The sequence below is a fragment of the Pseudonaja textilis genome, chromosome 5, assembly GCF_049901715.1.
Source record: "Pseudonaja textilis isolate UNSWEBS1 chromosome 5, rPseTex1.2, whole genome shotgun sequence".
Classification (NCBI taxonomy): Eukaryota; Metazoa; Chordata; class Lepidosauria; order Squamata; family Elapidae; genus Pseudonaja; species Pseudonaja textilis.
In genome coordinates this window covers 30,385,091-30,522,721 of record NC_141994.1, presented here as the reverse complement: position 1 = coordinate 30,522,721, position 137,631 = coordinate 30,385,091, and the positions used below count along the sequence as shown (strand labels likewise).

General features: G+C 37.2%; 4 protein-coding genes, 1 long non-coding RNA gene and 1 other non-coding gene across 10 annotated transcripts; 3 read left to right on the top strand and 3 right to left on the bottom strand.

Annotated features, from left to right (window-relative positions):
• Nucleotides 1–44,796: 44,796 nt before the first annotated feature.
• TBK1 (TANK binding kinase 1) lies at nt 44,797–82,429 on the bottom strand. 2 transcript variants are annotated; one of them, XM_087934435.1, is made up of 21 exons: nt 82,245–82,429; nt 76,175–76,283; nt 75,747–75,887; nt 74,923–75,052; nt 73,501–73,682; nt 71,425–71,585; nt 69,015–69,125; nt 65,169–65,348; nt 64,815–65,011; nt 63,659–63,717; nt 62,781–62,872; nt 60,299–60,400; nt 58,525–58,588; nt 57,589–57,710; nt 57,173–57,249; nt 56,570–56,609; nt 55,578–55,683; nt 55,378–55,470; nt 54,843–54,949; nt 53,844–53,915; nt 44,797–45,588 (listed from the first exon to the last, which is right to left on the bottom strand). In XM_087934435.1, the coding sequence occupies exons 2-21, from the start codon at nt 76,259–76,261 to the stop codon at nt 45,537–45,539; spliced, it is 2,175 nt and encodes a 724-aa protein (XP_087790561.1). In that variant the 5' UTR covers nt 76,262–76,283; nt 82,245–82,429; the 3' UTR covers nt 44,797–45,536. The 2 variants fall into 2 exon arrangements, with proteins under 2 accessions (XP_087790561.1, XP_087790562.1); XM_087934436.1 differs by having other exon boundaries at nt 63,674–63,717.
• A 2,663-nt stretch (nt 82,430–85,092) lies between these two features.
• On the bottom strand, nt 85,093–118,518 carry XPOT (exportin for tRNA). Of its 3 annotated transcripts, none has more exons than XM_087934433.1 (25): nt 118,032–118,518; nt 110,371–110,498; nt 109,094–109,176; nt 107,308–107,364; nt 106,871–106,940; nt 106,508–106,726; nt 104,689–104,873; nt 104,132–104,300; nt 103,279–103,515; nt 103,122–103,160; nt 102,297–102,359; nt 100,650–100,774; nt 99,668–99,809; nt 99,457–99,576; nt 99,202–99,296; nt 97,743–97,812; nt 94,384–94,622; nt 93,505–93,790; nt 92,756–92,945; nt 91,329–91,445; nt 91,045–91,160; nt 90,336–90,383; nt 87,496–87,567; nt 86,879–86,935; nt 85,093–85,826 (listed from the first exon to the last, which is right to left on the bottom strand). In XM_087934433.1, exons 2-25 carry the CDS (start codon nt 110,428–110,430, stop codon nt 85,800–85,802), a joined length of 2,886 nt encoding a protein of 961 aa, XP_087790559.1. In that variant the 5' UTR covers nt 110,431–110,498; nt 118,032–118,518; the 3' UTR covers nt 85,093–85,799. The 3 variants fall into 3 exon arrangements, with proteins under 3 accessions (XP_087790559.1, XP_026555908.1, XP_026555901.1); XM_026700123.2 differs by lacking the exon at nt 118,032–118,518 and adding an exon at nt 116,387–116,699; XM_026700116.2 differs by lacking the exon at nt 118,032–118,518 and adding an exon at nt 116,062–116,673.
• On the top strand, nt 118,301–123,883 carry RPL18A (ribosomal protein L18a). 2 transcript variants are annotated; one of them, XM_026700178.2, is made up of 5 exons: nt 118,301–118,747; nt 119,355–119,534; nt 120,530–120,659; nt 123,003–123,112; nt 123,738–123,883. In XM_026700178.2, the coding sequence occupies exons 1-5, from the start codon at nt 118,730–118,732 to the stop codon at nt 123,828–123,830; spliced, it is 531 nt and encodes a 176-aa protein (XP_026555963.1). In that variant the 5' UTR covers nt 118,301–118,729; the 3' UTR covers nt 123,831–123,883. The 2 variants fall into 2 exon arrangements, with proteins under 2 accessions (XP_026555963.1, XP_026555973.1); XM_026700188.2 differs by having other exon boundaries at nt 118,672–118,742.
• Nucleotides 122,784–122,912, top strand: LOC113438271 (small nucleolar RNA SNORA68). The gene has a single exon (XR_003374358.1). It is a non-coding gene; the product is annotated as a small nucleolar RNA SNORA68 (small nucleolar RNA).
• Nucleotides 123,738–130,013, bottom strand: LOC148125582 (uncharacterized). The gene is made up of 2 exons (XR_015743810.1): nt 129,724–130,013; nt 123,738–125,262 (listed from the first exon to the last, which is right to left on the bottom strand). It is a non-coding gene; the product is annotated as an uncharacterized LOC148125582 (long non-coding RNA).
• KICS2 (KICSTOR subunit 2) lies at nt 129,750–136,947 on the top strand. The gene is made up of 3 exons (XM_026700167.2): nt 129,750–130,158; nt 131,651–131,939; nt 135,213–136,947. Exons 1-3 carry the CDS (start codon nt 129,873–129,875, stop codon nt 136,027–136,029), a joined length of 1,392 nt encoding a protein of 463 aa, XP_026555952.1. The 5' UTR covers nt 129,750–129,872; the 3' UTR covers nt 136,030–136,947.
• The last annotated feature ends 684 nt before the right edge of the window (nt 136,948–137,631 follow it).

Here is a 137,631-nt window from a genome sequence, read left to right as displayed (position 1 = left end):
AATATTGTAGTACTTTTCAAGGACTAACAAACTGACAGTTTTAATACCGTGTTTCTCATATAATAAGGCCGGGTCTTATTTTTTTTTTGAGCCCCCCAAAAATGGCTAGGCCGTCTTTTCGGGGGGTGACTTAATTCCCCCCCTTGCATCTTCAAGCGGGCGGCCGCAATGGCTTGGATGTTGACCTCGGCATTGGTGGGGCACGTCGTATCAGGATCAATGCAGGCAGCACCATATCCAGGTGTGCAACAAAAGTACTTCCTAATGGCAAGCCCCTGTTCCCATTTCGCATGTTTTAATATAGGCCTTAATTTGGGGGGAGGGGCTTAATTTCATTTCATGCCTATAAAACATGCTGAGACTTCCTATTGGGGGAGGCCATGTTGTTGGAGAAACAGGTAGATAACTAATCAGTATATCATCCATAAACTTATCTACAGCAGTTTATACAGCTGGTTAGTATGACTCATACACTGAATCAGAAAAGTTGTCTTTGCTGAAATCTATAGGAACAATAGTATAATTCCCTCTGCAAAACTCATGTTCCCCAAAATGTGCAAAATAGTCCTATATTTCAGTTACTAAAGGATGAGCTGATTTTCCAACTAAAGGTAGATCAGATGTAATGTGGGTTCAAAGAGGGGATGAACAATTACTGTAGCAAAAAAACATGTTTAGGACTTGCATGAAAATATGAAAAAAGATTTAGTAATACCTGCTTATAGTTTTTTATTTAAAAAGGGGGAAATCTAGTTCTTCAATATAAAATATATTGTTGTATTAAAAGCCATAGTGATTAGAATGCAGTATTGCAGGCTAATTCTACCAACTCCCAGCAGTTCGATCCCAGCTCAAGGTTGGCTCAGCCTTCCAAACTGAAGTTATATGAGGACCCAGATTGTTGGGGGCAATATGCTGACTCTGTAAACCAGGGGTATCCAACCTTTCACCTTCCCTGGGCCACATTAGAAGATGAAAATTTGGTTTGGGCCGCACATAAAATAAAATAACAGTAACAATACCTGATCATCCAAAAAACCCATAGAAAACATAGTTAACATATTAAATTTATTTGGAAATGAAGTTAGTGAGATGTTTTTATTATTAATTATTTATTAAAAATTATTTTTTATCACAGTTTTTTTTATCACGGTTTTTTTATCATGGTTTATTTTCCGGCCAAATTTTGCGCGGGGGGAAAAGCTCGCCCGCCTCGCGCCTACCTCTCCTGCTGCAAATGGCCCGGCTGGATGAGGCAGGACTGGAAGGCAGAAGCAGCAGCAGCGGCGGGGGCAGAAGCAGCGGCGGGGGCAGTGGCGGCGGGGGCAGAAGCAGCAGTGGTGGGGGCAGAAGCGGAGGTGGCGGGGACAGAAGCGGCAGCGATGGCAGGGGCAGAAGTGGCAGCGGGGGCAGAAGCGGCGGGGGCAGAAGCGGCGGCGATGGCGGTGGTGGCAACAGCAGGAGGTGGCGCTCTGACGGCGCCTGCTTTTTTTGTTGCTGCTTGGCCTGGCGCTCGCCTCGCCCTGCCTCGTGCCTGCTTCTCCTCCTCCTCACTGGCTCTGGCACAAAGGTTGGGGTGGGCACTGGGCCGCATTACAAGGTGACCTGGGCCGCATGCGGCCCTTGGGCCGCAGGTTGGACAAGCCTGCTGTAAACAGCTTAGAGAGGGCTGTAAAGCATTGTGAAGTTGTATATAAGTCTGCTACTGCTATTTCTATTATTGAATATTTAGACTGTATATTTTAAGATGTATGCTTAAATTTGGAATAAGTGGCTATTTACTTTTAAGGATTAATTCTATTGGGATTAAAACCTTGCTCCACTGCTTAAATAACACATACATAGAAAGATTTTGTATAGTCATGATTATAACCTAATAAAGTGTCTAAAAGCTCAAAATCTTACAGAAAGCATATGAAATTGGATGTGTTTCACTAAAATAGGCTTCTATGTGATTATAATTTACTTTATCTTGTAATAAAATGCTATTAGCTAACTCAAGATAAATATGAAACAATGCAATTGGCAAACCACTTTGATATCTGCAGGTTGATCTATATGTCCTCACGAGAAACATTATTTTTAGCCTTTAAATTTCAAGTGATGAGTTTACAACAGTAATTAGTGAGATGAACTTTGAAGCTTCCATGTTCAATTTAGCAGCTGTTCCCTAATTCAGATTTTTGTAATCTGCATCCTCAAGATGTTTTGGACTTCAGCCTTTATAAGCCTAGCCATTAAGACTATTAGCATTGAGCTTAGAGAAGCTTTAAGATCCCTGGTTTATCTCTTTTATGCTCTAAAACTATCTTCCCGTGTCATTGCTATTGGGAATAATGAGAAAATAACCTGCTTATCAATACTTAATGATTTATACAGCCCCTTTTTATTATTAAGCACATGTCTCTTAAATCTCTTAATTCCATTAGTATGAATCATCCAGGCATTTTCCTATCATTTCTTTTCCAGACTTTTCATTTCCAAGTCTACTTGGGCATTATCTGCACCACAGCGGAACACAGACAAAAGACAAGAAACATCAACGTTTTCTCTCTGGCCAACTAACAAAAAAATGTAAAAATCATTCATTGTACCCTGCAAGCCATAATCATTCCCTATGTTTACAATATCCCTGTGCATTTTGTCCCCCCAAAAATGAAGCCTAATTGTTCCCATGTTTTAAATAATACTGTAAACCATGGTTACAACATGACACTGTAGTTATGCAGCCAGACCATGGTTGTAAGTTCCAGCAGAGTCTCTGCATTGAGAATGGGGATAGGAAAGAGAATTGTGCCTGAAGGCTGGAAAGTGGAGTAAGATAGAAGTCTTATTTCTTCAGGATAAATAAATTTGGACTGTTCACAGGAATTGTGAAACTGACTAGGATTAAGAGCAAAGGGTTGGCCAGTTGTAAAAAGGGGTTTAATGTGATGGCCAAATGGTGTTTTCCAACTGTAAGATAGCGATCATAGATACTGTATACTGCCTTGGGGAAAACTCCAAGGTCAGATTGCAAAGGTCAGAAAAAGGCAAAGGTTCAAAAGAATGCCTTTTTGGCTATGTAGTTACAGTGGGCTCAAGCACTTAGATCATTAGAGATGAGTATTCCAAGGTCCTTTACAGAGCTTGGATCATCAACAAGGTCTTGACTATTCAGCTTGTATTTTATTTTCGGATTTTTTTTGCCAATATGTAAGACAGAGCATTTATTTGTTGAGATTTGAAGTTGCCATTTGTTTGACTATTCTGATACATAGTCAAGATCTTTTTGAAGGGTAGCAGTATTGTCTGTGGTATTGAACAGCTTTACATCATCAGCGAAAAGAAAGCAGTTGCTCTTAATATGATCACAGAGGTTGTTTATGTAGAGTATGAAGAGAGTTGGTCCTAGAACACTACCTTGGGGGACACCATTATTGACAGGTACAGAATTTGATAGGACACTCCCAATTTTGACCATTTGTTGTCTGTTTGACAGGAATGCTTCTATCCAGTTATGCAGTTATCCAGAGATACCATAAGATTTTAGTTTTAGGAGTAGTTTGCCGTGTACCACTGAATCAAAAAATGTGCTTATGGCAACAGTTTGCAGAGTTAATTGCTTGAATTCCGTGATCCTTTTTTACAGCAATCTGTTTCTCTCATCAGATTTCAGTAGGTGCATCTTCTTGGTTCTAATTATTGTGTGTGATTATAGCTCTTAGCCAGCAGCCAAGCACAAGGCATTTTTGCTATAATGTGAAGAAATATCCAGCCCTAGATAACACAACTGATAGCTAACACAGAATTTGGAAAGACACAGAAATTCTAAAATAAAATTTAGAGGCACAGGCCCATAAAGTCCAATGGGAGGCAAAAGATCAAGCAGAAGCAAAATAAGTAAGAATCCAAATGTGAAATTCAGTCCATGGATCAATACAACAGAAACCTAGTGTAGAAAGTTAACATCCATCCTTCTCCTAGAAGAATGGAGAAATGGAGAATCATGCTCTTGGACTTGGAGACAGAAAGCAGCCCCCAAGTCTTTCTTAATAGCCCCAGAAGATATTTTGGTGCCCATTAAGAAAGATTGGGCCAGACTATTCAGAAACCAAACTGAGGAGGCCACCTTTTAGAAATGCAGCTCTTCCATAACAGATAATGAAGAGAACAATAAACAAAGCAACGTTGTCATTCCATATGTTACAGCAATATTGGAAAAGTTTAGGAGGATCTTCAGCCAACACAATTTATGCACACTTCAAACTCAAGAATACACTAAGGCAATATATACGCACACTTCAAACCCAAGAATACACTAAGGCAAAAGTTTTTGTTTTTTTTAGATTTGATGAAGGCCCACTTGAAATAGCCATATGTTCTAAACGCTTCCTTGATGTGTTTTAGTTCTTTTTCTTTTCCATCTTTGCTGGTAGGCATGCCGTCAGCTCAGTGGTGTAGAGTTCTGATGACTCCTATTTTGTGATCCAGTGGGTGGTGAGAATGTAAATACTGACCTGTGTGGGTGGGGTGGGGGCTTCTATAAACTTCAATGTTAACTTTCATTCCTGACCATTCAGACAGAGCTGAAGAAGCTTCTTGGATGAGAAGTGAAACTTCTTCAAAGAAAAAACAGAAAGTCCAGGTGCCTCTTGAAAAAGCACTTCTGGGATAACCATAGACGACCATAGACAAGAAATGCTAATGTTTCTATGGAGAAAGTGACCATATATGTAATTATAGAGTAATTTTTAATTGAACAGCCCAAAGCAGGTATTCCAATAGAGAGAAATTCCCTGAAAATGGGCTAAGCATGAGTCCGAAAGCTCATAAGAGTCAATCTCTGGTACCGGTGATCGACCCAAATTCAATCTCTCATCATTTTAATTGCTTATAAAACTCAAATGCCTAATATCTGGAAAGTAAACATAATCAAGCAGGGAGTTGTAAAATTTCCACTGGTGGGGTCTAGGGTGAGATAAGCCCCCCCTCTTTTGGGAAGAGGGTAAACACCTGGTTTTGCACCTAACATGGGGGTGTAAGAGCAGTATGCAACTCTAGGGGTAACTTGCAATGCTTAACTTTTTAAAATTCTGTTTTAATTCTGTTTTCATCATTTTACTAGCAGGGTACCCAGGCTTCGCTATGAAACCATGTGATCGAGCAAGTTTTTGGGGAGGAAAATAAGGGGGTAAATTGTGCCTCTGCCTACCAGCATCCATTGGTATTCAGCTAGCTTCCTGTCAGTGTGTGAGAGTTGAGGGCTGTTTGGAAACTGAAACAGTATTTGCTGTGTGAGCAAGAAGGAGACAGCAAGGAGCCTGGGTATGGCTTAGCTCAACTGTTCTGTGCTAAAGCTGCTTGGTGCTGTGAAACTAAAATTGAAAATCCTCTGCTTGTGTTTTGCATTTGGAACAGATTTCTTTTCAGGTGGGGAGGGAGAGTAGAACTCCTTAGCATCAGAGCGTGTTAATAATAATATACAAAATACTAATGCTCTGATGGTCATTTCAAAAAACCCTTTCTTAGTGAGCGCCTAGAAGCCAAGAGAAACATATGTGCCAAATTTCAAGTTTATAGGCTTTATGGTTCTGGAGATTTTGTGATGATGCATGAGTGGTATTTCACTTTTATATAGAGAGATTATATAAACTGGTTGGAATCACTTAGGTGAGATGGGCAGTATAGAAATTTGATAATTAAATAAAATAAATATGGGACATCAAAGGAAATGCATTCTTAAGGTATGCTTACAGTGTCTTAACTCCTAGTTAGAGCAGCTGGCTGTCTCAGATAAGCATTGTCTTCCTTTGACCATGTGACTATATTACAGCACCTGCTGACTCCGCTCCATCTGTCACATATACTTGCTGAAAGGCAATCCCTTCATTCAGTTACCACCTGGGACCATTCCGGCATTTGTGACAATCCTCCATAATATCTGCTTCGTGAAAAGAATTGCTTCCAGCAGGGTACCAGTCTTAGTCTGCTACCAACAAAAATAGTAAATAATCCAATGACATTTGAGAAAAGCAAATATATTACAGTAATCTGCAAATTCTGCAGGGCATAGTCTAGTAGTTCCTAAAATGCACTCTTACTTTGGAAGAGAAGATGCACACATGTGCATATGTGTCATCTAGGCTAGGAATTAAGAGGGGGGGGGAATAGAAGAGAGAAAATAGAAAAAAAGTGAAATAGAAGTGGAGAAGCTGTGCAGCACTTTGGATTCACTTCCAGAAAATATGTTTTGACGTGCACAGAGATGCAAACATAGCACTAAAGAGCCCTATTTGCTATCTGTAGAATATAGCAACCCCTCCATTTGTTTATCTCTGATCCCTGTGTTTCCTTTCTATAATGTCCTTATTCGCTCAGATATCCTAATTAAAGTTAATAAAATATGAAAAGACTAGAATTATAATACTATGTTGAAGAAAATATTCATATTCCCAACCTCCCTGGTATACGTTAAAATAAATAACTTGAGAATTAATGTCAGTACTAGCCATGCAAGGACAATAAACTTGAGCTGAAAATTGCTTCCATATTTTTTTTATTTCACATTTGTGTAAACAAAAGGTGTTTTTTTTAGAACTCTGAATACCACTTTTTATTTTTTCCACTAATGTCTGATAGTATAGAGAAAGATTTGCAATAATGAAACAGAGAGACCTTTGGGATTTAAATATAGCTTCCAACTATGGAAGCTTAGCCTGTTTATAAGTTCTAGGAGAATTCCAAGCTTTCAATGTGCTGCAAATGCAATTTGATTCTCAGCATCTGTCACAAAAACTGTAACTTGAAGAGGGTGCCTATCATAAAATCAGACTGGCAACTTTATATGATGTAGAAAATTCAGTCCCCGGTTATTTTTCCATACCCTCCCTTACATCTGCTCTCAGGTATTTGCACTTAATCCTCATTAAGTTCTTAAGATTAATGAACAGGCACAAGATTTGTACATTGGCAAAGGCAGAAATTTGAATCTCAATCTTATGTTGATTCCTACTCTCGGGGTTTTATAGTACAGTAAAAACACCAAAGCAATTTTAATATAGCTATGCCTTGCCAATTTGAAAGACAGTCTTCCCAGCATGTTTAACAACTCCCTGATCAAAATATCTTTCTTTCCTATTTTGTAATATTTGGTATTTCTACCAATATGAACATTAAAACAGTGAAAAGAATAAAGGAGAAGAATAGCCTAGATACTGAAATGTTGCGATATCACCCAATGATCCAATGATACCATACCTGCCAGGTAACATGTGTAAAGCTATGATTGGTCAACATAGTGAGGCAGGTAACAAAACAACCAACAACACGTGTAAAGCTATGATTGGTCAACATAGGTATTACCTTATATGGTCAGTATGCCTTATATGGTCAGTTTCCTTATATGGTCAAATATGCAAATACATAGCCTTATATGGTCAAATGTACCCAAAAGGAATGTTTCCTCATACACCCTAAACCCCACCCTAAACTTGCACAATAAAAGAGAGGGGCAAAGTTTGCTCTGGGCTTCCTCTCCCAAGAACATGCCTTTGTGTCCTTGTCATCATTGCCTCTGCGAGAGAAGCCCGTCCGGGCAGTCGGTCCGGGCGTGGGCTACCAGCTGACTCCTCATCCCTGCAGTGGGACCAGCAACGCATCAACTGGTGACCCCGACGTGATCGCTTCCACGTCCCCTTCACAACGCGCTCCTTTTCTAGGGAGGCGTCGCCCTGACTCCTGTACTACGACGCCGGGCAACGGTAAAGCGCATTCGTAAGTATGGGCTCTCCACTTTCCAAAGTTCTGTCCAAGCATGTGGATGAACTTCATTTTTTAGTCAGGAAGGCCAATGCTCTGCAAAGAACTAATGGCATGACAGTCTTTCCTCTTTCAAGGAAAGCTATAATATCTTTCCTCCTCTATCTTCAAAAACATTGCCCAGCTTACTCCGAGGATGGCACTCTTAAACGCTCCACATGGGAGAAAATTGGGAAATGGATCCATCAACCTCCTCGGGCAGCGCCACATATTCTCTGTACCTGGAGAGCGCTCATGGCTGCGATTGACATTTTTTATCCTTCTGATTCAACTTCGAATCAACAAGATTCTCTCCCTCCTTCTCCTTTGCCTTCAAATTCCCCCACTCCTCTTTCGGCAGCTTCTTTGTCTAATTCCCCCCCTGCTCTTTCAGCAGCTTCTTTGTCTAATCCCCCACCTCCTCTTCCAGCGGAAATTTCACCCATCTCCTCTTTGTCTTCAAACGCCCCCCCGCTCCCCGCTCCCTCCTCCCCTTCAACAAAAACCTTACATCCTGCCTTACATTCCTCGCATTCCTCTCCCCCCTCTTCCCCCCTCCCCCTCCCTACAGCCTTTCAGCCTCAAAATCTTCCCTTACAAAACCTGACTCCTTCCCCTCTAATACCCCTCCCCCCTTGCTTCGTAACACCTTTCAGGAAGCTTTAGCTAATGGGAAGATTAATGCAGAAGATCTTTCTGCTTCCCCATGATCCTTCAAGTCCCAGCGGCAGGAGGCAATCCAGTTGCTCAGTATGCCCCCATGGAATGGAATCTTATGAAAGATCTTAAATCTGCCACCACCAACTACGGTCTAAAGTCACCCTATGTGCGTGCCATGCTGGAGAATATCTCTAACAACCATAATATTCTCTTTTCTGAATGGCAAACAATGGCTTCAATGCTCCTGACATCTTCCCAACTTGCCGCTTGGCACAATGCTTCCCCCTCCACACAAACAGCTTTTTCTGTTCTGCTTTCAACTGCTATCATCCCAAACTCCTCTTTGATCATGGAAGGGGTGGTCGCTGCCCCCTTTCTTTATGACTCATCCGCTCTTAATTGCCTCTCTCTCAGAGGTGAAAGATCTTTTTCAGTTCCTGTTAACACTATAGTAGCCACTCTTGTTATTGCAACCCTTTCCCCTCTATTCCATGCCCTCAAGGGCTTGATCGCATCATCCCCAACTGTCTGCTATCTTTGGCTATCTTGCCCACACCAACTCTTCTCACAGCTATTCTCTTCCAAACAGCCCCCAAAACAAAGAAGCTGTGCATCATCGAATGGCTTCACCTCCCTCACACTCCTAGCCATCACAGTTTTCACTGATGGCTCTAAAACAATTAAGATGCCTCAACCTTCCCCTCTATTAGCAGGGGAAAGTCATAGTTATTTTCATCAAAACAAAAAGGCTCTGGTTAAACAATTTGGCATTTCTCTGCAGTTTGCAAGCAAAAACGCTTCCTCAAGGGATTAATCCCAGGGGCATAGAGGCTTGTGAGACATGGCAAATGGATGTCACTCAATTCTCACCTTTTGCCCCTTGGAAATACCTTCATGTGTCTATTGACACCTATTCAGGTTTCATCATGGCAACCCCTCAAAGGGGAGAAACGTCAAAGCATGTTATCAATCATTGTATTCGGACCTTCGTAGTACTGGGACCGCCAAAAAATCTAAAAACAGATAATGCACCAGCCTATATCAGCTCTCAATTCTCTGAGTTCTGCTATCACTGGTCCATTATCCACAAGTTTGGGATTGCCTACAATAGCCAGGGGCAAGCTATTGTTGAAAGGGCTCATCAAACCTTAAAATTGGCATTGCAACGATACATGGGGTCAAAAGGCCTTAAAGGCCCCCCTAGCCTCCCAGTATTACAAAATGTGTTAAATGTTTGTCTGTATACGCTTAACTTCCTCAATCTCACTGGCACCCCTCCCCTGTCTGCTGCATCTCGACACTTTACTAAACCACCTGTTCCCACTTCGAGACCACTAGTCTATTATAGACAGTTACCTGATCCTGCGTGGAAAGGACCTGCCGAATTGATCACCTGGGGTCGAGGCTACGCAGCAGTCCAGCTTCCTGACAGAACTCTCTGGGTTCCTGCAAGGTGTGTCCACCCATATCACCGCCCACAACCAGCGGAGCCATCATCCGAAAAAGATGACAGCACTCCTCTTCTTCCTGCTTGGCTGTTCGTTTCGCTGGACTGATGGGACATCCACCAGCCTTAACGCCCACAAACCACACAACATCACATGGGTCATCAAGGACGCTTATGGGCAAATACTCAACTCTACAACTAATTACACCATGATTTCTTCCTATTTCCCCAAATTACATTTTGACTTTGCTGAAATGATTATGTATTATTGACAAAAAAAATCATTTTGTATTCAGGTACAATTGTTTCCCAAAATTGATGTATATAACTCAGAAGATTTTGTTTCTTTACTACAACCTAGACAATATAACCTTAGGGCAAAAAGAGAAGTAGTAACTGCTTTGATGCTAACTGTACTGCTGGGATTGGGGGCTTCTGGGACGGCCACAGGTATAGCTGGCCTTGTTACTTCTGATCAGCATCTTCGCCAGTTAAGTGCCACCATAGATGAAGATCTTAGAAGGGTCGAAAAAATCCATTCTTGCCTTGCAAACTTCTCTTACCTCTTTATCTGAGGTGGTCTTACAAAACCGCAGAGGCCTAGACCTCTTGTTTTTGAAACAAGGGGGACTATGTGCTGCTCTTAAAGAAGAGTGTTGTTTCTATGCTGATAGCTCAGGAGTTGTCCTAGATTCCATGAAAGAACTAGACACCAGATTAAAAGAAAGAGAAAGGGAACGAGCTTCACAACATACTTGGTATCAAGGACTATTTAACCTTTCCCCATGGTTAACAACATTGTTATCTGCTATAGCTGGTCCACTTATCCTTCTCTTGTTGGCATGTACCATTGGACCATGTGTGATAGGTAAATTCTTAGAAATCCTTAAAAGAAAATTTGGCCAAATTGATTCGGATTTATACTCAAAACAAAAACAAATTAATGCGCTAATAGAGAAAAAGGCCCTCTTGCAATTCTCCTCGGATTCCGATAACTCTGATAACGAGTTCACCAAAGATGCTGCCAAAGGGGAATCACGAATTCTCATGAACCTATGACAGGATGAGTCGGAGGACCTAGACTGGACATAACAGTGAGGATAGTGAGTAAATAGCCCTAAAAATAAAATAAAAACAGAGGAGATGTTGCGATATCACCCAATGATCCAATGATACCATACCTGCCAGGTAACATGTGTAAAGCTATGATTGGTCAACATAGTGAGGCAGGTAACAAAACAACCAACAACACGTGTAAAGCTATGATTGGTCAACATAGGTATTACCTTATATGGTCAGTATGCCTTATATGGTCAGTTTCCTTATATGGTCAAATATGCAAATACATAGCCTTATATGGTCAAATGTACCCAAAAGGAATGTTTCCTCATACACCCTAAACCCCACCCTAAACTTGCACAATAAAAGAGAGGGGCAAAGTTTGCTCTGGGCTTCCTCTCCCAAGAACATGCCTTTGTGTCCTTGTCTTCATTGCCTCTGCGAGAGAAGCCCGTCCGGGCAGTCGGTCCGGGCGTGGGCTACCAGCTGACTCCTCATCCCTGCAGTGGGACCAGCAACGCATCACTGAAACAAAATAATAAAGTCTTCTGAAACCGCTCAGGTATGTATACTGGACTGTAGTCACAGCAAGGAGAACAGAAGTGGAGAACTGTTGAAGCCTTTTTGAATTTTTCACTCTAACAAAGGCAATCTGCACTATGTTTGAATTGGCAGCAATATAAATTTAATTAAATAAATATGCAAAAAATCCCTTCTGATTGTCATCTAGCGGAATCATCTTTGATTAATCATTAGCTTTTTGCATTCACCTAAAACCATAAAAACTAGGAAACATAGCTTCTTCTATAGAATAACATGGAGTTTCTTAACTAAATTTTGTTTATTCGGTCAAAGGTTGTCTTTTGTTACCCAATACATAATGTTGAAATTATTTACTAAAGAATTTCTATCCAATATTATATTAATTGATCTTGAAATATGCTATTATTAAAATAATTCAACAAAACTATTATAAATAGGGAGAGCCACAATCCAGTGTAACCATACTTACTAGAGACTGTCATATAAACTGACAAAGAAGTCTGCATTCAATAAAACACTTAAAATAACTTTTTGAGAATTATAAAGTCTTAATTTGGCGTTTAATATGCCTTCCTCCATGACTCCACAAAATGTACAGTTCCAATGGAGGAACAGAGCATTTACAGATAGATTTTAATGCTTAGACAGATATAAAGCATCATAACACTCCTTCCAACTTTGCAGATGTTGCTGGTTCAGTATAATTATAGGATGACATTAGTCCCAAAGACAGTTCAACAGCTGCTTTCTTCATGAGCTTTTCATAGTTAATAGGCATAGAAAATATGAAGCCTCTGGGTACTAGTATGTTTCTAGATACTTCCTTTCTTATTTGTTTTTTAATTATTATTATTAATTTTATCTGCTACCCATCTTGTCACAAGTCAACTCCAGGCAGTTGACCAAGTTAGATTATTAGGTTAGCTTTTCCTCCTGGTTTTATTTATTTAATAATTTTAAGAAAAAATAATTAAATAGGAAGTACTGCAATGCCAAGGATCTCTAGTTTCATCTTAAAGATTCTACAGAAAAAAAAAGTGAAATAATGCATGACCACTCCATAAAAGACAAAGTTGAGGTGAGATGTTGAAGAAATTATGTGTGGACTGACAGATGAGGCAATGGAGAATAGTTGTCTTGTTAAATAAACATTTTCAAAACTTGGCCGCATGGTTATATTTTGAGAAAATATGACAATACTGTATGTTCTCAAAAATCCAGGTGCTTCCACTAACCCAAAAGTTGCTCTAACCTTGATTATTATAACCTAGGTTGCAAGATATCAGTCACAAAGTAATTATTAACATTTTTATACAGATATTATATAAATTACAAAGTAATTTTTGTTAGTGTGCGTTTTAGTGCCTTGTGTAATACATGTAATTTTTGTCTTAAACCTTACAGCATCTATCTTTTTGGCACATATTTATGTACTTTTTAAAGAAACATTTCTCCCATTAATTCTTTACATCTTCAGCAAATGACATGTCTGTATACATAGCAGACTCATATATTTTGAAATAGCTCAAAAGGACAGGAGTATTTTTTTCACTTTTTTTCTTCAAACGGAACCGCTATACAAGGATTCATATTATGAGAAGATTCTGTCCTGGCTAGCTCAGCACTTTTAAATATAATGAGGCTAAACAGTCAGAATAAAGGAAGGCAGACAAGGCATGAATATCGGGGATAGAAATAATTGCTGGAAGTAGGTATAACAAACCTACTGCCAAAACCTACTAAACAGCTATTGCCAAAAACACATTTTCCTCTCCTGGGAGAATTTGGAAAATAGTAAAGCCCCAAATGAGCAGAGGAAACAAACATTGGTCACAGAACTTCTATGCAACAATAAATGTTTACCATATTCATCTATCAAAGTTTTGTTTGTTTTTGTTTGTTTTCCTTTTAAGGCAGTAATAATACTAATAATACAACAGAATGAAGACTCAGAGGGTCCCCCAGAAGCTCCATTTTGGCCTGCAATGGGCTGGGGTGGCCTGTGGAGGGCCAAACAGGGCCTCAGAGTGCCAAATCCAGCCCTTGGAAGCTCCATTTTGGCCGTCAACCTGCTGGCAAGACCTGCAGAGGCCCAAACAGAACTGCAGAGGGGCGCATGCAGCTGAGAGGCTGAAGAGGAGCCTGCTTGCTAGATCTTCACAAGGTAAATGACCTGGTGCAGCAGGTTCGGTGGGGGGAAAAGCAGTTGTGGGGAGCATGAGGCCTGAATGGAGCTTTGGGGGGGTAGATCCACCCCTCAGAAGCTCCATTTTGGCCAGCAACATTCAGGACAAATGTTGTAAAGTGTCTGCGGTTGTCCGTAATGACAACTGTTGTGGTGTTGCAAGATTTGGGATTTGTTCACAAACACTAGGGGGCACATATCACATAACTTCGAACATTCGCTAAGGGAACGCTCATAACTGGGATCTATCTTCTACTCCTGTTCTGTTCTGTACTGTACTATACTACACTACACTACACTACACTACACTACACTACACTACACACACTACACTATTCCCATTCCATTCTGTTCTGTTCTTGTTGTGGTTAGCCGGCAGCAGGTGCAGACGGCTGAGGAGAGCGAGGACTCAGATGAGGGACCAGGACCGTTAGGGAATGGATTGCTGCCTTCAGAGATTGTGGGGGCTGGCAGCAGTGATGAGGAGGTTCCTGAGGAGCCTGTGCCAAGTGCGCGTGCACGCAGGATTGCTCGGAGGAAAGAACAGTTACAACAGCATGGGTGACTTGGGAATAAGGCTGCAAGGTAATGGCCCCTCCTTCAAGAAGATAAAAGCCAGCTGTGAAATTAACCTTCATTGCAGTAGGCAAAGAAATTTTGAACTCAGCCTCGTGGACATTACAGTTGGTATTTGAAGATTCTTGTAAACTGTTTCTTATCTGTTGTTTTTTGTCAGACTTGAAAAAACTTGGCAAGGCTCCTTCTTGTCGGAGCTAAATAGTTGGAAGCAGCCTTTTATCTGCGAAGAAACAGGATTCTTAGCTGAAACTTAAACAGATTATACTGCTGCCTTTGTCTTGTGTTTGCTTTCTTGGAACCAGGTTTGGATCAGAACAATTCTATTCTATTCTTTCCTATTCCTATTCTATTTATCTTGTTTCTATTTTTCCTCTTTATAATTTCTTGGGTTTCATGGGGAAGAATAGATTGACCAGGGCTGTAGTCAGTGAGACAGTGAGACATTTTGTGGCATCACAGTGTTTAAGAATTAAACGATGGAGCAAACAATGGACAACAGCCATAGCCTAAACTTAAGTATTAAAATAAGTTTAATGTTCAGGATTTATGTTAATATATTGCAAAAAAATTAAGCTACGTTAAAATAAATACCTACTGCTTGTCAGTGATTATTGTCCAGTCATGGGACAAGAAGCAAAAGTCTTGCCAGAATCAGCAGGCTAATGCTTTCCTTTACACCTCTGTAAATAGTTATTTATATTTTTAAACATTGCAGATAAGTATTCACATTACACACTTCAATCATAATGAGAATGGACTGTTACCATTAGCTGACTGAGAGTCACCTTGCAGGGAATAAGGGAAATATAATTTAATAAATGAAAATAAATAAATAAATATTGTGGCACTCTCATTCTATTTTTTGAGAGTGCTTGTATATGTGGTTGAATCAAGGTTTTGAAGGGAGAGATTTCTTTCTCCCTTTACAGGCCCCAGGGCAGGAAGGAAGAAGGCAGGAGAGAAGGTGACTGAGCAGGAAGAGAGAAGAAAGAAGGGCAAGAAGGAAAAAGGTGGTTCCAGCCCTTCGGTTGATTTTTCCCCCACCCAACATGCTGCTCCAAGAGATTGAGATAACAACAGTTTTTCCCGCTCTGTAGTTATGATTATAATCTCAACTTTACAATTAAAGACAATGTTATACTGTACATGGTTACTTAGAAGCATTCCTAAGAAAGTTGAGATGGGTTTGCGGTTTTGAATTACATCCTGGATGGGGATTTACATGGTTAATTGTAGAAAGTCGGCTTCTATTTGTTAACCTTGTAGCCTGAATGGTAAAGGAAACAAAATGCAATGTAAAATGGAGCATTATCGGGAAATGTTAGTTCTATAAATTCTGCTGTCGTATAACCTGTTAGACTTTTTCATAAAACATTGACAATCAAATGGGCAGATGCCAAGATATTCTTAAGACATTAAAAGAGTTTACATGAAGCCAAGCTCAATTTCCCTTGAATCAATAAAATCAGCTGTCAACAAGTCATTCTTCTGGATAAGTAGAGGAAGCCACAAACTTTTCACCTACAGGCAATCGTGCAGAAAGGCAATTGTCTCCTCCCAAAGTCAATGCACATTAACATGCATTTTTGTTTTCAGCACATTATTAAAAGATTATATTCTTAAAATCTTTTTCGAGACTAATACCATCCTTCCTTCTAAGCAAACATAAAGTAGTGTACAATATATTTACAAAATTACGTAGCTATACCAACTAACCAATCATTACTTCTGTAGTTCCTTTGCTATGAGGTTTTCAACTATTTTTAATACTGTGTGTCACCTAAAGTCATTATGGAGTTGAGCAGCCTTAGACATTTGACAGAAATAAAAGTAATAAAACACTCAAGTATAAATTAAGAGCAATGCATTATGTTACAGCTATAAACTCCATGCAACAAATTCTCAAGGCCAGGTTTTCTTTCAAATACCAAAGTTTTGCTTATAACCTTTCAGTGTGAGGTTGGCAGGACTTCCTAGGGAGACTGTCCTGCCTCCTGGTACTGAAAAGGCTCTTCAGACAGATAACAGATAATCAGAGTTGGAAGGGACCTTATAGGTCATCTAGTCCAACCCCGCACCCAAGCGGGAGACCCTATACCAGGGGTGGGCAACTATGGCCCTTTTATGAATTATGGACTTCAACTCCCAGAATTCCTGAGCAAGCCATGCTAGCTCAGGAATTTTGGGAGTTGAAGTCCACAAGTCATAAAGGGCCCATAGTTGCCCACCTCTGCCCTATACCATTAGTGACAAATGGTAGTCCAATCTCTCCTTGAAAGTCTCAAGTGATGGCACTTCCACAACTTCCAAGGGCAAGTTGTTCCATTGGTTGATTGTTCTCACTGTCAGAAAGTTTCTCCTTATTTCCAGGTTAAATCTCTCCTTGTTCAGTTTCCATTCATTATTCCTTGTCTGACCTACAGGCACTTTAGAAAATAGCTTGACCCCTTCCTCCCTGTGGCAGCCCCTCAAATATTGGAAGACTGCTATCATGTCTCCCCTGGTCCTTCTCTTCATTAGACGAGCCAAGCCCAGTTCCTGTAACTGTTCTTCATATGCCTTAGTGTCCAGTCTCCTAATCATCCTAGTTCCTCTTCTCTGTACTTTTTCTAGGGTCTCAATATCTTTTTTATAACGTGGTGAACAAAACTTGATGCAGTACTCTAGGTGTGGTCTTACTAAGGCTTTATAGAGTGGTATTAGTACTTTCCTTGATCTTGACTGTATCCTTCTGTTAATACAATTTAGGATTGCATTAGCTTTTTTGGCGGCTGCTGCACACTGCTGGCTCGTATTTAGCTGGTTGTCCACTAAGACTTCAAGATCCCTCTCACAGTTACTGCTATTGAGCCTGGTTTCACCTAGTCTATATGTGTACTTTTGGTTTTTCTTGCCTAAGTGTAGGACTTTACTTTTCTCTACTTTGAATTTCATTTTGTTAGATACGGCCCAGTGTTCTAGTCTGTCAAGATCCAGATGGATCTTGAGTCTATCTTCTTGGGTGTTAGCTATTCCTGCCAGCTTATCATCTGCAAATTTGGTAAGTTCCCCTTCTATCCCCTCATCTAAGTCGTTAATGAAGATATTGAAGAGTACTGGGCCTAAGATGGAACCTTGTGGGACCCAATGCTTATTTCCTTCCATGTAGACTTAGACCCATTAAGGACTACTTGTTGAATACGGTTTGTCAGCCAGTTGCAAGTCTGATTAGTGGTGGTGCTATCTATTCCACGTTTTTCTAGCCTACTAAGAAGTAGGTTGTGGTCTACTTTGTCAAATGCCTTGCTGAAATCTAAATATATTATGTCACAGTATTTTGCTGGTCTACTAATTTAGTTACTATGTTGAAGAATGAAATAAGATTAGTTTGGCATGATCTGTTTTTAACAAACCCGTGCTGACTGCTAGTTATTACTTTACTTGTTTCTAGATGTTGGCAGATCTGTTTTTTTATTATCTTTTCCAGTATCTTCCCGGGTATTGATGTTAGGCTGATTGGTCTATAGTTTCCTGGGTCTGGTTTTTTTTTTCCTTTTTTGAAGATGGGAACCACATCAGCTCTTTTCCAGTCCTCTGGTAGTTCCCCGGTGCTCCAGGATTTTTGAAAGATATGGTGCAGTGGTTCTGAGATGACCTCTGCCAGCTCCTTTAAAACTCTGGGATGTAATCCATCAGGCCCGGGTGATTGGTTTTCATCAAGATCATAAAGGTGTTCTCTTATTATTTTTTTGCTTATTTTAACTTTTATTTCTGGTCTTTCTTTTACAGTTATGTTTTTGGTGGGTTGAGCTATAGTTTCTTTTTGCGTGAAGACCAATGCAAAGAATGAGTTAAGCAGCTCTGCTTTCTCTCTGTTGCCTGTTACTTCCTTGCCTCTTTAGTGGACCGACTGTTTCCTTGATTTTTTTCTTGTTATTTATATGTTGGAAGAAACTTATTTTATTATCCTTGACTTTTGTTACAAGTCTTTGTTTGTTCTGAGCCTTTGCTTTCCTGACTTTGTCTTTGCAGATTCTTACTATCTGCTGATATTCTGCCTTAGTTGTATGTCCTTCTTTCCATTTTTTGTACTTGTCCTTTTTTTCTTTCAATTTGCCAGAGAGAACTTTGTGTAGCCATGCTGATTTCTTCTTAGATTTCTTGTTTTTCTTTCTCAGTGGTATTGTGCTGGTCTGGGTTTCTATGATTGTACTTTTCAGAGTTTCCCAAGATTCTTGAGTTGTTTTCCTCTTTAGGATTTTCATCCATGGAATCTTTCCCAAGTTCTCTCTGAGTTTATTGAAATCAGCTCTTTTAAAATCTATGTCATTCTTTTTTTCTTTTATATTGACCCACATACATTCTAGGAGGTTTTCATCTTCGGTTCATGCATTTCTGCAGCAATATAGTGGTCCTTTACATACATTGCAACTCCACCTCCTCTTTTATGGGGTCTGGTTTTTTTGAACAGTTTGTATCCTTCTATCAGTATGTTTCAATCATGGGTTTCATCCCACCAAGTTTCTGTTATTCCAAGATTATCCAGGAGGTCCTCTTTTACTTTTACAGCTGATTGACAAGTACAAGGAAATATTCAGATCATAGCTGTGTATTTAGTAGAATCCCACCCCTGGTTCAGGAGCATCTTAGAGACAGACAATGAAAAAAGACAGATGATGTTCAGAAGCTCTGACAGGCATTGCCCCTCTCCCTTATCTCTCATGATCAATGGAAAGAGAGGAGAGAGAAAAACAACTGCCTCCTGTTGCTATAAGTGAAGAAGAGAATGAAGAGAAAAAAACAAAGAATAAGTCTGAAATTATGAAGAGAATACAAAAGTGCCTCAAAGAACCTTTTCCCCCAATCCCATTGCAACAGCAACAGTACTGGAAAGAACCGAAATAGTATGCCCCAGATCAAGTAGTTCTAATATATTTGACTCTGAAAAAGTTATAACCAAAACAAGGGGTGGAATATTTTCACTTTCTGTGCATCATACCATCCTTTTCCCTTTTCTTGTTTCTATATGTGTAACACCTGCTAAGTGATCAATAAATATTTCTCGACGGCTTCTAAGTGGTACCAAATCCACGTATCCACAGAATCTATTCAGCTGAGCAAAAAGTGAAATATTCAAAAACTGCATTTTTGAAAAGCAGGAAATATTCACTGAAGCAAATAAAAGATGTATTATGGTCTCTAGATTCATTTGCTAGAACAATAAATGAAAAGCTGTACCATCTTTTAATACACCTTTGCAGATCTTGCATTACATGTGAATGGCCTTAAGATTTCAAATTCACCGGTGATTAATGAAAGGAACTGCTAAATTCTCTGCCACAACATTGCTGTATTTGTGACAAGTTCCAGATTGTAATGAATTCCAGTTTTAAAATCTTCCATGTTCTTTTCTCTTCATTAAAATAATTTGTGCAAAAAATGTTCCTTAATAAAGGAGTTCTGCCAGTGATATTCTGATGTGCATAAGGCAGTGCTTTTGTTATTAGATTACTCTGCCCAGATTTCCTACACTTTGGTTTTGTTTGCTATGGCAGTCTTAAATGGCAAAGGAGTTTTTCTCATTTAGCACAATAAATATTTTGTAATTTAGCCATAGAAGACTTGGTGTGTATGCTCCATTCTGCATTACAGATAGTCCTCAAATTACAAACATAAATGGGACCAGAAAATTCATTGTTAAGTGTTCTGGCTATTAAGTGAGGTGTCACATGAGCAAACCTGATGTTATTACATTTTTTGCCCTGGTTGTTAAGTGAATCACAACAGACATTGAATGAGACATCACATGACCATTACATATGACCTTCCCTGCCAACTTTCCCATTGATTTTTCCTGTCGGAAATCAACTGGGAAGATTACAAGTGCAGCTAAATGGTAATCATATAACTACAGGATACCATTGTTGTAAGTGTGAACTAGTTGCTGAGCACCTGGATTGTGAGCACATGACAATGGGATGCTATGATGGTTGTAACTGCAAGGACCAATTATAAATCACTTTTTTCAGCACTGTTATAACTTCAAGTGGTTGTTAAATCAATGATCAAGAACTTTCTATATCTATTTCAGAGTTTATCAACCTCAGCAACTTTTAGATGCATGGATTTCAGCTCCCAGAATTCCCCTGACAGCATGAAAAACACTGATCTGTTTTAATATTTATATTTAAAAACTTGAGTGGGTTCTAGTTGCTCACAAAAAAAAATCTATAGATCATGGGATAATTCACTTTATGGTAGTAGGAGCAGCCTTTTGTTGGTACAACCTTTTTGAGGACAATTTAATAAATAAATGATTCAGTGACATTTTCTTCATCAACATCAAATACACGCTTTCCACTTGTATATTATTATTCACAGATTTGGTGCCTGTAAAGATATAGATCCATTTTATGTTTTATTTAGGGCACAACACATAGAATTAACAGTGCAGAGGGCATTTTTTTTCAGTAAGGCTTTCAGATCTATGCTATAAACATCTCAGCCAGTGGTGAGATTCAAATAATTTAATAAACGGTTCTCTTCCCTAATGATTTCTTCCAACAATCAGTTCACCAAACTGCTCAGAAAGTTAACAACCCATTTTCCTGAAGTGGTGCGAACTGGCTGAATCCCACCACTGATCTCAGCCAACATAGTTGAGTTTTCTTAACATTGACTTATTTTAATAGGATTTCAAATGTTAAGTGGATGTAAAATATTCTAAGATGTAGATTTATATCAATGTCATTTTGATTTTCTTTACTCAGTTTACAACAAAAAATCACTCAGAGAAGCCAAGTGATTTTTTTAAAGGAAAGTAATATTAACTATCTGTTTAGGATTACATAATATGCTAAACAATCTGGGTTTAACAAATCATAATTGTGTTCAGATAGCATCCTATGTTCAAACCAATAAGCCATATACATTTTGCTTAAAATGGCTTGGTTCCATTTTAGTCTAGTCTAACAATTAGTACACAACACAATACAATATATACCTATCAGAAATGCAACATCAGAACACATACTGCTGTTACTCTCCTAGACAATGTTACAACAAATAGCAGCACATAAATTATATTGACTGATCTCAAAAAAGCAGCATAGAGGTGGCCTAATTGTACTTGGATAAGAAACTCTCAGAAAAGTTAGTACAATATATTAACACATTAACGCATATACTAACACAATAAAAGCTTCATCTCAACATTTCTTCCCTTTATATTATATAGCTGAAAATTGGAAGGAATAAAATCTATAAGAATAAGTGGTAATACCGTTCTAAGATCATCATCAATTGAATTGCCACATCCAGAGCTACAATCCATCAGTTTTCCATTTTGCTGACAGTCCAGGTGTACTAAGTCTCGACAGTTAGAATGGCACGTGTATTTACAATCTAAAAAACAATCAGAAGAAATGTATATAGTTTTAATGCAATCATCGTCAAGACCCTTATCATTACATCTGTGACTCCAACACAAATGCTCATCTTCTTAAACAGGAGTTGAAAACACTCGCTTCCCCCAGTCGACCACTAATTCGGTTATCCCACTAGCAATATATAACCGCGCAACCAAACAAAGGGTGCTTCTTTGAGGAATGGAGCCCGTTTCTTTCACTCAACTATCCAAGGCTGTACCACCTCCTAAGCCACAAACTAGCCACCTGTATTTTAGCCTGATCCAGTCACTTAATATCTTAAAGAGATATTCAAACCTTTTTAGGGTGAGACTATTTTGTAATAATATTATTGTTTATTAAGGCCCTTTATCAAAGTGCAGTTCAAGTCAGAAAAAAATTTCAGCTTTAGGAACCCCACTGCATGTCTCTGAGAATCAGACAAAATTCAATGGAAGAAAAATAATTATGGCTCCACCTGAATATAATTTATCATGGGTAAATTAAATTTTGTAATTCAAGACTACAATTTGTCTGTTTTGCAACAGGAGAAGAAATTTGGCTAAAATTCCAGGAATCAGAAATCAGTAAGCTATCTACCAGTACCTGTAAAACCATTTTTGACTGAACAGTAACTCAAGGGTTCCATAGCTGGTCCGTGTATCACTCCCCCCACCAATACTCTAGTTCCCACAAACTCCATATGTTGCCTCCATTGATCTGAAGCAACTGTTGACTCAATTTCTGTGATAAGCTATGGAAGAAACTTGCAGCCATTATCAACTGATGGTTGCTGTCATCAGTTGATAATGGTGCTCCATGATAGTAACTGAATAAACAATAGTCTGATTGCTTCCATCCCAAGTCAAAATGTGTTAAATAAGGCAGTCTCTTGGGCCCTTTACTATGCAATAATTTTCTCAGCAACATACTATATTAACAACAAAGCCCTTAAAAATGTTAATTCTATGCTGTAATTCTGCTCCATAATTATTCCTGTTCGAAATTCTGAAGAGCACTAACTTTAGCATATTTCAACCAGTGGTGGGATTCAATTTTTTTTACTACCGGTTCTGTGGGCGTGGCTTGGTGGGCGTGGCAGGGGAAGGATACTGTAAAATCTCCAGTCAGAGGCGGTGTTTGCCGGTTCTCCGAACTACTCAAAATTTCCACTACTGGTTCTCCAGAACTGGTCAGAACCTGCTGAATACCACCTCTGATTTTAACAGTTGCCCACAGCAATTTTGGAGGACTGACGCACAAAAGTCTGCTATGGGCTGAGACTGCACCTCTGTGGACAAGGGGCTGTTGAAACTACAGTCCATGTCTTCTGAACTGCTCTTCTGAGGACCTACTCTACTAAGCGTAGAGAAAGAGTAATAGTAGATAGTATTCTACTAAGGACTCAAGAACCCACCTAATAACTCCTTGCTGGTAAAACACCTGCGGAATTCTGATTTTTTTTATGAACAGTAAATTTTGTTGTACTACCTGTAAAATTAGACAGAGTTTGATTATCAACCGATAAATGCACAAATGGCAATATTTTATCTTGGTTCATTTTTTACTTTGTTTTTATTTTTAATATACTTTTGTTTTCAGTTCTGTTCAATGACCATAATGAAAAACGTTCATTCATATTTATTTTGAATCTATAAAGATACATCCTGTGGTCCACCAACTGTTTGTGTGGGAGCCACCCATTTTAATTTTTTAAGTTAAGACTGTTCCCCTTCCTCCCATTCTAGTGGAAAATGAGTAGAGTAAAAGTAGGAAGTGGAGGCTACTCTGCACTCCAGATGCAAATACAGTATTTAGGGTACATGGAAGTATTTAGAGCAGTGGTTCCCAACCTTTTTTTCGCCCTGCACCCCTAAAGAAATTTCACTCAAACCTCACACCCCCTGAAATTTAGACTTTAGGAACTACTGAATGCGTTAAATATATGGTAGGATTGAATCTTTTCAGCTATGTATGTGACGGCCACTAAATAACGATACTTAACTCTAAAATGAAAACAAAGTTAATCCATTGCATAATAAATAAAAATGCCAACATATAGCCAATATCCTATTATTTACCTGGACTTTTCTCACACCCCCTGGAATATCGTCTCGAGCACCCCAGGTTGGGAACCCCTGATTTAGAGTATCCAATGCATCAGAGTCAAAGAGATTGCAGAAATTGCAACAAAAATCCATACCCCATTATCTTGGATGCTAGGATCATTTGCAATTCCCAGGAAAGCTCTGTCTACTTGTTCTACCACCCTTACAAGGTAACTGCAGGTCCCAAGAGAAATAAGTTTCTCCGTTTCCCAACATGAAGAACTCTACGTAGTAAACTGTGATACAATCTGAGGAGAGGGAAGATTTCTAACTACAACTATTTCTGGCCAGGTGGGATTGACAAGCCACCAGAAAGGGATGCAAAATAACAGGCTAAGCAGCAGGAAAGTGGTAGTGGTGGGGGAAGGGCCTACTTATTTTACTGCTTCATTAGAGGTCTCAAGGAGATGCCAAATGGCCAAAGAAGGGAGTGAATCTATCATTCATTAACATGACTGTGGTGTGTGTATAGTGGGAGGGAAGATTGAGGCTAATGGAAGTGATTGTATAAAGAATAAGGGAGATAAACATAGGGAAATATATTAGAAATGTTATGTAGGCAAAGAGGAAAGAAACATTCCCTGAATCTGAAAAATAAGGTGATATTCAGAAGAGACCCAGACTGGCTCCTCCCTGATTTATTGGGCTACAAAAGGAAAAGCACATGGAAGCTTTCAAAATTCTGTTATTATAGTCTATCTCAATAAAGTGTATTTCTAGTGTTCTGATAGCAGAAAAGTCCTCCAGTTCGTTCTCTCAAGCTAGGAAAACAAAATAGGTGCTGACAGAAATAAGAAGCTGAGAAGCAAGCTATCAGAAAGGAGGTTTATTTCCGAAGCTGGAGGTTCTTCAGTGACAACAACAATGAGTTTTGGGTCCGCTGGCAAATTAATTTAGTGAGTACAGACATTTTTATACCTTTTAAAGTCTTTCACAATTTTGACGTTTGATTTTGTGTGCTTTTATCATTGAATTAGTTTTATTTGCTTTGTAAAGCTTGTGATTGGGCTTAAGCATCTTCTTCCCTTGGTTTCAATTCTGTCAGGTGTGTGTGTAATTGATTTTATCCTATTGTCTATTGCTTCTAGCCTTCCTTCCTCAATGGACCAGCATGCTTGAGTCATTGTTTCCATTCTTTTTTTCAATGAAAGGGGTTACTCAAGTTCAAGATTACAACATTGTTCTCTATTTCACAGCTTAAGCTCAAGTCTGGCTGCTTGCCTGCAGCTACTTTCTACTGGGGAAGAAAAAAGAAAAAAAATGGAGATGGTGTCTCTTTATTCTTAGCTATTTCTTTTCCGGCTTTTGGTTTATCCCTTGCGATTTGGAGCAAAAGTGAAAAGGGGGAGTTTTTGTTAAAGGGGAACTCTTTTTCTGGGGAGGTTCTGATTTTTCTACAACTCCCTCATTTTGTGCTAACACATATAAGTTTTATGTGTTTTGCACAATTCAGGATTTGTCGGAATAAATTTGATACCTACTATATCTATTTGGCTCATCATCAGGGAGTAGTTAGAGCTTTTGTTCAGTTCTGATACGATTGAGAGGCAGATCCTCTGGCAACTGAGGCATGAAGAAATACGGGACTTCCTGGGAACATGGTTAACTGAACCCAAGCATGGGGAGAGATCTCTGAAGGATTTCTCCCTAGAGCAGTGGTTCTCAACCTCCCTAAGGCCGCAACCCTTTAATACAGTTCTTTATGTTGTGGTGACCCCAACCATAAAATTATTTTCATTGCTACTTCATAACTGTAATTTTGCTACTGTTATGAATCATAATGTAAATAATATATAATAGCTTTAATAATACAATAGATGATACATGGCATAGTTCAGTCTATACAGTTCATGTTACTATCACAAGGGGGCAGTATTCACATCAACCACAGCTGAATATAAAAAGACCGATTAGCATCCAGATTAAGTTCCCATGGTACAGATATTTTATTTTTGCAGTAGATGATGATTTTACAGTACATGATTTTACATTTACCCAGTAATTATAATTCATCAAGTGTCGTTTTACCTCCAATACTTCTGCTTTCAACACAGCAGTAGCTTTCTACACAGTAGCTGCTCTCTACACATGTGTGACTGGTCCGCATAAGTACATTATGATGCCAACCCTGTCACATACACCTGTATTTGTACGGGGTGTATGTGATGGGGTTGGCACGATGATGTCATCACGCCGGATCCTCGTATGTGGGTGTATCTGCATGTGGGCGGACTCCCCTGCAGACTAATAGAGGAGTGGTGTCTCCATTCCTAAGACCATCAAAAATATGTGTTTTCTGATGGTCTTAGGTGACCCCTGTGAAAGGGTCGATAGGCCCCCAGAGGGGTTGCGACCCACAGGTTCAGGACCGCTGCCCTAGAGTGTTGCTTTTCTGCCTTCTAACTGAAGGGATTGATATTCCATAAATTTTTATGACCCACCTAGTCGGAGTATATCGAAGAACTTCCCTTTGGGACCCTTCTATACAGCTGTAAACTGGCAGATTGCTTTCGGAGTTGAACTCCGAAGCTGTCTGCATGCCAAAAGCTGGGAGCAAGGGGAGGGGCTGCAATCTGTTTGGGGAGGCTGATGAGTCATCAATCAAACTGACAGTAAGTTATGCCTTTCTTATCTTAATCACTTTCAGTGCTATCCTGTCAATTTAAAAGAGGCCTTTTCTAGCAACAGCCTGCTATACCTTTTTGAAGACCTGCACACTTTGGGGATTTCTTTTTGTCTTAAAGAACAAGGAAGAAGGCTGCTAAGGCAAGCCAAATAAAGAAGTGGGCAGAGGGAAAAAAAACTGATGAAGAAAGATAAAGATTGAAGCCGTGATTTTAGTTCACTATTGTAGTAACTGGTAGCTTGATCTTCTCAGCTGTGGGTGCTAAAATCTGATTCTGATTAAAAGAGGAAGCCAAGATGGTGAAACAAAATATTAGAGATATATTTGAAAGGTCTCTAAATAAAGTGGATCAATTTGTGGAACAGTTGTTCTTTGAGGATAAAAAAATCCTCTCAAAGTACTTCTGAGATGCAAACATGTGGAGAATGTTACCAAACTGCAGAGACAATTTCACAAGTAACTAAAAATGTGGAGAAGTATATCACAGTTTTGGATATTAACTTTCATTTTTGCTGTCACTGCTATGGTTCAAATGTAAACCTCTCAACACAATTGAAGGAAGAGCTTCAAGAAAACAGACAAATTTGGGACATTTTCTTTAAGGACATTAACAACGTTGAGGATCTTGTGATAAAAAGAAAGTCAACAAGTCTTTGATACTTCCAGAGAATAGCGTAGCATAGCATAGCATAGCATAGCATAGCATAGCATAGCATAGCATGGAATAGCATAGCATAACATGGAACAGAATAGAATAGAATAACAGAGTTGGAAGGGACCTTGGGGGTCTTCTAGTCCAACCCCCTGCCTAGGTAGGAAACATTCAGACAAATGGTTATCCAACATCTTTTAAAAAACTTCCAGTGTTGGAGCATTCACAACTTCTGGAGGCAAGTTGTTCCACTGATTAATTGTTTAACTGTCAGGAAATTTCTCCTTAGTTCTAAGTCGCTTCTCTCCTTGATTAGTTTCCATCCATTGTTTCTTGTCCTGCCCTCAGGTACTTTGGAGAATAGCTTGACTCCCTCTTCTTTGTGGCAGCCCCTGAGATATTGGAACACTGCTATTATGTCTTCCCTAGTCCTTCTTTTCATTAGACTAGACATACCCAGTTCCTGCAACCTTTCTTCATGTTTTAGCCTCCAGTCTCCTAATCATCTCTGTTGCTCTTCTATACTCTATCTAGAGTCTCAACATCTTTTTTACATCATGGCAACCAAAACTGAATGCAGTATTCCCAGTGTGGCCTTACCAAGGCATTATAAAGTGGTATTAACATTTCACGTGATCTTGATTCTATCCCTCTGTTTATACAGCCTAGAACTGTGTTGGCTTTGTTGGCAGCAGCTGCACACTGCTGGCTCATACTTAAATGATTGTCCACTAGGACTCCAAGATCCTGCTCACAGTTTCTACTATTGAGCAAGGAACCACATATACTGTACCTGTGCATTTGGTTTTTCTTGCCTAAATGTAGAACCTTACTTTTTTCACCATTGAATTTCATTTTGTTAGATAGCTCCCAATGTTCAAGTCTGTCAAGATCCTTCTTTATCATAAGCCTATCTTCTGGAGTGTTGGCTATTCCTGCCAGCTTGATGTCATCTGAAAATTTGATGAATTCCCCATCTATCCCCTTGTCCAAGCCATTGATGAAGATGTTGAAGAGTACTAGTCCTAAAACAGAGCCTTGGGGTACTCCACTGCATACTTCCCTCCATGTAGATGCATTTCCATTGAGGACTACACATTGAGTGCGGTTGGTCAGCCAGTTATGAATCCATCTGGTGGTGATGCTGTCTAACCCACATTTTTCTACTTTATCTAGTAGTAAGTTAGGGTCTACTTTATCAAATGCCTTACTGAAGTCCAAGTAAATTATATCAACAGCATTCCTCTGGTCGACTAATTTTGTCACTTTATCAAAGAATGCAATAAGATTAGTCTGGCATGATCTGTTTTTAACAAACCCATTTGGCTTTTAGTTATTACTTTATTTACTTCTAGGTGTTTGTTGCTTGATTATCTTTTCCAGAATCTTTTCTGGTACTGAGGTCAGGCTGATAGGTCTGTAGTTTCCTGAATCTATTTTTTTTCCTTTTTTGAAGATGGGAACTACATCAGCTCTTTTTCAGTCCTCTGGCAGTTCCCCGGTGCTCCAGGATCTTTGAAAGATATTGTTCATTGTGATATCTCGTCTGCCAGCTCCTTCAGAACCTTGGGGTGTAATCCATCCGGTCCTAGTGGTTTGAACTCGTCTAGGATGGACAGGTGTTCACTTACCATTTTCTTCCCTATTTTAACTTGTGTTCCTAATCTGTTTTTTGTGGTGCTGTTTTTGATAGGTTGGGCTGTTTTTTCCCTTTGTGTAAAGACAGATGCAAAAAACAAGTTAAGTAGTTCTGCTTTCTCCCTGTTGCTTGTCACCTTCTTGCCACTTTCTCCCAGCAATGGACCAATTGTTTCCTTGACTTTTTTCTTGTTTTTAACATGTTGGAAGAAGCTTTTTTTGTTATTTTTTACTTTTGTTACAAGCCTGATGTACCAGTTTAAAGAAAAACTCTGTTAAATAGGATGTTTATAAAAGAAAATAATTACTCTATAAGGGTACTTTGGAGAGAGGGAATGAAATGCAATATTGAAGTTTAAAGCTTGTATGTTAAAGTTAAAGAATAAGAAGTATTAGAAAGTTTTGACTTAAAAGAAAAAAAGTGTATTTTTTGGTTTTTAAAAAAGTTTAGTACTTTGAAGGAAAAAAGGAGGGGGAAAGTGGTGGAAAGATCTTCCCTTTTTAGGCCAAAGAATTTGAAAGAAAAGAATAAATTTTATAAATAAAAAAGGGTGATAGTTTATAAGGATTACTAGGTACAAATAGAAATACACATTATTTCCATAACAAGGAAGATAAAGCAGGAATGGTTAACTTGATTACTTTATTTAAAGAGGAAAATATGTTCTTATTTGGATATCACTTCTGGAATTTGTGCCTGTGAAGAAAAAAAAATGAAACATTGACTTTAGTTTTGTTGATTAGAAAGATTTGGTTTTATAGAAATGGCTAGTTAATTAATTAATGTGTAAAAGCAAAAAGTTAAGGCTGGAGTGTGTTTATCTTGTACTGAGCTAGGAAGAGTTTGAAGTTTATGCCCCCTTTTCTTTCTTTTTCTTTTCCGCTTGTATTCCAGACCCCCTTTTTCCATTCCCTTTGCTACCTTTAACATCTTCTTTTCTTTTGTATTTTAGATTTTATATAATAAAATAAAATTTTAAAATTAAAAAAAGCTGGCTGGACTGTCTGGAGGAAGCGAGGGAATAGAAATATTATATATTTATTGAATTTATATACATTTATATCGCTGCCTATTCACCATGGCGACTCAAGGCAGATTACAGAATATAAAACCTCTAATAAACTAATAAAAAAGAATAAAATAAATTAATATAATAAAATCACCCCACACCCTCCACCCCAGAGACAGCAGATCACATGAACCATTTAATGGGCTCCATCCCGTTCTGGGTTCCCCAGGCCCGCTGGCAGAACAAAGTCTTCAGCACCTTCCAGAAGAGTATTAGAGTGGGGGCCATTCTAATCTCTGGGGGAAGGATGTTCCAGAATGAGGGCGCCACCACAGAGAAGGCCCTTCTTCTGGGTCCCACCAGATGTATCTACCTAGGACCGTGATGGTGAACCCATAGTACGTGTGCCTGAACTGGCATGCAGAGCCCACTCTCTGGGCACACAAACTGTTGCCCCAGCTCAGCTCCTGCCAGCCAGCTGGTCTTTGGGCCTCTGCCGTGCATGTGCTGGGGTGGGATGCATGCGCAGTGGTGGGATGCATGCGTGGGGTGGGGTGCATGCAGGGGGACACATGTACCTGTGCAGAGATGCATGTGCATGAGCAGGGGATGCACATGCATGCACAGGGGATGCACATGCATGCATGGAGGACACACATGCATGTCCAGGGGCAGGGGGCATGCACGGGGGATATGCACACATTGCATTTTGGCAATGTACGTGTGCATGTGCACTTTGGCACTCGTGCCGAAAAGGTAGCCATCACTGCCCTAGGGGATGGGACCTGCAGCATTCCCTGCCTCCCTGTTCTGATGGGTCAGGTACGGAGGTGGGATTCTACCGCATGTTAAATTTACACCTGGTTCACCGAACTGGTAGTTGGACCAACCATCTGGCCCTGCCCAGCTCACCCCTCCCCTCCCAGGAATCTTCATGTGGCCCGTTTTAGATTCAGGTAAGTGCAGGGTCCGTGCAGAGGATCTGGAAGGGCAAAAAATGGGCCAAACTGGAAGTTCCGGAAGTCAGGAAATGAGCCTGTTTCTGGCTTCTGGAAGCCCCCCGGAGGCTGGGGGAGGCCGTTTTCACCCTCCCAGAGACCTCGGTGAAGGCGAAAAATGGCCCTCCCAGAAGTTCCGGTAGGCCATGTTCACCATGTCCATGCCTACCCAGCAACTGGTCAGCGAACCAATTGCTGGGATTTTTTAATCCCATGCCTGGTAAGGTAGATGTGACCGGTATGACACGGTCTTTCAAATAACCTGGTCCCAAGCCATGAAGGACTTTAAAGGTGACAACCAACACCTTGGATTGCATCCAGAAGCAAATTGGCAGCCAATTCAGCTCCCACAGGAGAGGTGATATATGTGCACACCAGGATCTGCACAAAACCATGCAGGCCACTGCATTTTGCACCAACTGAAGCTTTGGGATGCTCTTCAAGGGCAGCCCCTTGTAGAGTGTGTTGCAATAGTCAAGAAGTGACTAGGACTTGAGTGACTGTGAGTAGGGATTGTTGGTCCAGGAAAGAGCGTAACTGGTGTACAACCCACAGTTGTGCAAAGGCTCTCCTCACCATGATCACCACCTGCTCTTCGAACAGGAGTCGTGAGTCCAGGAGAACCCCCAGATTGCACACAGGGTCTATTTTGGGTAGTGCCACCCCATCCAAGACCACAGGTGGCAATTCTCCAAGGGCCAACAAGTCCCAAACCCAGAGCCACTCAGTCTTGCCAGGGTTCAGTTTCAACCTGTCGCTCCCCATCCAGCCCCTAAAAGCTCCAGGCACTGCAAGAGGGAGGACACAGCATCACTTAACTCACCATGGGCTGAGACAAACAGCTGGAGTATCATCAGCATATTGATGATACCTCAGTCCATGGTGATGGATGATCTCACCCAGCGACTTCACGTAAATGCTGAACAGGAGCACCGAGTACCAAGTACTGAGCCCTGCAGAACCTCACAGAGCAGTGGGTGAGGGCTGGATCTCTCTCCTCCTATCAACACTGATGGAGAGTGGCCGCAGAGGAAGAAAGTGAACCAGGATAGCAGAAGGCCTCCCACTCCCATCCCCCGAAGCTGCTCCAGGAGAATACCATGGTCGATGGTATCGAAAGCTGCCAAGAGGTCAAATAGAGCAAGGATATCCATTACCCCCATCCCGCTCCCACCAGAGATCATCCAAAAGTGCGACCAATGTCATTTCTGTTCCAAATCCAGGCCTGACTCTTGACTGGTAAAGGGCGAGATAATCCATTTCATCCAGAAACCATGCAGATTTTAAAATCACTGAAGATTTTAAGTAAGTAACATGGTTGTTAAGTGAATTTGGCTTGCCCATTGACTTTCCTTGCCAGAAGGTCAGATCACATGACCCCGAGGATGCTGCAATGGTAGCAAACGTGAAAAAAAGTCGTCACTTTTTTTCAGTGCTGTTCTAATTTCAAATGATTAAAATATATGGAATTATTATTTTATATTTCTTAATAAACTATATGAATGCTTTGAATGGAAAATTCTGTTTACTCAGAATGTTTTATACAAACCATGATTTCTGAAAACTGACAGAACCGTTTTCTATCATAGTTATAATCAGGATGGAACATAGTTTGAAAATAGCATTTCCTTAATAGAATAAAGCTTTTATACTATCAAAAATAAATAGCATGTTTAGTTTATTGTTTACTGCCCCCTAGTGCTGATAGGTAACATGGCCACAGAAGAACTGAATTCATTTCCTTAATAATAAATACCAATTTAAGATTTTAAAGAACAAAATTACATTTTAGAATGTCACTCAGCTTTAATGGGTTTCTGTGTCTTTTGGAAGATGTAATGCACATTAACGTTAATGGAATCAATAAAATACATAACAGTCCTACCAAGGAGGTAGAGTTTATTACAGGGAGTACTTTTTAAATTATTATTTAGAACTGATTTTAACAGTTTTAATCATAGTTGGATATAATACCAGCTAAAAGTATACACAGGTGCTCAAGTACCTTCCCATTAAGAAGTATAACTTTGCTGTTCAAAAATAAGAGGAAAAAAATGTGTGTTCAACAGATTTTCAACAGATCAACAGTAATAGAATACTGTTGAGTACTGTTGAATACAGCTGAGTATTCATCGAAAGGGGAAAAATAAGACAGTTGAAGAGGTGCAAGAAGAAGAAAAAATGTGATCCATCTAAGTCACAAATAATTGAAAGTCTGTGTCTCGGCAAACTGAATTAACTTTGTGGAGATGACTACCATGAAGTTATAAAAGAAACTTAATTGAACTATATGTTTTAGACCAGGGGTGTCAAACTCAATTTCATTTTGGGACGCATCAGGGTTGTGTTTGACCTTGGGGGTATGGGGGTGTGGGGGCATGGCCAGGGTGGGCATGGCCAGCTTGACATCACTTGTATCAGGAGCATCTGTGGAGGCCCAAGAGCTCTGCCAGCGAAAATGGGCTCCAGAGTTCCATTTTCAGCTGTGACTGCCTCCTACTGCCCTCTGCCGGTGAAAACGGAGCTCGAAGGGCATGTGAGATCTGTTTTCGCTGGCAGAGGCACTGCGGGACAGTCCTTTGTGTTTCTGGGGCAGCCCCGTGGGCCAGATCTAAGCACCCCATGGGTTGGATCCGGCCCCTGGGCCTTGAGTTTGACAGCCCTGTTTTAGACTAAAAGAAATGAAAACTAGTGTTTAGTTTTCCACTCTTTGGAGCCATCACCCATGGAAACTTTATATAGTGATAAAATATGACTGATATTCAGTTGACTAGAAATACCGCCAATAAAAATAGCAACAAAGTTCTTTCCACCTTATTTTATAAAGGAAAAAATTTAAAATTAGAAATAGATTTTTTATTAGAATTATGACTATGTCATGACTGTGACTTATTGTAGTAATCAAACAAGACTCAGAACTTTAAAATTCTTTTGTAGGCAATTTTATTAGATTTTTCAGGTAAAAAGAAAAAAACTAACAAAAATTAATAATCAAAGTAGAAAAAGAATGAAAAAAAGGAAAGCCTAATAGTTCAGAAAGAAAAAGAAATACAAAAACTTCCAACTTTCCTTTACAGCAGGTCTGAGTTTAAATTTAGATTAAATTCTTATTGTTTACAATATTTTTCTATTATTTTGTCTAGTATCATCAAATCCAAATGTCAGAATTTCATTTTTCCCCGTTTCATGAAAAAAGTACAAAAAGATTTCCAATCAGCGTTAAAATTAATAAATGTCTTTCCTCTAATTAAAGCTACCACTGTATTATTTCAGCCAGCTCCATCAATTTTACCATTTTACCATCCATTCTTTCATTGTGGGTAATTTTGAATCTTTCCATAGTTTTGTATAAAGGTATTTCAAATATATGTTGGAAATGTGGGGAAATGTTGAAAAAGAGGGGACGTTATCATGATTGGTGGATATGTAAAAAAGCTTTAAAATTGTATTTAAATACACATACATTGATTTAGAAGGTCTTAAAGACTTAATGAAGATTCACAACTAAAATCAGAGGTAGTCCTTTTGGGATTGACGGACAAATAATTGGGAAAAAACTCATAGAACTTTGTTTCTTATATATGACAATAGCAGCAAGACTTATATGCACAACTATGAAAATAACTTTTTAATTCTAAGATGATTTCTTTTGCATCAGCTTCAGTTAACAGATCTTAGGTTTTAATAAGAAGCAACATAGTTTTTACCATCTTATTACAGATCAGATGGTTGATTCAGCAAAGCAGTTTTAAATTAATACAAAAAAATAAAGGCATGAGATTAGGTAACTACTCGGATTTTCCAGCAACTTTCCAGGTTTGGATGCCGTAGTAACACACTTACAAAAGAATTCAAACTGCAGCACAACCATTCCTATGAAGAGAACAGTAGTTGGAATGCATTTTTCTTGTTTCACAGCCTAAGTCTAATGGCAGATCAAGTTTTCTGAATTACAGAAGTTTCAAATGGAGTTCCTTATATTACATAGAGATGTTTGGGCTTAAATAAAGGAGTAAATCCCTCTCCGCCATATTCAAACAGTAAGCCTGCTTAGAGTAACCTGAGACTTAGAATATTTTTATCTGACATAGGTAGGTTAACAAAACTTTTAGCTCTATTATAATCAAATGCGTATGCAATTTGTTGCAAGAAAAAAGAATAAAATAAACTTACCAGAAGTTTTCCAGAGAAGTTTAAAATGTCTGCTTCTTGGGCTTCCTAGTGATTTTGGGAACCAATAAAAAAACTGGGCTATCCTTCTAATTGTTTTATGAAAGTCATGTCTTATTGCCATAATGACAACTGATTGTCAACTGATCTTCAGATAACTGCAGCAAACTGCAGAACGGAAAGGGGGGACACTTTAAATCCCCAAAGCTGTGAATAGAACCTCAGACAGTATGTCTCAGGACCACCTGTCAGTCCTAAATCCTCTCTTTCCCATTCAGGGAAGAATACGTATCTGAGCTGCATATTACTATATTTACTGAGGAATACTTTCTTTTTATAGTTTCCAATTTTCTTCTAAGTATGTATGTTAGGCTTTCCAGATGTACTATAGCTTTAAAAACCACTATTCTTGCTGGTGAAAGAATCCACTTATGGAATAAACTGGAAAGGTCTCAGATTGTTTTTCATGTTGCCAAGGTAAGTCTTCTTAAATGACATACTTAAATACAAATAAAGACCTTTTTGAGGACTGATTTTATATAACAATGACAATTTAATATTTTGATTTTCAGACACAGTATGTAATTATTTAAATTGACTGCATTCAATTGAAAAAAGTTTATAGCTTTTGACATTTTGATTCTGTTTATCATTTCTTTAGCTTTTCTCATCTGGTTAATAGTCTTTTGACTAAATGCAGGATTCTGTTGAAGTTATGAAACTCAGGATTCTGTCGAAGTTATGAAACTAAAATGATGAAAAGTTTGATTAACAATGCAGAGTATCAACTGTTCATTGTATATTTATATTTCAGAGACAGTAAAATATGTTAAACATTTAACATTCCACTTTCAGTTATTTTTAACTTACTTTTTGCCAACTGAATCAAGATTATTTTTCCTAGAACCTTATTCCCTGAAAACAAAGCAAACATATCCAATTGTGCCAGATGTATTACAATTCTTTCTTCAGTATTAATTTAAATATAAGAGATAAATATCCTGTTGAAATAAATCTATTATGTGCAACACTATATACAGAACAAGAAAGTATTTCAAGACCAAATAATAGAAAAAAAGGCTCAAGAATAAATATTTTGGGACCTATCATAAATATATTTCAATTGTGTAGATAATAATGTTAATATAGAAGACATTTAATTGACATTAAAGCAGAGGGCTGGACTAAAAGACCTCAAAGATCTCTTCCAACTCTGTTATTCTACCATTATTTCTCTTGAACCCATACAGACAAGAGAGTCAAATTAATAATGCTTCTTATGGAGAAAGGCTCCTCAGGTGGTTTCTCTAGATCTAGTAATATTGGCCAATTAAAACCCATTGCCAATTCCATTTGCTGGAAAAGTAGAGAGTCCATTGGGGAAATGGATTTTTATCAGGATCACTTTTAATGTAAGCTCAGGCTTAGGTGTGGGAGTGAAACTAGATCAGCCATTCTAATAAATATTAGGAGCTGGTCGATGATTGTGCATTATTTGAGGATAGTACAACTCTTCTGAACTTTTTAGATCTCTTGGTGTGGCTTGTACTATAATGGGGAGAAGGAATAATTTTGAGAAACGGGCAGAGGAGATGCAACCAAGACAATAAAAGAATTCTGAATCTGGGCCAGAAAAGTAATTTGAGAAAGAATCTCATACAAGATTCTCCCCAGTTCTCATGAAGATAAGAAAGGATGGAGGGAAGAACGTATTCACACTTGCAATGGTATTACCATAACCTTATAATAAAAGTAGCATTAGTATTCATAATTTTGGTTTGGTTTGGTTTACTTTGAGGGGTTGACATAGGTTCTCTATTATTGTATCCCTCTTGACTTCCTTTAGGACTGAAAGCAGGAGACATTGTGTTATAGTGATCTGACTCTTTCTTCGAGTGGTCAGTAATGGTTGATGGTGGCAGGTAGGAATGATCAACAGAATGATTATTCCCTTGAGAAAGCTAGATGAGTAAGCTAGTTTGCTCCTGCTTCTTAAATACATACATAAAAAAGAGATTTTATGCTTTGTTTCACAATGAAGTTTGATCAATATGCAGAGGATACACAGCGTACAGCTATTATGGTTAGAATTGGAGATAGGATGTCAGTTTTGGCTCACTGTGGAAGTCGTATGGGTATAGATGAAAAAAATACAAGCCACCATTGAATCATTCCATGATAGTTTATTCCAAAATCATCTGGTTGCCTGTGGTTACTACTTTGATTCTGGATAGGATTATATTTTTTAAAGTAGTGCTTGATGATTCTCCTGGACTTCCAGCTACTCCTGGATTTGCAGGTGGAGACTACAAATAGAAGAAATGTTGCACAGCTATGGCAACAGCACCAACTTGAGGCTAGGGAATTCCAATGGACTTTATAGGTATAGTACTGCCTTTGAAGGAAACTTGGAAGCTGCAATCACTGCAAAATGGGCAAGTTACCGCTACCACATAACACCAGGTCCCGACAGCTGCATTGGCTTCTAATAAGAATTTGGGATTCAGTTCAAAGTGCTGAATTTAACCTCTAAATATTTGCATAGCTTTGCTCTGAAGGTATCTCTGGATTGCCTCTTTTAGTTAGAACTGTCCCATCACATCTCTCACTCCAGAAAGAATGCTCAAAGTATCCCCCCCGCCACCTTGTGAAAATGTTAGGGGCAGAAGCAATGTTTTCCCACTGTAGCTTCTTCCTTCTGGAATATAACCTTTTGTTTAGAAATGAGGTTAAAATTTTAACAGTTCTTTGCTATCATTTAAAAGGGCCATTAAAACAGTTCTCAGATACAACGGTCAATGCTTGAGATTATTTACCTACTGGTAGAGTGAGTTGTGTGGTATAACCTTTTTTACTTCTTAGTGAGATGATAATATTTTTTAATGTTATACTGTAAATCACTTTGAAAAGTTGCAAATAGGAACTAGAGAATAAAAAACCTCCTCTAAATTGTTGTAAAACAATTATATGGTAATTTCATTGTGAGCTGTCATTTATAGGATTAACATTTTTATTACATCATTTTTATTTTTTTCTGACAAAGCTTCAGCAAAATCAGAATACAATGTTTTATTTAAATATCAGTAATTTGGGATGGAATGTACTAAGGGCAGAATGCATCACATGAATAGTTTTATTTATTTATTACAGTAGAACCATTTGTACATTGTACAGTCTCAAGAGACTGGCAGCTCATACAGTAAAATACAATACAAATATTAAAAGCTTGCTATGCATACTGAAAGCTTCTGGTTAAAATCCTTACCATTCAGTAACTTTAACACATGTAAATTAAAACTAAAATCAACAAAAAATCTACATTGAACAAAAAAGCATCCCCAAACCCAAAACAGGGCACCAATATTCAAATACCCATTAAAACATGAATATTATCACAACTTTACAATGTGTAAGCTATTTTACAATGCATATTGAAAATCTGATATTTTCAACCAATGAAAAGATACAGGTGGTCCTCAACTTACGACCACAATTGAGCCCAAAATTTGTTGCTAAGTGAGTAATTTGTTAAGTGAGTTTTGCCCCCTTTTACAATTTTTCTCACCACATTTACGTGAATCACTGCAGTTATTCAATTAGTAACATGTTTTTTAAGTGAATCTAGTAACCTCATAACTTTGCTTGTCAGAAAGTCGCCAAAGGGAGTCACATGACACCAGGCACTGTAACCATCATAAATGCGAGTCAGTTGTCAAACATCAAATGTAAATCAGGTGACCATGGGGATGCTGCAACGGTCATAAGTGTGAAAAATAGTCATAACTCACCTTTTTCAGTGCCATTGTAACTTTGGTCACTAACTGAACTGTTGTAAGTCAAGGGCTATCTGTACTTTAGAAAGCTAAGCTGGTGCTGGTAACCCTTTGCAAAGTTAAGAATCTGTGAAATAGCCATAACAGTCAATTAACAAGGCAAATTTCAGTCACATCACCAATTATTTGGGGCTGCTTTAGAAAGAAAACAGAATAGGGTCTAGGACAGCTTGTCATGACCATCTCACCATGGCTATCTCGCAGCGGCCATTTCATCGTGGCAAACTTGTTACGGGACAGCTCACCATAGAAAATTCCACATGAAATAACTCAATTATTATCAATGAAAGTTCAAAACATTCTCAAAGATCCATCTCATCCTGGGAACCCTTTTTTTGAACTATTACCATCTGGCAGACGGTACAGAATAATAAAAACAAGGACAAATAGGCTGAAAAACAGCTTCTATCCCAGGGAAGTAGCTCTTTTAAATTCTGCTGTATAGTGCAGTGTTGGTGTGGTGTCGGGGGTTTTCAGTTCAATGTGTGGAGGATGAAGGATCTGTGTTTGTGTTTATTTTCATAGTCATGATGTGCACTGAAGATGGCATTTGATTTTGTTGTACGAAGTGCAATGACAATAAACTAAACTAAATGCAATAAAGGTTATCTTCCACTGTTTCTTTGACATTATTTCCATTGATAAAGATAGAAATCATGTCAAAGAAACAGTGCCAGATAACATTGTATTGAATTATCGCACATAGAATTTTCCATGGCAAATTATCCTATGGCAACTTAGCTGTGGCAAGCTGTCCTGCAGCAAGTTGGCTTTGTCAAGATGATCACATCAAGTTGGCCATGGTGAGATGGCCGCAGCAAATTGTTTCATTCCAAAAAGTATACAATGGGGAGTAAGGAAGTAATACTGTAGATTAAAAGGACAAATAAGGTGCTTTGTGGTTCAAGAAAGCATCTCAGATCTTTAAGGACAAGTTATCCTGAGACAAAAGAAAGAGTGATTACTAAATACAATTCTTCCCTCCAGGAAATCCATGATGAAGTTTACAACCGAAATAAACTGTATTTCACAAAATGTCTTATATTTTTCATCTATGTAATCCTTGTCTTACAACAGTTCAGTTAATGACCAAAATTACAATGGCACCAGTGGTGGGATTCAAATATTGTTGCCACCGGTTCGGTGGGTGTGGCTTAATGGGCGCACTTTGCGCATGTGCACACACTTTGCATGTGCGCCAAACGCACACTTTGTGCAGGCACAGAGACGTTTGCACAGGTGCAGAAGTGTTCAAACTCGCCTCCTGCAAGCCTGCACGATCCCAGTCGCTTCAGCATCTGTCACGCAGCACTATTCTGTGCCATGCAAAGCAGCTGCACTTCAAATTCAGCAGATAAAAGTGAATATGGGAGCCTGGGCGGGTGGACCCCAACAGCAGAGTGGCGGAGAGAACCGGTTTGGTCTCCGTTGCCCATTGCTCCTACCGGCTCACCAGAACCGGCCCGAACTGGTCGAATATCACCATTGGACGGCACTGAAAAAGGTAAGTTATGACCATTTTTCACACTTATGATCATTCAGCATCGCCATTGTCACCTGATTTATATTTGGATGCTTGACAATTGACTCATATTTATGACAGTTGCAGTGTCCTGGAGTCATGTGATCACCTTTTGCAACTTTCTGACAAAGTCAATGGGGAATGAGGAAACCAGATTCACTTAACAACTGGGTTACTAATTTAAGAACTGCAGTGATTCACTTAACAAATGTGGTGAGAAAAATCGTAAAATGAAGCAAAATTCACTTAACAAATTATTCACTTAGCAAGAGAAATTTTGGACTCAATTGTGCTCGTAAGTTGAGGACTACCTATACTGGGTCAATATTTCTTCGGTTGCTTGCAGAATACAGAAAAGCAAGGGCAACCTGGCAACCAAATAGTTCGTTCTACTATGTTATTTATGGTCGTGAAAGTTGGATCTTAAAAAAGCAAGACAGAAAGAAAATCGACTTGTTTGAGCTGTGGTGCTAGTAAGTACTGGAGTGTATAACACCAGACATGTCACTAGAAGGCAAAATCACAAAACTTCATCTCACTGACTTTAGTCATGTCATGCAGGGAATTTACTGGAGAAAGTAATTATGTTTGGAAGGGTTAGTGGTAAAAGGAAACTTAAGGCATCAAAGAACACGGTGACTAGACACTATCAAAATTGACATCAACCAGAGCATAGAAAAGCTCGAAGTATTAGTGCAAGATCAGAAGATGTGGAGAGAGAGCTGGCCTACAGAATCACCAAGAATCGGACTCAGCTGAATGGATATTATATGCAGGACATTTAGAAGGATCCACACCATTTCATTCTCCTTTTTCCATAAATGTAGCCAGTGAAATTGTGAGCCTTATTGGTTGCACTGTCTTTATAGTCAGGTCTCTTTTTACTTAGCTTTTCAGTAATATCACCAATTATTTGGGAGTTGCTGTAGGGATTGCTGACTTAGCAAAAGTTAGCTGGAAACACTCTAGAATAGTTCAGGAATATTTTAAAGACTGAGAAACAACTCCGTAAACTTGGCTTGAGCTTTTCTTACAGTATTTATAATCCAAACATTTTTGTTTACTATTGCTTGTAATCATACAGCAATTATCCTGTTCTTTCTAGAAAAACCTTTTATTGCTTATTTTTACAAAGTATTACGGCCAATTCCACAACTTTAGTCTTGCTATCTTTAGCTCTGATTTTCATACAATAAGCTTGCTCTCCAATGTTTTCTTCTTCTTGCAACCAAATATTGCACAAAATTCTGCAACTTTAAAATCTTGCTATCTTTATCTCTATTTCAGCTTATGGTTACTTTCATTTAATAAGCTTATTCTTTACCATGTTTCACTAGTTCTTTTTTCTACCCCAAAGCCCCTCTGCTTTGCTTGTGAGGAAGAAGGTAGCGGTGACGATCTGGAAGAGATCGTCTCTTTATACGTATCATGAATTCCGATCTTCAAAAATAAATAAATAAATCTGTGTAAGTAAAGACTGGGTTTCTAGTTTTTCAAAGCAGATTCTGAAAATCTCAACTTTTTCTTTCTTTAGTATTGTGTGTATGGGAAGGGAGAATATACACTATGTTTTTAAAATTAATTATCTCTTTATAAAGAGATAATTATATAAATTATAGAAAATTATTATAGAAAATTATCAAGAATAAAGAGAAAAAGGACTCCCCCTCCGTTCAATGTGTGCCATCTATGTCCTAAACACCCTCCATAGCAAATATAAGCATTAATTCCAAAAATCTATACAGCCCAACTAGGAATGGTTAGTAGATGTGTGGAAGGGGAAAGCCACAAAATCTTCTACAGCATTAAGGAGTTCCCATTGTTGAATTGAAACACATTGCAAATTCCCACTTGTACAATTTAACATACTAACAAAGCCATGCTTGCAGGGAAATGTCACTCTGAAAATGGTGGTGGTAAATAAAATGGATTGATTGAATAGAATATAGTAAGCAGAATCTGCTAGGCTAAAATAATGGCTAGAGAAGGAGGTGGAGGCAGGAAATGCTACTGTTTGACACCATGAAAATTTGCCTCCTGGTTAAAGAAATGCATCACGTAGGCCTACTTGGCCAATTAATATTAATCTGTTCATTACATTTTTAGAGCTTCTGAAACTAAAATTATTGGTTTTAGATACAAAAAATATACTTTGTTTTAAATACAGAGTATTTACAATTACATATGTATATTTATATAATCAGAAAATAAACATCTCAATGGACAGGTAGAAGACTCTAGTACAGGTTGATTGTCAGCCATTCTTCTTCATGGGTTATGATGAGAGTAGCATAGAATTAGGGGAGCAGCGTTCACATCCATATAGGTGCAACACCCTCGGAATATCAAGGCACGCACGGAAAGGCAGTTGTGGACAAAGCAGATGAAAGTGGGAGTCGTCTGCAGGAAGACCAGGGTGGGCAACCTAATTTGCCTAGGCAGCAAGAGCTCACCCAGCAGGTGTAGCGGCAGAAGAAGTCATAGCATGCTGTAGTCCTTCTGAATCGATGTGGCCACCTCAACTGGGGCCAGCGCACTTACTGAGATTCCAAAATGGTCCAAACTTGAGGGGGCAATAGCACTGTTTGTTGTCAACAACCAAGCTGCAAAGACAACAGTGGTTGTAGCTCCTTTTAAGGGTGCCCTAAGTGTTCCTGGGGCTGGGGAACGAGGATCCATAGCACTTTCATCTTGGGCACTCCTTGCTTGCTCTCGCCTGTGGAACTTGGGATCCTGTTGAGCTGAGCGGGAAGCATTTTCTCCAGCACAGTTCCCACCACGCTGTATATAGGCTGAGCCACTTTAGGAACTAGTCCAGAAATGTTGCCCTTCCTCCAACTCTTGGGATAGAACCACATTGCCTCTTGTGTCCTTCACCATGAACTGGCCTCAGAGCTTGTTTGCAGTATCCTTCAGGATTTCTTGTCCGGTGGCAGGACTGGCGGCAGGACATCCTTGGCCATGCTCCCACTCAAGAAAACTCAGGGCAGAAGCACTGAAATGTATGCCATTTAAATGTGTCAGGTTGACGCTTATTTAACACCTGACACTCTGCTACTTAACACTGATTACTTTTGTATTAGGCTATTGAATAGGGGCAGTATTCGAATTACAAGATAGGTGCAGAAGGACATCTACTTTAAGTTTCTGCAGGCTGCAATTTTACATATACTGTACATAGACAACTCCCAGTTGCAGTGCATTATAGCTGTTTTTACACATGAATTGTCTAAAACAAGGGAGATCCTCTTTACTATATTTTAGATAGTGAATGTTGGAATATTTCTGAGCATATTTCTAAGCATATTTATCAGTAGAACTAAACAAACCGAGATCCCACATTTTCTGCAGTGACATGATTACTCAACACAAATCCATACAATCTTGTGGTTAAAGTTTATGGCAGCAAATATAGCATAATTAGATTTTGCTAGCATGGTTTTCTGCATCTTTCCTAAATCTCTACTTTGTTCCCCTAAGATAGAATTGCGTACCATAAACTTTAGAGAAAGTAGAAATATTGCAGTGCTGAAAAATGATTCACTCTCAAATATATTTAGCTGCCAACATAAAGATAAAAGTCATAATTGCACTGAATGTTGAAACTATTAGACATATTTTTCTTATGTTGACATGTTAAGGTATAAGGTTAGAAACCAGGAGACCACGAGGAACAAACACTATTATTATTTAACTTTCAAATGCCAAGTGCCTGTCTATATAGAAATTAGGTGTTTTGTTTTGCTTTTTATATTTCTTTCCACTGAAACAAACACAATGTGCATAAAGCTTCAAGCTATCTAATTCTGAAATAACATCAAATTAGCTAGTCCGTTCTAGGAGTGACTCAGAACAGATTGATACACCAGCCTTGGATACCTGACAAACAGGAAAATAAGTTATTACTGAAGTCAACAGGATGTCATTAGCTTGGTTTGATTGGCCTGCAAGAATTAATCACCGGAAGTGAAACTTCAAATATTTTTGTGGGTTGGAGTCAGATCTATTCAGAATCAACTCCTATAAGACTTAAAAGACCCCCAGTATTTTCAGTGGATTAGTTCTAAGCATGTATAACCATACATCTGAATCAAACTCTGTATGTGGGACATCTGCATGAAACATATTTGTGCAAACTGCTGTAACTTCTGGTTTATTTAAGATGATCAAATCTTAATACAGATAGTTCTTGACTTAAGACCTGTTGCTTAACAACTGTTAAGTTACAATGAACTTGAAAATAGTTACTTGTAATCTATCCTTGAAGTTATAACTGCTGCACCACTCTTAGTCACATGATCAGGAGCATTTACAACCAGTTGCAGCATCCTGCAGTCACATGAACAAGCTTTGTGATGGTTTTTGCTGTTTCGGGCAAAAAATGGCCATTGGATAAATTGGATTTGGACTTACGACCAAATTCACTTAACAACTGCACCACTTACTTAATGATCACAGTGACTCATTTAACAATTAACATATAGACATAAAAATTGAATCTGGTCATTAGACCTATGACTGCAATGACTTATAACTAAAATTCTGTGCTCAATTGTGGTTGTAAGTTGAGGATTACCTGTATGACTGTAATAAAAAAGGAAACAATTTTCTAATATTTTATTAGAATACTTGAATGATCAGAATCAATATATTCTCTGTACCAAAGTTGTTTATTATGAATCTGCATGTTATCATGTTAGGGCTAGGATTTAAAATTATATTTAGAAACACATACAACCTTTTTAACAATAAAAATTACCATGATTCACTGAATTTGAAATAGAGTATTGTCTTAAAGAAAATAATTTTAAAAGGTTTCAAGTTTGCAATTCACTTGTAATTTAGCAAATGAAGGCTGAATATAGCTCTAAGTGCCAATTAGAAAAAATACAATGATTTAAAAATCCAAAAATATTTCTGTTACTGGTGACAAATATATATTCACAATAAAACAGGAAATTCTAGATTTTCATTATTGAGATTTTATTGAGATGATTTAAAGGAAACCCTCATCATTTTTTAAAGAACATGATAGTTCAAAGGCCACAATTTTTATGGTAACATTTACAAAAATGAAATAAGAACTTTTAAAATTATGTCAATGTACTCAAATCACCACAATATGCTGCTACACATATTTATATAGGGAAAAATCTTGATGTTATGGAAAATGTTAAAACTACTTTTAACATTACCAAAACATAACATCTACATATTTACAGTATATACATATTTACATATTTCTGTTAAATACTGAGGGAAATGCAAAAAGAGAATATTCTTTTTGCGTATAAAGGTTCTTGCTGTGCAAAGTCAATACAGCTATAATGGTAAATATATAGCTACATACAATCTACATTTCGCGGGCCACCATCCATTGTCAAAGCACCAAACCTAAATAAAAAACACAATTCAGTTATTACCAATAGGTAACGCTATGCTAAATATTACATAACTTAGCTTTTAGACTAACTTAGAGATAGAATTGCAAGTGTAAACGAAGTAATACCTAAAGTGATGCAAAGCTTTGAAAGAAATAATGTGCTTTTAAAGGATGTAGACTTTTGATGGATTATCTGCTGTTTCTTGCTTTGAAGAAGTCTAAACATTCTGTTTACATGTGAACAATGTTAGGAAAAGTTGTTTGATGACTCCCACAAATCCTCACTCTGCCATAAGCAGATTGCCTATGAAGAACATCCGGCGGGGGAAGGGGGAGAGGCAGTATAGCCACTTTGTTGTTTGCTCTCACTGCTAAAATTTATTCAGGAAGGTTTTTTTTTTAAAAAAAAGTCTAGATTGATTGTCCTTGAGTGATATTCCATATTTCCATCAATTCATCCCATTTTATTTCTATTCTGTCTTATCAATCTATGGGTTTTACATTACAAAATCTGAGTTTTGTTGGCTTCTTTTGCTATTCATCCTCTCTTTATGTTTTTCCTACTTCTCAACAATTTTAGAAATAAACCATCCTGTTCTCATTCTACTATTTGTCTCTCTGTTTTGTTGTTAAGTTGAACTGGTTTGAGATAATACGCTTGTATATAAACACAGACTATTTCTTTAGGTTAGTGTATTATATTTGCCATAGTAGTAATATACATCTCAAATGTTTTTTTTAAGTAAAACTTATGCAACAATAATTAAAGAGGCTAACACTGTCAGTGAATGGGCAGCCTAGAAAAGCATTTAGTAAGAGAATGGCACATTCTCTGAATTTTAGTAAGAGCTTATATTTTTAAAAAGTTGCTGTTGTTATTTAGAATCTGACCCATTCTGTGCTGATTTTGCACAATGTGTCTCTAAGCTTTTTGATGGACATCCCAGAGGCTGCTCTGTTCTTTCCATATTTCTGCTATACTTGCCAAAAAAAAAAATCCATTCCATAAAAAAATATAAAGAACTACAGAGAACTTTCCCATTATAGCATATACTTGAAATTTGGTTGAGTCAAAATTTGTTTGATTCGAATCTTGCCGTTTTTGAATCTTGAATTCAAATTGAACTGTGATTGATTTATGTATCTCTAGTTTACAAAGCACTGATACGTATGAGATGTCTCTCTACAGTAGATGGAAGCACCTACCCTGGCTCAAAGGTTAAATAGGGCAAAGTTTGATTACCACTTGAATGAGAGACAAAGAAACTCAAGGCTATAGTAAAGTAAAAAGATACCCTAGAAGGTGGCAGTGTCAAAACAGTGACAAACTAGCGTCAAGAAAACTACCTGGACAAAGAGGATAGGGATGATGCTGCGACAATATGACGCATTCCACGGGGCTATGTGGGATCGCACCAAAATTCAAACTGCAAGGAGGTTGTGATGGACCTAAATCACCTTGGAGGGGTGATGAAGTAAGAGAGCACACTCCGCTCACAAACTTCCTGATCGATCCGGAGAAGACTTTCAATCCAGCAGGAAGAAAAAGACAGCTATTGTGTGCCTGATCAAAGCTGGGACAGCTGACCGATGAAGAAAGCACGAAAGATTGAGGAACAGTGTGAATGATCTAGGTGAGAGATTTCTAACTTCTAACTGCTATTGAGCCCCCTGGAAACTAGCCTGGGAGAGAATGGGACTCAAAAAGAAGTGGATTTGTTCTTCTTCCACTTTCCAAGAAAAGCTGCAAGCAAGCCAGAGAGCCATTTTTAAAACTGGAAAGAAGAAGAGAGAATTTTTTAAGAGAGTGAAAAAGCCTTAAAATTAGGAGGATATGATCAATTTGGAAAGCTTTTGGAGATTATAACATTTGGACTTAAAGAATTTTCTTTGTTTTGGAAAATCTGGACTGGATAACACAATATAAAATAAAAGGGAGAGAAGCAGAGCAACAATGACGCCTGCTGGCACAAGTTGAAGGGTGCAAGCGAGAAAATAAAAGAAAATATAACTTTAAGAGACTGAAGATAATGATAAGAGTTGGCTGCTAAATTAAGTAATATCTATATCAGTAAGCTAGCTGAGACAGAGTGAAATACAGAGACTTTTTAAAATAATGTAGGTCTTGGAAGTCAAGCAGAAGCTAAATAGACAAAGTGAACAGTAAAATACTCCTTTTTTGTTTGTTGCTCTGTGAACTCTCCCTTTGAAGATACAAGACAGTTGGCTGGTTGAACTCTGGGATTTCTGGGGGCCGATGCAGGGGTGGGATTCAACTTTTGTAACAACCGGTCCTGTGGGTGTGGCTTAATTTGTGGGTGTGGCTTGGTGGTCACATGACCGGGTGGGTGTGGCTTGGTGGCCATGAAACTGGGTGGGTGGGGCCAGGTGGCCATGTGACTGGTCCTTGCTTAATGGCCAACTGCTACCAAGTATTCTAATTTATGACTGATCTCGCCAGAGCTACTTGATCTATTTTTGGAGTTTTGTCAGACAGACAGACACACACACACACACACACACACACACACACACACGCCCTTCTAACTCTGCTATTCTATGATTCTATAAGGATCTCCTGCTGGAGCAGGGGGTTGGACTAGATGACCTCTGAGATCCCTTCCAGCCCTAGATTGCTGTGCTGTTTCAGAGCCATCTGAAGCCAGGGTTTGTGTTCTTCCTTCCTTTCCTTTTTTCTCTCTCCCTCCCTTCATGTATTTATCTATCCATCCATATATCTCATTCACTTTCTCCTCCCTCTTTCTTTCCTTTTCTTTCTTTCCTTTCCTTTCCTTTCCTTTTCTTCCTTTCCTTTCCTTTTCTTTCCTTTCTTTCTCCCTTCCTTCCATCTCTCCCTTTGTCTACCCCTTTTCTTTCATTCGCTTCCTTTCTCTTTTTCTGTCTTTTCTTTCTTTTCTTTCTTCTCTCTCTCTCTCTTTCTCTATCATTCCCTTTTTCTCTTTTCCCTCTCTCCCTCCCCCCGTATATCTCTCTCTATGGCTCTCTCTCCCCCCACTCTCTCTCTCTCTCTCTTCCCCTCTCCCTATCTTCCCGTCTCTCTCCCCCACTCTGTGTCTCTCTCCCTCTCTCTCCCTCCCTCCCTCTCTCTCTCTCAAAGTTGCGGCTAGGCAAAGCCAGCAAGGTTTCCTTGGTGCTCTTTGCTACTTATTTCATTTCTTCTTTTTGGAATCCAGACTGGCTGAACAACGATCGCCAGCCTCGGTGGAAGCATCCCTTTGGGCGACCCTTCTCCTCCTCCTCCTCTCGCAACCAGCAGCTTTGGTGGGACAAGGGGGTCATGCACGGGGAGACCCTCCCCAAGCGAGCAGCCACCTGCCCTACACCTGGTTTTGCTGTGCTTTGGCACTTGCTTGAGGAGCATCTCCCCATGTGTGTGGACCCCCCTGCCCCACAATAGCTGCTGGTTGCGAGAGAAGGAGGGTTGCCTGAAGGGATGCTTTCACCACGGTTGGTGATTGTTGTTCAGCCAGTCTGGATTCCAAAATGAAGAAGTAGCAAAGAGTGCCAAAGAAAGCTTGCTGGCTTGGCCCAGCCACGGCAGTGCATCCTGGAATTGCAATTGTGGTGGGGAATTTCCTTGGACAGCATCTTTGGTGGCCTTTGCTGCAGAAGGCAAGCAGTGGGGGGAAGTGAGTGGTGGCGACACGTCCCAGAACCGCGCCAGTGGTGGGGAATTTTCTTGGGTGGCTTTGGAGACAGTGGCAGCAGAGCACACCAGGGCAGCAATGGCAGGGCGTTCCCCAGGGGTGGGCATTCCGCCATCCAGATCCAGCCACAGCAGCACCAGGGGGAGAAAAACGTTCTCTTCTCTCCCAGCCAGCATGGCCAAATTAACAGCCAGGCAGGGTGGCTTGTTTCGCTTTGCCTATTTATCCCTTACCCAGGTCAAGCTCACCCCCCTGGGAAGGGCTGTCTCGCAAGCTGCCTCCTGCCCTCCACTTCGCTGCCATAGCTATCGCCACTGCTATGCGTTGCAAGCTTCCTGTGAAGGATTGAGATTGCCCAAGCCTGTCTAGAGGCTCCGGTGGGGGTTGGCAGCAAGCGATGAGAGAGCTCAAAGAGGCCGGCTTCACTCCGGGCCAGTGCAGACTCGGCTGGGTTGGGATGGGGCTGAGGAGCCAAAGGTGGAAACTTTGGACAGAAACAGCTGCCAGGCAGCAGAGAGGGCTGCTTCTCTGCTGCACAGGAGCCATTATGAAGAAAGGGGGACTTGTAACCTTTTCGCTCTCGGGAGAGGTTCCCTCGCTCTCCCAGCTCGAAGGAACAGTGGAGAGGCTCGTGTGTCGTGTTGGCTCTGGGCTCCTTCTCTCACCTGCTCTTGCTGTGGAAGCAACGGAGCCTCTCCTGAGAGTGAAAAGTTTGCAAGCCTCCCATTGGAAATAGCTCCAGGGCAGCAGGGAGAAATAGGATTCAACCAGGCTCCTTCTCTGCTGCACAGGAGCCGTTCTGAAAGGAGGGGGGACTTGCAAGCTTTTTGTTCTCAGGAGAGGCTCCTTCTCTCTCCCAGCTGGAACAGCAGGTGAGTTAAGTAGCCGCTGACCTGGCCAGAGCCAACAGGAGCCTCTCCACATGTTCCCTGGTGGAAGACAATGTTGGTGGTGGGGGAAAAGCGACCGGCACCGCCAGCAAAATGTAAGCAGTGGGGGGGAGAGAAGGGGCGAAACAAAAGGCAAGTAGTGGGGGAAAGGTGACCGGGGCTTACACTCACCCAGGGATATCATCACATTGGGCAGGGCCGCAGTGAAAGGCAGGCAGCAAAACAGTCTGCAGTCTGTTGCACATGCACACGATGTTGTGCATGCATGATAGGGACTGGTTGGGCAGGGAGTGGAGTAGCGGGCGGAGAGGGGCGGGGACAGCCAGAGGCCTGATTTACCGGTTCTCCGAACTACCGGGAACGGTAACAACCGGTTCTATAGAATCGGGCCGAACCGGTAGAAGCCCACCTCCTGGGCCTGTGTGGGTTGTAAATTTAACAATAGAAACAGAACACTTTTTGAAGAATGAAGGGCTAACAGTCTAATAACTCTCGGATTACAATTTATATTTTCACTTTCTCTTTGAATTATAAATAATAGTTTCATTTCTCTGTTTTTGTGGATTATAATCACATCTTTGGGATTACAATTTAATCGCAATTGTAATTAAAGCATCACAAAATGAAGAAAACTATCTTCAGCATCAGCAGCATCCAGCCCAGTAGGTCAAAGGTCATGGACACGATGTCGCAACAAGAAAAAATGAATATGATGCAGGCAGAGATGAAAGCTCTGCTCCAAGTCATGCATGAAGACCTCAAGGAAAGAATAGGAAAAGTAGAGGATAAAATAGAAAATTTTCAACAAATAATGGCTAAAAATAAACAATGCATCCAGAAAGTAGAAGAAAAAGTTGAATAAACAGAGAAAACAGTAGAAGAGGTTGATCATAGACTTACCTTGGCAGACAAAAATCAGGAGGGAACAGTAATATTACTGGAGATGGATAAGGCTGATTATTATTTATGTTTTCAGAACATTGAAGAAAAGGGAGAAAATTTGGTGGAGATAATGGCAGAGCTGCTGGCAAATGTCTTAAGAGATATCCAAAGAAAAGAGTTCATAGTAGATATGCAACAAGAAATAGACTTCCCAGAGAGGTACAAGTGAGACCAAAAAAGCAATAAACAGAAATACTACAACAGCGAGGGATGAAACCATAAAATACAAAGAGAAAGAATTAGTAGTTCTAAAACAGAACCTCAGAAGAGTAAGTGATAAGAAAGGAATATCAATTTTTGACAAGGCAGTTTATTAAGAATGGAGTAAATTTTAGATGGCTGATACCGGAGGGAATATTTGGATGGAGCAAAGACATAGATTAGATTCCATAGAAAAAGCAGAACAATTTTATGATCACTATTTTGGATCACAAGAGGGAATGATACTAAGAGGAAAAAGAGGATAGACAACAAGAGGAAGCCACAGGAGAGAGAGATATACCAAAAAAAAGATGAAAGAGAATTAGAGGAAATATCAATGAGAGAAGGGGCAAAGGCAAAAGAACAGAGAGAAACAAGAGTGACTAGAACAACAAAACCTATTTACAAGTAAAACCATGAAAGTGAGCAAAACAGTGAGGAAAACGCTTCCAAATACTTTCTTTAAAATGGCGGAAGAATTAGGTATCCAAGATATATGACAAGATACATTCTAGGAAAAATCAATGCTCATTGTATTCAAATAGGCACATGTCTTCATCAAGAATAGATATGATATGGATGTCAGCTGAAGTGAAATCTAATGTACAAGAACTGAATACAGAAACAAGAAATTGGGCAGATCATAATCTAATAAAAGTCACATGGAAAGGACAAAAAAGAAAATTAAGATGGATGTTGAATCAATATTAAAAGACAAGGAATGTATTCAAATCATGGAAAAACTATTAGACTTTTTCTTTAAAGAGAATAGAAAAGAAGAGACCTCATTACAAAATGTATGGGATACAGCCAAGGCATATATTAGAGATTTAGTCATAACTTACATGGGAAAGAAAAATAAGAAGAAACAAAACCAAAAGACATCAATAAGAGACTAGAAACAGAATTACAAAAAGAACCACAAAAAAGAACTTAAAAAAACCAAATGGAATTAATAAAACACAAGTTAAATATAATATAGAATAATTAGCACAAAAAATTAAAAATACCAAACATTTTTTTTTAAATGCAAATAAATAAATAAAGAGAGCTGGCATATAAACTGGAAAAGGAGAAGGGAAATTTTTTTTCTTCAATTTCTTAAACTTCAATTAATGGATGAGGGAGGAAACGTTTACCATCAAAATGGTGATAAAAAGAAAGTGATTCAAAATTATTATGGAAAACTATATGACCAAGAGACCATTTCAGAAGACAAAATAAAACAATACCTAAAAAAAGCAGAATTACCCCAAATAACTGAAACCGAAAAAGCCATGTTAGATGAACGTATAAAAATGATGGAACTAACAGAAGCAATTAAGAAACAAAAAAATGGTAAAATGCTGGTCCCAGGTGGTCTACCAGCAGAACTTTACAAAGGTTTGCAAAATATCCTAAGTATATCAATGCTTGAAGTGTTCAATGAAGCGAAAATACCAAATTCATGGACAGAAGCATTATATATACGTCCGCTTATACCAAGAGGACGCAGACTTACAACAGATAAAAAAATATAGACCTTATTCAATGTGGATTACAAAATATATGCTTCAATAATTGCAGAAAGACTTAAAAGATTTTTAAACCAATTTGTATATCCAGACCAAAATGGATTTCTACCTAAAAGACAAATTAAAGATAATATGAGAATAATCTTAGACACGCTGGAGTACTACGAAGCACACCCAGGGAAGCAAATGGCATTGATCTTCCTAGACACACATTTGACAATTTGAACTGGCAATTCACGTTAGCACAGTTAAAAGACATGGATTTTGGGGAGAGATGTATTAATATGATTAAGGCAATATATCATAAGCAAACAGCAAAGTTGATGGTAACTGTAGATATGACAGAGAAGGTTGATATTCAAAAAGATACAAGGCGAGGATGTCCCTTGTCTCCCCTACTATTTATATTGACACTGGAAGTATTAAATAGAAATATCAGGCAAGATATAGAGATAAAAGGTATGGAAATAAAAAAGAAAAATATAAATTACATGTATTTGCAGATGACTTAGTTTTCATTTTGGAAGATCCACAAAAAACAGGACTTAAACTAATAAAAAAATAGAGGAATATGGCAAAATGGCAGAATTGAAAATTATTTAGAGAGAAAGCTAACATATTAGTTAAAAATCTCACAGATATGCAGAAATGAATCAAGGGAATAGGTATCTAGTTTACTAAGAAAATAAAATACTTAAGGATTTGACAGCAAGATGTGTAACTATTAAGGAAGATAATTATTATAAACTGATGCAACAAATTAAAACAGATCTGGAGAAAGAGAAAAACCTGCAGCTATCACTGATAGGTAGGATAGCTGCAATAAAATGAATATATTACCAAGATTATTATCTCTATTTCAAATGATTCTGATAAAACGGGAAAAAAAATATTTATTCAAGCATGTGGGTAAACTCCAAATATCTCTAATAGCCTTATTTCTCATCTAACTATCTCCCCTTGTGGTTTTGCATTCCATCCAGATAATTCCCTTGAAATCTGATTTCAGAGTTCTCTGGATATATGCTACAGCATAATATGGATAACTGACCTTTCTAAAAGATGATTATTTTCAGCTAGTTCTTTAACAACACCCTCCATTTCTTCTTTCAGTTTCTTCATACTATAAACAGATAAATTAATAAACAGAACCATGTTAAAATAATTATGGAATGTTTCTGGTATTATTCACTGAACATTGTAGTAGAAGTGTCTTAGGAAAAGTAGATATGAAAAAAATAAATTGCCAATGTAAAATGGTGATTTTTTTTTGAAAACCGTAACATTTGAACCTTTATCCTTATTCATAAGTGTTGATTCATCTGAATAAGGATGGATATGCTAATAATTATTTAATAATTTTGTTTTCCTGCAAGATGACAGCGGAGAAAGGAGAAAATATATGCAATTGTCTATAAATTGCTAGGCAATGCCCCTCCCTCCTCCCAGATAACTAAAGTCAGTCCCACCTTTCTTTCTGCAGTGCAAATTAATCTGGCAATTTGTTTAATTTATTTCTTCATTCAATTTCTATTACCACCTATCTCAAACAAGAGTGACTCTGAGTGGTGAGCAATCAATTAAAACCAAGTACAAACACAATACAAAAAAATAAATATATATAGCAACTGAGAAAAAATGATAACCATAGATGTTAATACAACCAGGAAAGAGGGCCCTTAACATACTTGGGCCCATGGCAGGAACGTAACTAGGTCTTCCAGGACTTATGAAAGAGAAACAGGATCAGGGCTGTCTTAATCTCTGAAGGGAGAATGTTCCAGAATGCAGGCACCATGGCAAAAAAGGCATACCTCCTAATCCCCACCAGCAGACATTCCTGCCAGACTGGATTGGGTGAGCAGAAATAACTGATGCCTCAGGTAACTGGTCATAAGCCAGGTGGTAACAGATCACAAGTTAAGAGAACAGACTTTCCTGACATAGAATATCTGAAACTGGCAAGATCAATCAGTTTAAGTGTTAGCATAATTATAATTATGAAGAAAGCATATAAAAGTTTCCCATTTGTTCAAATAAAAATTCTTACCCAAGAGTCATTTCCACCAAGGTGTTTGAACTTGGATAAACTGGATTAAATGTATGTTTGATCCCACTGGAAGCAGCAAACATCTTATGGGGCAACGTTTCATCTAACTGCAATGAATGCATAAATCCATGTAAATGACTAAACCACCATATTACAAATATTTGGTTCCCATTAATAATCACTGGATTTGAAGGATACAAAAGAATTCCACCCTGATATCACCACTGGATACTTATCATTGATTATTATTATTGTTTTATATAGCCTATTAATGCAAGTGTTGATCCCACTCGTGTTAATGGAGTTTCCAAGCCAATTGCTCATTTCCCGATTGCATTATGGAAATGCAGTGTAGTAATGATTGGATATTTTTCCATATTAAAATATTGCTAAATGTTTCTTTGCTTTAATATTTCTTGGAATAAAAGTTGAGCCAAAATTACTAAGTCAGTACTGAATTCTGTAATGCATACAATAAAAACTCAAGATATAATGCAAAATGCTATTATTAATTTAGAATAATTAAGAACATCACCTCATTTACATAGTCCTGGTATTTGGACACTTCTTCCTCAATATCAAAGCATAGTTTTCTTAGAGCTAGTAACTGTTTCCTTAAAAGAAGCATCTTTCTGGAAAGAAATACAATTTATATGAAAGTATTGTATAACTTTTGTTAATATGTGCTGCTATAATACAGTACAGTAATGTTAAATGTTTTTTTTAAGGAACAACTTGCCTCATCCAATCCTCTGCCTTGTCTAAGAAGGTTTCATATTTGTTGACACATTCTTCCTTGAACAGAGTCATAGCTTTTGTGGCATGCAAAAATAGTTTTTGCCTGTAATACCCAGAAATAAGAATCAGAATGCTTTAAGATATTAATTTTCCCAATTTATTTGAGAGTTTAAAAACCCACAGAACACACAGAGCAGCTAAGTTCAAAAAGAGGAAACATTCAGCAATTCATCTTCATGTATATATAATGAATACATTAGGTTAATGTGGTCAAGTAACATATTTTAGTATGTTCTTTCCATGATAATTCAAATTAATGCACTGCTCTATTTTGAATGGACTCATCATAATGGGTTGGGTATAAATTGCTTTAGTGTGAACTACTGTAACTTTCAAGACAGATAAGATTGTGCCCTTCTCAATTGTACATAAAGTAAAAATTAATACATGAAAAAGGATATGCATGCTCTAAAATGCAAATAAACAAAAAGATTTAAAGAACATTTTAATTATTCTCCTGTTTGGTTGGATGCTTTATAATATTACTATTTTCCAGTTAAAGAATGTTTAACCATTGTGTTTAAGTTTATTAATAATTTATTGTTTAATAAATCTTGATGTATATGAAGACTTCTAAATCTCAGAGTTGCAGAACAGGCAGCTTTTTCTTCAATGACTGATTTGTATTTTTTCCCATCACCCTTTCTAAAACTCTAATTATGAGGCCTACATCTGTAAAATACAGAGGACTCATTCTAATCTCTGCATATGTCAATAGACATGCATGTTGCTTATATGTTTTATAGTTTATAAGGACACTGTCCAAAAGGCTGTTGAGTAAAGGAATATTACACAGAGCAAAGGTAGCCATTTGTTACTTCATCCCTAATTTCACAGAACTTATTCCAATTATATTATTGAAGACAAGAAACAAAGAAAATACAGTACAACACTAAAATATAAAATCTTAAAAAAATAAATGGACTTACTTATCAAATTTGTGAATTTGTTCTTCGTTATAAGGAAGTCCTAAAGAAGGAACCATTTAAATCAGATTGGATGGCCAAGAAATTATTTCACATAATTAAATTCCCCTGATTAATATTCTGATTTTTTAAGTGGCAGGAAGTTGGGGTCAACGCTTCGTGTCTACAGAGACTTTTTCCAGGATGATCTGTCCTCAATTTGGATTTTTAAGGATCTCAATGGTACATTCACTGCTATTATAATCTAATTCACTCATTTTGCTGATGATTCTCCTCTTCTCTTTGTTTCTACTTTTCCCAGCATAATGGACTTCGCAAAAGACTGGGTCTCCCCTTAATGTGCCTCAAATATGATTATTTGAATCTAGTCTTGTATACTATTTCAACTGAAAACTCTGAGTTTATATATTCCATGGCCATTTGTTTGTTTTCCTGACAAAATGGTATTCTCAATAGTGTTCTTTATTGTAATTGCACTTCTACTCAAGAGATATAATTATCTTTGCTTTCAAAATGTTTGCCCCACCAAGTCAACCCAGGAATTTAAGAATGTTTTATAATTAATTGAAGCTAAAACAAAAACAAAAATTGTTTAAAACCACTTACTTCTTTCTGCTTTGTCTTTTTTGAATTGATAATAAATTTCTGTTATGGAAGTCAGTAGGACTTGCAACCTTTCTGGGCTGGAAGAAAACAAAAAATATAAAGATAATGTTGTTGTGCAGTGCTTTTAATTCAAAGGCAAAAAATGACTTTAAGTTCCCGGGATATGAAATTGGCACTTTCTGAAATTTAAACAAAACGCTTCTTTTCCAAGAAACATCCAGCAACTGTTCAAGACACCTAAGCAATCCCAGGAAAAGCTACAAGTCCTTTAAGAAGCTTCAAACATGTCTCCTTGTACATTCCAAAGTCCCATTTTGGCTTCTAATTGAAAGCCTAACTATGTTCTAAAGTTTAAACAATGATTCATGTCAGGATTTAAAAGTTAAATAACCGATTAAAATGTGAATTCTACTTACTTTCTATCTTTTGGATGTGTACCATCTTGGTTGGTCCAACTGTCAGATAGTAAACCGCTAGGACAAAGTTTGTTTTTGATATCCTGAAGATTGGTCTCTATTGTTCCTTGAGAACTGGAAAGCTACAAAAATACAAGAAATTTAACAAAATATATATAAAAATATGGATCGTTTATAACTTAATAAAAACTGTAATTTGCAACATTTACACCAAAACATCCCAAGAATTAGAAAAAGCAGAAAATAGGATTATTGCCAGAGGTCAGCAGCACAACTGTATCTTGTAAAAACTAAACTTATTCTAGAACTAAAAATATTTCAAAAATAATTTCACTGGAAAAAAATTTCAATGGTATCAAAGTATATGTGTCTACTATGTGTTGTAAATATGTACATTTATATTTGGTCAATACAAATACATGAAGGCAAACTGTATGTGCTTTGAGAGTCAATATAGTTTCAGATATTGTAAGTATGCAATAAGTTATAAGCCTAAAAAATAATTTCAAAAAACTTATATCACACACACACACACACACACACACACACACAAATGTAATACTAGCAACACTAAATAATGCTAACTGAATGATATTACATATCAGTAATAGTTTAATAGATTTTACTGATTCAATATTTATAGATATAATAAGAATTCATTTGAAATCAAAAGCTATTTCACATTTTTTAAATTTTATTTATAAAATTACAATCTACCTGTACTGATGGGATTTCGTACATGGCAAATTATACATTTGAAATTTGCATGTGCTATAAACAAAACATTATTATTGCTCTCAGCAAGAAAGATACAAATGTATGTAAACTTATTTTACTTATTAGAAATTTTTTAAAAAATTGCAAGTAAATTTCACTACTCCTATAATTTGAAAGCAACTTTACTGCACACTAGAATATTGTAATATCACGTTTTACCAGTAACAGTTTTGAATGTACGTCTGAAATGTCATCCACTTCTGTTGCTGCTAGATTTTGGTATCTGTTCACAGGAAAGACAAACACAAAATAAATGAACATTGGTTTATAACTTTGTTTATAATATCACATTTTAAACTGTAACATTCTTGAATGTTATTTTGTATCCAATTGGAAATTTATTTGTGTGTGTGTGTGTGTGTGTGTGTGTGTGTGTGTGTATACAAACAAACTTACTAGTATTATTTAAAAAGTCTTGCTCAAATATGTGGCTTTAATTAGGCAATTAAAAGAAACATGTGGAGAAATTCCAGTTGACATATACAGCAGTTTTGCTGAATATTAGTTCAATATTTTATGGTAGCAGATTGATCATTGTGTTATTGAAATAACCTGCCATATGATCTATTTTGCTCTTCTCCGGCTCAGGTTTTCTTGGTTCACAAAGTTTCCAAAACACAAATAAATAAAAAACAAATCACTGAATTCCATGTTATGATCATGTTCCACTGATGCTGTTTAGTTTCAAAGCTTTTCCATAGATTATATCAGCAGGCTTGGGTCTTCCAAATATTCTGATTTCAAATTGAGTAAACATGAGCAGGGCAATTATGTAAATATTATGTAATAAAAGTAAAACAAAACAAAAAATATTGTGACAAAATGGAACTCGAAATAATTGCTTTGATTGCATTAGAAATGATATCAAAACAGATTTACCATGCAACAAACACTATAGTAGCGAACAACCACCATGCTAACCCACTGCTATATGTATGTACAGATAAGTAGAAAAACTTGTACAGATATTGGGGAGATGTCTGGAGGTTCACATGTATGTTCATATATCTTTCTTCTTAAAATGATTTGTGGACAAACTATGAAATATCAGGGAAATTAGGATATCCAGGCAGTTCAAATGATTATACAAATGTATTGCAAGCTTAAACTCTCTACAAGACTCTGAACTACTAAAGGTCCAAGCAAATTGGCAGTAGATAAGAGTCACGGGAATTGGAGGGTGGGCTGGACTTAGATCTCTTGTGGGCATGAAGGGACTCATGACTGATGATGTGTCGAGCTCAGCTTGATCATCTCCTACACAGAGTCCATGAGGCTTCCTTTAGCCACAACCAGTTTAGGACAACATGGTGTGTTGCTTCAATTGTGAAATATTGCCACAATAAATAACAACAATGACAAGAATAGTCATCATCCAGAGGAGGGCAATAGGAATCAATTAGAAACTAAGTCCCTTGAGAGACTGAAGGATCTGCCATATTTAACTTGAAAAAACAAAGAAAGATATAATGTTCTTTAAATATCTGGAAAGATATCACACAGCTCAAGATCTGTTCTCCACCATATCAAGTGTTTAAGATAAGGAATAATGGAACTAAAGGATGCAGAATTTCACTGAATGCAGAACAGTCAGGGGGAAAATGTGTCAACAATAGTGGAATAACAATTTGACAATGGAATCGATTATCCAGACAGTTGGCAGGCTTTCCATTAGATGTGTTCGTATTTGAGCTAAGGCTGGACCAACATCTTTTGAAAATTATTTAGTTTGGATTTTTTCATTTAACAGATCTGGATGGCATTGGACCCTTCCAACTATACAATTCTGGGATATTACACTGATTTTATAATCAGTATTGCATTTGCATTTGCATTATAACCAGTATTGCATTTGTGTGGTGAAGAGTAGCACTTTGATTTTCTTGCTTTAAAAAGCAGACAACTGTAATGATGATTTCTCTAAAATACTCACATTTTCATAGCTTTTTCTGTATTTCTATTGCAACATTCCAGCTTGATAACAACCTCTGTCTTTTTGTGAAATGTTTCATTGTACTCTTCTTTGATGAGTTCACTAGAAAATAGCAATTGAAACAATAGACAGAGATGAAAGCATCATTAACGGGTTTTTTGGTCTTATGGAAAACTTAAAATGCCTACCACCAGTCTCCAGAGGAGGAGGGAATAAGGAATACAACAAACATGAAGTGACCTGGGTCATTATAATCTCTTTCTCAGTGAGATTGGAGCTTAAGGGAAGTCTGGTTCCTGTATAATATCTCCAGTGTAGTATTTTATTAACTACTCTTAAGTTTTACTACTTAACCACTCTTAATATCAGGACACTCTTTTGAATATTCAGTTCAAATTTCCTTTTAGTTTTAATTGTTGAATTTGTTGAAACAATCCCAGGCTCAAGAGTCTATTAATTTTCATACATGACACATATTTGGATTTTTGCAGACCGCTGTACACCTGTCTTAAGTCTTTATGACATGCAGTAAGAGGACTGTGAATTGTGAACACTGCAGCATATTATCATTGACAGTTCAGGCCATTATATTCCTCATTATATTCTTTTCTTATCTTCAAATACAATAATTTACCAGAACAAACATTCATTCAGCTTTTTTGGCGTGCCCCAAAAAGAAATGCGAAAGATATTTATTTTTTGTCAAGAGTATATTCCTGAACTGGAATAGAGCTTAGTAACAAGGTCAGCCAATGAGAGCTGAATTGGGAGCTGAAATTTAGAGAGAGAATCTGGGCGTGGTTTATTTTATCTCTGTTCTGTGCTCAGCTCTAAAGTGAAAGAGAAACTAACTTGCTTGCTTGCTGAAACTGAGTTCTGCTCTGAACAGGAGCTGTAATATGTCTGCTTCTGTTTGTGTTTGCTTGTAACCTTTCCACTTGGAAGAAACTATTGGTATTGTACATTTACTTATTTCATATAAAAGGAAGTTTATCCTGCTGAATTAATCATCTGTGTGTGTTTTCTGGACTTGAATTTATGCTGCAAACTCTAACATTTTTACTTGCCTAATATTAATATACTAAAGTAATTAATAATCTCCAGAACTATTGATGTAATAAGAACATTAAAACTGAAAATATTAAATATTGTGCAGGAATCATTATTCTGCATCCACACTATATCAACTATTTTAATAGTTTATATTGTGAGATAAAGATTTTTTTTTAATTTTTAAGTCTACATCAGTTATGAATGGGGATATTTGAGGCTGTATGTCCTCAGTGAATGGAGCCGAAGTCCCAGATTCCTTCCTTTATGCACGTGCATAGAAACTATCAAAGAAGCCCCTTCTTCAATTCTGCAGGAAGCTAAAGAAATACTAATTCTTGGGAAACTGTCATTTAAAATCCCTACAGATGCCTTGAGAAGAAACCTCCTGATTGAACAATTTTATTTATCTTCATCTTTCTCATTAGGAATAGAAAAAAGGATGCATATTGCTTTGAACCAAGAACTCAACAATGAGTTGAAAGAAATATGCTGAAGAGTTTAATGTTTAACACCTAGGCTTTATAAAAATGAAATCTGATATTATTAGCAGGTACTTGATATGTTTGCTTCTTCTCATCAGGAAAATTTAATTCAATATAAATACCACCTAATTTGCATGAAGTAGTATCATCCAATTATTGCACATGATTGCTTACAACTGGATGAATAGTGCTTACAGTTCTTTATTACAATATTTCTGTCTTCCAAAGTGTTCATGACTCAGCTGATTATATAATAGCAATAGCACTTAGACTTATAGATTGTTTCACAGTGCTTTACTGCCTTCTCTAAGCAATTTACAGAGTCAGAATAATATGGGTCCTCATTTTACCGACCTCGGAAGGATGGAAGGCTGAGTCATCCTTGAGCCAGTAAGAATCGAACTGCCAAATTGCTGACAGTCAGCAGAAGTAGTCTGCAGTACTGCATTCTAATCACTGTGCCACCATGGCTCTACATAATCATAAATTACAAATACAACTAGAACCGTTAGACAGGGTTGACAGAAACACTGTCAAACCTTATAGAACATTAGAACAGAGTTTTCACAGCTTTGCAAAATGCACGCAAAGTGAAGGCTCTCCTTGTTTCAAAAAGTAATTTGGGCCCCCATTCCCTTATACTCTGGTTGGGTAGGGATACAAAGCAGCCTTTTGAGGACAAATGAATGTCCAGAGCATGCTGATTTTGAGACAGAAAAATCATCTTGCAAGTACATGGGTACTACATCATACAGTCTTTAACCATTAAAAAAAGCATTTTACGAGGGTTTCACACAGTCATGGAAAAATACACATTTAATATTTATTCATTTATTTGAATTTATTAGCCACTCTTCCCATACCTCCAACTCTTACTTCATTATCCAGAGTCAGAGCTTTTACCTGCAGGAATGACAATGAGAAAGCTGATCAATAGCATCACTCACATTAGCCATCGGATTCCTTTTCGCATGAGCTCTTGATAAAGCAGTAAGGCTCGGGCAATTCTACAGGCATAGCATACAACCCCCGTTACTGCCTATAAGGAACAAATAAAATGCATTAGTGAATAAATTGCTGCGGTAATTTTATTAACAGAAATTTGATATTTAGATGAAATCATATCATGAGGTAAATGGGAATATAATCCACTAAACCTAATACCAAGCAAAAATAAAGATCAATTAAGTTTCTGTATTAGGTTAGAAAGTTGTAATACAAGCTCTGGAAAAAAAACAAAAAGTAGTCATAACTTGAAGATTGTGTATTATATTATTAAGATGAGCGATGATACATCAAAGAAGTTCAGATCAAGGTATAAAACAAGCAATTCTTATTATATCATTGCTAAAACCAACACCATTAAAATTACTACTTATGCAATTCTATCTACCTAATATTATCTGCTTGCTTTAGATATAGATTAACAGAGTTGGAAGGGACCTTGTAGGTCACCCCCCCACAAACCAGGAGACCCTACCCCATTTCTGACAAATGGCAGCCCAATCTCTTCTTGAAAGCCTCCAGCAATGAAGCTCCCACAACTTCCAAAGGCAGTTCCATTGGTTGATTGTTCTGTCAGAATTGCATTGCACTGCACTCACCTAGTTCTTAAGAGTGAAGCTTTTAAAAGCATGATTCAGCAGGCACTTTAGTTTCTCACACTGGTAAGGGCTGAGAGGGAATGCTTGCTCCCAGTGACCCAACTGGGTTTCATGCCTAAGGGAGAACTAGAACCTGGATCTTCCCATTCCTAGCCCAGTCACACTGGCTTTGAAGTATTCATTCTTATACACATGTAATTATAATTAACTGAGATACTCACTTTTGCCATACTTACGTCACTATCTAAGTCATAACGTTGATGAACCTTAGGAAGCAAAACTGCAATAGAACAGAAGGTTTAAAAAGAAAATTAAAAATTAGACAGAGTCAGAATTTAAAAAAAGAAAAAACCCAGAACATATCCTTGAGATCTGAGAAAATGGCAACTATTATAAAAATTACCACAGAGTGATTTTGGGAAAGAACAAATTCATTGTAAATAGAATATATTTTTCTAACTAATCCTCTTATAACTATGCAATTTGTTAAAGAAAACCATATGGTGAAAAAGCCTTTTCCACTAAGTACCCATTTCTTTGCCAATAGAAATGTCATTATTAATGTTGTTGCTATTTCTACATTATTTGTAAAGTTAATTTACATTCTGTTAAATTTCAAATTGAGTGTGTGGCAGGGTGTTGCCACAGGGTTATTGTATCTGTCAATATTTGTAAGATGCCAGGTACAGTGTCACAAAGCATGTCGCATCCCTTTTGTATATATGTGCAACAAATAATTGAGATATTAAGGAATGGCACTTGGATCACAAGACAGCACTTACCCTTTTGCCATTTTGATCACAAATAATGCCCCTTTTGCTTTTTTTATGTAATTTCTGCTTTCTTACTATAGTATTTTGCTACATTTTGAAAATTCTTTGAAAAAGCAAAATGAACATTATAAATCCTTTTTGAAATGTATGAAGATGGAACGTTGTACCAATTCAGGATAAAACAATTTCTTAAATGAAATGAAAAAACTCTTTTAATTGCTTTCAGTAATTAATTTCCAATGAAAAATGTATAATTTTTGCTTATATATGTAATCCTATAAGTAAAATAGAATTTTGAGTCAGGATACATTCCAAATAAAACTGAATTAAAAATTTGCCAACATCAGATGGAAACACTTAGTGGATCCTGACTTATCTCAATAAAAGTTAGATAGGATTGAATCTGGCTATTCAGAATACATTGGGGCAATAATTTTGAGGGATACAACACAGTAACAAAAATGACTTATTTTATTATTATTTAAAAACAATAATTGCTACTGTCATATAATAACAGTATAGCTTTTAAAAGTTAGAAATTTTATATAACTAAAAATATTTTAATGCTTAAGTTTTAATAAAAAAAATAATGATTCCATCATACTTTCTTCATAGAGTAATCCTATGACGTTTACAGCTTCTCTGCTTATTACAATTATAGGATTTTCCTCTGTGGTTTTAGGGAAAGCTTGTGCCAGTCTGCTAGGTTCTAGTACTAAACGCCGTCCTTCATATATCAGTTCTTGATTGTGTGAAGATATTTTTGTCTGTTTGTAGACAAGTTCATTAAATATGGTAGCACTGTTAAAAGAAGAAGAAAAACATATGTAAGAAAGAACTCCCAATGCCTTAAAATAGCCAGAGGTAAGAAGGGAAAAAGGGGAAAATCTATTTAAAGGCAAACAGATAAATAGATCTTGTTGTTGACTTATGAAAATAAAATTATAGAAATACTTACTTATTATGATTGTGAATATAAATTTTGTGTGCAGTCATTTGTTGAAGAGAGAAAACATGAACAATTATCCGATGCAGTATGTCACTTGTTTCTGCAAAAAACTGATCAAATCCCCAACATTTTTCTTGATCTGCTTCAAGGATATTTGCAAGGACAGGTGTAAGCAGTACCTGTAATCCCCTAAAAGGTTACAAAGAAAATAGTATTACATTGTATAATGTATTTTTATTGTACAAGTGGTCTTTGATTGAACCAAAATTTGTTACTCAGAAGACAGTTAAGTAAATTTTCCCCTATTTACAAGCTTTCTTGCCATAGTTGTTAATCACTGAATAAGTTAGTAACACAGGTATTAAGTGAATCTGGCTTCCTCACTTATTTTGCTTATCAGAGTGTGCAAAAGGTGATCACATGACTGTGGGACACTGCAACTGTCATAAATACATGTCGGTTGCCAAGTGATCATGAGTTAAGTGTGAAAAGCAGCCTTAAGTGTGAAAACCGGTCATAAGTCACTTTTTTTCAGTGCCGTTGTAACTTTGAACAATCACTAAATGGCTGGAAGAATACATTATCAACAAGGTAAAAGTAGCTGGGATGCACTTTAGTTAAAAAGATAGAAGTGATTCTAATTGATGAAGATTGCAGATATCTTTCATGGAAATAGGGCAATTCCCTATCCAATAGCTCATCATTCCTTGTAAGAAAGTAGCTGGCAGATCATGTATTCTGCACTATGAAACAGTACATAATATATTTCTAAAGCACAACAAAGGAAAAAGATAAGGAATGTTATCATTGTAGTGGCATTTATTTTAAAGTAAATTAAAATAAGATTTTAGTAAAATTTAGTAAATTAGTAAAATTGTGCTAATTTCATAGGTTATTTTATTAATTCAGTGTTGCCTCATTTGGTTAATTAGGATGCGATTTTGCATATTATAATTTATGTTGATAAAAAAATATGTAACGAATGCTGCCTGGCCTAGTCAAAAGAATGGATAAGCCTCCAGAATAAGAGGTTACTTGAATTAGAGGGCCATGAATTAAAGTTTGGAGGGCACAGCTACTTACGATCAAAGTAAAGTTAATGTTTTTAGTAATCATTTTGTTAGATGTGCCATACTAAGTTTGGAATAAATATAAAACAAGGCTCTCTACGAAGTTGCCTCCTTGCGTGTCAGTCCAGGAAGCTTTCTTTAGAAAAGAAATGGTGTCAAAGACAAACGGGTTGATGTATGGTAAAATTTTATCTTTCAACTCTGGTGACCCAATATTAAAGGCAAGGGAAGAACTTGAATCAGAAGGTTATGCTTACTTATCAACAACTGAAAGATTTAAACTGGATAAAAAGTGCTATGGATTTGACTTTGTTAAAAATGAATTGGAAACTTTATTCTGTGGAAATAATGAACATATTTTTTGCTAAGATTTATAAAATGTTCTTGAAATTGAATTTGGAAAGTGAACATGTAAAAACATTGCATGATTCAATGGACAAGGAAATTTGGATATAATGTGTTGTTTGAACAATGGGAAAATATGTGGATGAAGGGTTTAAAATTTACATTAAATTATAATCTAAAAGAAAATTTCTATAAGATGATGTATCACTGATATTTAACACTAGATAAGTTTTTTAAGATGTATAAAGGTATATCAAATGAATATTCAAAGTATAAAAGTGAAAGGACTTTTTATCATCTATGTTGGACATGTAATAAAGTAAAAAAAAAATGGAGAAGAAATTTGGAATTTTATTACTAAATGGAAGGACACCTCAATTCCTACCATGGACGAATGGTTGCAGAAATTGATAGAGTTGGCTGAAGTGGCAAAATTGACTATTTTGATTAAAGAAAAGAATATAAGTACTTTTGTTTCCACATGGAGACCGCTTCTGAATTTTGTGCTTGAAGTAGAAAAGAATGAAACTTTGATTTTGGGTTTTACCAATTAGACTGATAAATCTTTATAGAAATGGCTGGTTTATATTATTATGAAAAAACAAAAAGTTGTGATTTGATGTTAATGCCTTGTTTTACTGCAACAGAGAGTCCGAAGTCAATGCTTCTTTTTCTTTTTTTCTAATTCTTCCTCACTTCTCTTCCCCCTCTTCCTCCCCACTGCTTTCCTATTTACTTTTGTATTTTGTATCTTATTTTATAACTCAATAAAAATGTTAAATGATTAAAAATACGTTTGCTTCAATGCTTGCCTGTCCTCAAGGAAGCTAAAAATATACTTAAAGAATAGACTGCAACATTAGAAGCCAGATAAACTTGGGATTTTAATCAGTTCAGGCAGTCATCGATGTATGAATATAAGCCTGCTAATTAACATTTGTAACCCGAGAAATTCATTAATGGGAACATATTAAATTAACATGATCCCTCCCTATTTTACCCAATGCACTTGCTAATCAATTACTACCAACCTGCGTTCAATTGAGGACCTGTATACTGCATGAGTCAAAAAGAGGTCTGTGAAAATATTTACAGTCCCCTCACATCCGGACATAAACTGTTTCAACTCCTTCCCTCAAAACGACACTATAGAGCACTGAATACCAGAACTATAGACACAAGAACAGTTTTCCCACGAAAGCCATCAACTCTGCTAAACAAATAATTCCCTCAACACTGTTCAACTATTTACAAAGTCTGCACTACTATTACTGTTAATCTTCTTATCACTCCTTATCACTCAACCCCTTACACTTGTGACTATATGACTGTAACTTTGTCGCTTGTATCATTACAATTTATATTGACAGTTTTATAGTATGATTTGATTGCTTATTGTACCTTATGACTATCATTAAGTGTTGAACCTTATGATTCTTGACTTTGATGATCGTATCTTTTATGTATACTGAGAGTATTTGCACCAAGACAAATTTCTTATGTGTCCAACCACACTTGGCCAATAAAGAATTCTATTCTAAATTCTATTCTAAAAATGCTCAGGTCATTAAGTGCACATCAGGGTGGGGAAGACTGGGGGGGGGGGGATGTCAAGGTCAAGGTCCCCCTGATCCACTGACGTTTTGCAAAAGACAACTAGAGCCTGCCAGGACACATTTATTCACCCCTACAAGCTTTGACCAGTTTTTCTCAAGGCTTTTGTTAAGAAGAACGGAGGACGGGAGCGGTGCACATGCCCCACCCAGCCTCCATTCTTCATGCCAAAAGCTTTTTGCAAAGATGACCAGAGCCTGCAGGCAAAGAAACCAGGGCAGACAGGCTAGAGTGGACACAGCTTACTAGATCTTTGCAAGGTAAGCGAGTCTCCATAGGCCCAGGGAATAAGCAGGGAGAATGTTGCAGTGCCTCTGTGGTTGTTCATAAAGGTGAACAACTGCCGTAGTGTTGCAACATTTGTAACTGGGACTGTGTCCTAAGTACTTGGGAAGGTGATGTCGTACCTTCAAAGTGAACTGTCGTAATTTGAGGATTACCTGTACCATGGTTTATCTACTTTCAGGCAGAAGTAATCTAAATCTGAGAGTTCTACTCAAATGTTCAGAAAGTCTTTTTGGAATTGTGAAACATAAATTGCAATACTAAATATAAATTAATAAAATATTGTCATGCAAAGATTTTTTATGTTCACGCAATACAACTGAAGAGAGATTAAGTCCTACTGCAAACTAGAAATTTCTTTTCCACCTATAACTCAGAAATGCAGATTATTCTAAGAAAGGATTCTCAACCATTTCAAGCCCTGTGCATCATCAATTCCCCCAATTGCTAAAATCATACAAGCCTTTTTCATTTCACACGACATCTTATGACATGGGAATCAATATTAAAGTAAGCAAATCAATGGTTTGACAAAACATACTTAGAAAGACTACAGGAAATAGGCATATCACGACTCCATTCAATGGGACCATTTTCTGCTTTCTGTACTCCAGATATTGCACCAGAAGGTTTTCCAGTTATAATTTTATACCTTTGAGATATAAAAAATACCATAATCAGCAAACATTATAATAAAACTATGTAATAGTAATGTGAATTACAAAGCAAGCTTAGGCAGTTTTCTAGTTCAGAACAACTACTTACATTTCTAAAAAAGTGGCATTTTAACTGTTACTGAACCAATTATAACATGAAACAGTTTTTAATTGTATAAAGTTTGGGACCATTAAAAATTTGAATGAAAATCTCTTGAAAATTAAAAAAGTTTTAAAAAGTTATTTTTTTCAACAGATTTATATATATACAGATAGTGAAACATCTATAGTGAAACAAGTATCTGTGAGACATTACAAGGGTAATAATGCTTCTATAATGGACTATAGCCAGTAAAGATAGAGCTCTTTCTATTTATAACATGCACAGAGATCCATTAAAAGGAAGGGAAGAGGCAAGCCGCACATCCTGTTTCATTCCAGACCTGCTTTCCAAGAGGAACATGGGACAAGAAAATCGATGAAAATCAGATCCACTTTCCATTCTTGCAGTGGAAACATTTTGTAAGTAGAATTCCATTTGCAAAAAGTGAGAATCCAACAGAGGTTCATTTGTTTGCCTTGGTCATCTATAATTATTGAAGAATCATACTCTACCTCAAACTAAAGAATGTAAATAATGTATACCTGATTATTTTATAGGATTGCCTGATTATTTTTCAAAAGTAATTTGTCCAGACAGAAAACTTTGGCTGATGTGAAAATGATGTGTGTATTAAAACTTTAAATTATTAGACTCATCAAAACTGTATTGGCAATTCCCATAAGGCAGTAGTAATTTATGAGTGTCATGGCCCCATCAGAACCCTGTGTGGAGGAGGAGGAGGAGGAGGAGTTGGAACCAGGACTGACCGACAGGGATGGCACATCTCCCCTGGCATATTTGGAGAAGCCATAGTCTGAGGATGATGCTGTCCCAGGTCCCTCAGGCATTGGGGAGATGGTTGACCAGAGAACTGCCTGCCTTCACAGACACGGGAGGAACAGTTGCTGAAAGGCAATGGTGCTGATAGGCAGCAGATCCTCTGGGGAAGAACAGCTGCCTCCTCTACTTGATCCAAGGCATGGGGTGCAGGCAAGCTCAGAGAAGGGCTGCAAGGCTACTTGTGAGGCCGCCCCACCCGTCCTTACAAGGAATACTTAGAATGGAATGACTTAAGGAGAAGCCATGGGGAGTAAGTCTTTGCCAGGAACAATTGTTTTTGCTTATCCTTCCCCACCATTGACTCATGTCTTTGGCCATTTGACCTTGTCTTGTGAACTGCTTTTGGCCCTTTGCTTTGTCTTTAGAACTACCTCTTGCCTTGTACCTTGTCTTTGCCCTGAGGACTGTCATTTTTCTTGTGCCTAGACTCTGCCTTATGGATTTGCTTAGCCAGATGGACTGGACTTGGAATCCTGGACCTTTCCCTGTGAACATGCTCCTACTCTAGATTTATTTGTAATATAGGGGCTGTTGTTTAGGGAACTGAGGGTAGCTGCCTTCAAGGTAGCGTGGTGGAGATTTACCAGTCATTGGAAGGCTGTTTGCTGGACCATTTATTGAGAGCAATAAAGGACTCTTGCCTTGTCTTGACCATCTGGGTCATAATAATGAGTTGGGTTTTAAAAGTATATATAAATAATAGATATTAAATGTATCTCATTTAAATATTGCCTCAATCATTGGAAGAAACATACTGAGTCAAGATGAGTAGCACTCTATTATTGAACTCCTATTGAATACATAACCATTTGGTTAGCTATTGAAGAAACATGATCACAGCAGTAACTCTTTTATGTTAATTGATTTTCTGCAAAAAATATCTCTTCCTAGGCCAGCAATATTGCCATAACCAAAATGCCTTTCCATTCCATATTTCTGGAATTGACTATTAAATTTATTCCAAATTGCTTCTTATGTCACTCAAAGCATTTTATAGTATTGTCTTTGGAAGGCATGTCCTACATGTTATCAACAATCTAATATTTAGAAATAAACAGAAGAACTGAGGTTTATAAATATACCAAATTAAGTCTGCCTTCAACATAATTAAAAAACATCATTTCTACATATTTAAATGCAGTACTTCCTATGTTTAGCCATGTTAAAATTATACTTGTTGCATATCTGAGAAAGAAAAATAAATTGCAAAGCAAATAATATTGTAAGAATGCAAGAATGTAACAGAATCCCCAAAGAAAATATTTCTAGAAATTATCTATTTTTTCCCCAAAATTTTATGTAGACAGTTTAGTTGGTAGTTGGTGACAGAACATTTCCTCTGAATTACCTACATCACTTCCTTATTTCTGCGTGGACCTTCAAAAGGTCGAAATGGTAGACTTCCAGTTGCAGCATGATAAAAGGTCACTCCAATGCTCCACAAGTCAACTGTTGCTCCATACTTCTTTTGGTGGTCCTTCCGCAATACTGCTCGCTCATACATGTCAGGATGCTCAGGTGCAAAGAAGGAACAATACACGACATAAAACCCTATGGCTATATTATAAAGAGCCACCAGGCACCAAGTTTCAATATACTACTTTCCATAAAGTAGAGGGGGCATTGGTCTTACCTGACATGCTCTTTCTCTGGATACCAATGGATAATCCACATTGCATTGACACATGCCTTTCTGCCCAGAGACTGAGTTCTCAATCTTTTGCCTCTCCGTCAACTACCAAGACCCCTGTTTCGATGAAGGCGTAGCCATCTGTTGGACTTCTTCATGGTATTGGCCCAGACGGTCACCAGGGTGGGAGTGGATTCTCTATCGGCATCCAGAAAAAGGGCATGTCAGGTAAGACCAATGCCATTTCTCCAGTATGCCAATTGGAGAATCCAAAGCCGGGACATACCAAAGCTTATGGGCAGGTAAAGGTCTAGTCCTGAATCCCCATATCTGTATGCACCTTTATGGAGCACCCTCCTGCCAAAGGCCACTTCAGCCAAAGCATAGGTGTCCAATTTGTAGTGGCTTACGAAAAGAGATGGGGAGGACCATGTCGCTGTCCTGCAGATGTCCTTAACAGAGTCCTGCGTTGCCCACACAGCTATAGTAGCTGCACTTCTTGTTGAATGGGCAGTTACTTGTCTGGGTACTGCAAGAGCCTGAGTCTCATAGGTCTTGGTGATGCACGCCCTGATCTAACAGCCTATGATCAATGAGGTGACCTTGGTACCCATCGAAGATGGTTGGAATGACACAAACAAGGATTCTATTCTATGATGTGAAGATGTTCTTTTGATGTATCTGCGAAGCGCCCTCCTCACATCCAAGGTATGCCACTTCTTCTCCAGGGCATGGGATGGCCCTGGACAGAAGTCCAGCAGAATTATCTCCTGGGCCCTATGAAACCTTGAGGACGGAGGGGTCCAACTGTAGAACTACCCTGTTTGTGTGGAAAATACAAAGATCCACTCTCACTGAGAGGGGCCAGTTCTGATATTTGCCTGGCCGAAGTGATGGCCACTAGGAAGATGACCTTGAAGGTTAGGAAGCACAATCTGGTTGTCCGAAGTGGGTCGAAGGATGCCAAGGTGAGGGCCTGTAGAACCTTGGACAGGTTCCAGGTGGGGTACCTATGTACCACAGGTGGTTTTAAGTTAACTGCACCTCTAATGAATGTGCATACCACTGGATGGTGGGCGAGGGATTCCAAGTCTCCATAAGTTAGCACCGTGGGCAAAAGATTGAGAACTCAGTTTCTGGGCAGAAAGGTATGTGTCTACCCAAATTGACATACTGGAGAATATAGGATTCTATTGGGTGAAATTCTACAGGCTTGAGTATTTTATGTCACAAAAATGTGCTTGTGGCAGTATACAAATTAAATTAAGTAAACAAGATTTGTCATAAACAGAAACTACTGATTCTTATATAAATCACCAACTTACCCTGACAGAATTTTTCTATACCAAAACAAACTCTAATATGAACAAAGTTAACCATGTATATATTTAGCAGCAGTTATCTTGTCAAAAGGAAGAATAATTAAAATAAATTTGGTCACATTAATTTTTAATCTTCTTCCCTATATAAATAAAATGAGGGAGATGTTTTTAATAGGATACATTCTTGTAGAATGTTTGGCAGGCTTGTTTGAACATTCAAATGTGATAATTTTTACATAAGATAACTTTTTGATTGACCTGTGCATTCTAAAATGATACTCAGGATGTGTGATTTGATCCTGGATTTTTAAAAACTGATATATAATTTGGTTTGTTTGTTGTTTGTGAATCAGCCATTACAGCATAGTATTATTTCAAACTGATAATTATGGTTTGTTTAATAAACTAAATCTTGTTTAATAAATTAAAAATTCTATTTAGAAGCCATTAAGCAAAAGAAAAAACATTGAGCTTACCAAATATTCTTCTGTTCCATAGAGAGAGACAAACTGTTCATCATCATCCAGCTCTCTAGCAGCACCAAAATCTGTCAGTTTATAAACTGATTGACCATCTTCACCTATAACACGCATTATATTGCCTGGTTTGATGTCACGATGCACTATTCCATTTTCTCGAAGATGGTTCATACCAGCCACTTAAATATAAACGATAAATTTTTAAAAATGTCTGTAGATTGCAAAATTAGGTAGGTTTGATAAGAAACATGATACCATATTAGGATACTTATATCTTATTTTCAGTTATTTTATTTCAACATGGATTAGCAAATGCCAAGAAGGACAGCAAGCAAATTTGGGTTGTAAGGCTTCTGTGTATGATAAATATACAGTACGCACATTTTAATAATAAAATGGAAAATAAAGCAAGTGTATAAAATTAAATCAAGTTTTGTAGACATCTAAATAACTTCAGCAGGCTTTCAAATCTAGATATTTTCAGAATGGTCTTGCTCTCTTTATCGTATCCTGAAAGTATCTTTTTTGGAGGGGAAGGTGACCTTTCAGTCAGTATTGGCTCCTGGTGACTGCCTGGATAAATCCCTGCAGTTTTCTTGGTGAGTTTTTATGGAAGTGGTTTGTCACTGCTTGCTTCTAGGGTTCAGAGAATATGACTTGTCCAAGGTCATCCAAATGGCTTTGGGCCAAAGGCAGGAGTTGAACTCATGGTCTCCCAGAACATTAATTACTAATCAAACAAGCTTTCAAATGTACTTCTAGTGCTGTATAAACAGCAACTCCTTCCAATCAATTTTATGGAACAGTAATGTCTCTGCTGAGCTGATTAAGCTTTTAAGATCAGCAATCTGATTTGGGCCCAGAATAATAACATGAAATTCCACCAGCAACAAAATTCCTTTCATTTATTTGCCACATTTGGAGCTACCTGTATTTTTAGTCCATTCTTTGAACTGTAGCTCCAGATAGCATTCATTCTATCTAAATATATATAACCTGGATACAACTGAGATATATGTCACCCTATCTGCATCTGCTTTGCCAGAGGAAGCATACAACTGGTGCAACGAAGTTAACTGAGTCAGAATGTACCTGGCCACTTTGGGAACACGTTCTTTGTAGTTTTACAATTTAGAGATAAACTCCTGTTACACTGCTTGGAATATGTGTGCCGACTGCAGTTAAAAGAAACTATACTCAAATTGTTAGTTTACAAATCAAATACATTCTAATTAAGTAGATGAATGTTGAATGCCAAAAAAATCATACACCAAACTATACAGTGTTTTTAAACTATAGGTCCTTAGGTATTATTGGACCATAAATCCGCAAATGAAAATAATAATCAAAATAATACTTGGGGCTAAAAGTTGGAATAAGTACAATAAACATATATCTAATGATATAACGGTCACATACCAACATCTCTCAATACAATTAAAAATTCTGTTTCTGGCAATCCATAAGCATTAGATGGCTCTTCCAAAACTGTATATAAACTGCCACATGGACAAAACTCCATAACAAGGACTTTATGTCTAGAGGTTGTCTAGAGAAAAAAAGTTTTAATTTATATTAAAAGACTTTACAAAATCTGAAATACAGTGAAGTATAAATTATGCTTTAGATTAATGAGCTAACCTATGACCAAATCTATTAGAAGCACTTGTTTAATTATATAATTTAATTATGAATTGAAATGTAATTAATTTGATCATACAATTCTGCACAAACATCAGAAAAGGGTGCATATTCTGGGTTTGGATTTGGAATTAAACACTTAGCATTACAAAACTAATTGCCTCTTGGAATCTCTAGCTCCTTTTGTTCTTTTGAAGTTGAGAAGCTTTCATTTTTATTTCATTTTTATGATAGTCTATCGTGTTATTTGAATCCAAACAAATTATTATTGTTCTTAAGTAAGGTTGATGGAAGCAAGTCAATGTAAAAACTTCATTTCCTTTCTTTAAGCAAAATTAAGATCAACCAGTCTAGGGACTGTGAAAGATACATTAATCTACAGACAATGTAAAGTATGCGCACATTTTCTAATCTCTTTCTTGTGAACATTCCAAAAGAGGAAGCAAGGAGATTGTTCATTTTTATAACATTACCATTATTATATGTCAACATGCCCTTATGAATCTCAGAATAAAATTAAGAAAGTGGCATAATAAAATATAAATACCAAATGCAAAACATGAATTGCTGCTCAGTAAAATATATCACTACATAATAATTACCTCTTCTTCTATGGCAAATAATTTGACGATGTTCTTGTGATTTAGTTTCTTTAACACTTCAAATTCCCTCATCTGAACATCAACAGGACGAAGAAAGCTAAAGTTATTAAATACTTTGACAGCATACAAGTCTCCAGTTTTCTGTAAGAAACATTAGGTTCATTTAGAAAAAGCCCAGAATCATTAAAATGATCATCTCTGAAAAATGGATGTGCCTGTCCATTTAAATTGTACTGTTAATGACATTTTAAAAAACATTTCATGGAATATTTATCTGACAAAAGCTACAATCTCTCTGTTATTAAGACAATCTGCCTTACATCTAATAAGGTGATAAATGCCATTCAATATGAGAAATTAAGAAAAGATTCTATGTTGAGCCTAGGCAAAAATCTTTTCAGCTAGTAAAATTCTATTTTTATACAAACCTTGTGTCGTCCACGGAAAACGTTTGCAGTAGCTCCTTGTCCCAGGATGTCTGATAGAAGCCACAGATAATTTGATGTGCTCTGCATATTTGCTCCCAAACAGTAAAATCTTATTGGGATTGAAAAACAAAACATAACTTCATGAATTAAGTTGCCAATATGTCTAAGACATTGTGTATATTATTCTTATTTTAGATCTATAGCAAATATTCATGTAAGGTAATTTTAACTGATTTCCAAAATAGTTTTTCTCCTGTTTATAGGAGAAAAAACAAACATGGTAATAATTCTAGCTTAAACCAATTACTGCATTTACCTTTTTTATTAAAAAGTGAAGAATAAAAACAGCATAAACTTATTGTATAAATAAATGCCTTATTTTCTAAGTAGAACACCACTAGGACCAGATACTGTATATCTCAATACACACTCATATTTAAAGTATTTAGCCATCATAGAATTCCCCTGAACTGAGCTTGACTCCTGCTGACGACATGTTTTCTTTGTAACAATACAAATTACTGCTTTGTCATTGCTTCCCCCCCCATGTCCTTTGAATTATCCAATCTGCTGTAGTTTACTATAGTTTCTTTCTCCCATTCAAACACTAACCTGATCTAAATCTGCTTAGCTTTCTCAAGATCACATTCTCAAGGTGCTGCAACCTGCTGTTACCAAAATTTTATTCCTTTATGGAGTTAACATGGAGAAACATGTTTTTTTCAAACACAGGAATAATTACCAATGCTATACAGTAATCTGCATCTGCTGACTTCTCTGCTTAATTAATTAAACATCTTAATAAATTTATGAGTTAAAATTAACAGCAATTTTAAACTTGAATTGAAGACAGTAAAAGCGAATGTATCATTTTTCCATGTCTTCAATCTATGTATATATAATTACCACCTATACACACACATACATAATGTAATTATATTGTATAAATGCTGTTTAAAACAGATAAGAAACACAACTTCAATTCCATATCAGTAAAAAAAATTGTGTGTTCTTCGCAAAACACCTAGCATTCTCAAATTTGTTAAGATGGATGTATATTAGGCAGTTGCATTAAATAGAAAAAGAATTGCACAATCTAAGATTTTTCATTTGAGCCCAACAGAATAGAGAAGGAGAGAAGGAGAGCAACTTGCCTGTGTTACTTTTGTTTGAAAACTTACACTGCAATTTGTTTTGGCAAAGTTCTATGTCAAGGAGTTCATAAAAATAATTACAGTGTCGCTGTATTATATTGTTTGTTTTCTAAAATCAATACTCTACTAAAAATAGTTTGTTACTGAGTGCTACATTCTTATTGTTTTATAATTCTTAAGAAATATTATGCGTAAAGAAGATAAGGACTCCCACTGGAAAAATACTTCTTTCTGATTTATATTAAATAAGCACATTAACAGCAAAGTTACATTCACAACAAGATTATCTGATAGTTACAAAACAGACAAATTGATGATGTTCAGCTGACATAATGATGTATCATCACTTGTTCCATGACATATTATCTGCTAAGGGTAGGTTCCGACTGAATTTTAGTTGTTTAAAAAACTTGGCTTCTTTCCTAACAACATTTATTTTTCCAATTAACATTCAACCTGATAACTGTATTCAAAGCACTATAATTTAATCCATTAAATTCAATTAAAAGTCCTGGTTTTCTTTTCACTGAATTGAATATTCTCCATCCACATATATACAAAAGTAGTTTAGACTAGTGGTTCTCAACTTATGGTTCGCATACTCCAGGGGTCCCACAATGTCAACACTGGGGGTCTGCAAAGGCTTGAAAAAATATTATGATTTAAATCTTAAGTCTTGGGGATCTGTGGCCACAAAACATATTTAAAGGATCTGCAACATTCCTGCAATATATAAATTTTCTTATTTAATTTCTACACTATCCATATTACCTAGGTGACTTTGGGCAGTTTACCGCAATCTTACTCTGTTATCAGTTTCTGAGCAAATTGGCTTTTCCCAAAGGAGGTTTCACAATATACTTTTTAGTAAAAAGGAGACATTTGTAACACAATAAAAATGAGATCCCTTACATATTTGTTAGCAGTATTTTGGTGTTGTCATGATTTGGAAAAGATACCCCCTAGACTGCATTGAATCCAGAAACAGCTTTCATATTAAGGACAAGACAGCCAATTTTGGCAATATGTTGCAAGCATAACCAAGCCCCAATTTATACCAGGTATGCTTGGGCTATACTATGCAAGGTAGGAATTCTAATTTAGAGGATACCTTGCAAGTCAACAAGCTTTTGACCACATACTACCAAGTTAAAAGTATAAGTAGTTTACTGAAACACATTTAATTAATCATTTAATGGAAAGAAAAAAAGCATAGATATGGGTGAAAGGGGATAAAATATGGAATCACCGGGAGGAATAAAAGTGACAAAATTATTTGGGATTTATATGGAAGTGATAGTTATTTTTCAATCTAAGAATAAAACTGAAAGTGTTACCCTAATGACAAGAAAAAAAAATTGAAGAAAAGTTATTGAACTTGTGAGAATGTTCAAAATAGTAAAGTTGAAGTATATCTGGAGAATCTGTAAAATATGGGTGTGCCAATTGTTTAACGTGTGCAAAGACTCCATCTGTGCTTAACTACTGGAAAAATACCATCACTTTTCTATGTAAAGAAAAAATAAAGTTGGGTTGGGAAAATATTTGGAAGAATTATTTTTTTATATTGAAAATACATGAGAGATGATAATGAGCAAATTTGAGAAATGTAGTGTAACTTTATGCTGATCGGGGTTGTACAGATGTTTTTGCTCTTCAGCAGCTGTATGAATATGAAAAATAAAGTTTATTATATGCATCTTGATTTAGAGAAGCATATAATAAATTGAATACATCCAAATTAAGTCATGTTTTGTGCATAAATGAAATTTGGTTGTTGAATGCAACATAGTAAAAGGAGCAGATTATGATAGTAATGGCAGTGATTTATTAAATTTGTATGCTACCCATTGCTATAAGACTCAGAGCAGCTGATGAATAATTGATATCAAAATATCAGTAACACTATTAATAATATAAAAGCAGTATAAATATGAAAGCATCCATAATAATAAATGGAATGCTTAGAAAATCATTCAACACTGACCAGGAAATACAACAAGGAGGTCTGATATCCACTAAATTGCTTAACATTAACAGATAAAAGTACAAAATGTTCTATCATGATCTAAGTCATGTGTTACTTAGGGATGTGAATGTCTGTACACTTTTGTATGCTGATAATGTCATGCTGTTGTCTGAGGAAAGTGAATATACACAATGTGTAATAAAAGGATGTAAAGATGAAAATTAGTATATCAAATGCCAACATATTTATTCAATCAAATTTAGAGGCCACTTTGTACTCAAAATACAGTTGTTTTTGATAATGAAAACTGGTTTGGTCCATTCAAAAAAATGAGAACAAAATTGTAAAACAATTGTGATGCATGAAAGAATATGCTGCGAAGATTGGAGGAGTGAAGATTGAGAAGCTTGGAACCAAATGGAGTTGATGGAACTTCACACAGAGAAATGAGAAGTTAAAAAACTAAGAGCAATATTTAAAAGAGCATGTGGACATAGTAAATACAAGGATGGCCTTCAAAGATCGCAAAATATAGAAAGTAATGAATGGTTGTTGGTATATCCCAATTTTCCTTTTTTCCTTTTTTCCTGACTGAAACCAGTCATTAAACAAAGACAACCTGTTCCACACACTAACTTTGCAATCCATCTAGCACAGGGGTCTCCAACCTTTCCCGCTTTGAGGACTAATGGGGGGAGGGGTGTGGTTCTGCACAAGCAACAGCATGCAGCTCCAAAAGTGGTAGGTGTGAGTGCCTGCCGCTTGCACAAATGGAGCTTCCCACAGGAGTGCCCACCACTCATGCAAATGGAACTACGTGTGCTTGCCCACTGCTTGCATGTCCCAGTTCTGAACAGGCCACAGCCCAGTATTGGGCTGCAGCCTGGGGACCCCCTGAACTAGTGCAATCCCAGAGATATTTACTTAGAAGCTATCCCGGGGAGCAAGGACATATCTAATTTTAATAATATTTCTATTAATTAAATATATTCTAGCAAAACATAGCAGAAATGTCATATTCTCCACCTATGATTAGTCAAACAAGAATTGTTTCAGTTAATAACTTGAATTCTGTTATAAATTAAGCTGAAAAACAAATTGCTATATAGCGTACATATCTTCTAAAAATGAAATCTGTTGCTATTATTAAGCCTGAATCCATATGTATTAAGAGCAAGTTACAGAACAAATGGATAACTTTCTAGAAAATTAAAGAGTTGTTATCATTAGTACCAATCAGTCTTAATTTTCAGAAGGGAGGCCAAACATATTTTTAGGAAAAGAATGCTCTATTTAGTGTCAGTTCATACTTACAGCAGCACTGAAAATGTAGCTTTACAAACTGTCCTCAGACTTATAGCCACTGCAGCATCTCTGTAGTAATGTAATCACTATTTGTGAGCTTCATAAGTTTCTTCCAAGAGGCAAAGTCAATAGACTTACTAGCAGTAAGTTGTGAGCCTGTGATGTTTTGCTTAACTTTGTGTGGTTTGCTTAAGGAAAGGAATCAATACTAAGTTCAATATGTTGTATCATTTAACAACCCCATTGCTCAGCAGAGTTGCCACTTCCAATTGTGGTTGTTAAGTGAAGACTATTTGGCAGTAAAGAAGTAAGACAAGTACTTATTTTCCCCAAGATTGTGACAGTGAGAAAGAACATTGATAATAATAGAGAACAAGGCTGGAGTGGGTAAAAGAGCAAGAAGATATTTCATTCACACACATTTGCACATGTTTAAGCACATGCTTAAATTTACAACTGATTAGTTTATATGCAAATCATCCCTTATCTTAAAGAACAGCCTGTGAATTATCTTTGTTATACAACATCATCCTTGCAATTAGACAATATAGAATTCTTTATTGGCCAAGTGTGATTGGACACACAAGGCATCTGTCTTGGTGTGAATACTCTCAGTATACATAAAAGATACATTGGTCAGCTGTCAAGAATCATAAGGTACCACACTTAATGATAGTCATAGGGTACAATAAGCAATCATACTAGGAAACAGTCAATATAAATCGCAAGTATACCAGTGACAAAGTTACAGTCATACAGTCACAAGTGGGAGGGGATGGATGATAAGGAGTGATGACAAGATTAACAGTAATAGTAGTGCAGACTTTGTAATAGTTGAACAGGATTGAGGGAATTATTTGTTTAGCTTTCGGGGAAAAACTGTTCTTGTGTCTAGTTGTTCTGGTGTGCAATGCTCTAGTGTCGTTTTGAGGGAAGGAGTTGAAACAGTTTATGTCCGGGATGTGAGGGGTCTGTAAATATGAACCGTTCATTACAACGCTAAAAGCATGAAAGCTGCTTCTTACAAGCAGGCGGTTTCATTATATTATGCACATGACAATAAGCACCATGCCATGAAATGCAAGAGTAAAGATACAGATGCATAAGAGTCGGAACAAGAGACGTGATCGCCTATCACAATATTGTGTACAACTCCGGACAACCAAGTCAATCAATAGCACCCGAAGCTAGGTGGATGGCAACTCTTAATTCAACCCGGGTTGAGGCCACCGGCACAAAGCGACGGAACCACTTTAGCCGCCTAGAGTTACCTAGAAAATTAGCCCCATTGCTTCAGGACAGACAGGCACAAGCTCGAATTAGTTCCGCAGAGGAGGTTAGATTTGTTTCCTTGAAAAGCTTCGTCATGATGTGCAGTACCGTCAGAATATGAGTCCCCGGAAGTGCCGGAACCCCGTTTTCTCCAAAGCCTCAGCGATTTTGCTCCCGAGACAAACTCTCATCCACCCCAAAGAGCAGCTGGTGCTACTGAGGCGCAGTGCCGGAGTTCCCTACCAGAGGCCTACCAAGCTGGCTCCAACCCCCCCTCCCCGCTCCCACTTTTCAAAGAGATTCGTCATTGAATTCTGGCCACGGACGGCTAAGCTCCGCGAAGCGTTTTTGGCCCTTTGCTCATCTTTACCTTCAAGCCGTCCGTCAAGACGGTCCGAGGAAAGGCGCGCGGCTTTATCTTCTCAAGCGCCTTCGCCCAACCAACCCCCGCGACCGGCGAGCGCGGCAACAACCTCCTCCCCAGCCCAAGCCCACTCCGGCTCTAGCTCGCCGCCCAGCTTCCCTTTCGTTTCCGGCTTCCTGGTCACGTAGGAGGCGGAGCGAAGCAGACCGAGGCTGTAGCGGGCTGCTGTCGTGGGTACGCCGCCTCCGCCGCCTTCCCGCTAGTATGTCTACTTTCTTTCCGGTGTTCAGTGGGAATTGCGACGAACAAGTATTCATAAGTATGCCGCTTTTATTTGCAGACACAGAAAATCGGGGAAGTGGCATATATCTACCAACACGAACGTTAATACTAAAATATTTTTTTCTTTAGATAAAACTTGCTCCCAATAAAATTTCCCAATTAAAAATATTGTTGAGTATCACAATAAAATATACCAAAGGAAACAATAACACATATTATAATCGTTTATTTTTTTTATCCATTCAATCCTGTCCGAAAACTACTTGGACGAGTTCCTGCAGTTTCCTTGCCATGATTTCAGAAGTGATTTGCCACTGCCTCCTTTCTAAGGCTGAGAAAAAATGACTGGCTAAAATCACCCGGTTGGCTTTGTGCCTAAGGCAAGGCTACACCACACTGGCTGCCGGTGTATAGCCTAATGCAGGGGTGTCCAACCTTGGCAACTTTAAGACTTGTGGACTTCAACTCCCAGAATTCCTCAGCCAGCTTTGCTATTGACTGTACTATTGACAAAAGCTTTGCTGGCTGAGGAATTCTGGGAGTTGAAGTCCACAAGTCTTAAAGTTGCCAAGGTTGGACACCCCTGGCCTAATGCGTTAACTCACTACGCCAAACTGATGCTCCAGTTGTGTGCGTACAGTTTTATACATTGGGCATGCCTTCACACAGGATGGCATTCATTTTTTCAGGGCCTTGATATAGTAAGAACTTTACTTCAGCCTTCTCTGCAGTGTTAGTTGGAACAATCATATGGTTATATGTAGATTTGTTTGTTTTTCTTTAGAAATTTTATATTGCTGCCTATTCACACATGGCAACTCAAGGCGACTTACAGGAATATAAAAGCATATATAAAAAATAAAACTAATAGAATAAAATAAATAGATTAATAAAATGCCTTCCAGTGACATTACACAAGCCATTTAATGGGTTCTATCTGTGTTCACAAGGCCCGCTGGCAGAACCAGGTCTTCAATGCCTTCCGGAAGAGTGTTAGAGTGAGGCAATTCTAATCTCGGGGGAATGATGTTCGAGAGAGAGGGAGCCACTTCGGAGATGGCCCTTCTTTTGGGTCCCATCCATTCCTTGCCTTGCTGCTCTAGTGGGTTGGTAGATGTGACTGGCAAGAGACAGTACCTCAGATAACCTGGTCCCAAGCCATGGAAGACTTTAAAGGAGGCAACTAGCACCTTGACTTGTACCCAGAAACAAATTGGCAACCACTGCAGAAGAGATAATACATGTGCACACCAAGGTCTGAAAAACCATGCAAGCTGCTACATTTTGCACCAACTGGAGCTTCCAGATGCTCTTCAAGGGCAGCCCCGTATAAAATGCATTGTAATAGTCAAGACGGAAAGTGATTAGGACATGAGTGACCATGAGTAGGGATTGTTGGTCCAGGAAAGAGCATAACTGGCGCACAACCCACAGTTGCACAAAGGCCCTCCTGGCCACGACTGATCTTGGAGCAGGAGTCATGAGTCCAGGAGAACCCCCAGATTACGCACAGGGTCTGTTTAGGATAGTGCCACCCCATCCAAGACCAGGTGGCAATTCTCCATGGGCCAAAGAACCAAACCCAGATTCACAGTCTTGCCAGGGTTCAGGTTCAAACTGTTGCTCCCCATCCAGCTCTTAACAACCTCCAGACACTGTGAAAGGGAGGACACTGCATCACTTAACTCACCATGGGCTGACACAGGAATGCCAGGTTGAAGTCCCCCAGAACTATAAGCCTGAGGACCTCTACTGCCAGCTTCATGGTGATGTTCAAGAGCCCAAGTAGGAAAGTTGCCATGCAGCAGGGAGGCTGGTACAGCAGCGGTAATCCCACCTGATCCCATTTTTGAAACTGAGTAAGATGAAAGAAGGGGATTTTAGTCTTAGTCCTTCGGGCAATATTAACAATCTTCTGGGTCATTTCACTGCACTAAGTGCAACAACTAACACAAGTCTGTCTTTACAATTAAAGCAGCTTTTCAATGGTTTTTACAATGACCGATTATCCAACTGTACTATTGTGCTTTATCACAATGCAACAATGGCTTCAGTGAAATTGAAAAGATACCTAGCCAAAAATCATAATCCTTTGAAAATAAAGGTATTGATTATTTTTAGATATAGGAATATCAAAACAGAATAAAGCTTTTGTTAAAAAATGTCACAAATAGTACAAGGCTCAGAAAACAGATTATTTAATAGAACTTTTTGCCCATAAAAGAAAAGAGTTAGTGAAAACCTAATTATACTGAGTAAAATACTAGAACAAGGTGCCAGATGAGAAATTGAAAAGCTTGTTAACATCTCATTATTTTCTGTGGTTTGCTTTAGCAGACTCCTACCATCTCTTCTTTGAAAGCTTCCTTAGGATCCTGCTCTGAGAAGCATCTGTTATGGTAGCTAAGAGACACTGAGTGAAAGAGGCACAAAAATACCTTAAAAACAGTTCATTCTAAAAGCCCAGGGAACTCTGAAATGTGTGGTTCCTCCTTTAGATCATTCCCTAATAAACTGGGTCCAGGAGAAAAATTAAACATTCTGGAATTCTCAAAACAGAAAGTATGACACATAACTAGAAGAAAATTTTATTGAGTCTTGTAAATATAGCCGTATGTACCCAAGTTAAATTGTGTCCTTTGTTAATTTGTTTACAGAGCTTCTAAAATAAATATAAAATTCTGTTCAGATACCAGTTTTTGAAAAAAGAGTTAAATGACAATTCTATTCAGTACACAGACAGCTTACTTAATGGACAACATATAAAAATAATTTAAGACAATTTAACAATTTCATTGAATAATGTTTATTTGTATAAAAAGGTAGTGCCACATACTATTAATAACTGTTTTGATTTCTGTTTTTAGTCCATTTACAAATAGTTTGATTGTTTTATTTTATTCCACAATACATGAACAAATTAATCTTGCTTCTAATATGCACATATTTATTTTAAAATGTACATAATTTATAACAATTTCTATGTAATTTGGAATTTATATACACTGTTTAATTTCAAAATAAAAAAGCATTTTATTTTGGCTTTTTTAATTACAACATATAGTTATCCAATGTATTGTTTGAAACAGGCAATCAAGGACTTTGTGTTATGTCTTTATGTGCATCAACCAGCAAAGTATAGGCAATTCTCCTGTATTGTGGAAAAAGTACACATATGATTTATGCACAGATAAACTAAAAAAAGAAAAAAAATTGAATGGCACAGAAGTTAGCAATATCTGGAGTTAAGGGAGACAGGCAGAAATTCCAGTAGATTCCTCAGGGTTTTGCTCTTTGAAAGAATACCTGTTTAAGAAAATATATCACATGAGTTAAAAAAACTGAAAAAAATCAAATAGAAAGAGACTGTACTATTGACAAAAGCAATTTTAGAACACTATAGCAAATTTTTTAGATATAATGGAAGGCAGTAAGTTGGCACAGAGCATCCAACTTGGGCAGGATATAGCATTGCAACTGTAACACCAAAAACTAATAATCTTCATAACAACAATAGTTTATACTTCCAGGAAAGCGTTGTGGTATTTTGGTGTCACATATTTAATTATGGATTTAAACTTAATATAATGCACTGTGAACAAATAAATTTGTAAATAGTAATAATCAGTAATTTCTTGAATACCATTTAGAAGTAAAATATGCTCGTGCATTTGTGTTAGATCAAATTTAAATAATAAGGTCTAATTATACAACACATATTTAAAACTCTTCCTTAAATTTATTAACCGAGATAGAAAAAATGCAATTCTAGTTTAGATTTTGAGAACATAGTGAGTGAAATTGACTTCTATTATTCATTATTCATTCATTTCAATTATTTTTCTTTATAGACAATTATTTTGAAATTTTGTGTAGGAGTTTCACATGTTGAAGTAAGAAACCCCCAGGGTCACACAGCCCCAAATATTTTGTGTATTTGAATATCTTCAAAGAAGCTAACCCTGCTGAGCATGCGAACCTGAGCACCCATCCACTGAGATAGGGTGACCTATCTCATAACTTGTAATGATGCTTGTATGACCATTTTTTAAACCACATGAAAGCTTCTATATTGATACACTCATCAATAAAAAATATGAGTTTAACCACATTGGTACATCTATAACGTTATTATGAAGCAGTTATTCATATAATCATCTTCATCTCAACCATCACTCATTTCACCTTTTTCAAGAACAATATGCATACAAAGACAACAAAGGCAGAGAGAAAGTATCAGAGACAATAAGCATAGCTGAATTGCTTAAATATTCACCATACAGTTCATGTGCTATTTTTCATGTTTACAAGCGTTCAAGACTCTTGAAAGTCAAAATATAAGTATGAGTTTAACCTACCTTTAAGTAGTTTTTAAAAACTTTAGCATCAGGCTGTTGAAGTGCTTGACAGAATTCCTGTATGAAAAACATATTTCAAGAATTCTAAATCAGAAAAATACGTACTTGAAAATTATCCAATGTGTTGTAATCTTACCTTTTCCAAGAAGAACCAGGATTAATTAGAAGTTGTTACTTGCTATGACAGTACACCTCTAATACTTGATGCAAAATATAACCAATTTTCAGTAATCTAACTGATAAACCTAGCAGGAAAGAACACACTCTATATTTGCACCAATTAGTTTGATTAGAGGAGGCAGAGGGCAAAAATCTGAATTAAAGTCATCATAATCAGATAGCGCTTCACGAATTTTAGGGTATTTATGCAGTAAACCAGAGTATTATAATTTTTCATGTATTTTCATTTTCTATTTGGACAGTTAGTATTGATTCCTTAAAAACTAAGATTAATACACTGTTCCAAAGATCAGTAAACACTTTGCAACCACTTGAGCTGATACTTCTCAAATGAAAAACTCTGTAACATTTAGAAAACTTTCAAACTAGATCAGCTTCAGAATATGTCCATCTACTGCCAAAGCCACATGCACTGGATTAAAAAAAAAAAACCTAACCTGTATTATTTCAGGTGCTACTTGCAATGAAGGGAGATATTCCTGTTGCAAATACTGGATACATTCAAGGCCCTAGAAAACAGTGACAGTAATTAGATATTTTATTATTTCAAATCTGTTCCATTTTACTTGATTACACCATGTTAACAAGATTATAGATTAAGACTCTACAAAGTTCCAGGTCCAGACTGTTTTACAATATTATAAATGCTTCGAAGATGAACTTCTTCAGCCACTAAAGGATATAATGAACAATATATTACAGGGTGGAAAGATACCTCAAACTTGGAAAGAAGCTAATATTGCGTTGCTACTGAAGGAAGGTAAAGAAGTTACAAAGATAAAGAATTATAGACCAATCTCATTATTAAACAATGACTATAAAACTTTTTGCTGCAGTTTTGGCAGAAAGATTAAATAAGGTTTTTACAGGAATATATATTCATGAAGATCAGTCTGGCTTTCTGCCAGAAAGACAGTTAAGGGACAATGTGAAAACTGTTTTGAATATTATTGAATATTTACAATATCAAAATAAAAAACAGCAGTTTTAATATTCCTAGATGTAGAGAAGTAAATGTAAATTGGGATTTTATGCTTAAAGTTCTGGAAAAAAAATGAACTTTGGAGATAATTTTATTCATGGGGTTAAAGCCGTTCATACATCATCGCAAGCAAAAATTGTTATTAATGGTGACTTAATCAATTCATGTGAAATTAAAAAGGGTATCTCTTGTTGTTTATTTGGTGTCAGAAGTATTGAAAAGAGATATTAGGCAAGATGAGAAAGTAACAGGTATGTGTATCAAGAAGGAGGTTTATAAATTGAGGGCATTTGCTGATGATTTGGTTATATTCCTGCAAGGCCCAAAATAATATAGAATATTTGATGAGGAAACTAAATGATATGTTTGAAACTAAATGAGTTTGGGGTTTTAGTGGATTTTAGAATAAACAGCAAACAACAATACTTATCCAGAATATGGTCTCTCAGACTGTGACATATTGACCAGAAAGTCTGGTTTTAGGCTTGAGAAAAAGGTGAAATATTTGAGGTCATACTGACAAATACAAACACAAACTGTTTCAAAATAACTATGTGCTTCTTTGGAATATCTCAAAAATGATTTATTAAGAGGGGATAAATTGCATTTATTACTATTGGGTAAAATTCCTGATTTAAACAATGGCAGACGGATATTTCTAAGTTTATGTGGGAAGGAAAAAAACCAAGAATTAGATATAAACTACTACAAGATGCTAAGGAACGAGGGGAATTGGGTTTACCAGATTTGAAACTATTTTGACTCTTATTGTTTGGTCTGGCTAAAGGTGGGTAATCTCCAGAATAAGAGGCTGTTTGATCTAGGTCATGAATTAAGATTTGGATGGCACGGTTATTTATGGTATGACAAGGTTAAAGTAAATGTTGATTTCAATAACCATTTTGTTAGATGTACCATTCTATGAGTTTGGAATAAATATAAAAAAAGCGTGTTTTTTTTTTTGCAAAGATGCCTCTTTGAGTGTCCCCCAGGAGGCCCTTTTTTAGAAAAGAAATGGTGATGAAGCCGGACTGGTGGACTTACGGTAAAATAATGTCTTTTAATTTTGGTGGTCCTGCCCTCAAGTCTAAAGAAGAGCTAGAATCAGAAGGACATGTCTGACACTGGTTTACGTATTCACAACCGAAAGGAAGATTTAAGTTATACAAAAAGAATTATGGGTTTGACTTTGTTAAAAATGAATTGGAAATTTTACTGTATGGTAGTGATGAATGTATTATTGCTGGTCTATAAAATATTATTGAATTTGTATTTGGAAAATGAATATGTAAAGTATTACATGATTCAATGGGCAAGGAATTTTGGATATAATGTAATGCTTGAACAATGGGAGAATATGGGGATTAAAGGTTTAAAATTTATACTAAATTATAATTTGAAAGGAAATTTCTATAAAATAATGTACTGTTGATATTTAACACCAGAAAAGTTATCAAGAACATATAAAGGTATTTCAAATGAATGTTGGATATGTAAATGTAAAGAAGGGACTTTTTATCATTTATGGTGGACATGTGATGAAGCAAGGAAATATTGGAGTATGATTCATATTCTAATACAGAAAATTCTTAAAGTGAATATAAAGATAAAATCAAAAACTTTTCTTGGAGTTTAATGGAAAAAAACTTAATGGCTAGTTTATACTAATAGGCAAAAGTAAAAAGTTGAAGTTTGATGTTATTATCTTATCCTACTGCACCAAACAATCAGAAGTCAATGCCTACTTTTTCCTTTTCCTCTTCTTTTCTACACTCTTCCTTTCCTCTTTTCCTCCCCTATTTTTTCTACTATTTGCTTTTGTATTCTTGTATTTTAAATTATAAACTAATAATAATGGAAATGGAATAAGATTATATATGAAGAGTAATGTCAGTCAAGACTGAACACTACAAAAACAAATGAAAAGACACTTCAGTCACTTTTAATAATTGTGAAATTGGAAATTTAAAATTTTTAATGTAAGAGATATTCTGGCAAAAAAGTGCTCCGTGCAATTATATATGCTACCATTCAGCAATTCTGACATGATAAAGTAAATTCACTAGTTCTGCAATCAATCATCATGCAAATTAAGCTTAAACAAACAGTAGGAGTAATTTATTTCAAAAAGTTACATCGAGGAAGTACAATTTCAGTTTTCTATATGGATTTCTGATGGTGCTATTGCCAGAACAAAATGGAAAATTAACATGGAGAGAAAACTGTCAAAATAAAGAATCCAAAATTCCCAAGTAAGACAAGTTTCAAATAAAATATTACTTTCAGGATCCTTACCCTTTTGAGATGAATTGTTTTTAATGTCACTGCACATTCTGATAAAGCCTATTAAAACAAAACGAAGGGATTTCAATTCAAATATTTGAATATTATATAGTTTAAATGTTCCTAATTTTAAGTTTTAGGGACTAGTACAAATCATGTGAAAAAATGATGTATTCAACTTTAAAAGATCTAAGCTATTTAACAACCCTATATGTATTTCTATGACAGCCTGTTTCACCTATTCAGATGGAAATTCTACCATCAGATTATAAAATCTTCCAGACAAAGGGTTTTCTAGTCATTGAAGCCATGCTTTGGGGTGGAAATTAATTTCCATGTATCAGGAATATCATTTGAACTTAAAGCCCAATGTTTTTTGAACAGGGTTTTAGTCTACAAAGAAACCCTGTTGAGATCCGGATCCCCAACTTAGCAGTTTGAAATCCAGCACAAATCATAGAAAGCGTATTTTAATGCTACTAAGTAGTTGTGAATATACCTCGTAAACGTAATATAGGGAAACCTAGAATACTTTGAGATAACTCTTTAAACTTTTGCATTTGGGCAGAATTCAAAGGTCATGAAAATTGACCGCCATATTTTCTGGACAACAAATGTTATCAAAAATTCCTAGTTTTCATTTAACTCCAGGTAAATTACCAGTAAATAGCATAGACACATTCAGCAATTTCTCAATAAAATCAGATGATAGAATACCTACCAATACTGTCTGTGCATCTGCTAAGTCAAATGTTTGTTTCAAAGGTGCTAAGAAACATGCAGGAACAATATGTTTATAGACAAAGTCAGCAAAACCCACAGGTCCATCTTTGCCTCCTAAAAAATATGAGTGTTATCAATTTGTTCATCCACTATTTAGTAAATAGGCATGTAATAGTGCATTATTATATCAACCTACTATTAGCATACTTCAAATATGCTGATTTGAATGCACATAGTAAAAATGCATTCAGTTTAAATATGAAAATATGAATGGAGGCTTACCCCAAAGTTCCACCAATTTTGAAAGAATGATAAAGCAAGTTTTCTGAGCAATAGGATCAGGATAGTCAACGGCTCCTTGGATGATTGTAAACAGTACACGCTCCACATTTTCTGCGCCTAGAAGCAAGAGAAACAGTATAATTTAGTAATATGTAATTAATTCTTCTGAATCATTAAAATTATTTACAAAGACAGAGATGTTTTCTACATATAAATGGATTCCAAATGTCCCTCCTTCAAGGAACATACAAAAATAAATATAAGAACTGCTTCTACAGTATTAAATAGTTCAGTTTAATACTGTTCTAAATTATTCACTGTATCATCCAAGGCTTGGTTTTCTTTTAATGTTAATCATATTGTGCTTCAGAATTAAAAATCCTAATTTTCAGCAATTCAAATAATAAACTTACATTTTGGGATAATTCTGGTTTGAAAACTGCAGGTGAATCTCCCTAGCAGTTTGAAAGGATACACTTGTGTACTGATAAATAGGTACCACTTCAGTTGGAAGGTAACAGTGCTCTCTCATGTCATGCTAGACGTGATCACAGAAATGTCTTTGGACAGCACGGGCTCAATAGCCTTGAAATGGAGATGATCACTATTCCTCCATACTTGGCAAAACCAGTGGAGAAAAATCTGCAGGGACTCCTTTACCTTTTATCTTATTATTTTAAGATGACGTTAATTCAATGCATTTTTTTTTTGTTCATTGCACACTTCAATGAATATTTGAAAAGGAGTGGTTGTCATCTTCATGTGTTACAAGCGTAAAGTATGGAGAGGATAAAAAATTAAAACAACAGGACTAGTCACCGTGTAACATGAAAAATATGTTAATAGAGTTTTGGGAAACAAGTTAAAGATGTTAAAATAGTTTTGACTATATTCTTCAAATTTGGAATGTTATCAATATATAAAGAATTATGTAGGTGATTAGCATGTAGAGTTTTATAATATATCTTTTATTATGGAAACAACTTCACTCTAGATTTGCAGTTTTGGACTGCTCTTTGCCTGGGAACTTTCTGGCTTTCTGATCTTAATGGATTAATACTATTCCACAGCCAACAATGTTAAATAGCATTCTTCAAAATGTACATACATACATATGTACTTTGTGTGTGTGTGTGTACATTTTGAAGAATTCTATTCTTAAAAATGTGTGTGTGTGTGTAATGTATGTGTATACACAGACACAGCCCCCAAAATCTATTTAGAAAAGGAGATATGATTTATAGTAGAAAAAATTAATTTGCAATCGAGCAATATAAAATGCAAATGTAAATACATATATTTTGAGGAAGCTGCCATTCACAAAATGTGCCTCTAACGAAGAAAATTGATGAGCAAGGCATTCTCCATCTCCAGTTTTCTGGTTTTATTACCATTAAAGTATGTTTGAAAACGAACTCTTAACTTACCCTGATTTGCTATGACTTCACTCATTCCACTGCCAGTGACTGTTTGTAGGAAGGCAAAGTAACTCCTTCGCAACATTTGCTTTTCTAATGCAGCAGATTGGTCATTATCTTCAGCAGGCTGGTGCAGTACTTCAAAAATAGCATGCAGTAATGGCATAAACATTTGCTGGAGAAATGGGGAGACCTGGGTCTATAGATATGAAAAACATGGCTAATTAAGTTTATGATGAGCAAATACATAATACAATAAAATGGAAAAAGTTATAAAAACAGAGTCTGTCACTGCTCCATAAAATTAAGTTCAACTATTAATTTTGTACTCTTCAATCATTTCCTCTTTATGCGTTAACAGTTTATTATTATAACCAGGAAAAGCTGGAAACACTGTGGTTTGGACACTAACATCATGGTTTGCAGTGGGTTTCAGTCTTCAATGTGGAGGCATTGCTGGATACTCATGAGCTTACTATTTGTTTCTCATTTAGTCTCAACAGCAACAAATGGTGGATTCAGAATAGAAGATTTGTATTTTGATAATATATGAAGGTTAGTGCCATGTGTGCCTTGCATCCTAACTTTTAGCAATTTTTCATTTAGGATTTCTATTATATGAAAAAGATATTTTATAACTAGCTGCAACCAATATAATAGCCATTTATTAAAATGTGTTTTCTTCAGAGCAGCTATTTGTTAAATTTGAAATGATCAGTAGATACAAAAAGACTGAGATATTTAAGGCAGACTCTTACCTTAAACTTTGCTGTGATCTGGTTTATGAGGGGAATAAATTCTTGAAGATCTTTTGCTTCACAATCCTTGAGCATATGTTCAGAGGCTGAAGGAATGAATGGGAGAACTTCTTCCTCTAAACATATAATCATTCGGTGAAGAAAGGTGCGTACACCACTTCTAAGAACTTCCTTCTGCAAGGGGCAGCTGAGAGCTGGTAGAAATGTTTGTAAGCAGTCCAGATACACTTCTGAGCATCCGCATTGTTTGACTGTTTGCTTGTTGCTGAAAGCTTTACTAGTACGGCTATGAAAATAAATATATATATATTACACTATGGTTTTGGTATGCCATATAAAACAGTTTCCTAGGATGAATTATTTGAAATGATAAATTGGATGGTTTATTTCATATACAGTAGGATTATATAAATTTATCTGAACCAGATGTACTAAGATTTCTTTGGATTCAGAAGAGCTGAACAATTATAAGTCTTATTTTATCATTATGATTATAGCCAACATACTTTTCCTGGGCAAGAGGTGCACTTAGCATCTTTGCTGTTTAGAACCAGACACTTCTGGAAGAAATACATTTCCTAATTCAATTTTAGCTGGGTTTGAGCACTGCCATGTTAACCCCAAGATTTTTATCAGAATATTGAGGAAAGACAGTAGCCTTCTTGATTCTCCTGGACTACTTAGTGGCTTTCACTAGCATCTATCATAATATCTTTCTGCAGAGGCTGTCCAAGCTAAGTGTAGGTAGAACACCTTGAAGGGAAGAGCTGAAGTAATAATTAACTAAATGTAAAAAGAAGTCTAGTTCCAACTTGGTATTTTTATGCTGACAACTACATTGCTTTTAAAGGTAATTCAAATAGGCTCCACAAATCCTACCTTGCAAAGCCTACAGCATGATTTAGACAATCAGCTAAGGCCATCTGTCTGTCTTCATCTTGTGCAATCACAAGCTTTTCTAGCAGCACTTTGAATCTCTCCATTAGAGGAGTCAAGAGGTTCCTCATTAAAGCCTGCTTGCGTTCTGTAGAGTATTCACTGTTCACAATTAATACTCCCGCAGTCTCATAAATAAAGAGTTGATCATCACTGGTTAATAAAGCCTGGTAACCATTCTCCTGGAACCAAGAAAAAGAAAAGAGTCTGCTGTTCAACATTAAATATTTTCTCCTAGAATAGAGTAATTTTCTCATTATTCTGCTTGCTGAGTTCTACAGTCTCCCCAAGTTCTATAACAAAATCCCAAACCAATCTAAATTGCACAGAAGATCCTAAAACATCTTGTCCCAAATGCTGTATGATTGTTCACCAGTGTAGCTATGGTTTCTTTAAAAATGCTCCCTTCCAACTGCATAGTCTAATTACAGTAACTTTATTAGATAAATGTTACATTTCAATACTCCATTGATGTACTACGGATTGAGGCTATAATCCTGTAAAAGTGTAACCTGTAAAACTGAGACCTGTTTTAATGTCTTTCAATACTTTAATATATATCACTGCTGCTCACTGAGCTAGTTTGGCATGGGACCAGGCCAAACTAGCCTCCTACCCCCACTGTTTCTGTCTGCTGCATCAAATCTAACAGGGGTCTTCCCCATCAAATAATGCTATCTTGTTAGTTGATTCTTGCAGGAGTCATGTATTCTCTGTGGATGTGCCTGATTTGTGGAACAGCACCTACCCAAAGACTTGGATGGTCCCAACCCCAAGCCTCTGAAGATCCAACTGTTGCCCCATGCATTGGGCAAGCAATTAGGTGACCTCTGTTAAAGTTGTGGCTTTTTTCTTTGGGAGATTAACCAGGGTGTCAAAGGTTTATATTGTTATGTGGTATTATGGTGAATTTGATTTTTATAAGCCACCCACAGTCACTGCTATTAGAAAATAAAGAAATCTTGATGCAATAAGTTCAAAATGGAAGATTTAACAGTTCTTGTTTAAATGACCTTGAGCCAATCCTTAGGAAGAAAGCAGGAACAAATCACTTCTGAAAATCTTATCAAAAAAACTGCAGAGAATTTGCCCAGACAGTCATCAGAAATCAACACTGACTCAAAGTCACACATGTGAACACATGTCACACAGAGACATAAATGTTTATAGCTGTACCATTCACAATTCACCATTACATCTTTTTGTCCTTGCAAATCATACTTGGTTTCACCCTGACCAGACACTGTTTCAAATATTGTTTTTTGTTCTTTAAACTTCTCCCAGTCCTCCTGATAATTTTACCAATTTCATCCATCTATATCAGGGATGTCAAACTCATGGCCTGCAGGCCAGATCCGGCCCACAGTGTGTTTAGATCTGATTCTCTGGGCTACTGTGGAAACAACAAAGGACTGGCCCACAGTGCCTCTGCCAGCAAAAACTGAGCTTGTGAAGGCCATGTATGGCCCTCCTGTGCTCCATTTTTGCTGGTAGAGTGTTAGCAAAACAAACTATTAGCAAAAGTGGCATTTGATCACAAGAGTGACGTCAAGCTTGCCACGCCCATCCTGCCCCCCCAAGATCAAACACAATCCTGCTGCAGCCCTCAATGAAATTTTGATACCCCTGATCTACATCTTCCTTTAGCTTTTCCTTCTTGACCCATTTTCTATTTATTAATCTGATTTATAGAGTAATCCACCTCACAATACTTTTTATATGTTTCTTTTGCAGTTTGATCCTTGTTAATTCATTGTATATCCACACCTGAAAATATTGTTTTTATACTAAACGCATCTATCTTCATTCAATACTATGTATTCTTGTTTCATCAAGAAATATTTCCACTACATTTAATTTAGTTTTGTTTGTCTGACCTACCCAATTTTTACATGACACATAATACCATAGGCAGAAGGATATCCTTATACACAATCATTCTGGTTTATTTCGACAATCATTCAGAGAAGACTACAAAGCAATATTTTGATATTTGTAAATATTAAAATTTTTCCATCCATTTTCCCATTTAATTAATATTCTAACAAAATATTCAAATTCATACTGCTTACATTTTTCTCATTGATGTATAACTTGCACCACTCTTAACAGTACAGATATCCGTGTAACCCTAACCAACACATCTTTACTGTCACCACAATCATTCTTCGTGCATTTCTCTACAAATATATTAAGCAAGGAAGACATCACACGTCCTTGCCTTCTGATGGTTAGTGTTGAACCATTTGCTAAGTATTGCATCTATTTTCAAGCAAGCCTTTTTCCATTATAAACTATTCTTATAAAGATCAACAGATTTTAAATTACATACCTATACAAATCTCTCTGCTATTCAACCCTATTCACTTTCAACTTTCTTTCAATAAGAAATTACAACAATGAATTGTAATTTGAAATCTATCAAATGAGTAATTTCTCCATGACCTCCTAAAGTTAAAAAATATGAAGAAACTATCTGTATGAGTTTTTGCATTCTATTTCCTATCTGTTTTTGTGCAAGGGAATAATAGCATTTTCCCAACTGTCAAGGCACAGTTTTCATACATCTTAAACCAGTCACACAATTATTATATAAATAAACCACATTCATATTTTAGCATTTCTTCTATTTTACTCTCTAGAGATGACTTGAAGGAGTCATCTAATGTTTTTAAGAATCAGGAGCATATAATGTGTTAGTCCACAAAAGTGAAGACAATCTCCACTTATTTTTATCTTATCTTTATCTTAAGACAGACTAAACTAAGATACCAATTGAGCTTGTGAGTATCTTCTATTTTTATAAAACATAAGTTAAATATTTAAGCCTGTATCCAGGACCACCAGGACCATTTCAGATGAAGTACAGACATGACATATTCTATGATAACTGAAAGAATAAATCAAACATATCATATGTGGCTAATCAGAGATAAGGTTCTTACTTGATGAACTCATAAATCAAATATATGTATATATTAGAACCCAATATGAAAACAGAGATTAAGGTAATGAGCTTGAGGGAGGGAGATCCAGTTTCAAATCCATTCTTATTTACAGAGTTCATCAGATGATTACAAGGCAATCACAGTCTGTTAGTTCAACCAATAGGCTGTATTATGGAGATAATACAAGGGGAGATCTGCCACCTTGAGTTTTCAGAAAAAAGATCCATTATAATTCATACATTTCTTTAGCTATCTCCAACACTTAAGTGGCAATTCAGTAAACTAAGTTCTCCCTCTCTCCTTCAGCAATCCACAAGTCTGCAATCTTCATTAAAGCTAATACAAAATACTTACAGGTGGAGAAAGTTCTAGCAGGTCTTGTATTCTGTTCAATACATCTTCAATAAAAGGGTTCATTTGTTTACTAAAACATAAGAATGTAAGCCACATTACACACTTAAAAATATGTTAAATAGCTCCAATATTAAAATTCAACAATACCACTGTATTAAAGTTTACCAGTTAGAAGTTTACAGCATCAATTATACAAATCTATCTTGTACTCCAATGGCAGAGCAAAATAGACCCAGTGTTTAATGAATGTACTAATCATCAAATCACATTAGATTTTCATTAATGTGGAAATAAGAAAATCATGATTTAGAACTATATCACAATAGTATGTATAGATTTTAGAATGACATAGTTGAAGAGAAAAATAAATTATAAATTAATGGTTTTGGTCTTTGGAAGTAAAAATCAATCTTAAAAATTAAGATATGCTTCTATTATTTGTGCTGGAAAAACATCCTTCTGAGTGTATTTAACAGTCTTCTATATTTACCAAACCTATCAAATTCTATTCAGAATATTCTTTTTTATATATAGAAAAGTTTTTATTTTTTTATAAGTACAAACAATTCATCTTCCATTTAACGGTGTGTCATCTGAATACAGATATCTTTTGCAACAATAATCAAAATTATGACCATATTCATTACATTGATATTAGTTCTCCATTGTTATCTTATTAATATACATATCCCTTACACTATAACAATAACATGTTTAGATCTTCACTGATTAGCATGTATAATACTGTATATCTATCATTCTAACAATCCTCTTCTTACCATGTTTAATTCTATTAAGATATTTTCCTTATTTCACTAATCTATTAGATATTTCTAGCTTTTATGTTTTTTCTCTAATCATCAATAAAATAGTTCCCATATCTTGTAATATTCAGGTTGCTCCTTCTCTTTAATTGCAAGTGTTAATCTGTTCATTTCTGCACATTCTAATATTTTCTTAATCACATTTTCATCAGTAGGAATCTCTTCACTTTTCCAGCTTTGAGCAAATACAATTCTAGCTGCAGTTAGCAAATGAATAATTAAGTATATATTCTCTTTACTATAAGTTTCAGGTAAGATCCCCAACAGGAATATTTCAGGTTTTAAATCAATATGCTGTTGTGTCATGTTTTTCAACTACGTGTGTATTTTTGTCCAATATTTTTTGGCTTCTACACATGTCCACCACATATGATAATATCAAACAGGTATCTGGTGGCACTTCCAACATTTGGCTGATATCATTAAAATCCTTGCCAACCTCATTGGTGCAAAAGGCCATCTATAAAACATCTTATACAAATTTTCTTTATATGTGGTTGACATTGTTAACTTATAATAGCAATCCCGTAGTTTCTACCATTTATATAGTTCTATTGTATAGCCAAAATTCTTTCCCCATGCTATCATTGTCTCAGAATATTCATTTTTATTAAATGACCTGTCATTAAGCTTACTTGAGGAATTTGACAAATCTGGAAAAAAGGTATGATATTCTGCTTCGTACTTTTGGATTAGTATGGCGAAGACCTCTGTGATCCAAGAATGCTATCTGCAATTAAAAAGGAACAATTTAGCCATTTGAATTTCTAACAAACCAAAAGAGGCAAATTGGATCCGAAGGGATCCAATATTATTCAACGTTATTTTAAAAGAGAGATGTAATATTATGGACAATTTTATAAACAAATAGCTATCTAGTATGAACTTACTAAAACATTCGGAATGTGTTGAGGTTCCAAAGAGAAAAATTTTTCATATCTGACCACAGTCTCAAAGAATTCCAGAGTTACTGATGTGTGCTGGTAAGTGCTAATACCTGATGTAACCAACTAAAGAGAAAAGGAAAAGAGAAAAATGACTGAGTCAATTTTGTTGATATAAAAATTATAACAAATTATACCAATTTTGATTCATACTTACAGTCCGCATCATGTCTTGCAGAGCACTAGCTTTTGTATCACCTGTAAAGTGAGCACTATGAGATACTGGAAGAGCTTCAGCTAACATATATAACAATCTTATTGCTACTTCTACTTCCATAAATGGTTTGGTTTGCCAATTCCTATAAGAAAGAATAGATAGAAAACAAATTAACAAAATATGAAATTATTTTATGAATAATTTATTTGAATTCAAGTTAATTAAAGATACCTATAAAAACATGAATATTTCATCAACAGATAAATTAAACATTAACAATTAATTTCTGGGATTATCAACTACACCAGCCTTCTTCAAACCTCTCTTCTATCTTCTGGGCAAACTTTCTCCAAGTCACCAGTCATTGGTTATGGTAATAATTTGAAATTTAATTTGATTCATTTGGTATAAACTCTATATATTTTTACTATAGTATGCACTAAAGAATATGAACCCTAAAAGAGGGAAGATTATTCAAGTATTTTTCTTGTGAACAAGAAGAAACCTAACTTGGCAATATAATATAATGAAATAAATTCTTTCTGTTTGTTGTATGCAATCCTCTTTTCCCCCACATTAAAATTTTATGCTTGTGTTTTAAATTGCCAAGTGTTTTTGAAGCTAATACCACTTATTTCTTTCCAATTTATTCGCAAAGCACTTCTTTTTCCCTCTTCCAGGAGAACACAATGGAGTGGGAAGGGAGTGGGAGAAAGGTATTGCCGTTAACAGGTTTTTTCCCCCTCAGGTTAATGAAACTATTAGACTTGCAAATGTATTAACAATTAACAAAGGAGCCTACATAGCAAAAAAAACCTATGAAATCCTTATAGTTCCAATAATCAGATTTTGGCTACTAAAATGTAATCATTACCAATCAGCCAACTGGAAAGCAGGTCTTAAGTATCAATTGTCACTAAAAAGAAAGAAATATTTACCTAATTACTAGAAAACTTTTATCAGAAATTCATTTGAAACTTACTGCAATGTAGTGTTAAAAACTCTGCGAACAGAAACCAATAGTAATTCAGGTGAGACTTGTGCAAGTCTATCCAACAACAGTTTTAGTTGTTTCCGATATTCTACAAACATGGCTTCATCTTCACCCTGTCAACATAGATAGTATGAACAAATTAGTTCCATAATATATTAGCATTTGGATATTACAAGGCATTTCTTGCTAGATGATTAACAAACATTAGTAGATCCATCATCCTTGTTGCCTGTAATCTTATTATCTGTTAAAGTAGTCCTGCTAGATTACAATTACATAAATGCCTTTATTATTATCACTCTTACTACCTTTTGTCTCACTCTTGATTCCTGATGACCAGGTGGACAAAACAGCATACTTTTATTGACATTTTTGAATGTGATTTGTTCTTGCCTTGTGCCCAAGGCAGGAAATGACTCATGGTCTCCTGGTTTCCAGCCTGGTACCTTTAACCATTACACCAAAATGATTGTTCTTGGTCCTGTTCCTTTACTGTTATTTTAAAGCAGGAACAGGAACTTGATCTCTTGTGCTGATGAGGGAGTGGTGGGTATGAAATAGAAGGAGAAAAGAACCCAAAGGATCAAATACTTCTCATTTGTAAAACATACCTATGAAAATTATTTAAAAGTTTTAGATCAGAATGTTAAAATAAATAATTATCTACATCAAAGTTGTTTCCATTTTTATGAGAAACTTACTAATGAAAAAATCATACAGTTTTCAAGGCTACTTACAAGCATATGCCAATCTAACTTCCCAAAAGAAAACTTTACATATTACTGCCTCTAATTCCTGATATCGGTCTTCATAAGCATTTGATAAGTCAGTCTAGCTAAGGGGTGTCAAACTGGATTTCTTCGAGGGCCGGATCAGCATTGTACTTCTCCTCTGCGGGCCAGAGGAGTGGGGTGGAGGGGGGTGGAGACAAGATGGACACCTCCTACAGCAACCCCCGTTTTGGATGGCAGAGTGCTACAGGAGCCCATCCAGTGTGTGGCCTCACTGCACCCCGTTTTGGCTGCCAGGGGCACCGTGGATCACTCCTTTGCTATTTCCAGCCAGCCCACAGGCCAGATTTAAGCACCCTTCAGCCCAGATCCGGCCAGCGGGCCCTGAGTTTGACAGCCCTGGTTTAGCTTAACAATGTCCTGAAATTCTGAAAAATTTTAGTGACAAAGCTATGTAGAATGTGGTACTGAGACAGTTTTGCCTGCCAGTGGAAACATACAATGTAAATCGTTTAGCCCTATTAATTGTTCTTGGTCAACTGTTACATTCTTCAGAATCATTTGACAATCCTGGGGCACTGTTTTGTAATCGTCATTATCCTTCATGCTGAAATAGTCAGTCTATTTTGGACAGAGCTACAATACTTTGAATAATGCTCCTTCATTCTCAGCTTTCTAGAATGACATTGGAAAGATGGGCAAAATACTAATGAGTCCACTGTGCATCTACAATGTGGTTATATTTTATTTTAGACCTGTGCAGCACAAGTTATAATGGGGTATCTCTGAAAAGTATCCAGATTAGTCCAACTATCATTTCTGGAGTTAGACAGCTAACTGGAATAAGAAACAGGTACCATAAGAACTGAAATTGTCACTGAATTATTTAAGGGTGACTTCTAACCTCATTTTCAAAGTTGTATTCTTCATCGTATGTTAACTTTTTCATTACTGCCAGCATAATTGCCTAGAAAGATAAATCAGTGATAAAATTATCATCTAATATAAACTTCTATTTATTAAAATAATAAAAGCAGTGAGAAAGATTCAACAGAAATAATGCAGAACAGAAGTAATGAAATATTATTAAAGTAATCTGTATGTGTGCTGTTTTATACCATACCATTATAAATGCAAGGAAATAAATAGTAATTTTAAGTGCAAGACATTCAGCTGCAGAGAACTCAAAATAACCGGTTTAGCATTTGATTTGTATATTTTTACTGAGCTGGTTTGGACATCAGAATAAATAATATATATATTTTTGAGAATAAAATACCTTCCCCTCCCCTCTAGCTCTGACCATTCTCTTCTATGTTACCCTCCCTCTCCCAATAAGTAAACTTCCTCTTTTCTCATAATGCTAAGAACTATCACCTGAAAGGTTTTTTCCCCAATTAGTCATTGTATTCAACTGGTGATGGAAGGAGAGTGAAGGAAAATACCAGTTTTATTTTATTATTAAAATGACATGCAGCTGCATTTGGGGGCAGGGGTCCTCCTCTAAATCAAAGAACATATAATGATTTCATGACTTGTTGGTAAAAAAAAGTTATTATCTGATAAGAATTTAAATAAGTTTGGGGATTATTTCATTTTTTTAATTTACAATTTTAATGTTAAAATATGTTTATTTTACTGCAGATCTGAAATGGCTTCCCATGGCAGTTTTATTGAGTAGTAAAATAAAGAGCTTATTTTACTCATAATAGCATATCATTATTCTTACCTCTACATTAGCTTTTTGTTGTTCTGAAAGCACAGGGAGCTACAAAATAAAAGAAACAAACCTAGTTTTCAAATGCCTCAAGCAACGTACACATGTTAATACTGAAAAGGTTGAAGAAAACATGGACTTTTCATAATGCAAAATTTCATAAATTTACCTGTTTCAATAGGTGCAGATAATCATAACAAAAACCGATTATATTTGAAGATATATCATCATCTTCATGAATCAAAAGTTGTAACATTAGAGCCACTTTTGCTTCAATTGCTTGTAGAGTATCTTGAGCATTTTTCAAATCTCCAATCTTCACAAGTTTAGACCAGCTAGCTATCAATGCCTGCCCAATTCCATTGATCAGTTTAGAGAATCTAGCTAGAAAGTCTACATCTTCTTCCTGTAAAGGTTAAACATTAAACACATTTAAAGAAAAATGAACAACTCAAGTCACAGATTATATCCCTGTAAAAAATAAAATCTCCATGATGCATAATGTTATAGTAGATTCAAATGATCACTTAGACAGCAATACTGGTTGCATTTACTAGATGAAACAGCAATAAATAAAATCTATTAATGTTGTTATTTTCCCAAGACCACTTGCAAACATTGAATTTTATACTTATGTTAGTGGCTATGGCTTGGATTTATATTATTCCCAATTCTTTTACACATGAATACATTACTTACACGTACACACACATCATGTCAGCATGTGAAAATGCAGAAATTTAAACAGACCCCACCCAAATCTATTCAGCTGACAAGCTTATAAAATTATACAATATGGAAGAAACTACAAACAGAGTATTGTACATTGAAGCTGGATAACGGGAGCTTTATCACTGATGAAAAGAAATGCTTTATCACATAAGCACAGTTAAATTACTGGGACAGATATCATAAAATGCTGTTTAGAGCAAACAACGCAAATGATTTTTATAAGTACTGAAGACACAAACAGTCTTACCAATCATAGTAATGTAACTTTTCTTTCACTAAAAATAACTAACCTGATCAACTATAAATAGGCCAGCAGACTGCAAAACTTGACACAAAGTTTCTACCAACTTAGTTTTATCAATTGGATCCATTCCCTTATTTACAATTTCAAACAAGCAGTCACATGCTTCCTCTCGTAAAACTTCTATGGACATGTGACCTAGCAGCATATTTATAAACCTAAAGAAAAAAAAAAGATCAAAATTTTGCTTTCTGGGTAAAAACAGAAATTGCAAGTAAATGTTACTTTCTCTGTGTCAATTTAAGCTATTTGTGTAACAGCATGCAAATAACATAAAATGGTACAATTATACTGTTGTAAATTGCCACAATGAGATACTCCTATATTTAACAGATATTCAGAAATAATAGATAATCTCCTCAAAAATAGCCCTTTAAAATTAGGTTTCACTGTATTTGCAAGACAGCTAACAATAAATTTTAAAGTGGCTAATTTTCCAAACAATTAAAAAAGACTTATTTTTTAATGATGGTTACTCTAAAATTTCACTACAGTTTTATTACACAGTAACTTCATTAGTGAATTTAGAATCAATAACAGCATTACCTTTCATTTGCAATTAAACTCAAATCTATCCAAGAGACATATGCTCCAACTACTTCAAGGCATTGACATGTCAATTCTGAATTTGTATACTGATAGGTTTGCAAGATTTGATACCATGATTCAACCAAACTTGGAATGCATTGCTCCCTCATAGTATCCTTTAGTAGAGTATTTCTGCGAGCCTCCTATAGATATAATAAGGACGTTAGTCTTCAAAAGTAAAAACTGAGATGCCTGTTTCTGTTCTTTGAAAATTGAAAATGCTGGGAAAGTTAATCGTAGCAGTAATCTAATATTAATCATAAAATGCATCTGTATGGTTGATGTCTCTTCATCACTACTTTGTAATTTCAAATGTTTCTCACATATTAGGGATAAAATGCATTTTTTAAAAAAAATTATGAGTCGTCTGTGCATGTAAAAGAGAGGAAGTCTAAAACTCCCTTCTTGGGGCCTCATGCCAAACTTCAGTCTCTTTCCAGTGTGGTCTCACCCAAAGCAGCATTACTGGGGTAGATCATCAAGAAGTTTTGATGTTGATTGGTTAACTGTACCCACAGCCCCAACAATCTTTATATTACTTCTCCACCTTGCTCTGTACTTTTTCTTATCTCTTACTTTTTTTAACTATCTGCCCTGCTTGCAGTTGGGTGTTTTTTTTAAATATTCTCCTTTAACTCATGCCTCCATGTTTCTGAATATCTTTCTCTCCCTGCCTTGCTTTCCTCAGCTTTTTCATGCCTTCTGCCTTTTAATACTCTGACATATTTCATCACTCTGTGCTTACCAATCTTTTTTTCTCTTGCTGCTGCAGTCTATACATCTCTATGGATTATTTTTCCCCGACTGTGTATCTGTATGCATTACCTTCTATTTTAGAGCATGTGAGTAGGAGTACCCATCTATGTATTATATTATGTTATATTATATTATGCATTTGGTGAATCTAAGTGAATTAGTTTTCCTTTCTGCCCCTTCTCTTGTATGCCCTTTTATTTATGTATACTTTTTACTTTATTGCACTGTGTATATTTTTGTTTCTGGTCGGGGTGTGTGTTACATTTTAGTGCATGTGACAATGAATTTGTAGTTCTATGTGGCTGACTTGCAGAATGTTTACATTTTTGCCTGCATCATTTATTTTTTATTTATTTACTCTAATCAATTTATATGCTGCCTCACTTACCTAACATTAGACAACTTACATATTAAAAAACATAGCATTTCTTTGTAATAATGAAAATTATTGTCAATATATGTCAGATATCACTACATCAGGTACAATTGTAAGAAGTGACTTTGAATGGAATGTAGATCACTTGCGTTTCTCCTTACATAATTATTATAGCAGATAGAATTTAAGGAGGCTGAAATGATTCATAACTGCATTAGGCAAAAAAAAAAAATTCAGTTTCTTGTTTTTAAAAGTAGAAATTAAAACAATCTTTTTCTATAATCTCAAATTTAACAATTACTTCTATTATACATATGACCATGATCTCATATTGTATCACAAGCTCTATTGCAGCTTCTCCCAACCTAATGTTCTGTAAGTATGTCAGAACTCAAATTTCTTGAGTTCCCCAGCTAGCACAAACATTCTGAAATCATTCCAAAACATATGGATGATACCAGGTTAAAAAAGACATTTCTGTAGTTTGTAAATATGACATTTTTAAGACATGGCTTCTAAATCTGCTTTGTTTAACAAAACAGTTGATTATGAAACTGTCACCAAAAACCAACTTATTATGTCAATATTAATGTTATACAACACTGAAATCAATGAGCACATTTAGTTTATAAAAAAGGAACTTACCTCTGAGGTGTGAACAACATCCCTATCTACCAGTTCAGCATCAACTGCCATAAGAATTCTGAGATAAAGGTCCACACCTCGAGGATTCAAGCCTACCACAGATAGAATATCAAAGAAAAACTTGGGCCATTTTGTAAGATATTCTGTAACAAACAGCAAAGCAAAGACCTGAGCTGCTTTGTTTCGTATAAATGTCTTCTCTGACTGAGAATTCAACATCTGGAAAAAAAATGTATTTTTATCATTTTTCAAGATATGATCATAAATGAAATAAGTGGTTATATTTTTATAGATAAAGTAATCTATTTGGAAAATTATTAAAGCACATGGTAAATAATAATAAATTATATGAGAAAAACTTACCTGTGCCTGTAGCCATGTTACTAGTGTTTCCCTAATTAGCTGTTGCTGTACTTCAGTTAGTTGAGAATACCTGAAACAGAGCATTTATATTAAAATATTTACAAATATTTTAGAGAAACATTCTTGGAGAAGCTTCCAGTATCCTATTGGCTACCTAAGATTTTGGGTTTTTAAATACAACTGCTATGGATAGGAATTTTTGAATTAGAAGATTACACCAGAGTTGAATATGTAAATAAAATACATAATCAGAAACAAGTAATTTGATTTATATATGCATACTTATATGTGTATGTTTACATGCACACATGCTAATATATAGTTTGTCTTACGTTTTCCCCATCTCCAATCCAGACCTTTACAAAAATTGTAAATTTGGAAAGGATTGCAAAGTTTATCTACTTCAACCTTTCATAAATATAAAACAAGTATCTCACTTGTATTTAATTTGATGTTCCAAAACTTGAAAGCAGAAAAACTTGATGTGATCATCACTGAAATAGAAAAAACAATTTAAGAAATCTGGGATGAAACAGTTTATTTGTTATGTTTTATCTACAGATGGTTTGGATAGGAATCTAGTCCATGGATAGTCACTGATTAAAATGTTGCGTTCTTCATAATTATAATAGTACATAATTATAATAGTATAATAGTACATATAAAATTATAGACAAATATGTACATATGTATTCATTTACTGATTTCGCTTACATTCTGCTCTTCATTTGAAGACCTAAATTGATATCTGGGTTCAAGTCAATCTCCTTTTAAATAACAAAATTGCATACTTTTTGCAGCAGAAATCATTGTTCCAAACTATTTTTGGTTTAATGACAGATTACAAAATTTAGCTATAATTACTACAAACTAGACATTGCTTCCGACACTACAGGCAGTGGTAAAATGTTATTAAAAATAGTCCAATTCAAGCAAGAGATTTTATATTTAAGCTAAATTCCTAGAGGTTGATCATAGAGTTGGCTGTGGATACTTCACACTATCACAAGAGATATTGCAAGAGATCATGAGCATGCAATTCATATTACAACACGGGTTATGTTTAGCTGTCAGCAAATGGCTCAAACTATTCAAACTCTAACATGGGTGAAATAATGAATAATTTCTTCTAAAAAAACATCTAAGAGATTGTTAAGTCTGTTAAGAGACAGAAATACAGTAGTATCTGTTTGAACATGTAGTTTTGTTACAGTCATGCTGTTACAATATCTGTTTAGACTAATAACAAATTAGGCTGTTAGACTAATAATAGATTAACCTTTGGTTTGGATCCATACATGTAAAAGGACAAAAAGCAGCATTCAGTGACACAGAATAACTTTTAACTGAAAACACTAAAGATAGCAGCATATGTGAAAATCACAAATCTCACACATAAGAACAATCTAGGTTTTTGCTAATTTAACACTATAATCCTAGCCCATAAAGTTAAACAAAGCCATATACTTCAAAGAAGAATTCTTTGGCTGACAAACTTTCTGAGAAACAGAAGAGAATTCAGCTTCCATTAGTTCCACTAATTGTGTTGATCAGGATATAACCACATCAAACAATAATAGAGCTGGATGCTTGAAATTTATATTTACAATTATTGTATATACAGAGTATTGTTTCTACTTCATATGCAATTTCAATATGACTACAAAAATATAAACTAATCTCAGATGTCTAGCTATTATGGATCAAGGGGTCCTTGGTGCTCTCTGACCTTGGCTGTTTTCTTGCAGACATTTCATTATCCAAATTAAGCAACATTAGTAGTGTTAACTAAATTTCCTAGTTTGGATAATGAAATGTTTGCAAGAAAACAACCAAGCCTAGAGAGCACCAAGGACCGCTTATTTCAACCCTGAACTACAAATATTCCCCTTTATTGGTATTATTATGAATTATATGGTGCATGAGAAGGGGCGTTGGTCTTACCTGATACACTCCTTGATGTGCTGAGAGAGAATCCAAAGAATTTAACTCTGCCTTTTTGCTCTGTGGAGCTCTTGTTAACGCAACTCTCTTGGGCTAAGACTGAGTCTAAACTGGGGCACAGTCAAGAGAGGTGTGACTAAAAAAGTTTAAAAGGACTCAGTCTCTGGGCAGAAAGGCGGAGTTAACCCATTCGTTGGATTCTCTCGTCAGCACACTGGAGAATGGTACACTGTCTCTTATCATTCTACTTCAGAAAAGAAACAACTTAAATTTTGTTACCTGTAGATTCTTTGGGCTAAAGCTTCAGCACATACTTGCCAAGCATCAGGAGATATCTTCAACTGTTCAAAATAGGCCAATGCCTGAAATTATTTTTAACACATTTTTAATAAACAGACATTGGCATAATAAAAATAGCTGATTCTCTACAACTTTGAAATAAAGTAAATTTAAGAATCCATGTTATTTTAATCAGTGCAAAGTTGCTAAAGGAATAAGGGAAATCTGAAGGAAAGTAAGTGAAGTAGAGGTCTGAGGAATAGCACTTTGGTAGAAAACTGAAAAAAAAAGAGAATAAGCAGGAGAAAGAGGAAATCTCATTCCCAATAGAATTAAATATTAATTATAAGAAGCACGGAAAAAAATAAGATGTTTGACCATGTGAAGGCTTGAAAATGAGTGGAAGGCCTGACCTCTATTCTATCATCCATATTGTCTTTTGTGAGATCTGTTTACAATTCCTTAAACATGAATAGGTCAAGAATATGGTCAAGAATCCTGCAAATAGTGCAGAAAGGTATATTTGCAGATTGGCAAATATAAGGGTATCTCCCTTTTTCATTTTCTAACTAAACATGGAGAAGTGAGAAAGAAAATTGGTTACAACTATGACCGTTATCAACTTTCAAGATCTCACATATTTTGATGAAAACCTAAGGAAAGAATCAAGTCCCCTCCATGATAATCTGCTGGAGATCGTATGACAGATAGCACTAATTCCAAGCCAGAGAGGGGTCCAAAACAAAAAGTCACTCTCACTTTAACACATATTTTTAATTTTTTGACATTGTCATCTGCTTCTGAAAAAAAACCCCAGATTGTCAGTTTAACTTAATCCAATACTATCCATATCTTAACTGGACTTTGAGGGATAGAGAAGAATACCCAGGTCACAAAAGGAAATAACCCCAAAAAAGAAAAAAGACAAAATTGGGTTGGGGATAACAATGCAGTAATATGAACACAATGTTGGGGAAAAAAAGGAAAGTATGGATGACAGAGGACATCTTAACATCTCTCAAAGATGTTAAGATACAGGTGACCAGCACTAAGGAAGCACTTGGTGAAATCTTTACAGAGCAATGAAATGGTAAGGACTAGTTTAGAGAATCGTGAAGTAGAGATGAAAAGATCTTGATAAGCGTTATATAGCTTTAAAAAACAGCCATATCTTGGCTATAGGTCAGAAATATTTATAGCAAGCTGAAATTAAAATGCTCTTCTTACTGAGCTTGTTATAAAAACAAAAATTATGAGAAAAGCATAATTAAACTTACTCGCTGCCTGAAATCTAAATCAGCATTTGGATTTAATCCTAGAAGAGCTTGCTCATCCATTTCTGCTGCTATTCTCCAGCTTCTTTAACAGGATTATCCCATTCATACACAATCAGAGATACAAACATCTATGGATGAAATAAAATTAAGATGGTAGCAAAATTCTAAATTAAAGCTAAGGTTTAAAAATAATTTTGTCTCAGATAAACTACATCTTAGACAAAAAGATCATATAACAAAAATTTGTTTGTATACCTGTTCTTTTTTACCATACTAGGCAGGCAAATAAATGTTACAGCCCAGCACATCTGGAAGCCTGAAACAGTCAATGCTAGGCAAGATTTAAAAAATCTTCTAACCAGATATGAAGCAAAACAAAAGTATCATTCTCCTATGTTGTTAGTAAAGGTATAGAGGCAATATGTTCTTAATCACTAGTCTCCTTGCAGATACATCTCATGGTACCTGGTGTGATTAATTTTTAACATAAAAAATTAAATAAATTAAATAAATCTCAGGTATACACAGAGCAATGCATATCGCGGTGCCAAAGGGACTTGCCCATGCACTGTCTCCTTGCAGAAGATCCCAGCCTCAAGTATGCACATGTGAGGCTGGGACCTTCTGCAAGGAGACGGCATATGGGCTACCAGCTTGGTTCTGGCTAGCAAAGAAGCAGCAGCTGAGGTGCGGGCTAGTGGGGAGTCCAGCAGCTCTCAGCCCTGGCTTGTCTTCCCTGATGCTATGCGGGCCTGGGCGGCATAGGATCATGCTCTCTGGTTGCCCCCCCCATCCCCTGCTCCTAGCAGGCAAGGCCCAGCAACTGTGGAGAATCCTGGCGGGACCCAAGCAGTGACTGCTCAGCCCTGGCTCGACTTCCTCTCAGCCACTGCCAAGCCAGGTAAGTGGGGTGATGGGGGAACCTTGCTAGGCCACAAGTGCCACATGGAGCCACAGCGCTGGTGGCTAAGCAAGCCAGGCAAGTGGGGCGGGAGCTTGCTAGGATGAGAGTGCTAAGGGCGGCGGCAGCATGGCAGCAGCGGTCTAGGCCGGCCCAGGAGTCAGGACTCAACTGGTGCTGGCGGCAGCAGCGGCATGTAGGCAACCAGGGCTTGCAGAGCCTCACTTATCTAGGGAGATCAGATGGTGGAAGGCTGGCTGACTGGCTGGTGATAGCGATGGGCGGGAAAATGTGGGAAGCGATGTAGCACACATGTGCTATAAGGAGTGACTGGGTAGGGCGGGCAGGGGGAGAATGCCATCAGTGATTCTCGCACATGCGCGCAATGTCGCACATGCGCAATAAGGATAGGGCAAGCAATGGAGGAGTGGGCGGAGAGGGGCTGGGCCAGCCAGGGGAACGTTTTACCAGTTCTCTGAACTACCGGAATCATAACAACCGGTTCTACCGAACCGTAACGAACCCGTAGAATACCACCCCATAGTGATACAACCCGTTAAGTAAGCCATCATGTTATCAGACCGAATTTTACAACTATTTCTACCATGGTGGTTAAGAGAATCATGTGATTATGTGCAGTCCCCAACTGCATGTTCCCAACTGGCTTTGCTTGTCAGGAGCCAGCTGAAAAAATTGCAAATTGCAATCATGTGACCACAAGATGCTTCAACATCTTGTAAACGCGAGCCAAGTGCCTGAATTGCAATCACATATTGCGTATGTGTGTACCACACATGCTCATCCGGTTGTTATAACTAGGAGGAAAGATAATAAGTCACTTTTTCAAAGGCCATCATAACTTCAACTATCATTAAATGAACAGTCATAAGTTGAGTAATATCTGTAGGAAGCAACAATTGGCTGACATACTAACTTTTGATCAGATTTTCAGGGGAAAGAGGTTTATTTCTCCATATTCCTATGTCACCTTTTGGAGCATAGATCCTTAAACTATGGCCCACGGGACAGATATGGCCTGCTGACTCAATCTATCTGGCCCGTGCACAGTAGTGACTATGCCCCTCCCCCTGCCCCTCCCTGCATGCTGCACTGCCCGCATTGCCTCTCCTCCTCCGTCACCCTTATGATAACTTCAAGCCCATTGGGGTCTACGCACTGCAAAAGGAGAAGTGCATGATTAAGGACTGTTCACTACAAAGGTGAAGGGCGAAGGGTGGCGGGTGTGGGCTGACTGGCTTAGGGGCAATGCTAGCAGCGCAGCCACGTGGTCCCTGGCCACTCCCAGCAGCTGTGCTGCCGAGAGTCCAGGACTCCAGGTGGAGATGCGAGCTGGAGGAGGGGGCTGAGCGGCATCAGACTTATCTTCCAGCCTGCGGGGATTGCAAAGTTCACCATGGCTACCCGCAAATGTAAGCCTGATGGCACGGGAGGGAGACACACTCTGCGCCCACTGCGCTCAGTTAAAGCCAAGGCAGGGCATGGGCCAGTGGGTGGGGACCAGAAAGCTACGCAGGGATGGCTCACCGGAAAGAACTAGAGAAAAGCCTTTCAGCTTTTCTCTGTAGGCTGCCCTTCAGGTAAGGCCCCTCCTCCTCCTCCTCCTCTCCCTTTCCCCTTTCCGCACTGTCCTGTTTTTCCCAACACCTGGGCCAGACAGGCAGTAATTTCCAGGCAGATATAAGATTATAACCTGAGTTATAACCATGTGATGAGTCAAGTACGTGTAAATGCATTAAATACTGCAATTATATCCACTTTATTACAGGACACAACAGTTTAATTTATATAGATTAGGCTTCTTAATCAAGACTTATTGCCTATTATTGTCATACACATTTTTCAACAGTCACCCAACACCCTCATAAATTTCTTTCTCTGAGTAGAAAATCTGGCAAAGAGTTTTGTAGTTCATGTGAAGAATATGTAACCAACCAATGGAGAAACAGGTAAAACTTGAATATTATCTGGAAAAAGTTCTCAGAGTTAAACTGCCTCACTGATTCAGTTTTTGTAGGTTCTAAATGGTCTGTCATGCTTTTCTTTAGCTCCTTGCCTCTTGTCTTTGGGTTACCATTGCTATTAAAGAGAATGGAGGGACATTAAAAGGCTCACCTAAGTGTCATAGGTGATCAGGAGAATTTTAAAAAATGCTACCTTCTACTGGTTTGTCAATTTTCTATGCTTCAAGCAAATCTAAAAGGAAGGGTAGGGGCATGACAATCCTAAAAATGTAATATTGTCTGTATTAAAATAATTGCAAAGGAATTCTAAAACTCAACAACAACAAACCATCAACCTATTTCAGTACTATAAACAATAAACTCAAATTATTTAGAGAATGGTACAGTCAGCCCTTTGTCTGAGGTTTGCATTACAATGCTCATCTATATAAATTACAGCACTTGTTCTGTGAAAAGCCAGTGGGCTTTCCAGTGGTCCATTGCTCGTTGGAATTAGTTCACTGCTTTTCTGCTGCCAATGATAACAGAAAATCAGGAATCACCTATATTTATATATATAAATTGTGTTTTGTGTGTGTGTGACAATGAATAAAGAAATTTCTATCTTCTAAAGCAGGGGTCTTCAAACTCGACAGCTTTAAAACTTGTGGACTTCAACTCCCAGAATCCCTCCTCCAGTTAGCTCAAGAATTCTGGGAATTGAAGTCCACAAGTCTTAAACTTGCCAAGTTTGAAGACCCTTATTCTAAAGCTTCAACTAGGATAGTTGTTCCATTTATATTATTGCTGGGTCCACACTTCAAATTAGTTATTGTATAATGTGATTTGTTTGATTTTTGCAAACCCATGTGCTATAATTTGTAAACCATTATTTATGACTTATAATTTGTAAATCATTGAATTATGAATTATCAATCAATGATTAAACAAATTATAATTTAATGTAGTCTAGGAACTCACTATGTACTAATGAGCATCACCAATGGCAGAATGCATCATAAATATACAAGTACAATTATTGTATTTATCAATTTGCAAATTGTCACTAAATAAAGTAATACGTAACAATTTTTTACTACATTTCATTATCATTCACTATTTACCATCTTCTCAAAATCACAAGTTTGTGTAATTAGGTTGTGATTGATGAAATGAACTATGTCATAAATTTTTGTCATAATACATTAGTCAATTACCATAAATATCTGACTTTGTATGATACAACAAGTTATTGCTAATGTAGATGTGGATAAAGTAGAAAAAGAGTTTTGTCTGCTGACTGCCAGATACCTGCAATTTGGCAGTTCTAATCTCACCAGGCTCAAGGTTGACTCAGCCTTCCATCTTTCTGAGGTGGGTAAAATGAGGAGCCAGATTGTTGGGGGCAATATGCTGACTCTGTAAACCACTTAGAGAGGGCTATAAAGCACTGTAAAGTGGAATATAAGTCTAACTGCTATTGCTATTGTTCTATTTGAAAATATCACCAAGAAAAATCTTATATTTAAGTATCTATTAGTACACTGCATATATATTCTAGATTATGACTTATGAATGACAGGATCTTAGCTTCCAAAGTACTGAATAGATTAGATAACTACTTTGCATAGAACAACTATGCTTGATGTGAAATGGCTTTTCACTTGTGACAGATTGGTCAAAATGTGTGCAGAATTATCCTTAAGAGTTAGCAGGAATGCTGCATGTGACACAGATACCACTAAGGCTGGTAACTAGGTCTCATTTTTTCTATTTTACTGAAATGCACGAAGTGAAATCCTCAATTGAAAAAACCATTAGGGACATAAAATGTCTTTGAGCCAATCTGATAATAGTGATCACACATAGAAGATTCAATTTTGGAATACAAGAGGAGTAAATAATAAAAATGCTTATGGCAACACCAGAGGAATATAAGGATGTGAATGAACATGCCTTTCTGTAGATATTGGCAGGGTTGTTGGCTAATTTTTGAATAATTTTCAGTGATTTTTAGATAAGCATATTTATTACTTCTTGAACTGCTATCTTTATTTTATCTATGTTCCTATTCACCATTTGGCTGAACTATCAGAAAATGACTTGCATATATATTATTTCAAACAATTTTCATTGTTAATTCAGATGAACATGGGCATAAGTTTATCATGAAATAAAGTTGATTGCCAATTAAGAAAGGTAGGTGATCCAAGAAGAAAGCAACAGAAGACTATGAGACAGAAACTACGTTTCAGTTATCAAGTAAAAGAAAAATCTGCTTTCCATTGTAATGCACAAATAATTTATTTTCTCCATTAGAATACCTTTTGGTATTGGTAGTGATAAAAGTGGGCTGATCACTGGGAAATTGATGGCTATTCTACATAGGTCTCTTCCTCAAGCGCAGATCTTTCTTTGGGATAATTAATCTTAGACTTTCCAGGCAGCTGGCTAAGAATTTTGGAAGACAACAAGCCAGAACCTTAGTAGAGCCCCAAGTCGAGGAAAGAGCCAGAAAATACTTGAGCAGACGCGGCACGGGACGAAATGAAGGGCAATGAGGCACGGGCCAAGGGATAGGAGGTAATCTATGCGTCTTTAGGTTAGTAAGGCCCTAAGAAAAAGGGGATCCATCCCCAAAGCACAACCTTCAAGCTTGATCACGGGACTTAGAACACGAGGCGGCCACGCCACTGCACCCTGGGGCCTCCTGGGCCAAGCGATTTCTGCATTTAAAGAAAAGTTGGGTAGTCCCCTCCTGAGTTTGCAAATACGGCCACCCTGGAAGCGCACTCAGCCCTCCAACAGACCCCGTGCCCATTTCATTACCTTCCCAGCTATTCCATCAAGGAGGGCTTTGCCTTCTCGCACGATTAGGAGGCCGCTACAAAACAGGGGGCCCAGGCAGAGGAAGCCAGGGAAGGCCACCCGCGGCACACTTGCCGCTCCGCCAGGAAACACGCAACACAGCTGACGCGCCTCTGGGGGTTCCGCAGCACCCCGGTCTCTTTTCACACAGTTCCGCTCGGGAAACTGATCCAATTCCCGAACTACATCACCCAGCATACTCCGCGACACCAAACCCGAGATTCGCCAGGCAATAAACCGCCTCAGAGAAATTCTGGAAGCTAGAAACAGGTTTTTCGATCCTTACTTTAAGTTCGCCAATCAGGGGAAGAAAACGCGTTGCATACTGGGAAAAAGGCTTTCTGCTTAGGCGCAACTCATGACGGGAAGCATAGTTCTCGAGCTGCTGCCTAAGATAGAAAAGACGAGTTTTTTCCCAGCCTTTCTATTCGCTTTGCGTTCCTATCAATGGCCCAGATCTTTAGCTATGCCCAATCACTACGTTGGTCTTGAATGAAAAAAATCTCTCGCGTTGAATCGTTTTAGCTCCCCTACTTTTCATCGACTGGCAGACAAGTGACATACTTGGAATATGCCAGCGCTACACATAACTTCTGTTTAAATATCATGGGATGCTGGGAATTGTAGTTCTGTAAAGCGCTCATTTAATTGGCTTCAGTCTTTAAATGCAATGTCCACGTAAACTTTCCTGGAAGAAAGTACTGAATTAATGCAATCGTTAACCTATCAGATTATTTCCATGGGTTTCACTCCCAATATGGTGTACGTACAATTACAGCCTAAAACTAATGTAAAACCAATTCGTGCCTGGAGCTTTAGTTGGAAAATAAAGCAATACGAGGCTGGGACAAATCTTCAGTAAGGAAGTTTATAGTACTTCTAAGTATTGTTGAGAGGTAAAGCTCCTTCCTACAGTATTATAAGATATATTCCTGTAGATACACTCCTGCTTCGTTAATTCCATATTAACAGATCAGGAGCCAGCTCATCCATCTATCACCTAAATAAAAGCATAGGCTAATTGTCTTCATTCCCAATTCCTTATCTGCACAAAAAATCCAAAAAAGGCAAATGATAGAGTGAATATAGATCTTTTCCTACATAAATATCAGAAATGAAGAAAAATTAAGCACAGAACTAAAAATGCCTATCTATCTATCTATCTATCTTATCTCTATATCTATACACACACATACTTTAGACTGGGCAAAATGCACCCCATCAGACTCAGTTGGATTTAAAGTACATTCACCAAAAGTCAGTGGATAAGTGATTCAGTGTTATCAGGAATGCAGTAAACTCTTGGTATATTTTAAAAATGACTAAATTGTAATTACAAGTCCAAAGATCTCTCCATATGTTATCATAATTATATTCAAATTGCATTTACATTTGGATTCCAATTAAATTAGATCACCTAATAAGCTAGTTATTGATGAGGTGATAGATTCCTGCTGGATGTAGCATATTTGCATTTTCTCATAGGATTGTCCATTTTCTGTGGCATATCTAGAGCCAACTGATAATATTATAGTATAATACTATAGGGAAAGTTGGATTTTGAAAAAGCAGGATAGGAAGCGTACCAAAACTCTTCTGGTGTTGGAGAAGTCTCACTAGAATACTATGGACAGCCAAAAAAACAAATAGATCACTGAACACATCAACCCATTCTTACTCAACGACCCAGCTTAAATCATTATCCTACTTTGGATGCATTATACAAAGACCTAGCTCTCTGGAAAATGCAGATTTTTTAAATTAGAAACAGCATTCTAGTTATACAGTTATCTTTAGGCCTCACTCTTCTCAAATACTGAGTCTACTGGCAGTTTATGACTGGACTCTGGGATTCGTTCAGGAGAGAAAGCTATGCAAACGTTTCCAAATCATACATTTATTACATTGATATACCATCTTTCCGTCAAGACCTTTGAGAAGCATCGTGTTCCCTCCAATATTTCCCCACAACACCATGAATTAGGCTAGCAGAGTCAGAGTAATTCGCCCCGAATTGTCCAGTGAACTTTGCGATTGCACCACGCTGTCTGTCATTTAGGGACCCTTCGCATAACCCAGCTTTCACTTCCACAGCGGCTTGTGGAATGCAAGCCTGCCTGGTCGCTTCCAATCCATTCGCAGCTTGTTAGCGAACACACCATTGCCTTCGCTTCCCCCGACTGACGGTCTGCACCGGCGAAAAAAACCAGGCGAAGGCGTGCTCCAAGCACCGTTAACTGTGGCGTATTCAGAGATCCTTCATATTATGTAGGCATAAGGCTACTTTTAGCTGCTTAAGCTACACTATAGTAAGCAGCAAACAAACCAGCGAAAAAATTTAATAGCGTTGTCGGTCTTCAGAAGTCACCAAAACACGCCCGTCCAAACTCGATTAGAGACGAATAAAAGCTTTAAATCGCCGCCTGAAAGGCGCTTGGGCGACTAGAAGATGGTAAAACCGGGCTTTTTAAGGAATGACATGTCCTCCATCCAATAAGAACGTGCTCCTTAAGTCCAATAGTCGGCAGCCGCTCGTAGGCAAGGCGGTACTTCGTGTCGGCAATGGTCACGTGTGCGTCCTGCGCCTGCGAAACTTCCTTTTCTGGGCGGCCGTGAGAGAGGCGAGACCATGAAGGCGTCGGGTACGGTGAGTGCTGCGCGTGTGGCCTTGCTGGGGGTCTCGCGCGGGGAGACCTCTGCTGCTGCGGGGCCGAAGGAATGCGAGCAAGGCAAAGAATGGTAGGAAGGCGGGGAAGGAATCTCCATTCGGGAACCTTCTTGCAGTCGTCTTTTTCCTCTGCCACGAGTGAGCACCCAATATGGCCGTCTCCCGTGCGCTAATTCCTGTAGCGTGGGCCCGGGTCGGCTGCTCAAGTCGGCGGATTCAACTCGCCACATCTTTCCCGGACCTAGAATGTAATATAGTAGAGCGAGATCAGCTGGGAAGAAAAATGCACTTGGAGCCGTCCTGCTCATGTCATTCTTAGGTTCTTTTCGCTCTCATCCTCGTATCGGTTTCCAAGACTGAACTCGAGGAGATTTCAAATAGGCAATATGTGTTCTACCTCTGTAATTATTATTGAAAATCTTTATAGTTGAGTTTACAGAGCATTGGCGAAGCGTGAGTTTACTTCGATCTAGTAAAGCAGCTAAGTAACACCTTTTTCTTGTAATAAGTGCATCTCTTGATCAAGTTTGATTCTAAAACCATAATGAATTTTTATTAATATTTCTTTCTCTTTTTTTCCTTTAAGCTGAGGGAGTATAAAGTTGTTGGGAGATGCCTTCCTACTCCCAAATGTCCAACACCACCTCTCTATCGTATGCGCATCTTTGCTCCTAACCATGTTGTTGCAAAGTCCCGTTTCTGGTATTTTGTCTCGCAACTGAAGAAGATGAAAAAATCTTCTGGGGAAATCGTATACTGTGGACAGGTATTGTAATAGGAAATGGAATAGGTTTAAATATTGAAAGCATATTTTCTAATACTGTTTATCCCTAATAATTATGAGTAATTATGTAATAGTTATGAGTAATTATGATTGGATCAAAATGCTTTTTCAAAAAGTTTGTCTTAAAATTTCTATTACTGATGACTTATACAAATTTTAAATTACTTTTTCCTATTTCATTTCATGACTCTTTTGAAATGAATGACCCGTTTATTGAAGATAAACATAAAAAATGTGGCTGGTTTTTGTGACCTGAAGATAGGATAGTAGTTATAAAGTTCTTTTAAAATTAGAAACAGCATGGAAAGATTTTTTTTCCAAGAAGGCCCTTTTTAAATTTCTTTCAATGAATTTGGCAGAGAGAGGTAAAAGCAGGTTAAACTTAGTACAATCCATTGCTAATTTTCTGTTGCAGAGTAAGGTAGTTCTTAACCTTACTTTGAATATACATCAATTTTATGTCCAACATTTGGAGGCATCTAATTGATCACTACTTTTAGATAGAATGCTGGAAAAGCAAACCAGTCCTGGCTTCTTAAGAGAGCTACAGGTTGATTCTATGTGGTGCCTATGCTAATTAATCATTAATCTGAGGAGGCCTTCCATAGGTCAATATGCTTATAGAGAGAAATCTGTCCTCAACAGTAGACCATGAAATAGGTGAAGTAGTAATAAATGGGACCAATCTTGTGTGTGCTGAATTCAAAGCACTTTGGGTGGGCGGGCAAAGAATCATAGTACAATGGTACTGATTTCTGCATAAAGATTTCAGCTTGTTTCAGGATTAGATTCATGTAATCTTGGGTATGTTTTTTTACCCTGTCTATTCTGATCCAGAGAAAATCTAATGTATTCTATGGAAATTGGATTAGAGCTTTAGGATGTTGGTTCTAATCAATTCATTGTAGACTTGACATGCTAATTAAAACACTGATTAGTTTTCTGTTATTTTAACATGGATATTTTTATACTGTTAGGTTTTTGAGAAATCGCCTCTGAAGGTGAAAAATTTTGGTATTTGGCTGCGCTATGATTCTCGTAGTGGAACTCACAATATGTACAGGGAATACAGGGATTTAACAACTGCTGGAGCTGTTACACAGTGCTGTAAGTAGAGGCCATTCAGTATTAGATCATCTTAAGATATTGCTGTCATAAAAGAAAAGTGTTTCAAGAATTGGTATTCCTCATTATTGGTTTTACAATAATGTTCCTATTACTTTGACTACTAGCTAATAGTAAATAATGGAGGATGGAGTATTTTGGGTGCCTTTAAATCAGTTTTGACTCCCAACAAGTCCTGGCAATTTTCTTGGAAAGATTTCAGAAGTGGGTTGTCATTGTCACTTTCCTAGGATTGAGAAAGAATGATTGGCCTGAGATAACCCAGTTGGCTTTCATGGGATTTCTGCTCTTTAGCCTAATGCTTTAACTACCGCTACACCAAGTTGGCTCTCAAATGGTAATATAAGTAATCCTTGATTTATGGCCACAATCAGGCCCAAAATGTATGTTGCTAAGTGGGACAGTTGTCAAGTGAAATTTGCCCTATTTTAGGACTCTCCCCCAGTTAAGTGAATCACTGCAGTTAAGTTACTAACATGGTTGCTAAGTGAATGGCTTTCCCATTGACTTTGCATATCAGAACATTGCAAAAATGATCACATGACCATGAAACACTGCAACCGTCATGAGTCAGTTGCCAAGTGTCTGAATTTTGATCATGTGATCATGGGGATGCTGCAATGGTAAGTGAAAAATGGTCAATAATCACTTTTCAGTGCTGTTGTACTTTGGTCACTAAATGGACTGTTGTAAGTCAAGGACTACCTGACTGTTAAAATTGAATTGTTGAAATGTGTTATATATTGAAACTTGGTAGACTCATATCTCTTACCTATGAGTGCTATAAGTTATTCTATACAGTGCCATTTGGAGAGGTAATGTTTTCCTTAGCTTAGACTATTGACTAAGCTTCCTGATATTTACTTCAAATCCAAATTGTCTACCAACTCAAAACCCATTTGAGTATATCCCAGAAGGCCTTTTTTGGTATTAGGCAATTATTGCCAAAGCAACAAAAAAAGTTCAAAAATTAATTTGGAGAATATGCAAGAAATTTGGTATAGATATATATTCAATTAGTAGCTTCAGGCTTTAATATTAGATATGTTTTTAATATTCTAAACTTCCATTCAGTTCAGAAAAACCCTTTGATTGGGCTAGTAGAGTTAATCAAAGGATGCTTTAGAAAGGTTCCTCTTTTATGCTGGATATGTAATAAATTTAAAGAAACATGAAATAGACATGTCCACTTGTAATTTCTTTTCAGTTTTATGATTGTTAATGTTGAACCACATTCTTGGACAGATGTCAGCATTTTGTTAAATATCCTTAAAATTGGAATCTTTTAATCTGTGAGGAACTTTGGGTAGATTGGTGTTGAATCTTCTGCAAAAGGGTGATATATTCTTGGAAGCTACTTGTGCTCCAGAAGTTAAAACTTGTTTTAACAAAAATCAGTCAACTATCTGCTTTCAAATTAGCTTTCTTCACAAAGAAAGGCAAGAATTGATAATATCATTTGTGGTCTAGATTTAATTTATTGTTTAAAAATTAATGTTAAAATTAAAGGAAGTTATATAATTTGAATAGTTTAATTTGTGTGTTTAGTTTTATTTCTGATTATTTTTTAATTTTTTTTACTAAGTTTGTTTATTTCCCCTTGCCCCAGTTTCCCCCATTAGTTTTTAATAGGTTTCTTTCTAGCAGTGCATAGTATTTTATACAATAACAATATGATTAAATAGGGCATAGTAACATTTTTTTTTTACAAAATGTTACAAAGTTTGTAAAAATAAACTCAAAAGTTTGAAGATCCACATACTTCCTTGGAAAAGCACTTAAATTTGGCAATCTTAAGGTAGAGGTATCAAGGATTACATCACAATATAACAAGTCTTTCCAAATAAATGCTTAAAATTGAATTCCTATATTAATATTTATTGCATATTTAGCTTCTCTTAAACTCAAGTCCACCTGATTTTAAAAAGTATAAATAACATGCCATTCATTAATTCATTAAAAAAAAAATCTAAACATATTTTGGATACAAATGATTGAATGTAGTTATTACATTTTTCATTTCTAGAACCTGTTGATTCTTCTCTAATTCAGTATGCTCAGCTTATATGGCAGAACCATAAATCATTACTAGTTTTGAAATTTGTAACTGCATACAAACCCAAAGAGCATTGTTTATAATAAAATGTTCTTGTCATGTGTGCAGATATTAAATGTTTCTTGTCGCCTTTCAAGAGCTGAAGTGTTTTTGAAAGTGAAATTAAAGATTCTACAACTAATAACTGTTCCTATATGGAGATTGGTAAAAGTATTTAGATCAGAGCTAATTCTTTTGCTAAAATGTATAATTCAACCAATGAATTGCAGATCGTGATATGGGAGCACGTCATAGAGCTCGTGCTCATTCTATTCAGATCATGAAGGTTGAAGAGATTGCTGCTAGCAAATGCCGCAGACCTGCTGTCAAACAGTTTCATGTAAGTATAGCAAATTTTAAGTGTGTGTATTCTCAGATTATATAATTTGAAATTTTTCTACTTTCTCTATGAAACTTTATAATTTTGGTCAATGACTATAAGTAGATTGATTGAACTCATATATATTGAAGTTCCTCCATCAATTTGTAGTCACAGGCTTTTCAGGTAACTATAGAACAATTGGGTCATATCTTTCAGCTCATATTACTTCAGGTTTGTTGGAAAAAAACTGAAGAATGCTTTGTGCACCAATTTGATCTTCTAGAGAAAATGAGATATTAAGCTAACATACACATACTCAATACTAAAAATGCTAATATGCCATAGAGTTTTAATATGTAGCATTTCTTTAAAAAAAAACACTTCCAAAATGATCGTTTTACTATTTAGCATTATACTTGCTTTAAAAAGTATATAATCACTTGCCTTGTTTTAAAAATTCATTTTATAGTTGTGCTCTGAGAAGTCCATCCTTTATTTTGCATGGATTAAATTATCGCTTGGTACTAACATTAGAAATATATGTGCTTTCACTAGAAAGTGTCATTTTTAAAATTTTCTGAATAGTACCCAAACTGGTGAAATTTTATTTGTGCTTATAATGAAATGTAATCTCTTTTTACAGGATTCTAAAATTAAATTCCCTCTGCCACACAGAGTGTTGCGCTGTCAGCATAAGCCACGCTTCACTACCAAGAGACCAAATACATTCTTCTAAATGTAGGCTTGATTGATAAGTTCCATGTATCAATAAAGTTTTTTTGAACATTCGATTGTGTTTTAAACCATATTTATTCTACTCTTATTTAAATGGCTCATCTCATTAGTGTGACTTTGAATGGCAGCAGTTTTAAATATTTAAAACATTTCACAAGCATTAACTAGCAGCCAAGACAAATATCAACACAACAGCTGTACAGGCTCTGACACCAATCCTTCCAGCTCTAGGAAAGGTCAACAGGTTCAGGGCCAATCTGAATTATGTTCCACAAAGCAGATGCTATAACACAAAGGGCTCTCTTCCTGGCATTTGCCAGATGACACTAATTGACAAAATCCATAGCATGTTTCTCATGTCATACATGATGGGACAAGTGGACCATAATTAAGTCGAGGTGGTTCTGACTTTTGCAAATGAAATGCATCAAAAATACTCTGCTACAAGGGTCTTCAAACTTGGACAAGTTTAAGACTTGTGGACTTCAACTCCCAGAATTCCTGAGCTAACATGACTGGAGAAGGAATTCTGGGAGTTGAAGTCCACAAGTCTTAAAGCTGTCAAGTTTGAAGACCCCTGTTCTGGTATATCACCTTGGAATGGTGTATTCTGATCCAGCTCTATTATACCCTAATTATGCAGAAAGCTGAGGTGCTAAGAATTTTAGATCTTGCATAAATGTTCACTGTCATGTTTACATCAATTTTATTAAGCAATTTCAACTTTATAAAAGCATTTTAGTTTCTGTCTGGCAACATGCTAAGTAAAGATGCAAAAAACTTAATCACAATGTTGAACACATTTTTTTCCAAAAAAAAAAGTACTACCACCTTTAGAATTAAATGTGCCTCAATAGAGAAATAAGACTTGGAAAGTGTATCAGATCATGTAATGGACCCTCTTCACTGGGAAAATCCATGGCAGCATTGCAATTCTTTGTATTCTGAAAACGGCACATTTACACAATGAAAGCAGATCTGATAAAGCCAGAGAAAAGCTTCGTTGATGTCACACTTCTTTCAGGTACATTTTTCTTAAAGTCCTGCTTGTTCTGGAAATAGATCCTGCCACTGTGATGTCCCTAGTTCTAGAATTTGCAAAAAGTAAGCACAATCATGTCTTCAAACTGAATAGCACTAGCACTTAAGACTTACTGCTTCACAGTGCTTTACAGAGTCTGCATATTGCCCCCAACAATCTGGATTCTCATTTTCTCGATCTGGGCAGGCTGGAAGGCTGCCTGAACCTTGAGAGCGGCACTGCGGGCAGTCTTCGAATGCCTTCTAATCACTGCTCCGCCAAACAAGGGGGAAAGATCTGTCGGTCTTCTCCAATCTTCATACCTTTCCTCTGCAACTAAGCTCAGTAGACCTCCGTTACTAATGAAGATCATAGACATGAACTTTTTGGGTGAACATCCATCATGGAAGCGCTGAAAAAGCAGGAGAAAAGCTTGTTAGGTACTGAAACAGTCAACCAGGGTTTGATTTTAAGGCTTGTGGTAAAATATTTTATTCTGTGGGTCCTTGTATAGCTTTGCATAGATCTAGGGACTAAAAAATGCCCCTGGTGGGGGGGGGGCATTTCCGCCTGCTATGGGTGTTTTTGTCCTGTTAGGACCTGCGAAGCTTAGAGGACCAGATATGTCGGTGAAAGGTCATAGTATATAGCTGAGCCATTCCCATGGGAATAGCTGAGCCATTCCCATGGGAATTTCCGCAGATGTATATTCTCATCCTGTTTATTCTCATCCTATATATCCTGTGGAAATAACATCCTGTTGAGGTCACTTGTTTTCTGTATATGCATTTTGTTCTCAATAAAAGCTGGTACCTGGGTCTACTCGGGGCTGGCATTTGCTCAGACGTTTTCCCTGCGTCTCATTTCAAATGTCAGACCACCACAAGTGGTGACCCTGACGTGATAGTTTGGAAGGCTATACGTTTCGGCGTGATAGCTTGAAAGCTATACGTTTCCCGCATCCTATACTCATCGTCGCGGACGTCGACTGGGCCCTCATCTTCTTCGCTGGACGGAGACAGATTCTTTTCGTGAGTATGGGAGGAGATTTCTCGAAGGCTCAGACAGGGCACATTAGGGAAATGAGAGAAATCACTGGGAATAGGTTTAAGTTTGGAGTTCATAGTAGAGGACATGCAGTAGGAAAGAAAGAAATTGAGGACTTATTACAGTATGTTTGGAAACATATTCCGTGTTATCCAGAGGGAGGTAGTATTAAAGTAGAGTGCTGGAGAAAGATAGGGAAATTTTTGCACGAGGAGCCTCGTGCCCCTTCTTCAATTTTGTTAACCTGGAGGGTGGTTATGGATGCATTAGCTACGCATGAACAACCGCTCCTAGCACCCCCCGAAGAAGGTTTGCCGCCTTACCATGCGGTACGTATATTGCCACCGACAGCACCTCCAGATAAATCCAGAGGACTGTCAGGCACTGAAAATACTTTGTCAGAAGAGAAGAGTTTGCCTTTAAGAGTTCAAGCAGATGCAGTTACTGCAGCTATTCAGGAAGCAACAAATAGAGGGGAATTATCAGGAGATGATTTGGTAGAATTTGGAGTGGAGATTCAACTTAATCCAGTAGAAATTGGTGTAGATGCTGCTTTAAATCAACAGAGAGATGGAATGCCTGAGGAGGGGTTCGTTCTTCTCCCAGTTAATTTCCAAGCCGTGGGGGCTCTCCCTGATGGCGAAGGTGGTGAGAAAACCTTTACTAACATCAAACAAGGAAACAATGAACCCTATGAAAATTTCATTAGCAGATTGAAATTGGCTATTGAAAGGCAAATTGACAATCAATTTGCCCGGAATGAATTGCTTTTGAAGTTAGCGGTAGATCAGGCTAATGTAGATCGCAAAAAGATCCTTAATCCACTTATTGCGAGTGGAAAGCGAGAGATCACAGATTTGATAAACGCATGTAGGAAGGCGGGGAGTCAGACTTTTAACATGGAGACTTTAGCTCTGGCTCTGCAGGCAGGAAATAATAAAGAAACTTTTTTCAATTGTGGGAAGCCTGGACATTTTAAAGCGCAATGTTGGGCTCCTGGAGGGGGTCAAAGTCAGCAAAAAAAGAGATCAATGGGACAGAGTGTGACCTAAATCAGTATATCAGATGCTCCTAAAGTTTTTACTGATGGAGAAAAAAAAAAGTTTTTGATGCTTGTGTTTGGGAAGATAAATTTGGAATTTGGCATACAAAAGTGACATCAGAGCAGAAGTCTGCCCAGCAGGCAGAACTTGCTGCTGTAGTTTTGGCTTTTCAAAATTTTCAAAATCAGGATTTTAATCTAATAGTGGATTCTTTGTATGTATATAATTTGTTACCCTTTGTAGCAGGTTCTTATTTGTCTCCTGGAATATCACCTAATATTCTACGTTTGCTTTTGTTGTTGCAAGGATGTTTGGAGCAGCGTGTGAATGTGTGTTTTGTTGCCCATATTCGTAGCCATAGTAATTTACCTGGAATTTTATCACAAGGCAATGCCAAAGCTGACAGTGCTGTAACTTCAGTTCTCACTGTCCAGCCATGGGACAGCCATAGTTATTTTCATCAAAATGCTAAAGCGTTGGCACATCAATTCAAGCTTACTGCTGCAGAAGCTGCTGCCATAATTCAGCAATGTCCAACTTGTTCAAAGCAAGGCACGGCTATTCCTATGGGAGTCAACCCCAGGAGGTTGAAACCTTCAATGATTTGGCAAATGGATGTTACTCAGTATCCATCATTTGCACCTTGGAAGTATATACATGTGACTGTGGATACTTATTCAGGATTCCTAATGGCTACTCCTCAAAGAGGTGAAGCGGTTAAACATGTCATCAATCATTGCATTAAGACATTTTCAGTTGCTGGTACGCCTCAAACTTTAAAAACAGACAATGGTGCAGCTTATCGGAGCACAGTCTTTGATCAGTTTTGCAAACAGTGGTCCGTGGAACATAAATTTGGGATTCCATACAATTCCACAGGACAGGCTATTGTGGAGCGTTATAATGGCACGCTCAAGAACATGTTAGCTAAATTAAATAAAAAAGGAGGGAAGCTCCTGGGGCTTCCGGCAATTCAAGATCATTTAAATCTTGCTTTGTATACTTTAAATTTTTTAAATTTGTCTGGTAACCCCCCTGCGAGTGCGGCCAGCAGGCATTTTTCTTCTCCTTCTACAGATGCAGTGAGGCCTCGAGTGTTGGTGCGATTCGTTCCGGATCCGGCATGGGTTCCCGCTGAGCTGATTACGTGGGGACGTGGTTATGCAGCAGTAGAACATCTTGGTCAAATTCGTTGGGTTCCTGGTCGATGTATTCGGCCTGATCATTCACAGGCGTCTTCGCAGGTGCCAGTGAGGGAGGTTCCTGATTCTCAGGATGGCGTTTCCGTGGTTCCTGATTCTCTTGATGCCGGCAATCCAGGCGCGGCACTGTGAAGGCTGGGAAAAGATGACTGCTTATCTGAGGTTATCAACTTGTATGCAGCAGATTCCTTTGGGGAATCGGACTAAATTAATCTGCAAACAGCGGCATCTTTTGATTTTTCCAGCATATTGGTCCTGGCATAAGGGTCAAGACATTCTTTACTCGGGACCTGATAAGGATATTATATCTTCAGCCTGTGCTACAACTCTGATCCTGTTTAATGTTTCTGTTTCAGACTATGGACAATATAGATGTCAATTGGAGTTACCTAAGTTTCCTTACACAGACTCTCTTTCCCACCTTTGGGAATAGCTATGAACTATAGAGATATTCATATTTTAAATAATTTCACTGTTGCTATGTTTAATAATACTGTTAAGAGCATTAAGATGTTAAATGAAGAAGTGTCTGAAATTCGCCAAATTACTTTACAAAATCGTTATGCTTTAGACATAATATTAGCTGCTAAAGGAGGAGTTTGTGCTTTAATTCATTCACATTGTTGTATTTTTATACATAATTATGAGCCTAACATTACAAGAACTGTTCATGATATGGAAGACCGCATAGCTGAACACGAAGCAGGAAAAGATGGCTTTGATAAGTCACCTTGGGCTTTGCTATGGGATTGGCTTCCTGACAGCTCATGGTTACGTTCATTGCTTCAATTAGTTGTGACAATTGTTATTATACTTATTATGTTATGTTGCTGTATTCAATGTATTCCTAATCTATTTCAAATATGTACCTCAGTTTTTCAGCGTACGAGACGAAGTTGCGAGGGAACTGTGTATTATGCCACTAAAACACCCCCTATCTTTGAATAAATAAAAAAGGAGGGAATGTGGTAAAATATTTTATTCTGTGGGTCCTTGTATAGCTTTGCATAGATCTAGGGACTAAAAAATGCCCCTGGTGGGGGGGGGCATTTCCGCCTGCTATGGGTGTTTTTGTCCTGTTAGGACCTGCGAAGCTTAGAGGACCAGATATGTCGGTGAAAGGTCATAGTATATAGCTGAGCCATTCCCATGGGAATAGCTGAGCCATTCCCATGGGAATTTCCGCAGATGTATATTCTCATCCTGTTTATTCTCATCCTATATATCCTGTGGAAATAACATCCTGTTGAGGTCACTTGTTTTCTGTATATGCATTTTGTTCTCAATAAAAGCTGGTACCTGGGTCTACTCGGGGCTGGCATTTGCTCAGACGTTTTCCCTGCGTCTCATTTCAAATGTCAGACCACCACAAAGGCTCTTCGCTGAGCAGCCTTTTTCAGCGTTTCCCAAATAAGCGCTAAGCCCGAATTAAGCTCAGCTCTGTGACCTTAATTAGCTCTTTAGTTCTCCCTCGCGGCTCTTGCTACTATTCGAAATGGATAAGACCTCCTTCCTCGGGTACACGCGGAAGAACGTCTCCCTCCTAACCCAACAGCTGATTCAAGCCGCTTCCACCGGCACCTCGTTGCCACGCCCTTCCCGTCCCCGATAAGTCACGTGGGCTTGAGCCTTTCCCAACCGCCTCTCCGGAATGGCTCCTGAAGGGGGAAGGGGTTGGGCTCGCGCCTGTTGTTCCTGTGGGGTCCGGGGGTTCTCGCTTGGCGCCAAGGATGGCGAGCGGGGGGAGCCGCGATCGTCGCGGCGGCGGCGGCGGGCGGCGAATGGGGGAGCCGATGCCCGTGGGAGCGCCAGTCCCGGTAGAGCAGGCCGTGCTGGAGACGTTTTTCTCTCATTTAGGCATCTTCTCCTACGACAAGGCCAAGGACAACGTGGAAAAGGAGCGCGAAGCCAATAAGAATGCCGGGAGCAGTTGGCTTTCGCTCCTGGCAGGACTGGCCCATCTGGCGGCGGCTGAAAAAGCCTACCATAACATGACCTTCCTGGGCCAGAAGCTAGGTACCCGAACTCGGGCTGCTGCTGCTGCTGGGCGCTGCAGTTGGCCTTCTCCCACCTTGTCCCCGTTTTGCTTTGGGGGCGCTTCCCTGGGAAGAAGTCCTGAGTCATGGGCACGTCAACCCTTGCAGGGAGGGTGTGTGTGTGGAGGGGGAGAAGCCTTTTCCTCATATCTGCTGAGCCTCCCTCAAGGCTTGCCAAAAGTCAGCGCTGGGGAGGCTTCAATCCCGACCTTTCTTACAGAACCGATTCACTTTTCCAAATTCGTGCATTTCTAAGCTTATCCGAAGCACCGTTGCTCTATTCTGAATGACTTCTGCACACCTCTCTCTTTCCTTCCTCTGCATCTTTAGCGAATATATTTGGGGTTGAGGTCTTACAAGTGCCACTGTCCTTGCTTATGGTGGGGAGGTGTTACTTTTGGACAGAATGTGCAGATTACATAGGAAAAATTAATGTTTTCTTGAAACAAGTAACAAATTCACACACACACACACACACACCCCATCTGATTAACTGTGGCTGTAATATAGATCGGTATTTGGAGAGTTGTGCTGCCCATTTTATGATGGACATTTATGATATATGGAGTAGGAACAGTCTGCCAGCTAATGTAATATAAATTTTATTCATATTTTTAAGACTAGCCCTTGAAGTACCAAAGTTGGTATTTATAGGCTTTTTTCTGGATTATATTGCATTATGTAATGTGAGTAATTGATATAATTTGTAGTAGTGCTAAAAACTCCTGATTTAGAGACACATAAAAATTACAGATCAAAGAAAGAAAGGAAGATGGAGAGAGAAATGAAACTATATAGTAGTTCAAAAATATTTAAAAAATAACTTGATAATAAAATGACTGGCACATTCTGAGGAAAGTAATGAAAATGTCTTAGTATTTAAGAAGGGATAAAATGCAAGAAAAAAGTATACTTCTAATTTAAAAGTGGTTCTAAATCTGCAGCTGCCTATAGATCTACCTTCATGGAAAGGTTATTTTTCTTTCTTAATTCTCTTCATGGTTATAACAATAGTCTTGTTGTTTTATATGCAAGTTTTCTGGTACATATAGCCATTAATTACCTCAATTGCTGTATTCCATCTTCTGATTGTTCAAAAAGCTGAACCATCTTCTAGAGCTTTTAGTAGCAATGTGAAGTATCAACATTTAACAATGACTCTTTACATTAATTCCCCAAGAAAGGAACTCATTGTCATTATAACTAATTTAAAAATTCTAAATATTGGGGGAAAAAAGGTTGGATTTTGAGAGATATGGGAGTTTTTAAATAGAAACATCATACTGATAAAACATAAGTTAATATTTTAACTATAGTATGAATATATACTGGTATTAAGGAATAATGAAAGCAGCTGTTAAAATGTGGTCCTGAGTGTAACAAACCAAAGAAAATTTGCATGAATATTGTATCTTATTCTCCATTTCATTCCTATCTTTAATAACACCCTCTTCTCTAACAACAAACAATAGGTGGGCAATCATTCTTCAGCCGGAAGGATTCTATACGAACTATATATACATCTCTGCATAATGAGCTAAAGAAGGTGGTAGCAACTGGTCGGAATGCAGTGGGAGGAACAGCTCCTCACCTTGAAGAACTACTCTCTCATCTTTCTGAGCAGCTCTGCTTCTTTGTCCAGGCTCGGATGGAAATTGCTGACTTTTATGAAAAAATGTACAGCCTCAGTACTCAAAAGTATATAAACTCTGAGGAACTGATAAATGTTTTAGAATCCATCCTCAAAAGATACAGCTCAAGGTTAGTATGTGTATGTTGTATGGGATGACTGGAGATTTGTAAAATTCTTATTAATATGGTAAAAGTAACAATACTCTCAAGTTGAGTTCTTGGTAACTATTTGCACAGTTATTCTTCCAACAGTAAGAAAGTGGGTTACTGTGCTTTCAGGATGTTTTAGGACTTTTCCAATCTAGCCAACAGCGCTGAAATTCTGCTGTTGTCTACTATCTAAACCATTGGTTACCAACTTTGAGAAAATTTTGGTGGTCCGCAGAGAAATGTGTCCCCCCCAAAGCACTCCCCCCAAAGCAATTAATCCAGATTGCACGGGAACACAAGGCTACTCCACCCACATGGCCTGTCCACCCTCTGGTCCCCACCCTTCGGCCGAGCACAAACCTTACCTTGAATAGAGCCACGCGAGCTGAAACTGGAAGGTAAGACCAAGGGGGGAGGGAAATCTGCCCTGGGGTGACTTGCTGACGTTGGTGGGAAAGTCAGTCCCATATTCCAGAGCTGCAGTAGTCAAAAGATTGGCCGTTTGATCATCCCGGAGGAGCTCCTCCAGTCCATGGCAGGCCGGTGTACCCAGGTGGAGGAGAAGCTGCTCCGGGATGACCAAAGGGCCAGTCCTGTGACTACTGCAGCTCTGGAATATAGGACCGACTTTCCCACCAATGTCAGCAAGCCACCATCAGTCAAAATTCATATTAGTGGTCTGCAGGATTTAAAATTATGTGTTTGGTGGTCCCTGAGGTGCAAAAGGTTGGCAACCCCCGATCTAAACGCTGATTAGGACTTATCAGATGAGCCACTGGATAAAATGAAAGCATGTTTTAAATTTCAAAAAATAAGATTTAGTTCCTATTTTTGGAAAATATGTAATATATTAATAGTATCAACAGAGTTTAGGAAATTTTTCAATATTGTTATATATACACTGCTCAAAAAAATAAAGGGAACACAAAAATAAGACATCCTAGATCTGAATGAATGAAATTTTCTTATTAAATACTTTGTTCATTACATAGTTGAATGTGCTGACGACAAAATCACACAAAAATTATCAATGGAAATCAAATTTAGCAACCCATGGAGGTCTGGATCTGGACTCAAAATTAAAGTGGAAAAAAACACTATAGGCTGATCCAACTTTGATGTAATGTCCTTAAAACAAAATGAGGCTCAGTAGTGTGTATGGCCTCCACGTGCCTGTATGACCTCCCTACAACGCCTGGGCATGCTCCTGATGAGGTGGCAGATGGTCTCCTGAGGGATCTCCTCCCACACCTGGATTAAAGCATCCCCCAACTCCTGGACAGTCTGTGGTGCAATGTGGTGTTGGTGGATGGAGACATGATGTCCCAGATGTGCTCAATTGGATTCAGGTCTGGGGAATGGGCGGGCCAGCCCATAGCATCAATGCCTTCGTCTTGCAGGAACTGCTGACACATTCCAGCCACATGAGGTCTAGCACTGTCTTGCATTAGGAGGAACCCAGGGCCAACCACACCAGCGTATGGTTTCACAAGGGGTCTGAGGATCTCCTCTCGGTACCCAATGGCAGTCAGGCTACCTCTGGTGAGCACATGGAGGGCTGTGCAGCCCCTTAAAGAAATGCCACCCCACACTATGACTGACCCACTGCCAAACCGGTCATGCTGGAGGATGTTGCAGGCAGCAGAACGTTCTTCGCGGCATCTCCAGACCCTGTCATGTCTGTCACATGTGCTCAGTGTGAACCTGCTTTCATCTGTGAAGAGCACAGGGCACCAATGGCGAATTTTCCAGTCTTGGTGTTCTCTAGCAAATGCCAATGTCCTGCACGGTGTTGGGCTGTAAGCACAACCCCCACCTGTGGATGTCATGGAATCTGTTTCTGATCATTTGAGCAGCCACATGCACATTTGTGGCCCGCTGGAGGTCATTTTGCAGGGCTTTGGCAGTGCTCCTGTCCGTCCTTGCACAAAGGCAGAGGTCCTGATGCTGGGTTGTTGCCCTCCTACAGCCTCCTCCACGTCTCCTGATGTACTGGCCTGTCTCCTCATAGCGCCTCCGTGCTCTGGACACTATGCTACAGACACAGCAAACCTTCTTGCCACAACTCGCATTGATGTGCCATCCTGGATGAGCTGCACTACCTGAGCCACTTGTGTGAGTTGTAGACTCCGTCTCATGCTACCACTAGAGTGAAAGCACCGCCAGCATTCAAAAGTGACCAAACCATCAGCCAGAAAGCATAGGAACTGAGAAGTGGTCTGTGGTCACCATCTGCAAAACCACTCCTTTATTGGGGATGTCTTGCTAACTGCGTATGCTTTCCATCTGTTGTCTATTCCATTTGCACAACAGCATGTGAAATTGATTGTCAATCAGTGTTGCTACCTAAGTGGACAGTTTGATTTCACAGAAGTGTGATTGACTTGGAGTTACATTGTGTTGTTTAAGTGTTCCCTTTATTTTTTTGAGCAGTGTATTATAATATTTAGAGTTAGAATTCGAATGCAAATATAGCACTGTTTTCATCTTTACATTTTTAACCAGAAAACTAGTCCATGTGTACACATTTGCTTAAACAGAGATCATAATTGGATAATTAATTTGCAAAAAACTGAAATTCATATTATAGAGGCCCAAATGTGATTTTCAAGGCAAAAGTGTTTTGAGGGAAGGAACGAACAAGAAAAAGTGATGTCATGGAGAACAATTTAATTACATAACTGATGCTATCCTTAGGTCATCTCTCTTATGCCATTGGAATGTACTCTATTAAGACCTAAGAGTTCTGTAGGTGTACACTAAATGAGATGGGATGGATAATGATTGTTGGATAATGGTTGGATAATAACGATCTTTTTAGATGTGCCATCTGAGTAAATAAAATAATTCATAGCACTTATCTAGTATCAAGGGTACTTAGTGCTGATTTGGTATAAACTCACTGTGATATAAGAGTGATCATTCATCAAACTTTATATTCTGCCTTATTTTTATAAATAAAGCAGCAATACCTAATATTTATAACATTTATTTTTGTAAGTCATCCAGAATTACTGACAATGAGCGGGTGGCCATATAAATTCTTATAGATATTCCTTTTCTCTATTTCTCTTACAACAGCAAACCTGTGAGGGGGATTGGGCTGAGAGAAAATGACCATCTCAAAGTTGCCCAGCTGATTAGACTAGAACTCCGAATATCCTGGTTTTTGTATATATTGAACTAAAACGATAAATGACTTGTTGAGATAATGCCTTTTATGTACTATTCTCTCCCCCCACCTTTTTCTAGATTTCATCACCCAATCCTTAGTCCTCTGGAGGGCAGTTTCCAGTTAGAAACTGATGTGCTTATGCATCTTCTGAAGGCTCAGGCCCAGATCTCTGAATGGAAGTTCCTGCCATCCTTGGTCCACTTGCACAATGCTCACACCAAATTGCAGACATGGGGACAAATTTTTGAGAAGCAGCGCGAAACAAAGAAGCATCTTTTTGGTGGCCAGTCTCAGAAAACTGTTCAACCTCCACACCTTTTCCTGTGGCTAATGAAACTGAAAAATATTCTCCTTGCCAAATTTAGCTTTTATTTTCATGAGGCACTTAGTCGACAAACAACCCTATCTGAAATGAAAACTTTGACTGCAAAAGCTACTCCTGATTATTTTGGGAAAATCTCTAGCTTCATCAGGAAATACGATGCTGTTAATGTTTCATTAATCTTTGACAATCGTGGCTCAGAGAGCTTTCAGGGACATGGTTATCATCACCCACAGTCCTATAGGGAAGCCCCAAAGGGTGTAGACCAGTATCCAGCAGTGGTATCGCTACCCAATGACAGGCCTGTCATGCACTGGCCTAATGTCATCATGATTATGACTGATAGAGCTTCTGATCTGAATACTTTGGAAAAGGTTGTCCATTTCTTTGATGACAAAGTTCAGAGCACATACTTCTTAACACGACCTGAACCTCATTTTACCATTGTGGTTATTTTTGAATCCAAAAAGTCTGAAAGAGACTCTCATTTTATCTCTTTCCTCCATGAAACTTTCTATTCCCTTAAGAATGCCAAAGCTTTTGCAAGCCTGAAGCCAGGATCCAAAGGATAAGAGGACTATTAAGACAAGATAGACAACAGTAACACAAGAAGTTCTAGGCTTCCTCAAATAACCATTTGTACATGTTGTCATTATTTAAAAAGTATTTTAATAAGTATTTAATGATGAAAATTAATTATTAAACATTTTTGGAATGAAAAATCAGAATTGTATAGAGTTGAATGGGAACATGCAAATTACATAAAGGTGCACTAAAATTATCAGAGTTTTGATCAACTTTTTTTTCTCTGTGACCCTCCCTTGTTCTTCCTATATGCACTTTATCTTTTGTTACTTCTTTGTTTAGGGTCTGCAGAAAATTTGGTTTCAAATTTTCAACCCAGAGCCCACTTTCTTCTCTTAAAGTGTTTTTCAGTCATAGTCACTGGAAAATGCTAGAACTTAGAAAGAAATAATTGCAATAAATTAAATGCATTGTAAATTGAAGTATTTTGTTTTTCCATTGTGTCTGCACCTTTCAGATAGTTTGGTTTGTCATTCTGTATTTTCCTAATGTGATACAGATCTAAAAGTAATTATTCTGAAATTCCTTACATTTACATATTGTATAAGAGAAATTGTTTTGAGCATTTTAAAACTGCAACATTACTGGCAAGGTTGAGCAGCAGTAATTTTCAATCCTAAACTAAGTGATGAGGGTTAACAAGTGGAATTTTTCATTAAATTAATGACTTTGTGTAATTAAATTTAAATGTTAATATTTAAAAATAAGAATGGAAAAATAAAAGCATGAGGATATGTAAAATAATGCAGAAGGAACTGTATAGTATTATAAAAATCTGATAAAATGTCTACCAGAGCAAAAATTAAAAATCAGAATTAGTATTTTAAATACTAACTGCTAACTAAAATAATGCTGTTTTGGCTCTGTTTGGATTATTGTATTTCAGATTAAATTATGTATGAAAACATTTCAGTTAAGCAATTTGGTTAATAGTTCTTTGCAAAAACAGGCAAACAATTATTTTCTTCTATTGTCTATACTTTTCTGTTTCATTCAAGTTAGCAACAGCTTCAAAATAATACTGGGTTAAACCATTGGACTGGATTAGAATTTTGGCCTATTTAAGCTTATTTATTAAATTATTAAATTTGTTTGCCACCCATCTCTTCACAAGGGGGCTCTAGGTAGCTTACAACACTAAAAGCAATAAAACCATAACAATAAATAATTCTAATAACAATACAAATTATAATTAAAAGATGGCGAGGAATAGAGCAGGATGCTCAGGGGAGGAGATGGGATCTTTTATTGGTTCATCAATCACCTCCAGTATGATACTAATCCCTTGGGACCCCAAGTCAGCTGGCAGTGCCAGGTGTTCAGATCCTTATGGAAGGTCAAGAGTAGAAGCAGATAAGAGTAGAATAGAACAGAATATAATAGCTGCAAGGGACCTTGAAGGTCTTCTAATCCAGCCCCACGCTCAAGCAGGAGAACCTATACTATTTCAGTTAAGTGGTTGTCTAGGTGTTTTTTAAACTTCCAGTGATGGGAGCACCCATGATATCTGAAGGCAAGCTATTCACTGATTAATTGTCCTCACTGGAAGTTTCTCCTTAATTCCAGATTGCTTCTCTCTAATTAGTTTC

Bases quoted from the DNA above. Each gene is read 5' to 3' on its own strand.
- XPOT (XM_087934433.1), bottom strand. From the start codon at position 110,430: ATGGATGAGCAAGCTCTTCTAGGATTAAATCCAAATGCTGATTTAGAT. The intron at 107,365-109,093 runs GTAACAAAATTT...TTTCTATTTCAG, and splicing joins TTAGCCCAAAGAATCTACAG to TGATGATCACATCAAGTTTT. The intron at 92,946-93,504 runs GTAAGAGTCTGC...TCATATCTATAG, and splicing joins AGATCACAGCAAAGTTTAAG to ACCCAGGTCTCCCCATTTCT.
- TBK1 (XM_087934435.1), bottom strand. From the start codon at position 76,261: ATGCAGAGCACATCAAATTATCTGTGGCTTCTATCAGACATCCTGGGA. The intron at 65,349-69,014 runs GTATGTTTTGTC...GTAACCTTTTAG, and splicing joins ATTTCCTGTAGTCTTTCTAA to GGGATTACAGGTACTGCTTA. The intron at 45,589-53,843 runs GTCAGTTATCCA...TTTTTTATTTAG, and splicing joins AATAATCATCTTTTAGAAAG to GTTTGGTGCTTTGACAATGG.
- KICS2 (XM_026700167.2), top strand. From the start codon at position 129,873: ATGGCGAGCGGGGGGAGCCGCGATCGTCGCGGCGGCGGCGGCGGGCGG. The intron at 130,159-131,650 runs GTACCCGAACTC...AACAAACAATAG, and splicing joins CTTCCTGGGCCAGAAGCTAG to GTGGGCAATCATTCTTCAGC. The intron at 131,940-135,212 runs GTTAGTATGTGT...ACCTTTTTCTAG, and splicing joins CTCAAAAGATACAGCTCAAG to ATTTCATCACCCAATCCTTA.
- RPL18A (XM_026700178.2), top strand. The intron at 120,660-123,002 runs GTAAGTAGAGGC...AATGAATTGCAG, and splicing joins TGGAGCTGTTACACAGTGCT to ATCGTGATATGGGAGCACGT. The intron at 123,113-123,737 runs GTAAGTATAGCA...CTCTTTTTACAG, and splicing joins CTGCTGTCAAACAGTTTCAT to GATTCTAAAATTAAATTCCC.